The following is a 142,687-nucleotide window of genomic DNA, read 5'->3' as shown; positions in this document are numbered from 1 at the left end:
GATGAAGCTGCCAATCACCACTTGCCCATGGCTGCGGCCTTCTGAATCACATGAGTAGTTTCTGTGGGGGAACGTTCAAGCTTAACGCAAAATGTGATGCAGATTTGTTGTTCTACTTGCTCAGTCATTTTGAATGGGCTGCAGACTACACAGGCTCACTCAACGGCATCCACCACCCCCACTGACTAGTACAGTGAAGTCATCATTGCTCACACGTGCGCACTCCAGTCCACTCTCCTTGGCTGCCAGCTTACACTGATGTCGTGCAAACCATTCTCATTATGCATATTCCCAGAAGTGGAAGGGCTGGGTCATAAGTCAGTTCCATTTCTAATTTTTGAGGAAACTCCACATTGTTTTCCACAGTAGTTGCACCAATCTGCATTCCCACCAACAGTACAAGAGGGTCTCCTTTTCTCCACATTCTCAACACTTGTTTTTTCTTGATTTATTGATGATAGCCATTCTGATAGGTGTGAAGTGATACCTCATTGTTGTTTTAATGCATTTATCTGATGAACAGTGACGTTCAGCATATTTTCATATGTCTATTGACCACCTGTATTTTTTCTATGGAGAAATTTCTATTCAGGTCCTTCTCCCATTTCTTAGTTGGATTGGTGGTGGTGGTGGTGGTTGCTTTTTGGTGTTGAGTTGTATAAGTCATTTATAAATTTTGGATATTAACCCCTTATTAGATGTGACATTGGTGAATATGTTCTCCCATTCAGTGGGTTGTCTTTTCATTTTGTTGATAGTTTCCTTTGTTGTGCAAAAACTTTTTAGTTTGATGTAGTCCTGTTTGTTTAATTTTTCTTGTTTTTCTTGCCCAGGAAGACATGTCAGAAAAAATATTACTATGAAAAATGTCTGAGATTTTACTGCCTATGTTTTCTTCTAGGAGTTTTATGGTTTCAAGTCTTACATTTAAGTCTTTAATCCATTTTGTGTTTTTTGTGTGTGTATCATGTAAGAAAGTGATCTAGTTTTATTTTTTGCACATCTCTGTCCAATTTTCCCAACACCATTTATTGAATAGGTTGTCTTTACCCCATTGTATATTCTTGCCCCCTTTGTCAAATATTAATTTGGTGGGCTCTCTATTCTGTTCCATTGATTAATATGTCTATTTTTATGCCAGTAACATCCTGTTTGAATTATTATGGCCTTGTAGTATAGTTTTATTTCAGGTAGTGTGATTCCTCCAACTTTGTTCTTCTTTCTCAAGATTGATGTGGTTATATGGGGTCTTTTGTGGTTCCATATAAATTTTTGGATTATTTGTTCTAGTTCTGTGAAATATGCCATGGTATCTTGATAGAAATTGTGTTGAATCTACAGATTGTTTTGATTAGTATGGACATTTTAATGATGTTAATTCTTCCAATCCATGAATACATAATATGCTTCCACTTATTTGTGTCTTTTAGTTTCTGTCTTTGGTGTCTTATAATTTTCTGAGTACAGATCTTTTACCTCCTTGGTTAAATTTATTCTTAGGCATTTTATTTTTTTGATGCAATTGTAAATTTTTTGTTTGTTTGTTTTGTTTTTTTAGTTTCCCTTTCTGATAGTTCATTATTGGTGTATAAAAATGCAACTGATTTCTGGATATTTATTTTGTATCCTGCTACTTTACTGAATTCATTTATCAGTCTAGTAGTTTTTCGGTAGAATCTTTAGGGTTCTCTACATACAGTATCATGTCATCTGCAAATAATGACAGTTTCACTTCTTCCTTTCAGTTTGGATACCTTTTATTTCTTCTTGTCTGACTGCTGTGGCTAGAACTTCCAGTACTATGTTGAATAAGAGTGGTGAATGCAGACATCCCTGTCTTGTTCCTGATCTTAAGGGAAATGCTTTTAGTTTTTGCCCATTGAGTATGATGCTGGCAGTGGACTTGTCATAAATGGCCTTCATTATGTTGAGGTATGTTCCCTCTGTTCTCACTTTGCTGAGAATTTTTATCATAAATGGGAGCTAAATTTTGTCAGATGTTTTTTCTCTATCTATTAATATGATCATGTGATTTTTTTAATCCTTCATTTTATTTGTGTGGAATATTGAATTTATTGATTTATGGATATTGTACTAACCTTGCATCCCCAGAATAAATCCCACTTGATCATGACACATGATCTTTTTAATGTATTTCTGTATTCAGTTTGCTAATATCTTGTTGAGGATTTTAGCATCTATGTTCATCAGGGATACTGACCTATATATTTTTTTCTTTGTAGTATCTTTATCTGGCTTTATATTAGGATAACATTGGTCTCATAAAATGATCTTTGGAGTCTTCTCTTCTCTTGAAATTTTTTTGGAATAGTTTGGGAAGAGCAGGTGTTAGTTCCTCTTTAAATGTTTGGTAAAATGTACCTGGGAAACCATCCAGTCCAGGACTTTTGATCGTTGTGAATTTTTTTATTACTGCCTCAATTTTTCTTTTGATTACTGTCTCAATTTTACGAGTTGTAATCTGTCTATTCAAATTTTCTGATTCTTCCTGATTCTGTTTTGGAAGGTTGTGTGTTTCTAGGAATTTATCCATTTTGTCCAGATTGTTCAATTTGTTGGCATACGGGGTGGGGAGGGCAAAAAAACAGAATTTATTTATAAAAAATTGTGCATTTACTCTTACATGTTTAAACTTCATTCACCTTCAAAGTACTCTCCATTTGATGTAATGTACCCATCGAGACATTTTATCCACTGCTCAACACAGTTTTTGAACTCATCGATTTTGATGTCTTTTAGTGCTTCTGCCATTTTTTGTTTCACCTCTTCCACATTGGCAAAATGTTTCCCTTTGAGGACTTTTTTCATGGGGAAACAAAAAAAGTGACCCACGGCAAGGTTGGGTGAATAGGGAGGGTGGGGCACAGGGGTCATGCTGTTTTTGGTCAAAAACTGCTGAACATTCAGCACTGTGTGGGCAGGTGAGCTCGTAAATCACACATCATGAAATGGGCAAATGCATTGAAAAGTCTTCAAAGAAGTTCACTGAAGCTCTCACAACAATGCCAGCTGGTGCACTGATACAGATGTGCTCCTAGAACACTCGCCTAACAGGGGAAGCCTGTACCACAAGGGGCCTGCCCTCCAGAAGATAATTCGGTTTCGGGGGGAGTCTCACCTCATATAGTTCTTTGTAATGTTTTTCTTATGGTCCTTTGTGTTTCTGCAGTGTCAGTGTTACTTCTTCTCTTTCACTTCTGATTTTATTTATTTGGGTCTCTCTCTCTCTCTCTGTCTTTCTCTTGATGAGTCTGGTCAAAGGTTTGTTAATCTTGTTTATATTTTCAAAGAACCAGCTCTTGGCTTCATTGATCTTTTGTATGTTTTTAGACTCTATTTTATTTATTTCTGCTCCAGTCTTTATTATTTTCTTATTCACTTCAGGCTTTGTTGTTCTTTTTCTAGTACCTCTCAGTGTGAAGTCAGATTGTTTATTTGAGATTTATCTTGTTTCTTGAGATAGACTTCTAATGCTATGAATTTCCTTCTTAGGACTACTTTTTCTGTGTCCCATAAATTTTAGGTTGGGGGACTCTTATTTTCATTTGTTTCAAGGTATCTTTTGATTTCTTCTTTGATCTTCCTGTTTACCCATTCATTGTTGAGTAACATGTTCTTTAGCCCTCATGTCTTTGTGTGTTTTTCACTTTGTGTGTGTGTGATTGATTTCTAGTTTCATACCATTATGGTCAGAGAAGATGCTTGATATGATTGCAGTCTTCTTAAATTTACTGAGACTCCTTTCGTGTCCAAACATGTGGAGTCTATGCTAAAAATATTCCATGTGCACTTGAAAAGAATGTATATTCTGCTGCTTTAGGGGTGAAAAATGCTGTGAAGATATCAATTTAGCTGATGCAGTGTGTCATCTAAGGCTACTGTTTGCCTTGCTGATTTTCTGTCGGGAAGATCTATCCATCGATGTCAGTGGGGTGGTAAAACCCCTTCTAATACTGTATTACTGTTCACCTCTCTCTTTAAGTCCATCCAGATTTGCTCTCTATATTTAGGTGCTCCTATGTAGGGTGCATAAATGTTGACCAGGGTTCTATCCTCCATCGGATTGCTCCCTGTATCATTGTGTAGTGTCGTTCTTTGTCTCTTTTTATATCCTCTGTTTTAAAGTCTATTTTGTTTGATATAAGTATTGCTACCCCAGCTTTTGATTTTCATTTTGACTTACATGAAATATCTTTTTCCGTCCCTTTACTTTTAGTCTGTGTTTTCCATTCTGAGGTGTGTCTCTCGTAAACAGCATATATATGGGTTTGTGTTTTTTTTCTTATCCATTCATGAAAGATGTCCTTTGAAGAGAGGCTTCTGCTTGTTAAATTTTTTTTTTAAGGCTTGAAAACTTCTAGATCAGATAACTAACTTCCATTTATTCAGTGGTGCATAGCATAAGCTTTGAGGATTCACGCACCCAGATTTAAATGGTGACTCTGATGTTATTGTGGTTCATGGGGAAGCAGATAGTTTCCTGGGCCAGTCTCTAGCCATCTGCCAGCCACTCACCAGGGTTTCCTTTACCCCCATCTCTGCCACCAGGAGATGGGAAAGCTCTTTTTCATTTTTGCCAGTTTCATGGATATAAAGTCATATTTCATTATTACTTTAACTTGCATTTCTGTGCTTCTAGAGAATTTAAGCATATTTTCCTATATTCATTTGGTTGGACAATCAGATTTCTTTCATGAATTCTTATCCTTTGCTCATTTTTCTATTGTGTCCTTTGTATTTTTCTCGTTAATTTGTGAGAGCTCTTTAGTGTGGATGTTATCCTAATATAATGGAATTTTAACTTTTACTTGCATTATAGCTTTTTTCTAGAACTATCTTTTGTTCTTTTGTAATTTCATAACAATGATGCCTATTGCATGTCTTTTGAGAATTAAAACACCGAGTAGAATACCCAGTATATACTTCAATAAAGTATTTCCATTATGTACAAGCTTTGGTGTGGGTACAGGGTACTGGAGTTAGCTGAATGTGTGTGTGCAGAAATCCCGCTGGCCACAGCAAGTCACATGGTTGAGCTGAGTCAGAAAGGGAAAGTTCTGTGGTCATAATGTCAAGGACAAGGACATGGGGAGGAATGAGGAATTGGGGCCATCATTGCAGTGGGCCACAACGGTCAGGCACAGAGATCGAGATGTCAGGTTGTGGAACCAGGAAGACCTGGATTTCGGTGCCTCTCCCTGCCGGGATCTGCGCGCCTCCCCAGCTGCCCCCTTGGTGCCGAACCCAAAGCCAGTTTTCCACAAGGCGTTGTTCCCAGCGAGCTCAGGGCCAGGAATCTTTTCTCCATGTTGCCTTCCAGCTGCTAAAGCCCTCTGGCTCTTTTAAGAATATGTGCATTACAAGATCTTTGTTACATTTTCTGATTACGAGGGAACACAGCTCAGCACGCAGTGCTCCAGCAATGCAGATTTGGACCCCGCTCGGAGTGGGAACTTTCCACTGCGGACTGATCTCCCATTTTCTTATGTACTCATTTGAGATCTCTTTGTCAAGTATGGGGTCGTATTTGACGCAACAAATATATGGAGTACTCTGTCACTTAGCAACAACCACGTGGGGGTATTTTTCCACACAGGGTGTAATCAGTGGGTTGTATATCAAAATCATCTAGAAAGGAGAACACCAAAATGCAGATTCCTAGGCCTGGTTCCTAAAGAGTCAATTTTCAGAAGTTTGAAGACAGGTTCTGAAACTCGTGTCTTTAAGTAATTATAGAGCCACAGCATTTGTATTTTAACAGGGCCTCCTTGCCTGGTACTAATATTGGGTAATGATGGAAAAAGAAATACCCATGAAATGAATGATGCACACAGGGGGTCCAGGCCCTGTGACACGCAGCAGGACACGCAGCCAGCCGCGGTCAAGTCATATCCCCCGAGGAGGCCTGCCTCGCGCAGGGAAAGGGTCCTGCCTTGGCTTGAAGCCACAGTTTCTTTGACATCTGCCCAAGTATGGGTTCTAAGTAACTGCAGTTCGGGTGTCCTTGGGCAAGTGACCGCCTCTCTGAGCCTCAGTCCACTCATCTGTAACATGGGAATCGTCCCATCCACATGGCAGGGCTGGTGAAAGAAGCAATGAGTTCATACACGTAAAGCTCACTCCAGGCTTGGGCTCGCAGTAGGTCGTTCATAAACATAGCCGCCCTCCCCCACGGCAATGAGGAGAGCAGGGACTCGCTGGGTGGTTTGGGGGAAAGCCAGAGGCCCCAAAGAGAGCAGCAGCCACACCAGGTGTCTTGATGAATTAATTATGGAAAATTAGGGCAAGGCAGGTTTCTGCCTCCAGGAATCTCATATTAAGGTCTGGATGACACTGTGGGATTTTAATCATTCTCTAGGGGCTGGTGACAGGTCCTTCCTGCTGGGACACATGATAAGTAGGGGAACCAATCAGAATATGTAAATCCAGCCTGGGGACTGGCTAGGGGCACCTTCAGAGAGAGACAAGGCCTTTTCTGGATGTTTGCTGGCTGGGGACTCTTACTCAGGCAGAACCTGAGGGGACAGTCCTAACTCCTGACTTCCGAGTTATAGGTCACAGACGGATGCAAAAACGGCCAGAGTTCTCTGCCCTGCTGTCTCTCCACTCCTTTCCAATGTGCCTTTGCAGCTGCTCCCGTTAAGACAGTCAGTGGAGGCTGCTTGGGGTGGTAAATATGCAATACAGTGTACAGATGACGTATTGTAGAATTGTGCACATGAAACCTATATGATTTAGTTTACAGGTTTCACCCCAATAAATTCAATAAAAAGAAAAAAAAGAAGTAGAGTCTGTTCCCCTAATGCCCTTGAGTCTGGGCTGGCCCTGTCACTTGTTTTGGCCCACAGACTATGGTACAAGCACCTGTGACGGTTGCCAGCCGATGGGTCAAGAGGAATAGAATGCTTCTGCCCTGTTCTGGAATCCTGCCCAGCTACGGTGGAAACCAGCCCAAGCCAGTCTGCCAGACCAGGAGAGCCCTCCTGGAGGAGAGCCATCATGTCCGCCAAGGCCACCCTAGGGTCATCTACAGCCAGGTGGCTCGCAAATAAGTGAGAGAGCTCCGTTCAGCCCGGACAGCGGTGCCACTTCCCTGACGCCGGCTGTGCTCAGACAGCAAGCGAGCCCAGTGAGGCCATGCGTAGCCCCGGCCAACCTGCAGACAGTGAGCGAAATAACTGCTTATGGTTTTAAGGTGAGTTTTGGGGTGGTTTGTTAGGCAGCAACAACTGGCTGATACGGTGTGCATGTGATGATAAGGACACGAAAATAATAAAATTGTAGTAACAGTAAGAGCTATCATTTACTATTTCAGGGACTGTGCAAGCAATTGCATATAATTCTTCAATTCTCACAGTGACTCTGCAAGATAAGTATTACCATTTTTCATTTTACAGAGGAGGAAACCGAGGTTCAGGAAGGTTTATCTTAATTGTCTACTCTCAGTTGCTTTCAAGTGGAGAAACTAGGACTGGAGCTCAGGTCTGTCTGACTCCAGAGCTTGTGCCTCGTAAGGCTGCTTACTAATCTGTAAAGAAGCTGTTCGCAGGGAGAGGCCGTGTTCCCCAGCCTGGCATGGCAGGCCTCCATGGCCTGCTCCGTCTCCCCTTTTGATCCTTCTCCCAAAGCATCTATGTCTTTTCCCAAGGAGTTCCCTCGACCTGGGTTGACCTTCCCCTCTTCTTCACCTAGAAAACTTGTAGTCACGAGTTTTCTTCAAGACCCAGCTCAGTTTCACCCCTATCAGTTCTTAGCAGCAAGAAATAGAAAGTTCTTTGTCACATTGACACAACCCATGATGCAATTTAATTTGATATCCCACATGAATGGAGCTTCAGACGTGAGGAAGGAGAGAGAGTCTTGGCTTGATGGAGGCTGCAGTTCCATGGCGTCTCTTCCATTTCTCTGTTCCGTGAATTTTACCCCATGCGGGTTGCAAGGTGCCTGCAGAAGACTTAGGATCACATCCAGACCCAGGCACATCCAGAGAAACCAGAGATGTTTTTTTTCCCCTTGTGTCTCATTTTGAGAACCAAGGAGACCTTTCCCTGTACCCTCTGGGCAGACTTCCCCTCCTGCCTCCTCAGCCAGGGTTAGGTCATGTGCGCTTCCCTGAGCCAGTCGCTCGCAGGAAGAGAATTGCATCATAAGCACTGGTTTTGACACTTCCAGTCATCTCTGTTGGAGAGGATGTGGGCAAACCAACCCCCAAGGCCATAATCCACCTCCCCTGGGGAGCCACCTCTGACTGGCCAGGCTGGATCAGGTGCCTCCCCTGGGTTCTCACACCCTGCAGCGCCTGCACAGTATAACACAGCCTGGGCATGGCAGCTCAGCCCCCAGCATAGCTCTGATCACCATGTGTCATTGACCACTCAGCATCACCACATTAATGGCCCTGAACAGCCAATGATGGTGGGGGTGCCGCGGCTCCCAAGGGTCTGACCAGGCGTTAGTGGATCCTCACAGCGATCTCAAGATGTGCCTCATTTTATAGACGACTCTTGGAGAAGGGAATGGGCATGCCAAGGGGACTGAATCCTGAGTCTGCTTTGATCTCACACTCATGCTCTCTGCTTCGTACAAAAGCCGATGGGTTTCCAACTCTGTCGCCATCTGGGTGGCTGTCTTTGGGACAACGAATAACTATTGACCATCACCTCTATTGGGGTTTATGGAAGAAACATTTTTTTCTCCCTCATAATAAGAAAGACCTTTTGTTAAATATATGGTGTTTGGTACTATTATCCAGCAAATATTTACTCTCCCCTCCGTGGCCAGTGAGGAGAGTATATTTCCTCAGCCTGTGGGTATTGGGCTTGACCACGTGAATTTATTTGGCCAATGGAATGTGGGCATAAGTGATGATCTGCCAGCTCCAGGCAATGACCTTCAGGCATGGCTAGTCTCTTCCAGTTCTTGCTCTCCCCAGAGAACAGCATGCCCAGGTAGGAGCTGGTCCTTTGCCCTGACCCCAAATGGGAAGGCACATGGGCCATCCCAATGCTGACGCAGCTAACCTTCAGACATGTAACTGAGAAATAACTTCGTTGGAGCACCTGAGGGTGAGGGTGTTTGTCACACAGCTTTATCATAGCGAAAGCTGACTAACACAAACACTCTGTTCCTAGATGGTGCAAAGTATTTTCCATGCATCAGCTCTTTCAATTCCCCAACTACCTCTGAGGGAAGTGCTATTAAATCATTTGCTGATCTACAAGTCCTTTTGCCCATCCCAGCGCTAGAAGAGCCGAGCACACTGCCTGGCACATAGTATATGCACAACAAATATTTTTAGGTGAATAACCGTATGTTGCTGTATATAATGTGCACCCGCATTCCTGTGCACATTATACATGGGATTGTCATACCCATAGTATGTAATCATTATACCCATGTATAATGCACATCTTTATTTTTCCCTCAAAAATTTGGGCAAAAAAGGTGTGCATTTTACACAGCAAAATAAGTAATAAAGTGAAAGTAGGAATCATGTGGCACTTATCTGCTTTGTGACCAACATCTGAGTAGTAATAATGAACTACTCTGTGCCAGGCACTGTTAGGATTTAGTTGATTAAATGTTAAATTATTTGAACAAATGTTTATTGAACATCTAACTCGCTCAAGGCATTGTCCTAGGCCCTGGAAATACAGCAATGAAAAAAAGTAGACAAAACCCAGACCCTCTTGGAGCTCAAATTCTACTGGGAAGAGAAGGTAAACAAAATGTAAAAATCCATGATATAAAATATTCTTAATAAATGTTATGAAAAAATAAATGAAAGCCAGGAAAGGAGATGGAGCATGCCAAGGGGCAGGGTTGCAATTTCCACCAAAAGGAGGAGGAACAGTCTCTTGGAGGAGGTGGCATGTGGACAAAAACTTGAGAAAAGTGTGCGTGAGCGTCAGGTGAACATCGAGGGGAAGATTGTCCAGCGGGAATAATAAATATTAATCCGTTGTACGGTTGAAGAAAGGGGCTCAGAGGGATTCATTTGCTTGCCCTTGGTCAGCTGGCAGGTGGCAGAGCTGAGACTTGGACCCAGAGAGCCTGACCCCAGTGCACGCGCCCTCGCATACTTCGTGGGTGGTCTTAACAGGGCTGCCCAGACTCAGCAGTCAGCCTTGGGAACCCGCAGACTGATCCCAGGGCCCACCGCGTGGACCCTAAGCTGAACTGTCATCCCATTTCAGCTGATGACAGTGGGAAACCACTTTGGTTCCTAATGGATTCAGCAGTCTCCAAATGCTCCATTGTATTAGCTGTGGAAATGGGCTTTATCTCGTCGCTCAATGAAATGAGCAGGCAACCAACCTCCCTAAGCCAAAGGTGATCTAAAAACGTTGGGACAGCCAGCCTCGGATGAGGCCTTTGCACACAGCCTCTTTGATTTGATTAGGGAGGTCTGTGGCCCTCCCCGGGAGCCCTGGGTTCCCGCTGTGGTCAGTGGGAAGAGACAAGCTCCCCAGGCTGAGCAGTCAGCGTCACCAGCTGCTAGCCCCCTCCTGCTGGTGCCTGGGAGCAGGGTTGACCTGGAGAGAGGAGACAGGGTCCAGACACTATGTGCCAGCTGCCAGTGGGCAGAGGCAGAGAACAGGGCTCCAGACCTTTTTTGGAGATGTTCGTCCTGCTTCCTGCTTGAGTGTTCTGAAAGATTCCCTTCACATCCTCCATTCCTCCCGTTTCTCCTCTTCATTTTTCTTTCCCAGCTTGACTTGTGCTTCACCAAGCATCCGTAAGTGCAGAGGTCTTAGTCTAGCAAGGTAACATATAGGCCGGATTTTGTAGACTTGGTGCAAAAAAAAAATTTTTTTAACACAAAGTATAAAAAAAATCTCAATAAGATGTATAAAAATATATATAAAGATTTTATTTATTTATTTTTAGAGAGCGGGGGAAAGGAGGAAGAAAGAGATGGAGAGAAACATTGATGTGTGAGAGAGACATCAAGCAGTTGCCCCTCACACACCCCCAACCCAGGCACGTGCCCTGACCGGGAATTGAACCGGCGACCTTTCGCTTTGCGGAATGATGCCCAACCCATTGAGCCACACTGGTCAGGGCTCAATAATATTTTATATTAAAATGATAAATATCTTTGAGAGGTTGGGTTCAATAAAATATTTGAAGTATTATAATATCTCACCTGTTTCCTCTTCCTTAATGTGGCTACTGGAGAAAATTTCAAATTGCTTGTGGCCTGCGTTTGTGGCTGGTGTCGTGTGTCTGTTGGAGAGCACTGGCCTAGCACCTCTTTTTCGTCCCCCCCACATTTATTAGTTCAGGTATTTTTCTCACAGACACCTCCCGGGATCACTGTATCAGGCTGAAGTTTGGGCACTCAATGAATTGAAAAGGACTGTTTGTGCCAGGCACAAACATGCTGCGTCCAGCTCAGTGCTGTGCGGTTGGCTTAGACCAGGGTTCTCCGCGGCGGCACTGTGGGCATTTTGTAGTGGATAATTCTGGAGGTGGGGCTGGGTGGAGGGGATGTTAATGCCCCCACCATCGCCCCTGTTATGACAACCAAGAACGTCTCCAGATATTGCCAAATATTGCCTAGGGGCAAAGTCCACCTGGCGGGGCACTGGCAGCCCCTACCACGGAGAGTCTGAGGGTCTGCCCCATGTACCACAAATGCAGTCCGAATGGGGAACAGCTCTGCCCCGCAGCGAGGCCCTGGGCATGGGTGGGTCCCTTGACCCAGCAAGAGAATGTGCCCCAGAACCGCTCAAACTACACTTACATTGCAGGCCCTGGGGCTCACCGCCGACTTTCCGTCCTGCCAGAAGGGGTTTGCACGGAGAAGAGGAAGGCCACGGGGAAGGCTGCAGCCTCAAAGGAGGGTGTGGAGGTGCCTCGGTTGGTTATTCTTAGCCGTGAGCTCAGGGAGGAAACTCACTCTGGGCTGCCAGGCTGCACAGCGCCTTCCAGAGGGAGCGGCCAGACCACGGTCCTTCCTGGCCTGCCAAGTTTGGTCGGAAATTCTTCACACCCCAGGCAGTGGAGAATTTGGGGAATGCAGGATGGGCCTTCGGGGACCCTTGGCTAAAATGTCTCAGCTCTTGTGTCAGAGCGGCGGCCAGGCACAAAGGGGGCCGTTCACACAGACACGCCTGGCCCGCAGGGCCCTGGAGTCTGGCTGCCGTTTTCCGCCCCTGCCCAATGCTTTGAGTCACGCCGGGACCCGCAGCAGGTCACGGGGAGCTTGAGAGTGTACGCGTCCTCCAAACCGAGGCGGGAGGCAGGCGAGACATTTGCTGAAGCTCCCGTTTTTGAAGGCTCAGGAAGAGCTGGATCCAATTGAGATTTGGACTTTGGGCCCGAGCTGCTGCTGCCTCCCACGACTGAACAAAGGCTCCTCTGTAGGGTGACAGAGTGGACAAGGACATAGGCCCTGGACTTGGACGCCTGGGTCCAAATCCCAGCTCTGTCACTCACAAGCTTTGTGGCCCTGGACAGGTTATTTCACATTGCTGTCCCTTTGTTTTCTCAACTGGTGATAGTCCCTACATGAGGGGGTTGCTATAAGGGTTAATACAGTGCTTAGAACAGGGCCTGCCCTACAGGACACACTCAATAAATAGTAACCCATGAGCCTGGCAAATAGAATATATTCCTTAAATAAATAGTAACCATCACGGATCCTGGCTGCTTTTCCTTTCGTCCACCCAGTCCTTGGCGGAGCGTTTAGAATACCAGGTCTGAAGGGAGACAGGTCTGGCCTGGAATCTCCGAGCTCCTCATCTGCCACATGGCCTATGACTCAGGTCGTAGCAAATGAATCGGCAAGGGACTCACGTGTAAAAGGGGAGTAAGTGTAGCCGCCACATCATAGAGTTGTAGCGAGGGTTGAGTGACTAGAAACGGCTTAGCAAGGGGCCTCGCACTCAGTGAGCACAACTTTTTATTTTTATTATTGTTTGTTATTTATTTTTGTTAGCATTACTCATCAGTCTTTGGACATCAGCACTAGGCAGGAATTGAATGTGCTATTAATCCTTAATAATTCTAAGGAATTATCCCTCAGGAAAGTGGAGTTTGTTTCTAGAAGAAAGAGGAGAGTGGGAAGGCAGAAATAACGATGTCCACTCCAACTCCTGCATTGGCAGGTACAGTGGAGGGGCGCGTTGGTACTTAAAGCAGACACGTGAGCAATGGCAGGAAGCAGGGCTCACGCCATTCCTTCCGCCTCTGAGACTTCGCTGGCCCGTGCGGGAGACCAGGGCTGGGTGGTAGATTGAAGAGGCCACACGTTCTGCAGAAGGGCACTGGCTCTTTCTCCTCCTGTGAATCTGGGTGGGCCTTGGGGACTTGCTCAACCAATAGAATGTGGCAGAAGTACTGTCCTAGGATGCCCAATGCTGGGTCACAAGAAACCTGGTGCAGTAGTCACTGGAACAAGTAGCATCTCGAGCTGGGCTGCAGACCACTTTTTATGAGGCCATCCAGGGACATGGGTGCATATGGATTAAACAAATTTGGGGAACCGCTTAGGAAACCTGCCTCCCCACCTCACGCAAAAGAGAGTTCCCTATGCACTTTTGCATTTGAAGGCTCTGGGAAGGCCTGCATTAAGGAATCTTTTCATCTCTGTTTGACACAGAGTTATCTTGTAACACCTACTAGTGTGTTTCCTTGGAATATACTAGCACTTTTGACCCATGAATTAAAGATCTTTGGGGCAGAGGAGTTTCACAGCTTGGAGAAAAAGCCTTTGTCTCTCTTCCTACCACCCAACCCCACATATGCCCTCCCCTATCTGTGAGGGGAGGGGCCAGCCATTACAAACCATCTTCCACACCCGGGCCTGCTAAATAGAAAAGAATGGCAACTTTAAAGAGAAGCCTTGCTGTAGGCATTTTCAAATTACCTATACTCTCAGGAGAAATGAACTAGGGGTAAGGCCCAGAAATTGGGGGAATGCAATGCATAATAACGACCATTCAAAAAAAAAAAAAAACCAACAGAGGAAAATAATTTGGAGGATTATTGAGTGCCAGAACCCCAAAGCTATAAACAGGATGTTTGAAATGATTTCAAGCATAAAGGTCACAATCTGCAATTTAAATGGAGAGTTTGTTGCCTTTTTTCTTGGTTATGGTTGGGTACCACCAATTAGTTGTGTGCGTGTGTGTTTGTATTTGGTTTTTCAAAGAGCACATTGGGGATCTCCATCAGGCCAGGCTGGTCTGACAGCCTCCAAACCCACGCTGGGGTGGGCCGCTCCTTTTACAGCATCTGAACAGGCAGAACTCTATGCTACACAGTGAGGCCTTCTTCCTCTTTCTGGAAAAATAAAAGTATAATGCAGCACAAACGCTTGATCACTCCAACCCTCTGCAGTGGTTTTACCCCGAATAAATAAATCATTGAAAAGTCCTCCCTAGGGTGGGATTGCCGCCAAGCCCCCAACATTGGCCTTACTAACACAAATCCTCCTCCAAGCCTTTGCTCCACGGACGGGCGCCAGTTCCACCTTCTGTGGCTCAGGGAGAGGTCAGTGTGAGCTAGCAGCCCATCCACCGCAACATTGGGACCCTCTCTGCCGCCCCTGGGAGGGTGGCGCTGACAGAGGTGGGCAGACGGGACTAAACTGGGAGTGGCTATGAGGACAGGGTTTCTCAAACCGTAACGTGCGCATGAGCCACCTGGGCATCTTTGTTGAGAGTTTAGCGGCACGATTGCCCAGGGCCGCTGCCTAAGCACGCGGTTTGTGCGGCCATCTGCCTGCAGGGGCCTTGAACTGACTCGAGTTCGTTCAGTGAGCATGTGCTTTAGACAACAGTCTGCAGAGTCACCAGGAAATGTAAGTTCCTGACACGACTCCCCCAAAGGCCCCTGTGATACGCATGCTCCCTGCCTCCCAGGACCGTCAAGCTTTCCAAAACCCTGCTCTTTTTCGGTTTGAATTGACCAATCCAGCCTAGGAACCCCAAAGCACTCTGCCTACGGACTAATAATGGCACGTGCCCCTTGTCCTCTGTCTTGACCTCTCTCAGTGTGGCCCTCGGAATCAGCTGACACCTTCTTGGGGACTTGCGAGTAATAAAGCTCTCTACTTCCCTTGCAGGCCTTCCTTTAACTGTGTTTCAGCATTTATCCCCTGCCTCCACCTCTTCCAATTTAGAATGTGAATTTAACAAAGTCACAACAACCCTGTTGAATGCAGTAAGTCAGTGACGGAACATGAGGTTCTGCAACACTAATACCCCCCTGCCTGCCCACCCCCCAGCAGATGAGGCTGTGGCAGCTGGTCTGAGGAACAGCACCGGACTAGCAAGGCTCTGGACTGTTCTATCACTCCCCAATAGAAGGTCTTGTGCTGATGGCAGCACTCTGTGTCTCAGCTGCCCAATACGACAGCCACTGGCCATGGTGGCTATTGAGCACTTGAAATGTGGAAAGTGAGACTGAGGAACTGAATTTTAGATTTTACTTAATTTTAATTATTTTAAAATCAAACAGCCACATAGTAGCCACTGCCGGGGGCCTCACAGCCAGACCTCTCATTCTTGACTCCCCACCCCTTAGCAGAGTGCCTGGTTCATACCTGGTCCCTAACAAATATTTATTGCCCACATTATGACATAATACAATTGGAGGAGGAGTTTTAAAGCATGTTTGTTAGAACTCTATGGTTGTAAGGGACCAAAACCCACTTCAAACTTGAACCTACCAAAGACTTTATTGGCTCTTAAGACCCAATGGCATAAAGACCAGGGGCATAGCTGATCTTGGGGAGGGTTGTAGCCAGTAACTAATTCAACAACAGCCCTCTTCTATAGCCTTTTGTCTTATGTTGGCTCAGTCCCTCAACCTAGTCACGCCTACTGGATTTAAACCAATTATAGGTAGCTCTGGGCCTTCAAACCCAGAATCAGATTTCTTATCAACATCAGTCAAAAAAATTCCCAGGGAAGTTCTTTGATTGGCTAATTTTGGGTCATGTGCTAATTCCTGGACCAATCACTGTAGCAGGAGCAATGGATTCTACTGGCCCAGCTAGACCCAAGGATGCCCCTCCACATTTAGGGATGTCTTCCTCCAGACACGCAAGGTTCGAGTGAGAGGAAGCACTTCTCACAAAGATGGGGTATCTGCTTCTGGGCAAATAGAACAACAGATGTGGGGAGAAGGGTGGAGCGAGGGTTTCCAACTTCTGTAAATGCTTGTTGAGATGTATTCCTTTGAGCTAGACTGATTATTTCAAAAGGTATAATGAGAATATGAAGATTCCTTTGGCCAAACCGGTTTTCTTCTCCTTTCCCTGACTCTGCTACAAAAGTGAGGACATGTGGTTCTAGAAACCAAGATATCCCAGGGAAGGCACCATTTGATACTGAAAGCTGAGCAGGAGTTTGTTGGACTGGGAAGTGGAAGGAGGGGGTGAACATTCCAAGGAGGAGACATGGCGTAGGCAAAGGCAGGGTGCGGGCCGAACCCTGCCTGCTGGGGAGGAATGAAGTCTTCTCTGCAGGATGGGCAGGGGCAGTGGGCGAGGGAGCAGGGCGTGGACCCCGGGCCAGGCTGCAGGAGGCCTGGAGCGCTGAGTGAAGGAGCGTGGGCTCTCGGCTGTGGGCAACAGGAAGCCGTTGGAGGTCTCCAGCAGAGGCTGGTGCAGACGGAGCTGTGTGTGCTTTCAGATTGCTGTGCCTGAGTCGGGAGGATGGACAAGCCGGGGATGGGAGGCAGGGTGCCAAGGACGAGGCTGTCCCCATATGTCTTTAAGGAACTGCTGCTGCAGAGGTGGGCGGTAGAATGCCAAGCTCTGTTCTGGCTGCTGGTGTCTTTTCTCCTGTCTCAAGTTCAGGTCTTGATCACGTGGGATCATGGTCTCAGCGGGGCTGCTTACCAGCTCTGTGGCATTGGACAGGTTATCTTATTTCCCTGAGCCTCAGTGTCTCCATCTGGAAAATGGGGGCAGGAATACCTGCCATCCATGGCAGCTGTGAGATTTGGCGAGGCTAACATGGATGCGACGGCCCCAGACCAGCACATAGTGGGGGCCCGGGTCGGTGCCTGTTGTTATTAATGGGCTGCTGCTCCTGAGTGTGCTTGCAGGCAAGGAGTGTGAAGACATGAAGGGAAAAATGACATTCAAATTACAGAAGCTTCTGGGAGAGGCTCGGTAACCAGGTCAGGCTGACGTCTCCTTAACACCAAGGTAAAAATCCTGCAGCCCGTGAGCCCGTGGCTCTCTCTTCTCCCAGGAGACACGTGTGTCTAAATTGGAATGTGTCAGAGGAGGCTGGTTTCCCAGCGCGTTTCCCCGAAGGCTAGGCTGGAGTCTCCGGGGAGAACAGAGGGCATCATGCTGCAGTTCAGACAGCACCATAGAGTGACCTGTTTGGCAGCCCCGACAGCCACATGTCCCCATGGAAAAACCCTAGTGTGGAGCCAGGACGAACTAGCATGAAACTGCAAGTTTGCAAGTGCAGGCAGGATGCTTCCCCTCGGCGGGCCTCAGTTTCTCCATTCAGAGGATGGGTGCATTATTGTCCACATGGGCCTGCTGCAGGGATTAAATCAATTAATGCATGCGGCATGTGGTCCCATGGCTGTGTCTCCAGTTCGGCATCAGGAGTGCGCATTTATTGGTCCCTATGATGTGTAAGCCTCTGGCTAAGTGCTAACAATACACAGACAAGTAAGACGTGGATCCTGGTTTTAAGGGCAGGCTTGGGGTACAGAAAACTGAACACTCCACAGGTGACATGAGATGGTTTCTGCTCAGTACAGGTCCTTCCCATTAGCAGGTGTTCTGGAGTGTGTGGAATATGATTTTTCCATGGAGGAAATGATATACTCTGAGATAGTATTCCTGTTTTGTGGGCGCTGGGGCCCTACAGTTTATGTAAATCATCACGATCACTGAAAGTAACTATTTATATGTAAATCTACTGAGGTAATAGTAATGATACAAGTGCTGTGATAGCAGTATCTCATTGGGATTTAAAACAGACAAATATCTAATGGTCTGGATAGTGTCCCCGTTCTACAGATGAGTTAACAAAAGCTCAAACAGGTAGATGACTCGCCTAAGGTCACACAGATCGAAGAGCAGAGTCTAAGGCTTACACTTAAACCCAAACCCAACCTCTAATCCCTCCCCCTTGCCACTAGAATACACTGCACGGAACATGCTCAGGAAACGTATGGCTATCGACAAACATGGAGGAGCTGGTCAGGAGGGTTTGTCAGTCCACATATGTTACATGAACATCTACGACATTCCAGACCTGCTCTCTGCACGGGCTGATTCCCCCGCTGTGCAGCTTATGGAGGGGAAGATAGCCAAGCAATAATAGTTACAATGCTCTTAAGAGTCACTGCTCCCCTGCTCCCAACCAATGTACTAAATAAACTGAGGCCTTCTGTCAAATATGCTGACTGATCCCGCGATCTACTAAAGACTAGCAGCCTGGGCCATCCCTGCCCAACCTGGGACCCCAGCAAAGGACAGCCTTTGCTCTGGGGCTCCTGTGCGGCTGGCCGAGCCTTCCTCTGAGCTGAGCTGCACTCGGAGGCTCTCCCTGCCCAGGCTTCCTTCCCCTTCTCCTCTCTCAGGTGTCAGGCCCGTGTCCCAGTCTAAAGGCTCTGCCTACTCAACCCTGCTCCCTCTCTCTCTGGTGTTCACACTTGGGTGATGCATTGAGCCCCTCCGTGCCTCAGTTTCATCCCTTAAAAAATGGGAGTAATACTAAGGCTATCCCCTCTTTGCTAGGGCTGCTGTATTAAAAGAGCTCCTCGCTCAATGGCTCCGACTGTGTCCTGAGGCCAAGGGAGAGCTTAGTGCAAAACAAGGGGGGAGACCTGCCCTCAGCTCCTGGGCATCCGGAGCTGTCTTACCTTTCTGTGGCCCCTGCAGACTCTCTGAGAGCTCCCACAGCTCCTCTTGCAGAAATTAGACCCGAGGGTGGCACAGGCCTCTCTGCTCTCTGCCCACAAGTACGGCCCCAGGGGAAGGGTCCACCTCACGGGTGTTTTGGCCGGGAATGCGGTGTCACCATGGCAGGCTGACCATTATCTGGGTCATTTGATCCCAGGAAGCTGCCCAATCAGATAATTTGGGTGGTTTGCCTGTCTCCCAGGATCATGTGTCCTGAGTAATGGCCCTTATCTCCAGCTGGCCGGGTCCTGTGTAGACAATCCCCCTTTCAGTGAGCCTGAAACGAAAGCTGGTTTCAGCGCATATGTGCGAGGTCAAGGCTTGGGAGAGGAAGCTAATGTAGAGCCTACATTTACCCTCTTTATTACATGGCTTGATTCATTATGGTGCGTAGGCTTCGGTAACTAATAGAGGTTAAAATTACTGGAACTGGCTAATTTTCACATTAAAAAAACATTTGAATTGAAGTGTAATTCATGTCCATAAGAGTACAAATAATAAGTGTGCATGTAACCAGCACCCAGGTCAACAAAAGAGGCATTAGCAGCCCCACAAAGCCCCTCCAGGCCCCTCCAGCAGCAGCCTCCGACCGAAGCATACCCACTGTTCTGGCTTCTAACAGCATCTTCGGGTCTGGCTGCTGCTGCTGCTGCTTTTTTTTTCTACTAATCACCTGAGGACATTTTTTCATTGCATTTAGGGAGAGAGGAAGGGAGAGAGGAAGAGAAAGAGAAAAACATCGATGTGAGAGAGAAACATCGATTGGTTGCCTTCTGTATACACTCAGACCGGGGATCGTACGCACCCAGACTGGGGATCAAACCCACAACCTAGATACGTGCCCTGACCAGGAATCGAATCCACACCTTTCAGTTATGGGACAATGCTCCAACCAGCTGAGCCACAGCAGGGCTGGGTCTGGCTTCTTTTGTTCACAATATGCTTGTGACATTTATCCACACGGTCATGGAAGCAGTAGTTCTTTTGTTCCCATTGCTGGATAGTATTCTGTTGAATGCGACACTATTTATCTATTCTTCTGTTGATGGACAAATGAATTGCCTCGAGTTTTGGGACTATTACAAAGAGTGCATTGTACCATGTGTATTTTTGTGATCACAGATGCATATTTCTGTTAGGCATCAGATTTTTCACTACTTAAAAATATAAATTAGAAATGGATGAGCTTATAACATTATTTTCAGTCTGTTTGATGATGACATAAATGTGCTTTGGGATTCAGATATAAAGGGTGCAGCCACAGGAGAGTCGTCCTGCTGTCTTTGAGATCTGTGTCCCAACGTTAGCACATTCCCCATATGACCAGCACTGGCTCCCGGAAGAAGCGAGGGTTTCTGGGGGTTTCACGGGAAGAGCCCCGCAGCAGAGGGCCCTGCCCCGCCCTCCCCAGCGGGTGCCTCCACACACGCTGGCTCCTCCACCTTCACACCCCCCATGACCTCAAACCATTCCTATAGCCTCTCCAGCCTCAGGGGTTATATCTGTAAAGAAGGTTACATAGGGTGATCTTGGATGTTTCCCCTCTCAAATAATTTGAAATTGACTGTTGTCAATAATTAGTTATGAGAATAGCTATCATTTGTTGAGTGCTTACATTGCTTTAAATAATTATACACATTATCTTATTTCATTCTTCTAGGACTTCTAAATCCCATTGTAATGTTGAGAAAATTGAAGCTCAGAGACGTTAAATCCCTTCCTGAAGACACACAGCACATGTCAGAACGGGGGTAAGAATTCGGCCAGTTACACTCTAGACTTCACTATCAATTGCGGCCTCAGTTTGGGATTTTTTTCCTTTAATGAAATATTTCAGGAATACTAAAAAACTGCAGAGAACAACAGAATTTCTATGTATCCACCACATTGCCTTAGACGTGAAACATTAAACACAGTTAAAACTCTCCAGATGCCTCCCCAACCTGCTCCCTCCCCCAGAAAGAGTAACCTCTCTCTTGAATTAGGTGTCCGTCATTCCCACGTACACATCCATACTTTTACTGTACATGTGTGTACTCATAAAAATATACCGAATTGTTTTTCAGATTTTTGAACTTTATTCAGTGGTATTTTTCTGTGTATGTCCTTTTGCAACTAGCTTTTCCCCTCTGCCGCTCTAATTTTGAGCTTCATGCACAATGACAGAGTTCTAGTTCATGAATTTTCATTGCTGCCTAGTGCTCCCCTCTCAGAATATATCCGAACTGATCTATCTACTCTCTTGCTGATGGGCATTTAGACTCTCACTTTCTGCCATTAAAATGTGCTGCAGTGTACAATCTATGTACTGTGGCTTCTTTTACCAGAATTTTGACGGGTGGACTCTCCTCATCATACCAGGTTTTCTTTTAGTCTGTGTAACTGTGGTAATACTGGGCAGTTTTAGCTATTCAGCAATTTTTTGCTGAGCTCCTACGCCCGAGTCTGAACATTTGTGTTCCCCTAGTAGCCACATGTTGAACCCTAACCCAGGGGATGGTAATTGGAGGTAAGGCCTTTGGAAAGTGATTAGGCCATGAGGGGAGAGCCTGATGAACGGGATTCGGCCCTTACAAAGGGACCCCAGAGCCCCCTCTCCCCTTCCACCACGTGAGGGCCCAGCAAGAACAGGCCCTCTGTGAACCAGGGAGTGGGCCCTCGCTGGACACTGAACCTGCTGGGCCCTTAGCTTGGACTTCTAGCCTCCAGAGCTGCGAGAGAGACATTTCTGTTGTTTATAAGCCATTCCGTTCATGCTGTTTTTGTCATAGCAGCCCGAACAGACTAGGACAACCTTCTGCATGCCAAGAACCGCGTTGAGGGGTAGGCAGACAGAGTGGTTAAAAGGCACAGCTCTTGATGTCCAGGAGTTTGCATGGCAGTCCAAATCCTAGTCATGATCAGGAGGGACAGGGGTTGCTGAGTACGCACGGTCAGGCCCCAAGTGGGGGGCCCAGGGAGCAGAGAGATGCCTCGGAGGAAGCAAACATGCAGGTGGCAGTGGCCAGCTCCCCGGGCATGGCACTCAGCTGCGATTGCAACCGAAGGACCTCCTCCGTCACGCATGTGCATCTCAGACAATGTCACAGCGACCTTTGCGATTCCTTCTTCTCAACCTTAGTCGCTCTTCCACACATGAACAGTGATGTGTGAGTCAGTGTTTCGTGCCTGAAAAGAAATCTGTCGGCGGGCAGCCCACACATGCTGGAGTTCTGGATGCGCATAATACATTGCACGTTCAGCAGGCACTGTGGTAAACTGTCTGAGTGTGCCTGTCACCTACTCTTCCCTATGTTTTTAAAGATGAGGCCCAGCGAGGTTAACTGCTTTACCCAAGGCCACCCAGGTGGGAGGCGGCGGAGCCGGGGCTCCATCCCAGGTCTTGTCGACTCCCGAGTCCTTCATGTGAACCCTCTGAGCCCTGCCAGGGTTTGCCTGACATTTCCGGAGGCAAGTTCCCATCTTCCCATTTTAGAAAAATATCATCAGAAGGGAGTTACTTACTTCCCAGCACAACCCACTCACTACTCTAACATCAGGGACTCAAGGGAATTAGAACAAATCCTATTTTCAGACACTGTGGTTCAAACGACAGTGATGTATTGGTCAGTGACTTGTGTTATGAACGTGCTCAGAGGTGTTACTTGATCTTATGCTTGGAAACTCTTACATCACCCTGTTTTAATCTCTATGATTTATTTCAAAGATCGCTTTGTTTCTTCTCCTCTTTTCTTTGAGCCCTGCGATAGACTTTGGAATAGACTAGAAATAATAAAATTCTGAGATGAAATGGAAGGCATGGGGAGGGGATGAGGTTCCTCTCAGATGCCTAACACACAAATCACGCCTGGGATTAGCAGAGAGTGGCGCAAGCCCTTAGCCAAAGTTACGAGTTTGTCCAATGGTTGGGTCCAGAGGAAGGTGACCTCATCCTTTCCTGCCAAAGTTGACTGTGCGTGTGCGTGCGTGTGTGCGTGCATGCGTGCGTGCGTGTGTGTGTTTGTCAAAAATCCTGCAATTTCACTACTTACTTTTTATAGCCAATCACAACCTCTTCTTTTCAAAGCCCAGCAGTGGGGCTAAGCAATGTTTGTGGGGAACTCCAGCGACCCCAAGACTTAGGCAAGGAAAGAGAAAGGAGCAGGAGAGGAGGGAGAGAAACAATGGAAGAGAAAGGAGCAACTACAGAGTGCTTGGGACGCGCTGGGAACCCCTGTCTACTTCAACTGGTTCCATTCTCTTGTCAACATCGATTATAGGCAACCAAGGCCAGACACGTCATTCAACTCACCTCAGGACACAGCTGGTAACTGCGAGGTTAGCATGGCATGGTTTAACAAATGAAAATACAAGATGCCCACTTCAGTGTGAATTCCAGATAAACAATGAGAAAAAACTTAGCATAAGCATATCCCATGAAAAATTACAGACTTACACTACCAATTTAACCTAGCATCCTCTGCTTTACCAGGCAACCCTTGCTGAGGTGCAACCTCAGTTGTTTCTGTTTTTTGTTTTGGTTTGTTTTCAGTTATTTCTAAGACACCCCTTCACTATGAGATAGATGTAATATTGTAAAATATGATTTGTGATCCTCACCAGCCAGTATGATTGGAATGCAGGCCTCGTACTTTGCGTCTGTTATTTCACTCAAAGCCCTTTCTGACTCACACCATCCCATCAAGTAGGTACTATGATTGTTCCCATTTCATGGATGAGGAAACCGAGGCTCGGTGAGATTAAATAGACTAACCATGGTCCCACAGTCAGAAAATGACCAAGCTCGTGTTGGACCCCCTTTCGGTTTTGCTCAAGAATTCTCACTTAAAACACAGCTTCTTTGAAAGCTAAGATTTAACACATGTACAGAAAAGTTCAAACGACAGTGATGTATTGGTCAGTGACGTGTGTTATGAATGTGCTCAGAGGTACTCAATATGTAAAGTCACGGATCAATGACTTTTCACAAACACTTGCGCAGTTACCAGCCAGACCGAGAAAGAAAAGAAGGCCAGCAACCCCACGTGCTCCCTCCCAATGACCGCTCTTATCCGCGGCAAGGGTACCGCTGTTTTGGCTGCTGACATTGAAGCTGAGTTCTGCCTGCCTTCCAACGTTGTGCAAGTGAAAACGTGCAGCAGAGGCAAACCTGGCCCACCTCTTCACACAACCACCTCAAAACTACAACGAAAACAGAACAACCATCACTAAGAACCATCGGGAATCGAGTTGAATGGAAGTCTAACAACTACGGAATTAAAGAAATCACATTCATCCAGGCCGGTAGTAGGAAGGGTCCCATGGAACAGGCTGGTCCCCCATCCGCGTGTGGTGGATAAAAATTCAGGAGGGATATCTTGGGAGCAAGGAGTCCCAGTCCCCTATCAGGCCCCCCGGCCCAGGATTCCAGTGCCAGGAAGACAAGTCCCTACAACCTCTACCTGCAAAAACCAGCAGGTATTGAACCACAGAAGAAAGTTCTAGACCCCCAACTAGTTCCTCTGAAAGAACCCACACATGGACTCACCTACTCAGACTCATTCCCTCTGGGCTCCGGCGACAGGGTGGTGGCTTGAGGAGCACCAGTGGCATGCTGGGAGAAACTGAAGTGTCTGGCATCGAGGCGAGCAGAGGCCATTGTCCCTTTTCTAAACCCTCCCCCACAGAGCGGCAAGCTGGTGCCATATCTGAGAGTCCATCAGCTTAGCTGACGCTGTTTGACCCACCTTAGAGATCCTCAGAGACTTTGCTCCACCCAAGTTATGGGCCCACCCAACCTCCTTTCCCATGTGAATGGCTGGTGTTGGCTCTTGCTTCACAACTTCCTAAATCCTCTCAAATAAGCAACAGCTGGCCTCAGTGAGCCCCAGGCCTGGTATTAGCAGCAGCCAGCCTAGATTTGCAGCTTGGCTTCACCTGGGAAACTCCAAGCCCAGCACGAGCAGCAGCCACCTCTGATGGCTTTATAGCTCAGGCAGGGTGGTCCCGGGCAAAACACAGGTAACGGCAGGTCTTGGCCTGCACCACCCAGGAAACCCCAGGGCCAGCGTACCCAGTGGACAGCTACAGACCAAGTCAGAGCACCACTGCCCTGCCCCTGCACAGCTGATCCTCCACAGAGGGCAGGGGTTGGTGGTCAGTGGTCACAACCAATCCTTGTAGCTGACTAGTCTGGGCAAATCCTTCCCATTGGTCTGCCAACAGCAACCATGGCTCAACTACAAAAGGAGAGTGTACTCAGCCCACACAAAGGGTGTACCTGGAATATCCAGCTTGGGTGATAGGGGAGGCTGTGCCATTGGACCCTGCAGGACATCTACTACATTAGGCCACACCACCAAGACACAGAATCAAAGCAGCTCTACCTAATACACAGAAACAAACTCAGGTAGGCTGCCAAAATGAGGAGACAAAGAAACATGGCCCAAATGAAAGAACAGGTCAAAACTGTAGAAAAAGAGCTAAATGAAATGGAGATAAGCAATCTGTCAGATGCAGAGTTCAAAACACTAGTTATAAGGACGCTCAAGGAATTTAGTGAGGACCTTAGCAGCATAAAAAAGACCCAGTTAGAAACGAAGGATTCAGTAATTGAAATAAAGAACAATTTACAGGGAAACAACAATAGAGTGGATGAAGCCAAGAATCAAATCAATGATTTGGATCTTAAGGAAGCACAGCAAAAACTAACCAACCAGAACAAGAAGAAGAAAAAAGAATTTAAAAAAAAATGAGAATAGTGTAAGCAGCCTCTGGGACAACTTCAAGAAGTCCAACATTCGCATCATAGGGGTGCCAGAAGGAGAAGAGAAGGCAAGAAACTGGAAATCTATTTGAAAAGATAATGAAAGAAAACTTCCCTAATTTGGTGAAGGAAATAGACAGGCAAGTCCAGGAAGCACAGAGAGTCCCAAACAAGATGGATACAAAGAGGCCCACTCCAAGACACATCAGAATTAAAATGCCAAAAGTTAAAGTAGCAGGAGAAAAGAAGTTAGCTACCTGCAGGGGAGTTCCCATAAGACTATCAGCTGATTTCTCAAAAGAAACTTTGCAGGCTACAAGGGAGTGGCAAGTTACAGAGTAGCCATGGGGTTATGAGGTACAGTATAAGAAATGGAATAGCCAAGGAACTTGCACATATGATCCATGGACATGACCCAGGGAGTGGAAGGTGCTTAGTGGAGGGGGGCAAAGGTGGAAAAATCAGGTCAACTGTAATAGCATCATCAATAAAATATAATTAAGAAAAAGGAAACATACAGCGAGTACTCTTTGGTGTCTAGTTTCTGTCACTCAACGTTATGCCTCTCAGATTCACCCATGTAGTATGTGGCTGGAATTGGTCATTATCATTACCATATAATATTCATTGTATGAACACACACACACACACACACACACACACACACACACACACACACACAGAGCCTATTCTACTGCTGGCACAAACTTCAGTGGTTGGGGATTGTGAAAAATTGCTCTACTAAGCCACAAAGATTGCTGCTGTGAACGTTCTTGTACTTGTCTCTTGAGGTTATACATAAGCACTCGTTTATGTTGACTGCGCACCTAGGAGTGGAAATGCTGGCTGGAGGGAGGGTGTCTTTAGTCGGCAATGCCACGCAGTTTTCCAAGACATTTGTTCCAGTTTACACTCCTGCCAGCAGCATATTCATTTTCCAGTTGTGCTACCTTCTCACCAGCACTTGAGATTGTCGGTCTTCACAATTTTAATGTAGTTGTATCTCCTTACAGTTTTAATAGGTATGTCCTGGATTTAGAATTAGATTGAGCACATTTGAGTGACTTTATTCACTCTATGAATATCCTCTTTGGTGAAATGTCTGTCCCAGCTTCTTGACATTGGGTTGGGTTTTCTGCCTTTCTCTACGTACCAATTTGTAGAAATTCTTTGCAAATTCTGGATTGGAGCCCCTATTTAGTGATGCATGTTGAAAATATCTGTCTACTATGGTTTGACTTTTCACTCCCTTTTTATTGGTATCTTTTCATAAAAACAGGGTCTTCTGATTTTAATATAATGAAATATATCCGTGTGTTTCTTTATGGATAGTGCTTTTTCCTTGTTCAGGAAATCATTTTTTTTACCCCAAGGTTACAAAGATTGCCTTGTCTATAAGCTTCTGCTTTTCACATTTAGGTGTCCAACCCAACCAGGATTGGTTTGTGTGCATGGTGTGAGGTAGGGGGAAGGGAAAACTCAGTATTAGAAAGATAGCAAGTGCCTGCAAATTGACATGTAGACTCATTGCCATCCCAACCCAAACCTAATAGGTCTTTTATTGCTGTTATTGTGTGAAGGACTTGATACACTGATTCTAAAATGTATAGATGCAAATGCAAAAGGCCGGGGATAATCTTGCAGGAGAAAAAAAGGAAGGGTATGTTTTACTTCTATCAAGACATTATTTTTTTAAAAAGATATTATTTATTTATTTTTAGAGAGAGGGGAAGGGAGGGGAAAAGAAAGGGAGAAAAACATCAGTGTATGGTTGTCTCTCATGCACCCCCTACTGGGGACCTGGTCTGCAATCCAAGCATGTGCCCTGATTGGGAATCAAACCAGTGACCCTTTGGCTTGCAGGCCAATACTCAATCCACTGAGCCATGCCAGCCAGGGCTGGCATCAAGACTCATAAAACTGCAGTAATTGAGACTCTGTGTTAAAGGTGACCAAATTAACACAAAGATAATCAAATTGACCAGCGGAACTGAATGGAGAGCCCTGACCTGGCCCCTCCACACACAGGGACATTTGCTTTACGACAAAGGTGGCCTCACAGAGCAAAGAGAGAAAGACAGGTCTTTCAGTAAATTGTGGTAGGTCAACTGGCCATCTGTACGGAGAAAAACAAACTTATCTTCAGAGTTCCCACTTTTAACCACCACCAAATGCCATGACTCTCTGTTCTTTTATATTTTTATGATGATGATAGTGATGATGATAACATCACCATTATATTTTCACAGCTTTTGCCATACTCAAGGTGTTGTACAATCTATCGTTTTCCCAACAACCCTACCAAGCAGGCAGGGAAGGCACTGTTTGTCCCTCCGTAGATGCTGAGGCATGGGCTCAGGGGCACAAGGGACCAGCCCAGCACTGGAGCTTCACCTGCTTGTGTCCAACCAGGGGGCTCTTTCACCTCATTAGGAGCCCAATTCTCATCCCTAGGGGGCTGTTAGGGAGGTTCCCTTTGGGTCAACAGCTTTTACATGCAGGTATAAAGAAAGATTGAAAGGAAATATATCAAGATGTTAATAACCATTACCTCTGCATGGTGGGAATAGATTAGATTAGTTTTTCTTCATACTTTTCAGCATTTCCTGAATTACCTACATTAGGGAAGAATTAGCTGGAAAAACAATATGCTTTCATAAAATACATGCAGATGCCAATTCTTGTTGCTAGTCCCAGCAAAGAATAGTCTGCTCACGGCCACTTGAGAGCCTCTCCTTGAGTCCCAAGCTTAACAGATACTGGTTTGGAGTGTGAAAGTCCAGGGTTCAAGTCCTAGCTCTGCTCCTTCCTAGGTGTACCAAGCGAAGGTGAGCCACTTAACCTCTCTGGGCCTCAGTCCTCCCATCTGAGAAATGGAGATGGAACTAGCTGCCTCCCCGGTTATTTAGATGATTTAATAAGATAATATGTTTAAAACCACGTAACTAGGTGCCTGGCACTCGAGGGGGTCTCAGCCAATGGTGGCTCTTGTCACGTGCCACATCAGAGGGTGGGTTCCTTTCCCAGGGATTCTCTGTGGATCCTTCGCTGATTAGCTCTCTCTCTCATTCTTTATTGTTTCCACTTTACAGAAGAAGATTTGGAGGTTCAGAGTGGGTGCTTGGACCTACCCAAGGTCACAGAGCTTGGAAGGAGTCTTCTGAAACCAGCTCAGAGAGGGTAAGTGATCAGCCTGAGACCACACAGCTTAAACCTACTGCCTACGAAAACAGCAAACTAAATACCAAAACCCAAACTGCCCTTTGTTGGGGGTTGACCACTTGTGAGGTGCCCTGTTAAGCCTCTTGAACAACAGCAGCACTAACAGCAACAGAAACTCTGCCATTTATTGAGAGCTTACTCGATGCCAGGCAGCTTGGCACTTAGCGTAATAGTCTCAGTTAATTCTCCAAACGCTCCCAGGACGGGGGCCTCTCCAGCCCGTTTTTTCAGAAGAGTAAACTGAGGCTGGGAGGCCGAGGCCCTTGCCCGAGCGCCGCAGCAGGCCTGGCACCGGGTCCGCTCGGCTCCCCGGGAGGCTGCGGGAGGGCAGGTGGCACGCAAGGAGTTAAGCGGTAGGCAGTGCTGTGGTTCCGTGTGAGGAGCGCGCTGGGCTGAGGCTCTGCTGGCGGCAGCGGCGGCGGCAGCGGCGCGGGGAGCTGGGGCTGGAGACATTAAGTCCAGGGTAGCGAGAAACGCGACAGGGAAGGGGCAGCGAGCGAGAGGCGAGGCGGCCGGGGCTCCAGTACAGCCGCAGCCCGCGCCCCGGGCCCGGGCATCCCCGGGACGGGGGTGCGTGCGGGGCCTCGCCGTGGAGCGGGGGCCTCGCCGTGGCGCGGGGTCCCCGCAGTGCCGCCCGCCCGCCCGAGCGCCAGGCTCGCGGGAGCCCGGCTTTCACTTCCTCTCGCCTCCGCCCGTCTCCCCAGCTCACCGGCTGGCGTCGCCACCGCCTCCTCGTCCCCGGCCACCGCTGTCGCCGCTGCTGCAATCCAGGACGCACACTTCCACTTTCCCTCTGGAGGCGCGGAGGATGCCCCTTGCACCACAGCCGGAGAAATAGCCCCCGGGCCCGGCTGGTGGAGGAGCCTTGGTGGAGAGGAAGGAAACCCAGACCCGCGTTCCTTGATGCCACTGCAGCGGCTGGCAGCCGGGAAGGCGCCCACAGAGCCGCACGCCAAGCGAGCGGGGCGCGGGAGTCTCAGAGAGGGACCCCGGGCGCCTGCGGGGCCCCGCGGGCGGAGTTTGCAAGTGGCTGAGACCCTCTCAGGTAAGGGCTGCGCGGGCTGAACCGGGTGAGAGGGTTTCCCCAAGGGAGCGGGGCGCCGAGCCGCTGCTGCGAACCGATTCCTGCCCCCAGCCGGGCTTTCAGTTCTAGCCACTTCTCCACAGGCTGGGGGTTCAGCGTCCAGAGCCAGGTGAGTAGAGAACCTACAGGGATGACAGCACAGCTCTGGGTAAATGACAAACTTTCTCTCCCCTGGCACAGGGTGGGACATTCTGACTCATCCAGGCATCCTTCCTCTGGGCATCCCGCTGGCTCCCCAGAGGCAGGCACTCAAGCGCTTCTCAGGCTGAGCTGGGCCGGGGGGAAGGCAGGGAGCCGTTCTAATCTGGTTTACGAATCACTCCCTTCTTGGCCGGCTCAGAGTTCCGAGCGAGAAGGAGCTGGTCCTATTTTCAAGTTGGCTTAGCAAGGGATTTGGTGGGGGCGATACTGGGGTGGACTAGGCTCCCTGTCATCGGGAAGCGGTTTCCAGGGCTGCCCAGGTGATGGGCTTTGTGTCTAGTGCTTTGCGGGCTTGCCCATGTCCATCTCGTGTGTGTGTGTGTGTGTGTGTGTGTGTGTGTGTGTGTACAGGGAGAGAGAACTGAGGGGCAGGGGGACTCGCTCAGCCAGGTCGCCTCCATCCCAGCCCCCCAGCAGCCCCGAGAGTCATAGCAGGGGAACACTCGCCGGCCGCCTTGGCAGGGACACCAGCAGAGGCGGGGATCACCTTCCGTTCCTTGGAGCTCCTTGGATGAGCACAAGATTTGGGGGAAGTTTCCTGGGCTGCTCAATGAGACCATTCAGGTTGGAGCTTGGGGAGGCGCAAACTTTCTGCAGAGAAGGACCTGGAATGGTCAGTTGGATGGGGGCTCCTGGTGTTCGCCTCCCCAGCTTGGAGGGCGTGGGTGGGCCCCCCACACTCCAGGCCCCCAGAGGCCTGGCGGAGGCCGGCACGTAGCTCATGAGTTTGGCCAGATTATTTTTCCTCCTAATGAAAAGCATGATTCGAAGGGCCCACCTTGTCCCCGGGGGTCATTTGGGGACCACCCCCATGGTCGCAGCCCTCCAGAAGGCATTGTGCTTCCTCACTGGAGGTCCAGCCTAGGGCTGGGTCATCTGGGCGGACTGGCTGGTCAGGGAGGCAGGAAGTGGAGGTGCGTCTGGCCACGGCCCAAAGGTGGGACATATCCCCTGGCCCTGTGATTGCCTGTTCGGCTGGGCGGCTGCCCCTGGGCAACAGCACTGCTGTGTGGTTCTTGGGTGGCGTTGGAGGCATGAGGTGGGGGTCTGAGGACCTCTGGCTCTTCCCGGGGTGCCTGGCCTGGAGCCACGCTTAGAGTCGCTTCCCTGGGCTGCTGAGACCGGGCATTCTTCCAGGCTGTCAGAGGCAGGTTCTTGATGTCCTGGGGGAACCCCATCCCTGAGTCAGGAGGTGCTGTTTCAAGTCTGCCTTTAGGTTGCTGAGTGACTTTGGGAAAATCGCTAGACCTCTCTGGTCCCTGTTGCTGCTTCAGTAAAAGGAAGAGATTTCACATATCCTCAGAGGTCCCAGTTCAGACATCTATGACCCTGAGCAATTATCACAGATGAGATTTTTCAGAATCCCAGGAGTTGATGTCATTTTGTGCTTAAGGGACTTGGGACTGAGACACATCTGAGTTTGACCAGTCACGTCACCCTCCAAACTGTGCTCCCTCCACCGTACAACGGGGAGCTCACAGTTGCGACTTCAGAAGGCTGTTGGGGGGACTGCAATGGTGCACGAAAGCGCTTAGCGCGTCCCGTGGAGACAGGAGTGGAGCTCCGCAGACACAGCAGCAGGGCGGTCTGTTTGCAGGTCTTGTGCGTGGACATCTGGCTGCTGTTTTCCCCGGGGAGGCTGCCCCTGTCCCACGTGAGCACCAGGTGATCCCTGGCTGGGGGGCAGGGCCCTTGTTCTCTGCAATCACCTGGCACCTGCAGTCCCTGCCCCTTCACTGCCGCCTCATAAAGGCACAGCAGGACCAGCAGCTCCTAGTGGGGAGCCCAGGGCCATCTGGGGAGGAATGGAGGCATCCAGCTGTTGTGTCACCATGACAACAGGAGGTGGAGGAAGTGGAGGTAAGCCGTGTGCATGGCTTCGACTCGGCAGCTGTGTGGGGACCCGGGGAGAAGTTCAGCGTGCCTGGGTGTCACGCCGGCAGCCTGCTGACTGGCGAGGCTGCTGTTCCCGGCAGGAACAGCCACGCTCAGGACAGCGTCTTGCGTGTGTATGTGTGTGTAGGTGGGGACACAGGGTGTGGCTGAGATCGCGGGGGAAGGCAGTATGTTGGTCAGTCTTACGGCTTTCTGAGTAGTTCTAAGGCTTGGGACACCTGTGTCCCTCCCCAAGCCTGGGTTCTCTGGGCTCCATGCCAACACCGCCACAGGGAGGGCAGGCTTCACCTCTGCTGACGTGGGGTGAGTTAGTGAGCGCCAGAGGGTCGGGGCAGGAGCCGCTCCACTGTGTGCTAGCTTAGTCCCTGCACTTGACTGAGAAAACGCACAGTTCGCTCTCCTGGCGGAGTAGAATGTGGCGGTGTGTAGGCATGTGTGTAAACATGTGCGTTCTCATGCAGGTTAAGCCATATGTGCTCATGTGAGTATGACGGACAGAAAACCTTAACTGTGTGTGCACACATGTGAGAACAGTGTCAACACGAGTGTGCACCTGTGAGAGTACGTACCTTGGATTTATGAATACATGTGCATGTGCGTGCCCCACGAGAGAACGCGTGCCTGTGAGTCAGTTCGAGCGTGGAGAAGCGAATGCACTTGTGAGCACAGCACACTTGTTTGTGTGCGAGTTGGCTGTATCTCTGTGACCTGGCAGATGTGTGGCCACATGGCTGCATGCATGTGCTGTGTGGTATACCTGTGTGGGTCTGCCTGGGACACGCTTCGCCAGCTGTCAGCGCTGTCTGCGCAGGTCCGTGTGGGCATTTGTGAGTGTACCTGTGTGTGCAATAATGGTGTGAGTGTGAGCTTGTGTCTCTCTGTGCCTCTGTGTGTATAGCGCTGTGCGCTTGACTGTCTCCGTGCATGTGTGTGCGTCTGTGGGTCGTGCTGGGACCGCTGTGAGGGACTCTGTGGACGGGTGTGATTTTCCAGGCATGTGCATCTGTGAGGATTAGAGGGTGCTTTTCATTGCGTCTCTGTGCATACATGTGCTTCTGTGTGTGTGCATGTGTGTATTCAGGGTAAACTTTTTGTGCACTGGTGCGTACGTGTGTGCTGCTGAGTGTGTGTGCCTGTGTGTAGCCTTACATGCTTGGCTGTCTGTGTGTGTTTCCTAGTGCTGGTATCCAGGTGTGTTGGTTACAGTGCGCACATGAGTGCATCTTCATATGTATGTGTCTCTAAATGTGTGCTTTGGGGTGTTACAGTGTAAGTCTGGTGCCCTTGCCTGTGTGTGAGCGAGCGAGCACGCATGCCTGGGGTGTTGACTGCTCTTTCCTGCTCGTCTCTGGGTGCACATTGCGTGTTTCTGAGCGCATTTGCTGGTCTGTCGGGCCATGTCACTTTTGTGCGTGTCTCATGCCTGTGTGTTCTGAGATGCACGTCTCTGTGGGTCTGAGTGCCCGAAGGATGTAAAGGTGTGTGTGTGAGTGTGTGTGTTCGTGATGTAAACACATCTGAGAGGTTCCAAACAGGAAGCATTTCTGAACCCTTAGAACTGCTCTCCTGCCTGCTCTTCAGGTCTGAGCTGCGCCCATGCTGTGCACCTGCTGGGTGCTGGCGCAGCGACCCGGGCCGGCCCTGAGCAGCACGCTGGGGTCTTGTGTGTTCGTTGTCCTATGAGCCTTAGATCTGAAGCCCGAGTATTCCCTGCCCCTGGTTCCCTCGACCCCGACAGCAGCCCAGGTCTCTGTCACCAGAAGCCTGCGCTTTTGGACTGTGGCTGAACACACACTCACCGATGCTAGGAGCGCATGTATAATTCCAGGCAGGAGGTCTGCGCATCGGCGGCCTAGGATGCACCGAGCATCTCGACGGCAGTGTTTCTAATTAGGAACAACTTGTTTTCCTTAAATAAACAAATCAAGTGAGGAAAGAAATTGCCCGAGATTAATGGCTCCCTGGAGCAGGTCCGGATGTTGGGAAGATGGGGATAGGGTCCCCAAGGATTACGCATGTTTCTGCTAAGGGTCTCTTCCAGATTTTGACCAAGAACTCGTGAGGCAGGGCCTGAAGAGGAAGCTGGGGAGGCAGGGAGGGCAGGGCAGTGTGAAGCCCTTTTGCAGGTTTCAGCTGGTGTCTGGTTATTGAGGTACGTACACCAACGGCCCCAATTCCCCCTTTCTCCCTGGGTCCATGCCCCCAGCCATGCAACTTCGCCGTTCTTCCCACACAAGGCACAGGCAGGGTTTACGTTCCTGGCCCTTTGCTTTGGGTTGGCACATGGCCAGCTTCGGCCATTAGGGTCAGGAGGAAGTGACAGCATGCTCACTCCCAGGCTGGGGCTCGGGAAACCTTGTGTGTTTCTGCTGTGGCGGGGAGGAGAGCATCCCCAAGGTAGCCACTGGCCCCCTCAGCCTGGCCCAGGATGGCGCCGAGCCCAAACCTCAGCGAAGAGCCCAGCTCAGCCACAATCAGGTCACGCCTCTCCCTGCACGTCGCTGGGGTGTGGTGGGTGTTTGTTACGCAGCCGCAGCCGTACTGTGGTTATAGCTGACCAATGCAGTTACAAGCAGTCTGTGTTTTCTTGTCCTGTGTGAGCCCTGGCGCTCACTCAGAACTGCACAATGATCACCTGGACTTCTTACCCTGGCTATCCCATTCCTCCCTTGCTTTCTGCTTATTGCAACATTAGCAGTAATAATAATAATAATGATAGATGTTTGTGGAGTATTTGCCAGATACCACCACCACGCCAGAGCTCCCATCACTTACAACAACCCTGTGAGGTAGTTTCTGTTACAATCTTCTGCTATCATCTGGGAGGCTCAGAGAGGTGAGCTGGCTTGCACAGGTCACACAGCCCAGAAGACGCTGACCTGGGATTTGCACCCAGATCACCTGACATCAGAGACCATGTTTTTAACCATGATGCCACATTGCCTCCCCCCGCCCCTGCCAGCAGGCATGTCTGACACACTGCCATCCTAGCATACATGCGACATTTCCCCCTTTACTCACCTGAAGGTTAGGTGGGCAGGAATGACTCTTTTGTAGAAGTGGGAAGTGTCTATTTGGATATGGCCTGTGGTGGGACATTTCGCTCATTCATTCATGTGTTCATTCACTGAGCAGCAGTATTTGCTGACACGTAGTATTTGCTCAGGATCTTTGAAGGGTCATAACTCTGTGCTGGGCACTGAAAGTACAGAGATCAGAGACCCCAATTCTGCCTTCGAGGAGCTTGCAGGCCAGAGAGGAGGCAGGAGAACCCGGGTTCTGGAGGCAGATGAGCCTGGGATCCAGCCCAGCCGTCACTGCCTCCCCCCGCTGACACACACACACCGGGAACATCTCAGTCACCCCACCCCAAACAAGTTGTCGTGAGGATCAAAGCAGATCATGTTGACAGAGCCCTTCACACAGTGCCTGGCAGGTCGAAAGCAGCAGCCCTTCTTCCTCCTATTCTTTCTCTTCCTTTTCCTTCTTCTGGAGGAAACAGTGGAATGTCACAGCCAGAGCAACATTGACGGGGATGAAACCAGAGGCCACGGGACCTCAGACAGGGATTCTGACCACCCTGCTCTGTCGGAAGCCAAGAGGGTCTCTAGAGCGCACGTTTTAGTGCTAAAACCAGGAGGGTCCCATGCAACCCAGTGGAAGGGGTTACCCTAGTTCCCAGGAAGTGCCAGACCCAGCTTGGAGCGACTGAGGATGGGGCTTGACCAACTGTAGCCCACAGGCCAAATCCAGCTCCCTTCCTGGTTTTGTACGTAAAGCTTCGTGGGGACCCAGCTACACCCATTTGTTTATAGATGGTCTGCAATTGCAGAGTTGAGCAGTGGTGACAGAGACCGTGTGACTGGCAAAGCCTAAAACGTTTCCCACCTGGCCCTTTGCAGGAAAAATGGGCTGACCTCTGAGCTAAAAAGCCCAGCCAGGGTCCTGGGCCTTGGCCAAAAGAGATGTGGCCAGAACTCAATCCTGGACCAGGCTCACATCTGTCCACAGATGGGCACCGGGAGGGTCAGGAAAGGGGCAGCAGGTCTGGACACTTCGTGAGCTGGGAGATTTCTCAGATGGGGAGATGGAGGCACATACAAGGGCAGAGACGTCCCAAGGCCGCTCGGCCGGTGGGAGGCAGGTGGCTACGGCCTTGATACCCCGAGATCTGGGAGGACCACTGTGTGCCCCTCCCAGCCCCACCTCCCACAAATGCATCCAGGAAACCCAGCACACTCCTCACATCTTGATGTTCAAGTTTCTAGCTCAGCTTCCAGATAGTGTATTTGCTAGTGCCTTTAAATTCTCCGTGTTGGCCTGCGCATGCCCAGTGAAGGGAAGAGCCCCTGGGTGGGGAGGGAAGGGTCCTAGGCCTCCCACCCATTGACTGGCGCAGCGGTCCTGAGCAAGCCTTTTCCCCTCTTGGGCCCTCAGGTTTCCGGCTGTAGAGTGGGGGAGGAATGATATATACTCTCTAAGGGTGTTTGCAGTCTGTCCTTTTATGGCCCCTTTTCTCGTTGGAGAAACCCCCAAGCCTTAATAATAACGTTGGCCTCTGCACCAAGCTGGTCCTGCAGGACCCCGATGCTCCTGAGGACGAAAATCGCCATTGTCCCCGTGGCGTCTGTTTGTAGCGTGTTCACAGTGCCAGGCACTGTCATCAGAGCTTCCCTTCCGTTCTCTCGCCAAGTCCTTAGGAGTTAAGAGACCTCTGTCTCTACTGTGCACATCAGGACCCTGAGGCTCACAGAGGTTCAGCCATGTGTCCAGGGTCACACCATCTGTAAGTAGCAGGGCTAGGGTTTGAGCCCAGGTCTGTCTGACCCCAAAGCCTCTGTGCTCAGCGCCTTCCCCCTCCTGCCTCCCCTCTCTGCTGTGTCGCCACCGTCTCTCCCAGGTGGAGGCAATGAGCTATTTTAGGAACCCCTCAGAGAGGAACCCATTCCTCTCTGTCATGGAAGTGACATGAGCCAAGCCAGGGTCCATGGTCACAGGCCTAGTGAGGGCTCATGTGGGTCTGTCAGTGAGGTTGAGGTCGGGGTGGGCACAAGGGACTGCGGATGGCTGAGGGGTCCCCTCTAGGAGAGTAAATAGCTGATGACTCAAGGGTCACGGGGCACCAGGCTCTGGCCTTGCAGATTCATAGACAATCCCTGAACCTCCAGGAAGCTGGACCACAAATTTGCCGTGACGAACCATGTGGAAGTTTCTGGAGATGGCAGGTCGCTCATGTTTCTTCCTCTCTTGGGTTGTCCCCAAAGTGAGGCCCCCTTTGCTGAGATGACCCCGATTTCTCCCTCACTGATGTCCATGTACACGTCCGTGACCTGGGCCGTTTGCTGTTTGAATGCCTACCTTGCGGGACAAGGAGAAAATCCAGAGAGCCTGAAACAATCAGACTTGCTTTCGTTTTCGCAGAGCCCTTAGGTGTACACTATACCGCAGGCCATTTGTCCTAGAAACTCAACTACACATAAGGCAGGAACAGAGAGCCAGACCATTGAGTTGTCCCAGGATCCGTATCAGAAAAGAGCCAACGTTTCTTCACTCAGAGCCTGTTTACTCTTACTCTGCACACCATTCTGGTCAGCTCGGTGACCTGATGTGCCAGCCGTATAGCCTATAGAAGGAATAAATTAGAAGCGTGTAGGATGGTAGAAAAGGCACAGTGAAAGCTGCCAGAAGCAACAGGTGACAGCTTGAGAACAGGAGCACAGGTGAAGAGATTATAAAAATAAGCATGAACATGAAAGAATCACAGTGGGGGGGATTTAATGCAGGGGTCCAACGGCCCCCTCAGCTCGGGAGCTTGTCTTCATCTCCATGGTATAGAACAATGTAACCGCCGTGGGGGATGCTTCCCAAGACCCCTGGTGCGTACCTGCAACCACGAACCCTATATATTATTTTTTCCTATAATACATATCTATGATAAAGTTTAATTTATAAATTAGGTGAGTTCATGGATAGAAGATTCGTTCTTAACCATAGATCTTAGCAACCTTGGTGTTCGATTTCTTTTTCTTACAATAGTAAGTCAAGAGCTTTCACCTTTTCAACTGAAAGGAAACACTTGAGGACTTCTCTGGGGCATAGCGGAGCTGCCAGCATCGCTACTCTTGTGCTTCGGGGGCATAATTCTGTAAAACAAGGGTGACTGGAACACAAGCACTGCCGATCTGATACGCGGACAGCCCCTAAGTGACTCACAGGCAAGGAGCGCGTAGAGCCTGGAGGCGCTGGACAAAGGGGTGATTCACGTCCCGGGCTGGAAGGAGCAGGATGGCCTGAGATTTCATCATGCGACTCAGAATGCTGTGCAATTTAAATCTTAGGAATTGTTTACTTCTGCAGGGACCCATCTAATGTTTTCGGACCGCCGTGGACCGCGGGTAACTCAAAGCATGGCACGCAAAACCGCGGACCATAAGACGGGACCACTGTGATACAATATGCCGTGTTGTGGCGCAGCAAAAATGTTGCTGGCTCCTGGGATAGCCCCGAGACACAGTTACTCCCCATTCAGCAGGCCGGGGAAAGGGCAAAGAATAATTCATTGTACAAAATATTTTGATCCCACGGTTAACTAAGTGTTTCTGCGTGTGCCGCCTTGGGTGCCTGGAAAATTCACTTACACGGGGCTCTTTCATTTTTCACAGTGTTAGTAAGTGACATCTTTCTACACCTAGAAGAGGATTGGGCAGGCGCGCAAGAAATAACCATTCTTTGCGATCAGACGAGGGGTTCCGATGCTGGCCCCTGAACTGCAGCCCGTGGCTCGATCTCGGGCCTCAGTGTTCGTGTCTGTAAAATGAGGCCAGGCTGCAGGGGGCTGGCGCCGCTGCTGAGAGCCAAAGCCCTGTCTGAGCTCGGCCTGGGGCTTTGGGCACGTGATGAGTGCTTCCATAATTCACGCGCGGCCATCACTGCCGTAACCAGCCGGGAGAGGACTCTGAGAAGCATCATATAAGTACAACTCTAAGTAACTGCCAGAAGGGAATGTATCTGACCCTGAGGGTTGGGGGCCACAAATTAGGGCATTTAAAAGAGAAGGCTTCCCCAAGAAAGGGAAAAAGGAGCAGGGATCTAAAGGATGACTGGGGCTAACCAGGTGAAGAGGGATGGGAGGTAGCGGAAAGAGCACATGCAAAGGTCCTGGGGTGGGAAGGAGCGCGGCATGAACCAAGGACACAGACACCAGAGCTTTGGGGTGGGGACGACCCGGTGCACGATGAAAGTGGGCAACCCTCAGGGCCTTGTGGGCCCTGCAAGGGTTCTGCGCTGTATCCTTCCAGCAGTGGGAAGCCTTATAAAGACTTTAACTACAAGGAGTGAAATGATTCAGTTAAAGACCTGGCCAGAGCAACAAGAAGAAACCTAGCACCCACACGAGGTGGGAACCCATTGAAATCCCAAAAGAGAGGGCGCTGAGTGGGCATCAACGATTTCAGGGTTTCGGCCTCATTACGCAAAACACCTTCCAAGGGAGAGGTGAGCTTCGGGGAAAGGAGCCAACAAATGAGTTGTTTAATCTGCTTCAAGTTGCTGAAACGCCCCTCTCGTACTTCCCTTGTTACCTGATGGTCCGTGTGCTATTTTAAGTGTTATTAGAGATTTTTTTTTAATGCCAGCTGGGTTTGATAAGATAGAATTTAACAATGGCACTGAGAAATGCCCCAGAAAGCTTCCATTTTTCTCCTTTAGGATGACCTCCCCTCCTGGCCTCCGCAACACACCCCACCGCAACGCACCAGCGGCTCCGAACGTGGGCTGTGTCTAAACTCCCAGCTCCCAGCTCATGGAGAATGAAGGGCAGCCCTATAAGACACCAGGATTTCTGACCAAACCACTTTAGGTTTAGGGCAAATCTTACTCAAATCCAAGTGCTACCAGTTCACCGCTGTGTGGCCTTGGTAATTTACTTCAATCTCCTTAGCCTCCAATTACTTGTGTAAAATGGAAAACATGGTAGTATTTACAGTCATCAGGATTCTTTTGGTTGTCAGAGAAAATCCAAGTTAGACATCAGTGCACTCTTATTCTGAGACATAAAAGGGAACAGATTGGCTCATGTAACTAGCAACAGCTTCAGGCTTGGCTGGGTCCAGGAGGTTGACAATGTTACAGCTTGCTCTTTCTCTCTTCCTCCTGCCTGCCCGCTCACCCGCCCTCCCTCCTTCCCTCTTGAGTCTTTTTTTTGACCCTCCTTTTCTCTGTGGGCTTTCTTCTCAGACTGGCTCTAAGTCTGTTCTGGGCTCAGATGCCCATCAGCAGCTCCATGCCCACATTGTGCCAGCTGCAAGCTCAGTTCCAGCAGGTCCCGACATTGAACCCCGGCGCCTCCCGGAACCAATCGCCATAGCCAGGGAAATGGGCTATGTTGTTGGGCCAGACTGAGGTAACCCGACCAACCCTGGAGCCTCACGGGGAGTGAATTGCCTTTTGAGGCTTCCTGAGTCACAAAGACCAACAGTAGGAGAGGGTTGGGTTCACGAAGGAAAATCAGGACCCAGAGACCCGAAGGAGGGAAAGTGAATGCTGGTCAGACTAAAGTGATGAATCAGCAGGCTGTCTAGCCCTCCCGCAGAGGGTGGTTATAAAGATGAGATGAGCAGAGGCGTGCAAGGTGTTTAGCACTGACCCCAGCTCGCAATGTGCTCAGCAAGCGCTCCCTGTTATTACCACTACGGTGAAGGTTATTACCGGCATGGTGATCCTGCAGGCCAGGCCGGAGCCCTGCAAATATTCAGGGCCATGGGAGACACTTACAACCAGGAGACTCAGCCAGCACGTCGCACTGATGCCTGCGAGCCTTGGACCTGCCCCTTCCCCTCCGGCTTTGGCGGCCAAAGCCACTGTGCCCCTCCCACCAAGGGTCACTTCACCAGCTAAAAGCACTGCGATGGCTCAAAGGACGCAGACAGGGGTGGCAAATCCAGATGCTTCCAGGGGCAAGCAGGTCCCCTAGGAGGGAGGCAGAGCGGAGGGACAGGAGTGAACCAGAGACCAAGCACCTTGTTTGGGGGAGCAGAGAGGGGAACCCTGCTCCAGTCCCCAGCCCACTGTCACCCCTCTTTGAGGGGTCAGGGAACCCGCTCAGCTCCCTTCCTGTGCTCACGCTCTAAGCCTGCCACATGCAAACAACACAACGATGTGGTTATTCACTGAAATTTAAGAGGCAGCTTGCGGACCCTCATACACTGCTGGCAGGAGTGGGAATTAGTGCAGCTGCTCTGGAAAATTACCTTGCAATATTTACTAAAGCAGCATGATACTATTCCACGTTGAGATATAGACTCAACAGAGAAGATATATATAAAAATAAAATCATAATGGTGAAAATATACATATAATCTTAATGGTGAATATATATATGTATATCATAATGGTGAAAACTTTGCAGTGGGGCAGCTGAGTGCTGAATACCCATTGCAGTGGAACAGACAAGCGACGCGAGGTTCCATCAGGCCATGATAGTACAAGGCAGTGAAAACGAGCAAACTACAGCTACATGCCACAAAAGGATCGATCGTGCAAAAGCAATGCCGAGCAAAAAATGCCAGACACAAAAAAGCATATGCTATATATAATGTTAATTACAAAAAGCTGAAAATAGAAGCTACACTGGAGTGTTTAGGACGCTTAGGTGCATGCTTAGGGGGAAACGTTACAACGAGAAACCAGGAGGAATTGACCGTAATAGTCAGGGTGGTAGTTACCTTGGACCGGAAGGAGCAGAGAAGGAGCTTCGGGGAGCTGGTCTTGTTCTGTTTCTTGCCCTGGAAGGTGGTTACTTGGGTGTGTGTTTATCAATTCATCAAATTATACATTTTCTTTTGTGTTTTCTTTTGTATGTGGGTCACGGGTCCCATGAACTGACCCCCTGTGTCGCCCCACATACTTACCTCCACAGGGAACCCCATCTGGACCATATCGCTCAGCCTTATACTCAGATGCCAGCCCAGGCCACCCTGTCTTATGCCAAGTTATCCTCACTTAGCAGAGAGGCTCCCCTCTGTCCTGTAAGCCCTCGGGGATGCCCGTTCACAGGTGCACACACACCCCAGGCTGCTTCTGTCTTGGCACCGAGGCCACCTAGTCAGAGGACACAATGAGCTGCTTTTTTCAGAATGTGATCGAGATGGAGGGTTGATTGCCCCAGAATAAAATAAGAAAGAAAAAGGAAAAGAAAACCCGAGAAACATTTTCAAGTTTCCAGTTTTGCAGGCTTTTTTTTTTTTTTTTTTTTTTTAGCTACCAGAAGCCAGGGAGATAAGCTGTCCTGGATGGAGGTCAGATAACAGGGCCGGGGCAGAGCTAAGAACGAGGACGTGGGCTCCACAGGGGGCAGCTGAATACCCGGCCCGGGGTGGGCCGGCCTCTCGGTCCAGGACAATTAGGTCATTGGACTCGCTGCCGCAGTTGTTCCCCAGCGGCCCTGACCTTCCTTTCTGGGCAGACAGAAGGGTGGGCCTGGACCCCGCTCTGGCAACCAGGCCCGAACTGGAGAGCAAAACACCGTCATTTGAACAGGTCCTTGGAGCCTGAGTTAGGATGGCCTGGGGTTGGGGTCTCCCAGGGGCTTCCAGAAATGTAGTGAATGGTTTTGGATTATTAACTCCTTAATGAGGAACGTTTTCTTCCATCTATTTGAAAAAACATCTGTAAATCTCCCACTCACCTTTCATTCAACAAATGAGTCGGGCTTACCTTGGCTTGGACTCTGCTAAGTATCAGGGATGCAGTTAAAGTGACTAATCGGTTTTGGTTTGCCTGGGATTTTCCCAGTGGTAGCACTGAGAGTCGAAGCAGCCTGGGAGCCCAAGCAGCCTGGGAGCCCCTCGGTCCCAGGCAAACTTGGACAGTTGGTCCATGGTGAGTAAGACTCTTCTGATGCGCACCCTGTGTTACAAACAACCCATCAGTGCTTTGAGGGAGGATGGGCAGGGTGCCGTGAAAGCCCAGAGGAGGCCTGTCATGGGGAGGAGGGTATCCAAGAAGGCTTCCTGGAGGAGGTGGCATCTAAGAAACCAAGCCCTTCTACAGAAGGGCCAGGCAGGAGTGAAGGGTGCGGGGGAGAGGAAGACAGTAGTCCTGACAGGTGGGAGAAGTGGGAGCCCAGTGTGTCTGAGGAGGTGAATCAGGTGCACTGTGACTGGAAAGGGGCCGAGGAGGGGTCAGGTCATGGTAGACCTTTTGGGTCAGGGTGGGCACCCACTGGGCTTATGGTAGCCCTAGGGATTCAAAGGGAGGCACCCAATTTCGATACAAAGATCGCCCCGGCTGCTGTAGAGAGAGTTGAGGAGGGATTGGCAGGGGAGGGAGAGTGAGGAAAGGACACGATGAGACCATCGGGTCAGACCCCTCACTGACCCTTCCAGGGGCTCTGACCAAGAGTCTCAGAGTCACCTTGACTCGGGTCTTCCTCTGTGGACCCTGCACAAGCTCTTCAGTCAATCCAACCTCGTGTCACCATCTCCAGCCCCATCCCTGACATTCTCCTGCCCTATCCTGTCGCCCTCTTCTCTGCTTTCTGTCCACAGCATTTATCACCTTCCAATCTACCATGCAATTGACTCGCTTTGTTTACCCCCTGCTTCCTCCCCCTAGAACAGGGCTGCTCAACCCTGGCGCTCTTGACATTTCGGGCCGGATCATTCCTTGTGTCGGGTAGGCGGCTGCACTAGGCGCTGTAGGATGGTGGGCAGCATCTAATTCCAGGAGCACTTCCCCCTCAATTGTGACAAGCAGAACTGTTACCAGGCATTGCCCCATGCCTCCTGGGGGGTGAGGGGAGGCAAAATGGTCACCTGTTCAGTCCATTGATTTGGATCAGTCATACCATGTTACCTGGAAAGTAGCAAATTGCTACCCCCTTCCAAAGATATGGGTTCTGTTAGCTAAGAAGAGGGAAGGGGATGCATAAGGGTAGACAACCAACAGTAAATGCCAGACGCTACCATACAAAGTTCCTTCCTTCCTTCCTTCCTTCCTTCCTTCCTTCCTTCCTTCCTTCCTTCCTTCCTTCCCCCCCTCCCTCCCTCCCTCTCTCCTTCCTTTCTTTCCAAGAAAACTTTATTCACATTATGTATAAACACGGGCAGCCTCAGCTGGGATTTGGCCCTCTGCATGTAGTAGTTTTCAGACCCTTGGGGGAGGAAAAACCAACAAACCTCTCTCTTCCCTAAAATAAAATGCTTCCTTTAAGGCAAGAACTGCAGTATTTGCCATCTTCTTTGTATATTGTTATCCACAGAACAGACAATAAATCCATTCTTTTAGATCTTTTTAATCCTTATTTATTCCTCTTGGTAAAATACACAACATAAAGCTGTCCACTTAACAACTTTTAAGCAGACAGTTCAGTAGCATTGAATGCACTCATAGCTTCGTGCTGCCGTTACCACCATCCATCCCCAGAACTCCTTCTGTTAGAGCTTCTTGACCAAAGGTGGGTGGGCTAAGATCATTTGGACCCACGCTCTCGGTTTCCATCCAGTCCGGGGAAATTGATGCCCAGAGGGAAAGGGACTTGCCAACATCCATAGCCAGTTAGAATCAAAGTCAAGATTAGAATCTTGGCCTCGCTCTGCCCAGTGCCCCCAGCCAAGTGGCCCTCCCAGGCCTCTCCCAGAATTCCTTGCAGACAAAGGTACCGCATAAATATTTAGTGACCGCTGGGGACTGGGGACTCCATTGAGGTGCTCCCTGGGACTAACCCAGTTCTCTCTCTAATCTCTGGGAGTGCTGGAGATGAAATCCCACTCCACAGGCTAATGGCCAATTAATGGCTCTCTTTGGCCAGATAACATTTCTCATTCTTTTTTTCTAGAAATTGCATTGGCCTCCCCTGAGATCCAACCAGTTCTTTCTTGTCGTTCCCTCCCTTCTCCCCGTGCCCTCCCCCACCCACGCTGGGGCCAGGCGGGAGAGCAGCTCCGCGATAAGAGGGCTATCGATCCCCTTTCACAGACGTCACTGCCCCGCTGGACCCATCTCAAGGCAACTGAGATGCTTCAGTTACCCTCACAATGAGGGCATTTAGCCGGACTCTCCTCCCCCGGGATGCTCAGTGGCAGAAACCGGAGGAAGAGCAGAGAGGAGAGAGAGGGGCAATAAAACCCAGCAAAACCACCCATTGCGAAGGCGGCGGGCTGGGAGAACAAGGCCCAGCCAGCTCTGATTTCAGAGATGTTTTAGCAAGTGCCTCTGCGTGGCTTGTTTTCCCCAGTGGCGGGCTGATCAGGGACCGTGCCCAAGGAAGGACAGAGTTAGAGGCCCCATTCAGGCAAACCGAGGCAAGGGTCCAATGGGAGTGGGCCGGGGCGGGGGCCAGGAGAACAAGGGCTCTGTGTGTTCAGGGACACAGGGATGTGAGCCACGAGCTCCCACGGGCCCCAGCCAGGCATGCGATCAGAAACCCACAACGTGGCGGGGGAAATATGGATCTGGGCCGCACCGATGCCGTGTAACCGAGCTGCGAGCAGAGCCCTTTCAGAGTGAGCTGCAGTGGGGAGGATGGCGAATTCCCCGCTCGGTGGCCAAGTCTGCTTTTGGGTGAAAATGACTTTCAGGAATGAGCCAGGCCTATCTCAAGACCCCAAGGGGAGGGCTCAGGGCTTCTACCCTAGAGATAGAGATGAGCTCAGGGAGGGGGCTGCAACCTCAAATGCCCTCGGGAGCCAAGAAGGTGACCGAAGAAGGCAGGCTTGTCACAGACCGTGGCAAGTGGGGAGCGCATGTCCTGTGTGAGGGCTCAGTTCGCCAATGTTAATTGATGAGCTAGGTCAGAGTCCAGCTGCTTCGCTTGCTGGCTGAGTAACCTCAGACAAGCAGGTGTATCTCCGTGCCTCATTTTCCCCATATTAAATATGGAGCTAGTGCTATTACTTACTGCGTGGGGTTATTATGAGGATTAAATGAGTTAACACACAAGAGCACCTAGAATAATTTGGGTTCACTTTTATCTTTGAAAAGAAGCGGGAACTCCGGGTGTGTAATCAAAAGCTCCGAATCATTAACTGTTGGCAATGAACTCAAATAGAAAAATGAGTAAACGAAAGCTTTCCCTTGGCTCACTATGGACCACAGCCCATGGGCAGGGCTGGCAGCCTCTGGCCAAGGGTTTTGGACAGACGCAGGCCTAACAAGTGACTTAACTTGTCTGTGTCATGTTTGCTTCGTGTGGCACCAGTTGCGAGCCTGGTAGGAAGCGATGACTCACTGAAATTGGGCTTCGAGGGAGAGTGTACAATGGTGGGGCGCGATGTGGGGAAATCGCAAGGGACTGTGCAGCACTCAAGCTTAGTGATGGACGAGGACTGTTACTGCCCCTCGTCCTGAAGAGACAAAGGGCAGGAGCAGTGACAGGAGGCAGGAAAAAGGACCTGCGTGGAAAGGGCCACTTGCGGGAACTGTGGTCTTTAGTTGGGGGCCCTGCCGACCCTGGCAGCCCCACAGAGAGGTGCTGGAGGAGGAATGCCCTGACCGCTCCCTACGCGCCTTCCCATCTCCAGCCAGTGCCCTCCCGTTGGCCGAATTCAAGTAGAAGCCAGAGAACCAGAAAGCCTGTTGCTGCGGTCCATGCAGACCCCCCCAGGCAGGCGAGCTCCATGCAGACCACTCTGCAACAGAGAGCACAATGGAGACGGGGAGGAGCAGGTGCTGAGGGGCAAGTGGAAAGCAGGTGACGCTACCACCTGCCGTGATTCTGGAAGGCTTGTCTTAGTCTTGCTAAAGTGTGATGCTCAACAACACACAGTTGCGGCAGTAGGTTGGAGGCATTCTCATTGTTACTGAAGGGAAGGCAGCGGCAGCGCAAGGAGGGCCCCCTGCGTGTCCTCAGAGTGCCTCCCTGGCCCCTGAGAGGTGTGGAAGGGTGTATTAGTTTCCCACGGCTGCTGTAACAAATCACCGCCAACTTGATGGCTTCGAACAGCACACATTTATTCTCCTACAGTTCTGAATGCCAGAAGTCCGAAACGGGCCTTACTGGGCAAAAAGCAAGGTGTCCACTGAGCTGAGTTCCTTTGGGAGGCCCTCAGACGATTTCGTTGCCTGTTGCAGCTTCTAGAGGCTGCCCACGTCCCTGGGCTCGTGACCCCCTTCCATGTTCAAAGCCGGCGGTTACATCCCTCTAGTCTCTGCTCCTATTGTCTTGCCTGCTTCTCTCTCTGACTTTCCTGCCTTCCTGTTAACAAGAATGCTTGTGATGGCATCGTGCCCACTGGGTAATCCAGGATAACCTCCCATCCCAGACCCTAAACTTAATCCATCTGCAAAGTCTCTTTTGTAGGGAAGATAACAGTTTTGCAGGTTCTGAGGCTTAGGATGGAGACTTCTCTGGGGCGCAATTGTGCTCACCACAAAAGAATTCTCGGAAGCTTCTCCGAGGAAAAATAACCTCCCACTGCCATGCCCAGGAACCTAGAATCCCCTCCATTAATGCCTCTTTCTCTGAATTAACGACGTTCCCAAACTCCCTCACGTCTTCGTCTCCCTTCCAGGACGTTCCCAGAGCTGCATGTGTATCTTCAAATGGATCCTCCATCAAGTCACTACTTTACTCAGCTTCATCCTAAGTGGTACCGCATGTAAAATCAAAGCTTGATGTTCACTTATAATCTTTCTAACTGTTCCCATTAAAATAATTACATAACTATTGGCATTTAAAGAAAAGTTGGTACGTGAACCACCTAAAAGTGCCTCATGGAATACTGTGAGCGCATACACCACGCGGCGGCGAGCTCTGTCTTGGCCACGTTAAAAGGCAAATACGTTGTCTGGATGTCACATATACCTTGAATCCCAGCCTGCTGCCTGCAAAGTGGTTGCATGAATCAGGGCTCCCCAGAGAATCAGAGCCAACAGAAGATACACAGAGAGAGAGAGAGAGGGAGAGAAAGAGAGAGAGAGAAACAGAGATTTATAATTGACTCACACCATTATACAGCCAGCAAGCTGAAGACCAAGCAGAGCGGATGGTCAAAGTTCCAGTTCAAATCCAAGTCCAAAGGCAGGAGACGACATACGTCCCAGCTTGAATACAGTGAGGCAGACAGCGAGTTCTTCCTCTCCCCACCTTTTTGTTCTATTCAGGCCTCCGAAGGATTGGATGAGACCCGCCCACACTGGGGAGCGCACGGGGCTTTCCTCAGCCCACCGACTTAAATGTTAAGTTCACCTGGAAGCTCTTGCAGAGTATTGTTTGACCAAATGCCTGGGCACCCGTGGTGCAGTTGAGTGGACACATAAAATGGGATATTGCGGGAAGAGCTCAGAGAGAGGAGTGAAGAGGCCTGGGTTTGGGTTCTGGACCTGCTCGGGGACACTGGCCAAGTTTCCCTCACGCCTGGGGCCTCAGTGTCCTCAACAAGGACAATTCCTCAGGTTCTCTATAGCTCAGACATGCTAGGCTTCTGCTGTTAGCTCACTGGCACATTAGGGGTGAGAGACTGGACCATGGGGCAGGCGAGTTTTGACACGGAGGGCTGGAGTACGAGGCGCTGGTGGTGGAAGCAGAGGGGTCTGCCTGCCCCCGGACCAGCATTACCCGTTCTTGTGGGGCCTCGCCATCCGCATGCATCGATCGTGGCCCTTGAGGGAGACCAAGTTTTATTGAGCCTTGTAGCCACCACGCCAGGTCTAGAATAAAGACTCAGTCTATTACCTGGTTGTTGAATGACCAATTGACTAACAGAAGAAAAGGCAGTATGATGCACCCGATAGTCCCAAGAGATCAGTGCTAACTGAAGGGCCCCCCTCAGAGGACTGGGCACCCCATAAAACTTAATGGTGAGCAAGCATGAGGGCCCTGAGTCAGATGTGGGTTCAAATCCCAGAACCACCACTTAGGAGCTGCCTGCCCTTGGGCAAGTTATTTCACCTGTCTGAGCCTCAGGGATTTCATCTGTACAGTGGGGATAATAATAGAACCAAATTCACAAGTCCATGCTGAGATTTAAATGAGATAATCTATGCAAAGTTCACAGCCCAGTGGCTGGCATGTAGTTAGTGCTCCATAAATACTAACAGCGACAACTGTTATTATTGTTATCATCTTGCCTCCTTTGTTGTCTGGAGAAGATGGAAAGGATCCAATAAAACTTCACGCCTCTCTGGGGCCATACAGAGGAGGTAGGTAACTGTAGGAGATGCTTCCCCTATCTGAGGAAGCATATGGGGCACTTTGAAATATACCTTGGCTCCCCCAGACCAACCCTCCCCCACCGTTCTGCACCAACAAGCCATCTGCTGTGGTTCAAATATTGTTCAAATGTAATATTTTGAAACTGTTTTTCAGACAGTTCTGAAATGCTTGCCAAAACTCTCAAAATCCCATGTGAACAAAAAAATATCATTGTTAATTGGCTTTGCGTTGTGTGAATAGATTGTCAGATTGAGAGAAAATGGAGGCATTAGATTCAATTCATCGGGAAGAGGAGGAGCCTGCACAGGGCTCAAGCTTGGCCCCGCCCCCGACAGCCAGGTGACCTCCGAGGCAGCCCTTTAGAGTCTCTGGGCTGGTTCTTCCTCTGTGCGGTGAGTCACTCACAGATTCACCAGTCAGGATGGCTCAGCAACTAGTAAGCCCCACCAAGAGTAGCTGTTAAAATTGGCTGAAGCAAAACTTGGGAAGTGGCTGGCACGTGCTAGGAGCTTTGTAGATGTGTTTCCCCATAAGCTGGAAGGGGGATCAGTGAGTGAATTTCAGCGGGATTTGAACAGACCCTAACAAAATTTGGGAAGCAGCTGGCACATAGTAGGAGCTTTGTAGATGTTCATTTCCGCATAGGCTGCAAGGGGAACCTGTGGGTGAATTTCAGTTGGATTTGAGCAGAGCCTTTCTAAGAATGGGGTGAAACTCAGGTCGTTCTGTCTATTTCAGGAGCAGGCACATTTTGGGATCAGGTTGGACAGATTGCTGAGACCCACTGAGGCGGGCGGGTGTGGGTGCTGGGTATCAAGGAATCTTACTGAAGCCCACAAATTCTGGTGTACCCAAAATAACGACTTTGTTAAACATCTTTAAATGAATTCAAATTAGCAAGAAACTTAATTTTTGCCATTACTGGGGCTCCCTCAAGCCAGGAGAGACAGTGTCCCCAGAAACGTACTCTGTCTGCCTGGTCAGCATCAAACCCCATTCACTTATCCTGCATGTTTCTTTCAAGTCCTAAGACTCTGCTACTTCTGGGCCGAGCTGGGAGCCTGGGAACCTTCGCCCAGGTTGCTATTTCTGGCATCAGGGGCCCAGCCACTCCCCTCTGGCAGGGCCAGGACTTGCTTACAACCTCTGGCCAGTTCCTTGTCACAGAGAAACCACTCCCTCGCCTCCCGCTTCCTTCCCAACACCGCCCCGCAGGCTCATCCATAGCCGTTCAGCAGAGTTTGAAAACAGATCACTGTCAGATAGAAAGAGGCCCCGGATTTTTCACTTTTGCCCGCTGGGCTTCTTTGTTTAATAGACTTTATCGGGGAGGGGGCGGCATTTTAGGCTTAGAGAAAAATGGAGCACAATGCACAGAGAACTTCCATAACCCCTTCCAGTCTTACTCCCTGCTCCCTACCCCAGCTTCTCCTGTGATTAATGTTTTATATTAGTGTGGCTATTTGTTATGACTAATGAGCCAATATTGGTCATTATACTTATCTAAAGTCCATAGTTTACCTTAGAGTTCACTCCATGTTGTACGTTTTGTGGGTTTTGACAAATGTATAACGACAGATGTCCACCGTTGCTCTACTTCACGAGAATAGTTTTGATGCCCTAAAAACCCCCTGGGCTCCCTCCCTGCCTCCCCTCCAACCCTTGGCGACCGCTGGTCTTTATACTGACTCTAGACTTTCGTCTTTCCTGTGGTTCTTTAATTAATTAATTTACCATCCAAACTTTTAAAAAGTGGAATATTTTCTATAAAAACCCAGCTGCCGAACATCTCTTGAAAAATCACCGTATCCCAGGTAACGCTGGACGGGGGCTGAGAACCAGGTGCTGCGCTCAGAGGGGCGTGGCCTCTCCCAGTCTGGCTTCCGGCCAAGGTACCTTGGACGCCCCTCCCTTCCTTGGCCCCGGTAGGCGTTGGAGTTTTCGCCCCTGCTCTGGCGTCCTACAAAAACCAGACGGCCTTTGACTGGTGGGTTGCTTTTCGTTCCTGCCCTGCAAATATATCCCTGAGGCCATGTGTCACAACAAGCCTAGCCACCTGCTTGAAATGGGGATGAGAGAAGCACATAAGGAAATCACACACGAATTAATTCCTCTGCAAATTATCCTGCAACCCATGGGAGGCTCATCGGAGGCCACTCAAACCCCCAGCTGCAGGCCTGTCTGAGGCTGGAACAAGGGCAGCCAGTACCCTACAGCTGCCACATTTCTTCGGCATTTTCTGCACAACCCGAACCAGCCAGTTGCCTGAGGCCCTGGGCCCCGGCACGGGCTACACACCAAGTCCTTCAGTGGCTGCCACAGCTTGGGGTCAATAATTGATGCTAATGCTGCAATTCACCCTACTGACCTCCCCCTGGCACGTGTCAGGCAACTGGACACCCAGAGATTGAATTGCCCCTGGAGTGGCAGGTGTACAGGGACACTGTGGGAGGTTCAAGGCCAGAGCGTCATCTGTCGAGACACAGCCAGAAACGAAGACGGCCTCTAATTAGGCTACAAGGTTTTACTCTGGAGAAAAACCTGACTCGAGGCGGTGAAACGCTACCGGGCGTGATGTGAGTACACCCCCGGCCTTCCGCCTAACAGGTCCCTGGTGCTCAGGGCTCTGGGGCAGGCGAAGGAGAGGTCAAAAGAGCACCAGATGCAAGTCCAATGTCTTCCCCTTCTGTGCTGTGTGATTTGGGCAAGTTGCTTTGTCTCTCTGGGTCTCCATTTCCATCTCTGGAATGGAGACTCAGAGAGACCAAAAAAAGAAGAAAAATTAGAGGAGGCAAAAGAAGAAGTTGACCACCGTGTTTTCCTCACAGGTGAATAAGTGGGGTTGTCATAACCCAGAGGGCCCCTCTGTATCTCCTGTCCCAGTCTGCCGTCCTTCCCCACAGCACCAGCACCCTCCCGACTGCCCAAGCCATCATACTCAAGCCCCCCTCTTTCTTGCCATATTTATTCAATCCATAAATATCTACTGAGCACCTATGGGGTGCTGGGCACTGTTCTGGGCACTGGAGACACAACAGAGAACAAGACAGACCCCACCTCTGCCCCTGTCAGACCAACAGCCCATCAGTCACCTTCTCTGTGGCTTTCATGCCTGCACTCGCGCCTCCAAGCACCCTGAGCCAGGCCACCTCTGACTGTCGCCTAGATTCCAGGAACACCCTCCCCTCTGCAGCTGGAGCTCATCCTGACACACACAGCTGATCCCTAGGGACCATCTGTGGCTTCCCGTTGCCCCTGGAATAAAACAGAAACTCAACATGCACCAGCCTCTTTTCTGCCCCTGAAACTGATGGAGCCCTTTCCTTTCTCTGAATGTCTGTCCTGGCCATTCCCTCCACCTGGCTTCCTTTTCTTAATACGACATCATTTTCTCAGGTATCACTCTTGATGCCCCATCCTCCAGCCAGCCCTCCTTCGCCCTCTGTTTCCCCGTCACAGCCCTGCTGATCACAGCCAATGCACAGGCGATGCTTTCTGCGTGTCGGACTCTGTGCTAAGCCCCTGACTCGTATTAACACATTTAGCCCTCACTACTTCTGTGCCCATTTTACAGATGGGAGAACCAAGGCACAAAGAGGAAAGTGGCTATGCTGGGATTCCATACTATACTACAGTTGCCTCTGGCCACTCTGGCTCAAGTCCCATGGAGCAGGGACTCTCTCTTCCTTGTCTCTGCAACTGTAACACCCCGGGCCTGGCACATAGTAGGTGCTCAACAAACTCACTGAATGATAAATAACTGTCTTGCTGAAAAAGGACTAATTATGACAAAAGCCTGCTCACACTGCCCGGGACCACCTGAGTGTAAAGGATTCTTATTATTCCTCTTGGACTCTAAGTTGGTTCAGCCCAGGGAGGAATCCGTCCCCTGGCTCCAGAGAGCCCCTGGCGGCCACCGAAGCGCCTCTTGCCAGGGAACATGGGCGTGGCAGGAAGGTCCTTGCCATCGTTTGTTCTCAGTGTGGACTGTCTCCCAATACAAGCTGCCCTGGCAGGCAGTGGAATCCAGAGTCGATATTATGGGGGGATTTCTGGCTGCAGGGACTTCTGGGGCCTCCCCCTGCACCAAGAGGCAGGGCATTTGCTTGGCTGGGGCTCTGCCACGGGACCTACTGGAAATATGAGACATGGGCACGGCAACGTGAGGGCTAAGGCCCCCTACGGCCTCATGGTTAATTGAGGCTGGAGCGGGGAGCGAGCCGCTGGGCATTGGGAGGCCGCCAACGGTTAGCTTCTTTCAAGACTCCAAGTGAAGGTGGACGGCCCCGGCTCTCCGGCTCTGCAGGAGGGTTACCGGTGGGAAGGCAGAGAAGGGCAGGGTGTTTCTAAGGAGGGCGTTTAGACCCTGAGGTCTGGGGTGGACAGAGCGTGCTTTAAATCCTTTCCTGGTTACTCTGTAGCTAGAGAGGAGGATGTGGCATGAGGTGACATGACGTGACAGAGGAGTTGAGATGATATGATATATAAAACAATATGTTACAGTACAGTCTGTAATAAGCAGCCGAGAGGTGAAAGGCTCAAGAGCACAAACTTAAGAGGCAGAGAGATGCTTAGCTTCAGATCCTGGCTCTGCCACTGATGAGCTGTGCAACCCTTGCTTCATTGTCTTACTTCTCTGAGCCGCAGTTCCCTCGTCTGTCAAGTGGTGATCGTAACCGAGCCCGCCTCTCTGCGGTGGGACTAGGAAGCCTGAGACAGGGAGGCTGTGGGACGTGCGGTACAGACAGTGTTTGCAGTTGTGCACTGCACCACGGACACTGTGTGTGACTCTGGGTGAGTCTTCACCTCCATGAACCTCACTTTCTTCACCTGCAAAATGAAATATTGATTCTAATCGACCTTGTAGAGCTGTTATAAGACAATGCCATAAATAATGCACTTAGCGACTGTTATAGGTTGAATTGCATCCCCCTAAAATTCATAGGTTGAAGTCCTAACCTCCCCCCAAACCAGCGCTGCAGAATGTGACCTGATTTGGAAATAGGGTCACTGCAGATGCAATTCATGAAATGAGAGGCCATGCTCGAGTCGGGCGGGCCTGCTCCACCTTCGCCTCCTCTGGCTTCCAGAGCTGTGCCGGCCGCCTTTGGTGCTCCGTGGCTTGTGGAAGCCTCGCCTTGATCTCCGCCTTCTTCTTCACATGGCGTCCTCCCCATGTGCATGTCTGTGTCCAGATTTCCCTTTTATAAGGACACCGATCATAGGACGTCCCCACCTTCCGGGCCAGGAGAGCATTGTCTGAGCTGGTGGTTTGGGGTGTGGGACAAGAGCAAGGAAGAAGGAGAAGGGGCTCACTCTTCACTTGGGCCCCATTCTCTTCATATTGGACCCTCCCATCTGCTGAGTTGATGAGGCAGAAGTTTGGGGGTTCAGTTCAGAGCATGGCAGGGACATCTCCCCAGCTTAACTCATCAGCCCGCCACCTTCATGATTTTTCTCAGGTTTGCTTATTTTTCTTTGAATGGACTTTTTTTTGCACTGAAAATTGTTTATTTAAGAAGCTAATTTACCTGCAAATAAGAAATCAATGTGACTTTTCCTAAGCAGAGGTTAATCACTCCAAGCGCTACAAACAGAACGAGGTCGATCCATCGTAGCCCATCACTGCTGCGGGCCGGGGGCTGTGAGCTGGAAGCCTCTCTGTCACAAAGGCAGGTTGGCAAGGAGGTGTTCAAGATCTACTAGCAGCAGAGTAGACTTCTTTATTGATGTTTTCAGAGGACTGAAAGACATTTTTAAAAAGGAATAACACTCTCACTGTGTATTTGAATGTTATTTAATGCCGGCATCTTCCATCATGCCAACGCCGTTCCTACGTGTGGGGACATACTGGCGTATTGAAAAGTCCCTGGGTCTGCGGGTCAGATCTTTGAGTCCTGTATCAGCTCTGTAATATTGGACCTGTGACTTCGCCTCTCTGAGCCTCGACTTCCTCGCTTGTACAATGGGATCCTCAGAGTGCCTGCCTTGAAGGCCTGAGAGGTGCCTGTGAAAATACCATGGCCCTGGTCTTGGAATTACCATGAGAGGAGTGAACATTTCCACATGGCAATTCTGCTAGGGCTCCTGCTCCTGAGCAAAGTCATCTGTTAGCTTCAGCAAAGTTCTCTGCCATTTCCGGGGCGAGGGGGGCATGTTTATAGCTCTTGAACCCCTGCCAAGGTTAAGTGGAGAAAATGGCCCTGGTGAAATTCACATACTTTGTCATTTGCTTGCAGGCGCAGACATTAAATCCCAGCCACTGGAGGGTAAACAGGAGCTCCCCAGGGCACCTGCTACCAGGCAGGTGGTGGTGTGTTATGGGTGGTGGTCTCCTGGTCGGACACACATGGGCTCCGAACCCAGTTCTGCTGTCTAGCCACTGGGTCCTTGGATATGCCACTTCTCTCTGTCTCAATTTACTCATCTGTAAATGGGAATATTCACCCCCTACCTCATAGAGTAGTACTCAAGAATGGAAGACATAATACACAAAACACTAGCCAGATATTTTAATAGAAAAGAATCATTGCTATAGTTCTTCTTTCTTGAAGAAGACATGGGCTACATTTAAATTCTATGCAGAGCTGAGTCCGCCTCTTGAACTTATGATCATCCTAGATCTTTGTCTCAGAAAGCCCCCCACACCCCAATGCAATTCCACTCCAGATTTCTGCCTCCCCACAGCCCAGACCATGGGTGCTCACAAACCTGGGTGGGAATCCTGCAGACAGCTCTGATGCATGTAAAACTTTTTTTTTTATGTTGAAAGTGGCAAACACAGAATTCAAATGGACTTTCTAAAAAGAGAATAACTTTTTCTGGCTCACAGACCTCACATTCACAGGTGTGACTTGATCCAGGTTCAAACAAAGACCATCAGATCTTAGTTTCTGTGCATCGCTACCTTTCCCTAGTCTTTGGCCACCTTGATAGTAGCACGACATCCCAGGAACTCAGGCTCACTTCTTCTAGATGCCTTAATCCTTAAGAAACCAGACCCCCCCCCAAGCCAGTCTGTTGTTTCTAATGAGATTATCGTCTGTTCTTGGACCACTCACCATGTGGGAGAGGGAGACGGGCTATGTCGACTGGATGAGGCCCGTCAGGACCCTTTTCTGAAGCTGAATGTTGTGTCAGCCCTACTCAAACCACATTGGCTGGCGGAGATGTCGATTCTGCCGGGTACTTGGTGCTGAAGACAGGCATGAGGGGTAAAGGGGTGCCTGGGCTGCAATCAACCGACGTGTTGACACCTTTCTCAAGGAAATGACAGGCTTTCCATTAGAAACCCAGGGATGCTACAAGATTGAAGGAGCATCTCCCCCGCCCCCTTCCCTTCTTCCCAGTGCCCTGTTGCCTGAAAATAACAAGGTTGGAGACAGAGTGATGAATGGGGCAAGATTGACTCGGCACTAATTTTGCCTGGAAGCCGGAGCTATTTTGGGCTCTGCTGAGCCCTGGTTTAGCTTAGCTGGTTAGAGAGCTGGGCTCACCGGTCAAGGGTATAAAAAAAAAAAGGAGCAGAAACACGGGCTTGGAGGCAGGAGTCTTGGGTCCTGATGATGCTCTGCCACTGTCCACCCAGAGCCCCCAAGGGAGGGGCTTACCCACCCCCAAGTGTCCTTACCTCCTCCACTAGGCACCCCTGCACATCTCTGAGGTCACAGACGGACTTCTCACCCCAGGACTCGGTTGGACACCCCTTCATAGTTTCATATAGTTCCTCTATAGTTTTAAGTTCCCCAGCTTAATTCTCCCAATTTCTCAGTGAATGACTTCAGGGAAATTGATCAACCACACCGTGCCTCAGTTTTCTCATGTGTCAAATGGGGGCAATGTAAGCAGTACCTGTCTCACGGGGTTGTTGCACTGGATAATTTATCCAATTACACTGGGTAATTTGTGTAAGCATTTAACACAGTGCTGATGATTCTGAAGCCCAGGTGGAATGTCCAGCTAGTGAAATTGGGCTTCTACTTCCTTATTGAAAAATACATGGACCTGTATTTTTCAGCCTTGCCTTTATATTTTTGTGTTATTGGTTGAACTTAACGCAATGGACCTGGGATTTCCTATCATTGCCTTTTCCACCTCATTATCTAGAACAGTGCCTGTCACATAGCAGACGCTCAGTAAAATATGTTGACTAATGTCTCAGTTCAGATGTTCTAGGGAATTCCCCTCACTCTGTTAACAGCCCGGAATCACACAATTAGGTTGTCCATGGCTCTCGCCAGAAATGTCAAGTCTGCAAGGCCCATGTGAACTGGGAATGGGAGGCTTCCTAGACTGAACGGTGTTCAAACTACTTCCCTTCTTTGAAATTCCATTTTTCACCTTCTCCAGCCTCCCCCAGCCCCAGCCCAGAGCCTTGAAGTTCAGGGAAACCCCGCTAACACGAAAATATCTGCATCTAAATCCATGGCCACCCTCGTGTCACTGGTTTTGGAGAGTTCATTAGACAAGCAGCCCGTGGGGAAGCAGGACACTGGGCTGGTGCGTTTTGCAGGGTTCAGGGGTGAAGGAATGAGGAAGCACAGAGAGGGCATCTCCCGGGTGGGAGGAAAGGTAGCCAGGGCACATCGTTAGTTCTGCCCAGAGCTTGACCTGCAGTGACTCTATATAAACTTGGTTGGCATTAGTGCTAACAATAAATAAATAAAATGCCCCAAACAAGGGCCCCTCTGTCTGAGCAGCCCATTAGGACCTGAGGGAGGTTATTTCACTTGGCAGCTTCCCCCAAGGGTAGCCAAGAAGCCAAAGATGGACACAGTGCTCCCTGGGCCTTCTTGTACTGGGAAGGAGAAAATAAACTTCACAGGACCTGTGGCTGGTGACATTTTTCTCTCCCTAAAGGCATTCTCAAAGCTGTATGCTGGCAGTGTTCTTTGGCCAAAGAAAATGTCCCGGGTGTGTGTGTGTGTGTGTGTGTGTGTGTGTGTGTGTGTTTCTGAACAAGAATCATCTTTCAGCCTTGCCTTTATATTTTTGTGTTATTGGTTGAACTTAGCGCAATTTATTTCTTACCCTGGTTAAAAAACTTGCTCAAGGTGAGCTCTGCCACTCTGTGCCCAGCACTGTGCTTGGTGTTCACAAAATGCACAGGGAGGCAGAAAAGGATGGTGATGATGATGATGGCGGTGATGGTGGAGATGATGATGGCGGTGATGACAAGAACAATGATTTAAATGTCAATGTTGATGGTGATGACGACAATGGTAACGTCACCGGTGACAATGACAATAACGATGATGTGAATGTTAACGTTGATGACGCTGACCATGAGGATGACAGTGACGAGGAGAGGAGCAAAAATCTACTGAGCACACACTATGTGCCCAGCGCTCTCCAAAGTGTTTTTATTTAATTTACTAATTTATTTAATCCTTATAACCACCCCATGTGAAAGGGTCTATTATAGTTAAGTCCATCATTTGTTAGTTGTGTGATATTAGATCAAGTTATTTCATCTCTCAGAGCCTCAGTTTACCTATCCATAAAAATAGGATAAAAATAGTACTTCTCTGTAACATAGTCAATGGTTGGATAAATGTTGAAGGGATAAATGTGATTCTCATAGTTCCTCATTTGATTCTCCCTTCAACCCTGTGAAGGAGGAAGTATTATTATGGCCCCAGTTCTACAGAAAAGTGGGCAGGTTCTTCCAACTAGGAATGACTGAGCTGGGGTTCAAAGCCAGCCTGGACTGCAAGTCCCCTTGGCCTGCAGAAACTGTGTGAGCTGTCCCTGCAGGACTCTATCTGATCCGGGCGCCCTCAGGCTATGGCAGGGCCCTGAGGTCTCCACATGCACAGCTCGGTCCCAGAGAAGGCTGCTGCTCAGTCACCCCCAGCAGGACTCTTGGCCAGCGTGGCCTGGGGCTGCCCACAGAGTGGGGGCAGGGCTAAGGTAGGAAGAGACTGGAGCCCTTGGGCACAAGGAATGAGTCACCTCATACCTAATGTAGTCTGGACACCAAGACATAAGTTGTTCAGGGCCCCCACCTCCCATGTAAGGAGGCCAGGGAATGGCAGGAATGATGCTTTGTGGTTTAGAGTCAGAAGAAACTAAGGTTTCTTTCTAAGATAATATCTTAGAAACTAAAATATTCTTTCCAACTCTGCAAATCCACAGACAGATGTCCAGATCTCCTGAGCCACACCATCCACCATGGCAGCCACTGGCCACGTGTGGCTATTGAGCACTTCAAGTGCGGCTAAGCCAAATTGAGGTGTGCTCTACGTTTCAAATACATGCCAGATTTAAGTCTTGGTATAGAAAAATTCTAAAATATCTCACTAATAACAATGTTTTATATTTCACGTTTAAACAATATTTAAAGTATATTGGATTAAACTAAATATATTATTAAAACCAGTTTCACCTGTTTTTACTTTTTTAATGTGGCTATAAGAACATTTTAAGTTATATGTATGGCTCACATTGTATTTCTCAGCTCTAGAACTTACAGTCAACTGAGGGTATTTAACAGCTTGCTTAAGAGTTTCAGCCCTAGTGTCAGATAGACCTGAATTCAAACCTGCCCTTAGCTACTACTAACCAGCTGTGTGACCTTGGGCTAGTCACTTCCCCTCAACTGGAAAATAAAGGTAATAAGAGGACCCCTAGGGCTGTTTTACGGGAAATGAAAGATGATGCAGACAATGGAAAAAAACAGTGCTGGGCATGAGGCTTGCGTCCCATAACTGAGAGCTGTCACTGTTACTGATTTTTGCTGGGATCGGCCAACCTTAATGTTCCGAACCTCTGCAGCCCCAAGAACTGTCTTATTCGTTCTCTGTCCAGGAAGATGTTTGTTTCTCAAAAAAAAAAAAAACAAAAAACTGCATGATTTTAAATAAGAATTCTTCCCCCTGACTAAATTAAAAAAAAAAAAAAAAAAGCTATCAGAGACACTGGTGGTTATTAACGAGGAACTGCTTGTCTTGAGAAAAGATGGACTCTGGCACTGAGTCAATGCGATTCTAGCCACAAAGCGCAGAGTCGCACTGTTGCTGAGGGTTTATGTCCAACTTCTAGGGTTTTGCAAACCCTGAGAGGTCCCGTGGGTCCCTGTGGTGCCTTTGGGGGCTTTGCAGAGCCTGGGACTATGGGAAGGGGAGGAGGACCACGATCTCTCTCAAACTCCCCTTCTTATGGACAAGAGAACGGATGACCAGCCTGATGAAAGTCCCACCGGAAGGAGGTGGCAGGTCATCTGGCCCCAGGGTCTGTGCTCAGGACCACTTGCTCTACCGTATCATCACACCCAATCATCCCAACAGTCCTACAGTGACCCTGACTTAAAAATGAGGAAACAGGGTCCGAATGGTTGTCACTTACACAGTCACACAGCTGCAAGTAGTAGAGGTTGGATTCGATACCAGGTACACTGGACTGAGGAGTGTCCCCTCCCCATGGCGGGGGGGGGGGGGGCGGAATCTGTGTCCATCTGGAACCTCAGAATCGAACCTTATGTGGAAGTAAACGTGATTCGTTAAGAAGAGAATATGCTGGATTCCAGCGGGCCCTAATCCAGTGACTGGTGTCCTATAAGAAGAGAAAACAGATACACAAAGACCAAGAGAGAGCACCATGTGAAGACAGGCAGCGATGGGAGCAATGCATTTATAAGCCAACAAATTGGTTACAAGCAGTTGCTGCTGCTGCTGGGAGAAGCGAGGCACGGGACAGATCCTCCCTCAGAACCTGCATGGGAACCGACCCTGCCCACACCTTGATTTTGGGATTCTGGCCTCCAGACTATGAGAGGACATATTTCTGTTGTTTCGAAATTTGGCAGCTCTGGAAAACCAATACGCCAGGCATGACATGCTTGCTGTCTCTTCACTGTAAAAGCCCCAGCTGGTCCCAGGGAGCTGTGGAGATGCGCCCTCCCCCCTGTCCTCAGACCCTCCTATGAGCCCGTAGCAGCTGCTGAGCCTCCAAGTGGCCCCATGGGCTCTGGGCTGTGAGAAAGGCCGGCTGTGGTTCAGCTGTGCCATCCTGTCTGTTCCTTGCATTGTGAGTTCTTGCAAATTACCGTTTTCAGTTGAAAAGAGGCTCCAGAGGGCTCTTCAGCTGCTCAGCAGGAGACGTGGATGCTCTTGAATTAACATGGAGAAGTGGAACCTTCTATGGCTGATGGCCCGGGGCCCTGCTCTGTCTCGTCCCTCAGTCAGGCCTGGCAGGGACAGCGGGTGCCCCTTGGTGGTTCTCACAAGGGCAGTCTCAGCCAAGGCCAGGTCAAAGTCACCCGTGTTCCACATGTCTGGTGAGAAGGGCTCAAGGGATGCTGCACTGGGCTTTGCAGTTTCTAGGGGCCAGCAGCCTTCTGACACCTACAGCAGAGGGGCCTGAGTGGGTCTCTTACCCAACCTGATGGCCTGTCATTGGTCAGCGCGCACAGTGCGCCTTTATTGGGTCCAATCAGAGAGCAGGAAGCCTTTGAGGAAGAGCCAGCTCCTGACTCACAATGCGTGTGTAGTGAGGATCCTCTGGGATTCCAGCAGCCTTGCCTCCCTCACTGGGTAGTTCCATGTAAATACACCTCTACCTCTGGTTCCCACCTTAGCGGGGGCCATTCTGCCCAGAGCCTATTGTATGCATCCGTCCAACTGGCATTTATTGAGTGTGGGCTATTTCCTTGGCTCCAGTAAGCACTTCATAGCATTATCTCATTCAACCTCTGCAAGAATCCTGTGCTGTACTATGGCCAGTGTCCCCACTTTACAGGTGACAATAAAGGCCCAGGCACTTGCCCAGGTTCACAGAGCTGGAAAGTGGCCAAGCAGTATCCAGATGCTGCTCCGTCTGGCAGCAAAATCCACACTCCTTGCCATATTTAACCTTGGCAGGTTCTCTGCTTTTGGACCACATCCCCTCCCCACGTGTGTAGACACAGACACAGGTATCTGGATCTACTGTCAGGGAAACATCAGAGCTGGACAGTAGTTAAAGTGGTAAAAAACAGATTTTATTCAGGACTATTGCAATAGGGGAATGGAGACCTCAGGAGAGAACGGGCACAACTCTGAATTCAGCAGGGACATTTATAGCCATGGAGCAGGGGGCGGGGGTTACGTGAATAGAAAATTACTAAGAGAAACATCAAGGGGAGGGGAGGGTTTTGGCTAAACCGACCTAATGGGAACCTCGCTGAGGGCAGGCCAGCTGATGAGACATCGCCTGGAGGGGGGTGGAGGGGGGTGGAGGTGAGAAACGCGGTGAGGCATCGAGGGTGACCAGATACGGAGAATGGGGATTCAGACTAAACCAACTTAGTGGGAGTCACCCTAAAACAGGACAAGGCAGAGACTCCTACACAAAGAAGGGTTCGGAGGCGCCTGAGTCGACTTTGGTTGGGGAGGGAATCTTTGTCGCTATTCATTCCCCATCTTGTCCTTAAAAAAGGCAGCTGTCTTAAATCGAGTGTGACCACTGAGAAACTGAGCTGTGACGTCTGATACGTCTAGTCTCAAATCCCACCTCCACGGCCCACTGGTAGAATGCCTCAGCCCCCTCGCCTGTAACTCGGGGGTAATCGTGGGCCTTAGTCTGGGCCCCGGGTGAGGGGACGTGGGGACAGCCTGACACACGATGCACATCCACACGCTGTGGCCAGGTTCTGATCGCTAGACAGTGTCCCCCAAACCAAGGCGGCCGGTGGCCATCGGCGTAACTCTGACGCTGCTCTTCTGCGTGTCTGGGAGAAGGGGTCAAGGGGGTGCTGACTTGGGCTTTGCAATTTCTAAGGGGCCAGCAGCCTTCTGGTTTGCTCATTGCACAAAATACCTTTGACCTCCACTCTGTGAACGTGCCGGACAGAGAGGTGAGGGCAAGAGACTCGGCTGTCTCCTTAGGTGGGTCTTGGACGGCAGAGGGATGCAGAGCTCAGCTTGCGTGAGTGCGTCTTTGTGTATGTGCCAGTGGCTCTCAAGCGGGGGCGGTTTTGCCCCCTGGAGACATTTGGCAATGCCTAGAGACATTGCTGATTGTTACAACTGGTAGGCGGGTGCTGGTAGGCAGAAGCCAGGGATCCTTCTAAACAATCTGCAATACACTGGACCAGCCCCCTCCACAATGAACCATCCAGCTCAAAATGTCAGTAGTGCCGAGGCTGAGAAAGGAGCTCAGTGATGACTTTTGTCGCCTCTGCACAGAGACCACAAGGCTCCGAAGGACTGGGAGGAGCCCCGCCCTGCACCACCTTGCTTAGCCTGCCCTCTTCCATCAGCTGCTTCCTGCCAGAGAATCAGGCCTCCCCAGGTTTAATAGCATCCAGGCAGCTGAGGCAAATGTAAAAACAAACCGCAGTGCAAACGTGTTTTTGTGTAAACACAGCAGGGGTGGCAGCTGCCTGTGGAGCAAGTACCCTGTGGCTGGCACTTCTCAGAGCAAAAAGAACCCCATGTTCCTGCTCCTAGAACAGAGCAGGCAAGGAGATGGGGGTCATGTGAGAACCCAGGTGCTCATGGGAGCTGCCTAGAATGGGCTGCCCCCTTCCCTCCAGGTGAGCACCCTGGGGGCCCAGGGGACCAGAAGGGAACAGGTGCTGATTCCCCTGGAAGCATCCCTGCCTTCGGAGCTCAGCCGGCACAGCCAGAAAAAACACAATGGGTTTAAAAAACCTTTTTTAGTCTAATTTACCCATATTAAAATTCACGCATTGTAGCTGGTAGTTCTGCTAGCCTTCACAGATGTATTCAGCCATGTGGCCACCACCCGAATGGAGACACGCAACAGTTCCATCAGCTTCAAGAATCTCCCTTTGTAGTGACTCACGGCCCCGACCCCATCCTAGACCCTGGCAGCCACTGCTCTGTTTTCCTTGGCTTGGTCTAGAATGTCATATAAATGGCTTAAACCTTAGAAAGTCATTGTCTCACAGTTCTGGGGGCTGGAAATCCAAAACTAAGGTGTTGGGAGGGGCTGGTTCCTCCTGAGGGCTGTGAGGGAAGGACCCATTTTGGTCTCTCTCCTTGGCTTGCCGATGGCCACCTTCTCTTGTCTCTTCACGCCGTCTTCCCACTGTGCCTCTCTGTATACGAAGTTCCCTTCCCACGAGGTCACCAGTCATACTGGATGAGGGCCCACCCGTGTGACCTCGGACAATCTCTGTAGAACATCTCCAAACAAGACCCCATTCTGAGGTCCCAGGGCTTAGGACTTCAACATATAAATTTGGGGGAGACACAATTCAACCCATAACAGCACACAGACGTCCTCTCTGGGTATTAGTTCATTATTAGTATTATACGGTTTCACGCATTTACTCCTTACCACAACCTCTGAGGGGGTTGCTGTCCACTTAACACATGGAAACTGGGGCTCAGAAAGGCTCCTCGGTGAACCCAGTGTCTCGTGGGTTCCGACGGTGGGGTTGGGATTTAAATCGAGGCCTTCTCCCAGCCTCCCGCCGTCCGTCACCTCCCTGTGGGGATTTCCAAAGTCAGGTCTGCGGCCCCAGGGGCAGCAGCTCACGGGTGGCAGGCCCACCCGGCCCGCTGAATCTGGACTCTGGGCCAGGGCCCAGCCACTGCCAGCGGGTCCCCACGCGGGGTCCAGCCTGAGAACTCCTGCTGTGCGCCCCCGGGGGGGGGGGTCACAGGGAGGCACTGACTTGCCTGATGGAACCCTGATCGAAAGGCGACCTCAGATCTCAGTCGGGACCTAAAGCTTCAATCTCAAGTGGCTCATGGCCAACGGCTTCCTCTGTCCTTGAGTGTTTCCCTCTCTCTGATGTGGGAGACCTCAGGGGCCATCTTGCTGTGGGAGGGGCACAGAAAAGGCCCCCGCCATTTGGGGGCAGGCATTTGCACTTGGACTCCTTCAGCAACAGCGGGCCCCAGACGCGCAAACGGGACTTGCTGGAAGATGCCATGGCCCAAGCTGTAGTGAGCTACGGAGATGAGGTGAAAACTGGAAGTGAAACCCCTGCACCAGGAGCTCACGTCTCCTTTGGGGAGATAAACTTCTGTGCAGGGAGGGAAGGTGTTACCAAAGAGCCCATCGGAGCCACACACCCCTGGGTTGAAATCTGACCTTGAGCGAGCCCTTGACCTACCCGAGCCTGTTTCTCATCTGTATAGTATGGAGAATAGTATGTACCTTATGAAGTTCATTGCCAACATGAGAAACGGTGCATTTTTAGGTCTGGAAGCGCAGCAAGTGGCACTGTTACTGTTCACACTTAAAACCAACCCTGACCCTGAAATTTCAAAACAAGGGTGTCATTTCCTGATGCCTGAGAGCACCTGTCCTTTGGAGGTGTGGCCACAGCCCCTGGCATACAATAGGTACTCAATAAATGCTTGTTGAATGAAGAGATAAAAGCGCTGCTGTGGGTGGGAGCCGAGGTCTTCTGAGGTGAGGAAAGAGACATTTTGTCCAGAGATGGCGCACTTGTGAAGTTTGGGCAGGATAAACCCTCCCAGTGGATAGACACCAGGGTTCGGGCCCGGCTGGGCGGGCGACTGGCACTCTGCGAATGCTGGTTGAATGAGTGAATGAAATGAAATGAAGGAAGGAACTGTCATTTGAATGGTGGGGGGCAGTTAATGGGAACCGGGAGAAATTTTGAAGGCGCGCGCACACGTGCGTGCGTGCATGCATGTGTGTGTTTTACAAGAGAGAAACTGGAGACACCGAGAGGGTAAGCTACCTCCTCGGGTCGGCAGCCACAAGACTCACCTGCACAGCGGGGCGGGCCGAGGAAGGGAAGCGAGGGGCCGGGCTAGCGTCTCCAGAGGTTGCCCTGCAGGGCGCTGGGCCTTTCCCAGTCGCGAGCCCCCTTCGGCCCTCACAGCCACCCCAGGACCCGCTACATAATTTGCACAGCCCAGTGCAAAATGAGTGCACCCTTCGTGTAAAAATTATTAAGAATGCCAGCAGAGGGACGGCAGAGTATTCAATCAGGGGAGGCCGTGACAAAGGCTCCGCAGCCACTTTACTTACAGACGAGGAAACCCCCGCTCAGAGAGCCTGCAAATCTCCCCCAGGACACCCAGTCTGTCGTCAGGGACATCCGGATTCACACCCGTGAACCCCACCTGTCATTTAGCCCATGCCTCTATGGCACTAGCCTTGCCGGCGCGGCTGGCCCTGTCCACACCAGCTGGGCACCCAGGGCCCTGGCAGGAAGGGTCCCGGGTGGACTGAGAGCAGCCTCCCTGTCCCCAGGTGCCTGGCTGCGGCAGCCTCCGGCACCGAGTCAGCTCCTGTCTCCTCTGCCTCCCGCCCACCCTGCAGGATTTATTCCTGGGAATGTGTGGGTGGATGTGTGTTTGTGTGTGTGTGGGGGGGGTTGTTCATCTAAATTTAAAGACACCGTGACAGCAGCAACCTGTTAATGTTGGGGCTGGTAAGACCTCCTTTTAGAAGAATCGCAAATAAGCTAAGAGGTAAGGGGCCGCCTCCAGTTCCAGCTTCTGCCTGGTCCCCGCCCACCAGCTCTCTAGCGTGGGCCAATAATAGTAAGGCACGCCCGTGGGTGCCAGACGCCCGGTGGGGGGCCTGGAGAAATGGCAGCTTTGCCCCCATTTCACAAGTCAGGGAAAATGGGGGCCCAGAGAAGGGACATGCCCTCCTGAGGTCTTGAGGTATGAAGTGGCAGAGCTGAACAAGGGCTCGATGGCGCCAACACATTCCAGAACCCACGTGCGTTCGGCCAGGCCATGGCTGCCGGCATTGACTCACACAGGAAGTCAATAACCACGGTGGCTGTGTTGAGGCCCAGGAGCATGCCGGCCCCTGCTCGGGATCTCAGACACGTTGCTTGGGCGCACCCCTCAACAGCCTGTGCGATGGGCACCCTCATTGTCATCTCGCTTTACGGGTGAAGAACCTGGCGTTTAGAGAGGGTGAGCGGCTTCCTCACGTTCCCTGTTAGCGAGGTGAAGCCAAGGTTCCAACTCCAGTCTGTCTGACATCAGAACTCATGCTCTCTGCATCTCTCTTTAAACGCAGAAATTGTGGAGAAAGAAAATACAGATAAGCAAAATGAAAAAAAAAATCACTCCTAAACCCACGCCGCAAGAGGAAACCCCTTGTGCGCCCTGGCGTGTTTCTAGCCCGCTGGTTTTCACCGCTGCAGGGAGGTGCTCGCTGCCGGCCGCTGACCCTTGGTGTTCTGTAATTGCCGAGCAATTTAGAGGTGACTTGAAATATATAATTCATGGGCGCATCTTTGATCCCGGCCCCTGGAAGGCAGTGAGGCATGGCTGTATCCCAGGGAGAATTTCAACCTTGAACCAAGAGGAGATGGCACATAGGAACTTAGAACAGGAGTTCAGAATCAGAGAACTCGCCAACATTGAAGCTGACCCTCGTGTCCCCGCAGAGAATGCTAGGAGTTGGGGACCCCAGCTGGGGACCTTACAGGAGCATCTTGTGATAGCACACTAGGATTAAATCTAGAACTGAGCTATAGAATCAGAGACGAAAACTTTGTAAGTCTGGAGTCTGATGGCTCCAAGGGCAGTGCCTCAACCTACTCTTGTATGTATTCCCAAGGGCAAGGTCTAGAACAAGGTCTAGATGTGCCTTTCATTGTCACGACTGGGAAGACAATACTGGCATCTACTGGGTAGAAGCCCAGGATGCTGCTTAAACATCTGGCAATGCCCAGGATGCCACTGCCCGGCCCCCATCCATCCCGCTGCCAATAAAGAATTGTCCAGTTCAAAGGTCAGGGGTGCTGAGGTTGAGAAACCCTGGTCTAGACTATCGAAGACGCATGCTGGTCTCTTCTTTTGACAATCGCAGGCAATACGAAACCACGTTTGATCAGAATGGAAAGCTGCTGCTCTCATTTTACCTGCAACACTAAACGTGTGTGTGTGTGTGTGTGTGTGTGTGTGTGTGTGTGTGTGTTCCTGTGCCACCTTCTCGATGGTGTCCAGGTGGTGAGTGAAGGGGCAGTGTTTGCTGTTGTGAGAGGCGACTGCTCTGTCAGATGCCAGCAGAGCTCCTTGGGCCACTAAAGGACATGGTGAAGATATTATAGGGGTTTGGGGACCCCTGTGTCTTCTAGAAGGGGTTAATTATCATAAGTCACCGCTGAGGGGCCTCAAGAGGGCCCCTGGTTTGCTGAACAGTCTTCCTGGGAGATGCTGCCCAGGTGTGGAGGACCTTGAGGCGCCCCACTCACCCTGAAGAGGTCAGCCAGGGATGACGTCACACAGCTACGATCAAGGTTCCAGAGGCAGACGGGCCTGGGTTTGAGTCCTGCTGTGCCACTCACCACCTCCACCTTCCGGCCAGTTGACTGACCTTCCCCCTCTACTGCCTCCTCTGTAACGTGAGAATAAAACCAGCCTGCCAGGCAGAGCCACTGGGGAGAGCCACTGACATGCTGTAAGCGGAAGGGCCTGGCACGCAGTAGGTGTGCAGTAGATAGTAATGCATCCATTTCCCTTCCTTCCCAGGAGAGCGCCAAGGTTCAAGGCTGGAGCCCAGGAGGCCTGGGTCAGAGAGTCACTGCATGGCCAGAGGGAGTCCTCCGCCTTCCCCCCGGGCCTCAGTCTCCTCCTCTGTCCACAATCCCCAGGGTTGCCGGCCTGTCCAAGGACACTGGGTGCCCCAGGAGGGAAGAGAACTTGAACTTGAGCAGAGACCATGTGCACACACACAATAACTAAATGAAATGAAGACACATATTGGCAGGGACAGAAAGGCTGGGCTTGGAGGACTTGGGAACGGGGACAGCGGCTCTTGTAGGGAAAACTCCTGGTGGAAAATTCCTCTCTGGGGAAGAGTTGCTAATGGGAGCTGTCACTGTTCCTAAATTAGAGTCTAATCTGCCAGTGTGGAGCCCGCATGTGGCAACTCGGCTGTGGCGGGGGCCGGGAGTGACTGGCGCTGACAGGGAGAGGTGCGCATAGTGGGGAGAACCTGCAGGCGGCAGGCCCGGTCCTGGACTGAGCTCAGCCCCGGTCTGGCTGCGTGAGCCTGGGCCGCTCTGTTAGCCTCTCTGAGCCCCAGGCTCCTCACCTGTAAAATGTCAGACTTACCCTAGCTGGTTTCTAAGGGCCACGGGGACTCTTCGATTCCATGGTATAATAACAGAATAACCGTAACAAAGGCTAAAACCTATTCAACACTTACTTGAGTCCTGGTCCATGTGAGGCATTTCATATGGATGGTGGTTATTTCACTGGAGGTTCCCCATGCCTCAGTTTCCCCTCCTGTAGAAGGAGGCTGTTTCACTAGGCTGTGGCAGTGGAGCTCCAAGCTTCCTTCCAGCTCTTTGTCACATGCAAGAAACCTGCTGAGAGACCAGAGGGTGGTCTTTGAGGGTGGACAGGACAACCTCCTCAATGGCCCTAAGCGCTTCCCCTGTGACCTCCAGCATCAGCCTCCACTGCTGATAAAGATCAAGGTGGCAAACCCTTCTCTAAAGGGCCAGAGAGTAAATGTTTTAGGCTCTGCGGGCCACGTGCAGGCTGCTGCGGGGCTGCTACACCTTATCCTTTTTCTCCTTCATTGCCCTGAAAAAATACAAAAGCCACTCTCAGCTCTAGGGCTACAAAAGCAGGCTGCTGGCCGGCGCGGCCAAGTTCATGGTTCGCCCGCCTCTGATGGTCATGAACGATCTCACCCCATCTCAGCGCTCAGCATCCTTTGCAGCGTCAGGTCAAGCCCCGAGCCTGTCCTTCCTGCCAGATTTTTCCCCTGGGTCCTGCCCAGAAATTAATTCTAGAGCCACCAGTGACCCTTGCCAAGGGCCTGGACCATGGCCTCTTCTCAGCTTCTTCAATCAACAAACATTTCTCAACCCCAGCTCAGCCTCCCAGAGCCACCGAGCCATGGCCACAGCCCACTGGGACAGGGAAGGTCCTGAGTGGCCTCCTTCTCCTCCACCCCCTCGCTGTACATGGTAGGACAGAGCCCTGAGCAGAACCCACGGCCCCCTGTGGGATGGGGTCCCCCACTTCCCTGCCCCTGTTCTTCCAGGCTGACCCTGCTCCCCATCCCAGTTTCTGGGATGTGCCCCGCCACTTCCCCACTGTCCAGTGTGCACCACATCCCCCCTCTGTTTAGGATATTCTTGCCCCAGATCTTCCCGTGGCTGCCTCCCTCTCGCTTTTCAGACCTTGGCTGAAATGCCTTCTCGGTGGGTCCTTCAATGACCCAAAGTAGCTCTCCCCTACCGTACTCTTCTCCCTCACTAGGGCTTTCAGGTGATTTTAACGGACCTACAGTGAGAAGCATTTCACGCGGTCCTCCGGGACACACAGGTCTGAGGCAAAAGGCTCACGGAATAACACTGCCTCACGTGTGTGAGTCAGCAGCCGTGCACTTGTTCCCTCCCTCGCTCCCTCCCTCCCCGTTCTCCGCCACCCCCTGTAGGCCTGCCCCTGTGGGCCTGCCCCTGTGGGCCTGCCCCTGTGGGCCTGCCCCTGTGGGTAAACATTCTGCCCAGACCCAGCCTAGCCGCCCATTATCTCCCCCAGACAATTAGAGAGGAGGGAGAAAACCATGCAAACGCGCAGTCAGGGACCGAGACACAGCAGCAGCCCGTTCAGCAGGGGGGTGACCAGGTGGCCTGATGGCAGGAGCGGAGGGCCTTCCTTCAGAAGGGCCTCTCGGGGGAAAGCGATCTGGGCTCAGGGATGGCTGCCAGCTGCCTCGGAGGGGAGGCCGGGAGGGGAGGCCAGCGGGTTGGCTGACCTGCGCCCTGGGGGCCTCCTGCACTGCTCGACACACCCCTGTCCCTTCCTGCAAATCAGTCCCTCCCCACCCCATCCGCAGCCCAGCGTTCAGATGGTTCACTGACGCTTAGTCCAGCGGGTGCCTGCCTTTTTGTCTTTTTCAAGTATACAATTGCCCCTTAATTTTTTTTTTAAATAGACTTTACTTTTTAGAGCAGTTTTAGGTCCACAGAAAAATTGAGAAGGTACAGATTTCCTGTAGACCCCCGCGCCCAACCGCACACGGCCTCCCTCGTTACCAACATCCCCCACGAGAGTGGTCCATTTGGTGCAGCTGACGAACCCACACTGACATCGTTATCAACTCAAGCCCGTGGTTTACATCAGGGCTCCCTCTCGGTGGGTCTGGGGGAGTGAATGATGGCGCACGTCCACCGTCCTAGTTCCACACAGGCTAGTTTCACTGCCCGAAAATCCCCCTGCGCCCCCCACTCACCCCTCAACCCCTGACAACCACTTATCCTTCCACTGTCTCCATCGTGTTGCTTTTTCTAGAATGTCATATTGTTGGAATCATACAGAATGTAGCCTTTTCAGATTGGCTTCTTTTCCTTAATAATATGCCTTTACGGTTCCGCCATGTCTTTTCATGGCTTGATAGCTCATTTCTTTTTAATAATGAATAATATTTCATTGTCTGGCTGTCCCACAGTTTAGTTTTCCATTCACCCACTGAAGGGCATCTTAGTTGCTCCCAAGCTTTGGCAGGAAAAGCGCCCATGATTTCTCAGTCAACGCGTCCGGTCCCCTTGGAAGGCTGGTCCTTGGCTCCCCAAGTCGGGAGCCCAGGGTTTTCTCGGAGTCCCTGTCTCAGTCACTCTTCTGCTCGTGTGCTTTCTTTTTCTCCTCTTTGCAGACTCACTTTTGCTCTTCCTTTGGGCTTGCAATGATGGCTCCTAAGGCTACAGGTCCTTAGTCCAAATGACCAGCGGCTATCGCAGTATCTCAAATCTCAATTCCATATTCTGGAAGGCAAGAACTGGTGGACTAGTTTCAGATCTGAGTTCACCTATGGGCATCCAGCAATGCCAGTGGGCAGGGTTATGGGGCACAAATAGGGCCGCCGGGACCTGCCCCTGTACGTGGGCGAGTGGGGGTCATGCACGACACAGACCTCCCCCACATGCCTCTTCCACATGTACCTTGCATGGTTTCTGATCATCATAACTTATCGAATCTTCATCTTTTATTGAGATGAAGTCTGGGCAAGTGGCATTGTCACGAGAAGGAAGGAGATGGTTTCTTGGCCAAAGCTGGGGCAGAGAATGACCATCTGTGGAGAAACTGTTGTGTCAAGCTTAGCAGAGTGAAGGTTCTGGGGCCAGACTGCCTGGGTTCAGCTCTGCTCGACCATTCCAAGCTGTGCAGCCTCCCTAAGCCTGTTTTCTCATTGGTCAAATGGGGCTAACGAATGAGACATTTCATATAGGATTGGTGTAAAGATTAAATGAACTATACCCAGAACAGTGCCTGATCCATAGTAGTAGGTGCTCAATAAAATACTAGCTCATGCAGTGTAACAGATTTATGTATCTTAAACACATTAGCCCATTTAACCTCCATACCCTCCGAATGAGGCAGGGTGGCTTGGTCCTGTTCTTCAGGTGCGGAAACTGAACCTCAGCGAGGCCACTTGCGGACGATCACACAGCCACCACGTGGCTGAGGCAGGTTCACACTAGGAATGTCTCACACGGGACCGGACCACTTTGCATGTTTCCTCCCGGTGGTCACTTCTACTCACTGTGGCCCAGCCTGCTTCCCTGCAATAAGTGACAATGGCCATAAAGTTTGAGCAAGAGGCACTGGAGTCATTACCCAGGGAAACAAAATTTTAATATTTATTTATAATGGGCACCATATGCTCCCTCTGATTTTTTTATTTAATTACATCATGGCAGATGGCTGGGTGTTAACGGCCATTTAGCTAATGGCCCTTTGCCTTCCCATTTATATCCCTGAGTTTTGGAAGGATGAGCAAAAATGGATATGGTGAGGTGCGAGGGCTGGGTGGCTGGGGGGAGTCCCCGACCTCAGAACGGAGAGAAGGGAACGTGGGGTCCTGGGCTCTTCCCCGGCAGTGCGTGAGGATGCACACCCTGCAGTTAGGAGCCTGGCACAAGGCTTCCCCTGTGTGCCCACGCAAAGATGTAGAATCTGGGACACAGTAATCCCGCCTTTTTGACCCAGGAGGAAAGTCTATTTGTACAGAAATGCCCATTGCATCTTTGCAGAGACTGACCGCAGGCTGAGAAAACAACACTCCAGGTGTCCACACACCATGCAGAGATGCAAAACTCTTTCCCAGAGTTAGTTGGGTTAATAAAATTCTGGGTATTCCTAAAGACTGTGAGTGGCAGCCACAGATGGGCATTGATAGCAGTACATCTCAGGTGATTTTATCACTCCTTTCACTTGCCAAGTGGCCGGTCCAGGAGCAGGAGGGATGAGAAGAGACTTTGATTAAAGGAGTTGGCGGGGGGTCCATCTACCTGAGAAGTGTCTGAGGGGTGGCACTCTATGTTCAGAAGCTTGAGAAGGGTGCTGGCATCAAGGCTGGGATTCATCTGAGAGACGTAGTGGGTAAGGGATGTAGTGGGACTGGCGGTCCACTCGGTGTGTGCCGTTGCCTTGTGACACTGAGGCTGAAACAGTTCTGCACGCACATTCACGCCCCACTTCTTGCTAGCTGTGTGCTTGAGCAAGTTACGCGATCTCCATGAGCCTTAGATTCCTCATCTGTAAAATGGGTACAAATGTGCCTACCTCTTATCGGTGCTGAGGGGTCCTGTGTCACCTCCCAGGAGTCAGGACGATGACCTACCTACAGGATTACTTGTTTGTCAGGAAGACTGGAAATGCTTCACATTTCTAATGATATGAAAAAGGCTGAACAACTCCTGGCATATTCCAAGTAATCAATATCATTGATAAGTCATTTATTTAGGAGGCGAAGAGCACACTGGCCCCTTTCCTTCCCTGAGTCGGGAAGAGAGACAAGGGAGGAGGAGACCAATAAGGCATCAAGTCAGCTCCCACGGAGAGTGACTGAGGCTGAGTCCCTCTGGGGAAACTCAGGGAGCCCCAGAATAAACACAGCCTCAGAGTGAGCGCGTGGGAGGCGTGAGAGGGCTGGGGGATGCACGTGCCAGCTTCCAGCCATCACTGACTCAGGCCGCCTTCGTATGGCGCCCGGAAGTTAACTCTCTGGGTGCGGCACACACAGCACTCGCTACGGATCTACCAGGCTGGCAAAAACGCAAAGGCCCAACAGCATTAAGTGTTCATGTGGATTTGGAGCGACAGGAACGCTCACACTCTATTGAGGGGGGGTCGTCGCTACAGCCACTCTGGAAAACAAGCCAGCACTTGCAAGGGTAACTGGAAGATGCTCACAGAGTAGGACCTAGCAATTTCACTCCCAGGTATATGCACACCCTAAGCTAATTCTCGCACATGTGCATGGAGACAGGTTTGCAGCACCTAGTGAGGAGCTCCATTCTGCCCATGCCTCCAAGAAGGAAAAGGGGGTCCTTTATACCAGAATAAAGGGGAACTGGGCAGGCAAAACCACATGTCTTCTCCACAAATTATAATAAAAACTAACACTACGGTGACATTTGCACATTTTAATTCATGTAGTCCTCTCACCGACCCTGTGAGATAGGTACTATGATTTCCTCATCCTTGGGCGGGGAAACTGAGGCATGGAGAGATTGCTAACTACTTCAGAGGATTCTAGTGGGGATTAAATGGCTCAGTGGAAACAGGATGCTCAGCACAGGGCCCGGCACAAAGCAAATGCTCAGCAAATACCGGTGATTTCTGACATTGTCATCATCAGCCCAAAACTGAAACTTCCCCTCTGGCCGGGGTTCCGATTGTCTCGGAGGTCCCCAGCTGGCTCTCCCGGCCAGAACCGTGACGACATCGAACCTTCGCAAGCCTGCTTTCTCAGTAGCTATTTCTTGGCCCGGCTTGGACGGTCAGGGGTCGGCTGGTCCCGGAGGCTCCGCCCTCAAGTAAAGTTCAGGGGGCTGCAGGGGGGAGGGCTGGACTCCTGCCCAGCCTCACGGGCTTCCAGCCAGACCTGCGTGCCCCTGAATCCGGAGGCAGAAGCACTGCAGCCCCTTTCGGGTGAGGCAGGGCGGGGCACGCTGCACCTTCTGTTTTCCTGTCCCGCAGGGCAGCTCTGCCCGCCACTCATTTTCTTGGCAGCTCAACACCAGAGGTTCACTGCGGTGCTAAAAATAGGCTGTGTTTAGACGCTCCGAGGCTCCGCCTGGAAACATGGACTGCAGTAACCAAACGCCACCACTCCCGAGAACGGGGCCCTGGGCCTCACCCTTGTAGAAACTCCCGCTAGCCCTGGGAGGGAAGCGGGAGCAGGCGTCGTCTGCCACATTCCCCAGACGGGGAAACTGAGGCTCAGATGACCGCCAGCTCTGAGCAAGCACCAACTCCACCCAGCCAGTTGGACCCTCTCACTGACTCCACCCCAAAACCCCAGGAGGCAGATTCTGTGGTCAACCCCCACTTTACGGAGAGAAAACCGCAGCTCGGAGAGGTGACGGCACCTTCCAGGGCCCCGTAGCTGCAAGTGACAGGAGAGGATGTGGGTGTGGGCATGGTTTCCCACATGAAACGAATGAATGGAGACTGAGAGGCGAGGGGCTTGTGGAAGGCCCCCTGGAGCCCCCCGCCGGGGTCGTAGATTCGCGGCCTGCGGACTGGGGAGAAACTTCTCACCTGCCTCCCAGGTTGCCAGGGGGCAGGAGCTCACAGGAATGTGTGTGTAAAACCGTTAAACACTGTCCGGCATAGGGTAGGTGTTCAACAAGTGGCAGCTAGCTTTATTCTCCCCTTCTCTCTGGGGTAGAATTTCTGTCTGGAGAGAGAGAAAAGAGAAAGAGAAAGAGAAAGAGAAAGACTTGCGTGGGGAGAGAACGGTGCACGGACGGGAGAGGCGGGGAGGACTCCGGGGCTCTCTTGGGGAGGTAAGGCTGCGGCTGAGCAGGGGACCCGCACCCCTGTACCACCAAGACCTGAGGAATGCAAGGTGTCTCCCCGACAGAGTCCTGAATGGACAGTTCTCCGAGGCTGTCCCCGGGTGTCCTGGCACATGGCATGGAGCCATGGTCATAGGGTCAAGTCCTGATGGGGAGCCTGGACCCCTGGTTCTTTGCATTCACCTGCCACCAGTGTTTGCTGGTGACCCACACACACTACAGGCTGGGGACGACGCAGGGAGAGAAGACGCGGTCCCACCCCAGTGGGTTCAGGTTCCGGGGCGCCCTCCCTCCAGATGCACCTCTCCCACCTCCCCACGACTGGCAGGATGGTGTGGGCGGCTCAGCCAGCACCCCCTTCCCCGAGGAGCCCCCGTCCTCACAGTCCCTTCCTGAGAGGGCCCCCTTCACTCCCCACGCCACCGAAGCCTCCGTCTCTTGCTGTTCTCTGCCAGCTCCTAATGAGCTCATTATCCTCTTAAAACCCATTTGGCGCCCACTTAGAGAAAAGATGTGTTGAAATAGAAAAGAATGAGAAGGGAACAACAAAAAAGGACTAAACCCAGAAATATCCTCAGAGAGACAAAAAGCCACAGAGAATACAGCCGCCGAAATCGCTGCCGCCTCCATGGCAGCAATGTGCTCTTGAGAGGGCTTGGGGGGTGGGGGGGGAGGCGCTTCTTGAACACCTACTACGTGCCAGCCATTCTTCCTGCAATTTTTTATTTTTATCCTCACCCAAGGACATGCTTATTGATTTTTTTTTTTTTTTTTTTTTTTTTAGAAAGAGAGAGGGAGGGAGAGAGGGAGAGAAATATCGATGTGAGAGAGAAACATCAATTGGTTGCCTCTTGTACACGCCCTGATCCAACTGGGGACCGAACCCATGACCTTTTGGTTTACGGGATGATGCTCCAACCAACTGAGCCACACCGGCCAGGCCTCTTTCTGCAATTTTTAATTCAATCCTCCCAGCAATACAGTTTGGGAGTATCAAGATTCTTATGTTTACTTTACAGATGAGGCACCTCAGTTGGTACAAAGAGATGTCTTGCACCAGTCACACAGCGGGAGGATGGGAGAGGCAGGATTTGAACCCAGGTTGGCCTGCCTCCAGAGTCCACGCTCTTGCCTGAATGCCACTGGAGGGTTGGTGACCCCCTGCCCATCCCCACAAGGGCTGCTGGCCTTTCCTCATCCTGGCCCAGTTGTAAAAGCCGCTGGCATGCTTTTGCACATGGAATGCCACGGGATATCACCCGTTGCTGGAGACTTCCAAGCTAATTAGAAACTGGTCTTTCTAAAGTGACGGTGTGACCAGGAAACTTCTGTGGGTCCCCACGCATGCTGTTAGAGCACAGTTCAGACTCCAGAGATTGGTGTTCAAGGCTCCCCACAGTCCGGGCCTGCTCACTGCTTGACTGTGTTCCCACCGTGCCCTGAGCTCCTTTGCTCCTCCCTGAGGCGACCTTCCGCTGCTCCTTCACCCACAAACTGCCTCCTCTTGAGAGACCTGCCAGCTCAAAGACCCTTACTTTTCAGACCCTTACCTTTCTGGCCTCCCACATTCCAGGACTTCTTACCCCAGGTCCACAAACCTCCTGACTTTGTAATCCCAAATCTGGGAGTTTATGTACTAGGGCTCTTTTCTGTGCATATGTCTTTAATTTTCATCAGATTCTCAAAGGGATACAAGACCAGACTAGATACAAAGTTAGGAATGCACTTGTGAAATCCAGTGACCCTGGGTTCATACCCCAGCTGCTGCTTACCGGCTGTGTGACCCTGTACCTCTTTGAGCCTCATTCCTCACCTCTTCAAAACTGATACAGATCTTCCTCAAAGAATTGTTATGAGGATTAAATCAGCGTACTATGTGTTTATAGCAATGTCTAGCACATAATAAGTGCTCAACAAACATGAGTTATTAATATTAATTGCTGTTCTATATCTTACACATACATCTACTACAGGATTTATCACTGTCTGTCTAGTGTAACAATTTAGTATAGTGATCATTTAAATTCTTTCTCCCGGAGTACACCCTGAATTATTCATTTCTGCATCCCAAGCAAACACACAGTAGGCAAGAAACACATGTTTTTAAATGAGTGTGGAAGGATGGGTAGATGAATGGATAGGTGGAGAGTTAGATGGATGAATCTGTTTTTATAGTTCAGATGGATGGATGGATGGATGGATGGATGGATGGATGGGTTGATTAACAGTGGATGGAGAGTTAGGTAGATTGATGGATAGGTGGACAGATTGTGACTTAATGGATGGATTGGTGGGTGGAATGATGGCTGTATTAAAGAATGATGTATAAGTGGATGGACCAATGGATGAACAGAGTTTGACCCCATAGGAACATGGATTTTGGGCTGTTTTATTCACTGATTTATTCCAAATGCCCGGAACAATAACTGGTGCATAGTAGGTGCTCTGCACTTAGTTCCTGAATGATTGGGAATGCCTATGGAGTACTAGCCGCTCTACCTTGAACCATAGTTAGATGTCCATGCTACTGTCTGGATTAGGAGGGGCTGGCTGTTAACCATACAGATGGCCCATTGGCTGACAGTTGAATCCCTGTATTGACCAAGGTTGTCATGAGGCCCCCTGCTGGCAGTCATGTGAAACAACATCAGCCAACTGGAGTTTTCTATTTTCTCATTTACCTTCTATTTTTTTCCTGGTGATGATCCTGAATGTTTACTCTTAAAGCAGTGGTTCTCAAACCTTTATGCTCATTACCATCACCTGAGGGCACCCTCTTACACCTGTAGGTTTCCCCTCAACCAGAGGTTCTGGTTGGAGAAGTCAGGAATCTTGAACCAGGTGAGCCTGAATCCAATGCTTCTCAGACCACACTCTGGGGGACCCTGTCAAAGGGCGAGCCACTACTGGTCATTGGGGAGCAGCGGCGGTGAGCTGCTGCTGCTGCAGGGACCATCTCTGAATTCCCAAGTGAAGTCCAGACCATGTGGGGAAAGGATAGACTCAAAAAGGCAGTGGCGAAGAGCAATGGGTTTGCATTTGTACCATCATGGGTTCAAATCCCAAGGCCACCACTCACCAGCTGTGTGGCCTCAGTTTCTTCATAGGTAAAATGGGGAAATAGTTACCTCCCACAGGAACCTGGGGAAGAATAAATGAGATGACACAAGCAGAGGGGTTCCCACAATGCACGGCACACCATAGTGCATGACTACATTGCTAAGTGACCCTGGTTTCCTTTCCCTCCTGGGATAAAGGAGCGGGACTGTGGGTTTGATCTCTTCCTAGTGCGTGAGCCCTGCGGGGGAAGGCACTTTGTCTCTCTCATTCACAGCTCTCTCCCCAGCATGTAGGATCGTGCCTGCTACACATAGTAGCTGCTCACTAAAGTTTTGTTAGGAAAAAAAAAATTAATGAATTTGATCTGGTTCAATATCGGTCAGGTCCCGCAGACAGTTCAGTGAGGACCTAGGGAGTACTTTTTGGACTTCAGGTAACCCACAAATCACTGTGTGTTTGGCAAATATGTAGGAAGTGTGGGCACAGGAACCTGTGGTTGTCTGAGGTAAAGCTTGTCCCCACACCAGCACCCAGTAGGATTCAAGCCCCCAAACTCCCCGTGTGGTTTAAAGGAAAACGCAGGTATTCTGGGCTTCCATCCAACTCTCCTGGGTGCTTCGGGCCATTGCTTTACTCCCTCCTCTGTGCTCTGCCCCTTGAAAATGTTCCAGCGCCTTCGAGCCCTGGCGTCTGTGAGGAAGCGTCTCACACCTGGTCTGTGCTGTTTTGCAGGTGGCAGCCCCGAGCCCTGATGCGTGACCGGATGGAAACCGGCCTGCTTCTGTCTCCAGGAGGTGGACACACCCCGCTCGGTCGCCCGCTGGGAGAGAGAAGCCAGGACCGGTCTCAGTGAAGTGAGCCAGCCTGACGGCCGAGGGGCCCAGAAAGGACAAGGAGGGCTTCACAGCTGCCGGGGCCTGCAGAGTCCTCCTCCAGTTTATATTTTCAAAGTTCCTCGGGAACTCTCTGAGGCGAAGAACAAGATGTAGGAAAATGGGACCTACTCCTGGGGATCCCGAGCCTCCAAACTCCTTTTGTGGCCCGAGGAAGCTCGCCTTTACCTCGGGACAGCTGGGGAGCTCCGCCCTCGGTTCTCTCGGCCTCAGCCAAGTGCTAGACTTGCCCTTCAGCTCTGGTCCTGGCAACCACCTTCGCAGAGGGCACCAGCCTGCAGACCCCCAGGGGTTCCGTCCCTAAGGGGAGCTTGGGAAAGGAGGCCTCCTCTGTTCCCTCCCCGTGTGTCCCCTCCAGCTAAACCCCAGCAAGCCAGTCCGGAATGATCCGGCTATGGCCAAGCTCTGGTTCAAGTTCCAGCGGTACTTCCGCCGGAAACCTGTGCGTTTCTTTACCTTTCTGGTGCTCTACCTGACGGCCGGGAGCCTCGTCTTCCTTCACTCTGGCTTCGTGGGCCAGCCCGCCGTGTCCCAGAACCAGGCCAACCCGGCCGCCGGGGCCCCGGCCGAGGGCGCCGAGCTGCCCTTCCTGGGCGACTTGCATCTGGGCAGAGGCTTCCGGGACACGGGCGAGGCCGCGAGCATCGCCCGCAGGTACGGACCCTGGTTCAAGGGCAAAGATGGCAATGAGAGAGCCAAACTGGGCGACTACGGAGGAGGAGCGTGGAGCCGAGCCCTCAAGGGGCGGGTTGTCCGGGAGAAGGAGGAGGAGCGAGGTAAGAGGCGTGGCTGCGGAGATGGGAGGGGCGATGATGATGATAAAATCCCAGCCGTCGGTTCTCAGTGCTTAGTAGGAAACAGCCAAAGAATAGTTACAGCTGAAGACACACAGGAGGTTTCATTATCACCTCCATTTCGGAGGAGAAAACTGACACTCAGAGATTTAAGTAGCTTGCCCAAGGTCACGCAGCTTGCACACAGGCAAGCATGGATTTGAACCTCACATCTGTCAGAGTGCAGTCTGACCCTCCCCTGCAGCTCTTACCAGCCCTTGTTAAATACGCAGGGAAATAAAAGCAGCTAGATCTATTCAGCACTTACTACGGGCCAGGTACTGTTCCAAACACCTTCCGTGTATTGAATGATGGCCGCAACTCTCTGTGGTAGGTGCTATTATTCCCATTGTAAAGACGAGGAAACTGAGGCACCAAGAGCCCAAAGTTACATAGCTAGCATGTGACAGAGCTTCTGCTCCATCTCCCTGCCTCTGAATCCACCCTGCTGGCTCCCTTGGGGATGGCACTTGGGGGACAGCATTGTCGTGGACACATTTTCTTGCATTTTGTTAGACTTTCACAGTTGAGAAGGGCTTGAGCAAGGAGCATGATCTTAGGCCCAGTTAACAGATGTGGAAACTGAGGCCCCAAAAAGTGAAGACACTTGCCCAAGGCCACACGGCTGGTAAGTGGCCGCGCTGGAGTTCCGATCAGAGCCGTGTGGCCTGAGTGCTCGGCCCGAGGGCTGTCTCCTGGAGTCCACTGACATCCGCTGTGTAGCCAGCACGCGGGGGAGGACCCCCGCCCGGGCCCTGCAGTTCAGGAGGTTAACATGAGTGGACATTCCCCGAGATTGGCAGGACCCACCGCCAATCAGGACAGAAGGAAAACCTCCTGAGCCTCGGGGTTCCCTGCCACACGTCACACTTCTACTGTGGTTCGACTTGTGGCAAACCCTCTCCCCCACCGTGGAGAGAAGCAGGGCTCATGGAGGGGACTCTTCCTGGGCAGCACATTCGCCTGCGGCAGCCCCGCCTTGCACTGGCTCAGGAGCCATCCACAAGCTCGTGCTTCCACGCACTGGAATTGCCTAGAATTCAGCCTCTTCAAGACCCAGCGTTCACAGGGAGGTGCTGGTGAGGCGGAAAGTGGCAGAACACATTAGGGGACTGCGATGCATACTCCAGCTCCACTGCAACTGGCCATGGGCCCAGGCAAGTGGCTTCACCTCATCAGGCCTCAGTTTTGTCATCTGTAAAATGGGGATGATGGCTCCTCCCGCCCAGGAGTCTCCTGCAAGTTCATTAAGACTGTGGTTATGCAAATGCCTAGCATGATGCCTGGCACATAGTAGGCTCTTAGAGGTGACTGAGAAATTCTCATGGGTCTGCCCTGGGAAGGGACCCCATCTTGTAGACACAAGGGAGGGGTGAGGAGCTACGTGGATGGACATGGCTTCTCTCTCCAGCATCTCCACTCACCAAGTCCCATCTCACGCTGGCCCCTCCAAACCTCGCCTGGTACTTTGCAAGCCCCAGAGACTGTCACAAGCCTGCACTTAGGGCACGCTCCCGTCATACTTAGGATAAAGCCCACGGCCCAGCTCTCTAATCTCACCTCATAAGGCTCCCACCCCCTCACCGCACCCTGCCCCACTATTCTCCTTGCCCTTCATTGAACACACCAAGCCCAGTTCCACCTCAGGGTCTTTATATAGGCAGGTCCTTTCATCTGGGATGCTCTCCACTTAGATCTTTGCATGGCTCCCTTGCTCCCTCCCTCCAGGTCCCTGGCAAACCTGGCCTCCCCACAGAGGCCTTCCCGGGCCATCCTAACTAAAGTCGCCCCACCTCAAACCTCGTCACAACCCCGTTCTCCAGTTTTATGTTTGTCCCGGCACTTACGATTCCAGGCAAATATCCTGTTCACGTGTTCATTTCCTTGTTTACAATCTGCCTCCCACACCAGACTGTCAGCTCCATGGAGGCGGGGATGCTACCTGTCCCGGTCGCCTCCGTTCAATCAGCGCTGGCCACAGCACCTGCCACAAAGATGGCGCTCAGTACCGACTTGTGAAGGAATGAGTGAGTGAGTGGGCAGATGAAGGAACAGCTACCCCTCCACCCACAGCACCTCCAAGGGCTAGCGCGACGCTTCCTCCAGGTCTCACTTAACTCACTTGCGGGGAGTTGTCCCGACCCTTCCCCCACCCCGAGACTTGATCACATGCTCCTCCTCTGTGCTCCATCGGGGCCTTTATACAGACGGTAATTGCCTGTGGTTTGTCAAGGTCCCCTGACAGCACACGAATTCCTCCTGGCATATAGGATACCTGTAATAACATGTAACACTAATAACAACCCCAGTGTGTTATGGGAATGGGACGCTGCTGCCACCACCAGCAGTAATTATTGCCATTTCTTGAGGACGCACTTTGCCAGCCACTGCCCTGTTTGCTGTTTACATGGTATTGCAATGTGATGGCATATGTCCAATGCTTAGCACATCTCCTGGCTCATGATAATAGGTCACCTAATAGTTGCTGTTACTGTTAGTTGTAGTAATAATAGCTAATATTAATGGAATGACCGTGTTTCATTGCCCTATTTAATGATCACAACAACTCAAAAAGTTAGAGACTTATTGTTATCCTATTTCATAAACGGAAAAAATTAAAACTCAGAGAGAAGCTATTTACCCCACACAGGGTACACAGGTAGCAAGTGGAGGAACCGAGGTTTGAAACAAGGTTTGTTAAACTCCAAAGCTTGTGAGCCTTCCTTTATACCAAGCTAACCACGCCCTCCCCCCCCCCAGTCCCCAAATCTTACATATTTTATAAAATGTAAAGAGAGAGAAGGAAGAGAAAATAACAAAGGAGCCCGCGGCCCAGAGCTCTCAGCAGGCAGTCTTTGGAATCAGTTGGCATTATTAAGAAAATGCAAATCCCGCCTGTCCTTGATTAACTTATTCAGAGTTCAGCAAGCAAAGACAACATATTAGATTAACGCTAATAGAAATGAGAGGCTTCTCCAACCTGCCGCTAAACACGTCTGGTGTTCCTCTGAAGCTGCCTGGTGCGCTGCTTGAGGCAGTGATGCCGATGCAGGACTAAAGCTGTAAAGGATTCGGAGCCCGTCATGGGGCAGGAGCGGGGAGGCAGAGCTGCTCGGGGCTGGGCTGGGGCAGGGGCTGGGCTGGGGCAGGGGCTGGGCAGGAAGTCTGACTCCGTGGGTGAAGCTGGCACCTACCATGTGTCAGTCCCCTGCTAGGTCCTTTACCTCCGCCAGCCTAGAATGAGACTGGTGCTTTGAGCAGTCAAATCTGGGTTCCACTCCTGATTCTGCAGCTTGCTGACTGTGCTACCTTGGGCAGGCCACTTCACCTCTCTGAGCCTCGGTTTTCCCTTGGGGAAAAGAACTGCTTAATATTAGATGGACGTCATAATGATTGTGTAGGGTAAATTGATGGCACTTAGCATTTTTTGCATCACATGATTTTTACAGCTTCGGTGAGGTAGACACTGTTACTAACTACCTCTTACAGGGAGGAAATGCAGGCACAGAGAGGGCAAGCAACCTGCCCAAGGTTACACAGCTGGAGGAGCGGGGTAAACCAGTATTTCAGCCTAATCACCTCACTTCTCGGTGCACGGAGGGTGCTCAGCACAGTCTGGAAAGAAGAATGAACTTAATATGTGCTGGCTATTATTATTAATTTTGTAATTCTGCAGAATACACAGGAGCACAGGGGTGATGTGACTTGCCTAAGGTGACACCACACCAAAGTGGGCATCTTAAAGGACCACCTTCCAGATGGCTGAGAATCCCCGGCAGGAAAATAACTATTTCTTGAGTCTCTCTACTCTGTCCCAGGCCAGGTGCTAGGCACAAAGCATTATTCTTACACAGAGTCAGGCTTAACAACACCCTTTGTATGGATGTCCTAATGCTGCCATAATAAAGTGCCATGAACTCAGTGGCTTCAAGCAACAGAAACCTATTATCTCACCGTTCTGGGGGATGGAAGTCCAAAATCAAGGTGTTGGCAGGAGCACGTGCTCCTAAAGGCTCTGGTCCAGGCCTTTCCCCCAGCTTCTGGTGTCGCCAGACACCCTTAACAGTCCTTGGCTTGCAGCTCGTAACTTCTTCAGGGTCTGCCTCTGCTTTCACATGACGTTCTTCTTGTGTCTTCAGAGAGTCATCTTCTTTCAGGTAGGACAGCAGTCGTACGGGACCGGGGCCCACCGGACTCCAGCATGACCTCATAACTTAACAAATGACACCTGCAGGGACCCTATTTCCAAATGAGGTCGTATTCTGAGGTGCTGGACTTAGGACTTCAACATACTCTTTTTTTGGAGGGGACGCAATTCAACCCAAAACACCTCTATTTTTATTCCCCTTTTAGTGTCTCTGGGAGCTTGAGTGATAGTGCAAGGCGACTGCTGTGCCAGGATTTGAACCCAGATCCAGTCGCCTCCCAAACTGTCCTTCTGGTAGACTCTACTGCCTCCTGTTTGTACATCTCCTCACACACAGGAAATAAAAGCAATACAAATTAGTCATGTTTAGCTACCCTTTTAACAAGTTACCTTTATTGAAGAGAGTAACATTTCTTGGAAAGGAAGATTAATCGAAGCAAAAGAATAAAGGAAAGGAAAGAATACACCACCATCAGGTGAGGGGGGCGCATTTTCCCGGACGCCCGCGCTCTCCCGAGCTCACCCCCGGCTGGTTTCTGTGCTTGAGATAAATAGTCCGGCTTGGGCAACCTCACCGTCTCGGCAGTCGTCGCATAGCTGTGGAGACGAGTGGTAGACCAGGGGGATTCGGCCATTAATCCACCCTCTCGTGGCCGGTGACTTTGTGCGGCTTCCTGGCCTGACCTCCCCTCCTTCTCTGAGGGCTCTGCCACCAGGGCAGGATCTGAGGGCAGGGCTGCGGGAAAGTGGCTGAAGTGGGCTGGCGGTCACCCCACTGGTGAGCTCAGGGGAGGTAGAACTCCAGGGACAGGGACGCCCGTTTGTCACAGTCGGCACTGAAGGGGCAGTTGGGAGACATAAGGCGCGACCCGGGACAGGGAGGAAACCACCTTAATACCCTTCCCCTGACCAGGGGAGCCCAGCGCGTGCATCCAGCCACGGTATGTAACGTGGACATGTGTCTCCAGAGCATTAATGAAGGGCCATGTATCTTTTTATCCCTCCTGTTCCTAGAGGAGGAAATGGAGGGTCATCTGTCCATGCAACAAGTGTTTGAGCACCTGTTACAAGGGACATCTCATCCTATGCCAGGCCTGGTGGAGAGTTAGGGAGGGGGTGGGCCAGCATGGCAAAGCCCAGGCTTTGGCGCACAGGGACCTACAGTTGAATCCCAGCTCTTGTCCCAAGGGACCGCCCCTCCCCCATTCTCCCTCCAGGGAGGTCTCTCTGGGGAGGATGGAGGTGCCCTCCTACCAAGCGGAGACCCAGTGTTGTGCGTGAAACAAAGGAGCAGACAGGCCAGGCTCGGAGTTGGTCTACACCCTCACAGCTGGGTAGCCCCAAGCAACTCAGTTTGAGAATCAGCACATCAATCAAGGGACAAAACACATCTTGAACCAGCTTAAGCTAAAGAAGAAAAGATATTGGGACTTGTCACCAAACTATGGAAGGGCTGGATTTTTAAATGAATGATTTCTAGCTCTCTTTTCTGCTTGTGTCTGCCTTCGCTTGCTGCTGCTTCTCCACAGAGTGACTTTGGTGCCAGGGATCGTGGCTGTTGGTAGCTCTGGGCTTACAGAATGCCAACGTCATATCCCAAGGAAAACAGATCCTCCCACCCCCCTCTGCTTTAATCTACAGGAATCCAAAGAGCGGGGCATGTGTTCTTCCCCAGAGCAATCAGTCACTGGCTGGTGGGAGAGGCAATAATGGCTGGCCCTGCTGAGGTCAGCGTCTTCCTGTGGCCAAGGCGGGTAAAGCCTGTTAATAAGAGAAAGAGAGGAAGAGGGTGCTTTGAAGGCACAAGCAGCACATTACGGTCCACCCCTTCACTCCACAGTGAACACGCCTGTGACATACGCTCTCACTCCTGTTAATTTGATCATTAAAAAAATCTCATCTAACACAGTCTACTTTCCTGCCTGTAGCCAAACACACCTACCTTCACTGTGAGGCAAGCCCAGTTCAAATCACAGCACATTCAGCTCCAAGCCCTGCGTGTCTGGGCCACAAGCACCCTGCCCTGCCAGGTGCCAGTGTGGCTGTTCACTGCCCCAAAGACTGTGGGCCAGAAGGAGGTGAAACTTCCCCAAAAGTCAATGGCTGGAAGCTAGACCTGAGCTTACCTTTTAGCTGAGACACGAGTGTAGGAACTTGGGCAGATCACATAGCTTCCAATTCCATTTAGAGAAGAGTAACATGAAGTATCATGAGTGGTTACCCATCATAACATAGGCCATAGGCCAAAACTAAGATCGCCGCAAGGGAGACAGAGGTAATGGGTTAATCAGAATGGTTTTAGTGTTGCATTTTAAAAAATTAGGCTTGGCCCATAGTAACATAGACAGCATGTTGTAAGTGCTCAAAACACAAGAATTCTCTCTCTTTCTTTTTTTCTCTCTCTCTCTCACAAACTATTGATCTATGACAAGGACCTCCTTGCTGCCAAAATAACCTTTTCCCCTTTCCTCTCTCCCTCCCTTCCCCTCATTCTTACCCCGCCCTCCCTACCTCCTTCCTGTTCTCCTCTGTCTCCCTCCCTCCTACTCCCTCTCTTTTTCTCCTCCTGCCATCCCATGATGCACCCCTGGACACTCTGTCCTCCAGAGAACTGCTGAGCCGAAGCTGGTGAGCACCCCTCACCAACACCTCCCATAGGCATCCTCCCAGCTCAGGTGTGAACGTCACCCATGCCCCAGGGCACAGGGCATGATTCCATCTGTGACAGGAGGGACATACACTGTTGAACAAGCACAGCAACAAGACACGGGCTTCTCTAGAGCTGTCACCATCTGATGTGCCCACTCCAGGGAAGCGATCATTCTTATAAAAATGGACTGTTCTTAGTCGACCAAATCACCTCTGTCTTTCACAGGAAATTCAAGGTGATGGAGGTCGAGGTGCATCTCCAGGGGAGCTGACAAATTCTGCACTTAGCAGGGCGGCACTGAGGAGCACAATGTCTGCCCCTCTGCCAGACCCTGCTCTGCACTACTAGCGAGGGGGGCAAGCAGCCCACAGCGTAAACAGACAGCAGCCGAGCCAGGGAAAGTGACGAGCGGCACGTGGTATTGGCCTCGACCGTTCCCTGTGAGGGCCATGGCAGTCTGAGGGCTGACTGGGTCCACGGTCCAACCTCCAGCTACTTCCAAGTAGAACAGAGGAGAGAGCCCCGGTTTGGGGTCCCACGGACCTGGATTTAAGCCTTTGTTTTGCCACCAGCTAGCTACAGGTTTCGGGCTCCCCCTATTCACGTGGGTCATTGCAAAGATCCCCAGAGTCAGGGAGAAGCAAGCAGTCGTTCAAAACATAGGCCGGAGTGCGTGGGCCCAATCCTGGCTCCGCACGTGCAAGCTGTGTTTCCTCGGACGAGTGACTTCACATCCCTGGGCCTCCGCTTCCTCTTCTGAACAGGATGGGATATTAGCACTCATCTCGTAGGATCATTGTGAAGATTCAATGTGTAAGGCGCTTAGCGAACTCTGTTCAAATTAATCATAATACCTGTAAGAACACCTGGGAAAGGACTTTATAAATGGTAAAGTGCCATTTTCATGTGTGAAAATAACTATTTACCATGAAGCACAGGAATACGTGTACTACTTTAAGAAAATGGAGTGCATGGTTTCAAATCGGTTGGCTGTTTTACGTAATTTTAAATTTTCCTTTGGATGGAAGCATTCGCTGGGCCCACAACAGAGGCACACGGTGAAGTACGCGTCCAGCGCTGTGAATGGCCAGCTTCTCATTCCACTCACCTTAGCTTCGTGCAGGACTGTGGTAGAAACATGTACACAAATCATTCCATTTGAACCTCACTGGGTTGGTATTTCCATCCCTACTACGAAGAAAACTAGGCCTCCGAGAGGTGAACTGGCCTGCACTCACGAGGCCAGTGCCAGAACGTTACAAAAGTGAGCGGAAGACTGAGGCCTTGAGCCCAGCATCCCTTCCGAGGAAAAATACCCGAAGGCGTCTTGTAGAAATGATAACGTGCTGTCAAATGCCGGGCTCTGCAGAGCTGCCCCGATGTGGGTCTCATCTGCTGGGCGCTGACGCAGTGGCCTTGGCTTGGATTCCTGCCTGCCCACTTGTCACCTGTAGAGCCCAGGGCTTTGACCTTAACCCTTGCCACAGAAGGGTCCCCTCCTCTGCTCTGCCAGTCCCCACTGCCCTTAGGGACCAGGCTCTACCAATGCACACGACTTTTAGTCTCTCTTGTTTGCTTTTCTGCTCATAGGAAGAAACTGGTACCAAAAAGCAGTAAGGCCACATGGCCAGGGACACCCTGCTTCCTCCTGTAACCCTTTCACCCTTGACCCCGGCCAAACCTGACTTTTCTCCTCTCCCCAAAGCCAAGTACATCGGCTGCTACCTGGATGACACCCAGAGCCGGGCCCTGCGAGGCGTGTCCTTTTTCGACTACAAAAAGATGACTGTCTTCCGTTGCCAGGACAACTGTGCAGAACGGTAGGGCCCCAACGTCCCAGGCTCTGCTCACCTCAGACCCCGTCCATCTCAGGTTCCTGCCTGTGGCATCCCTTCCCTTCCCCTGGAGGGTGTGATGGAGAATGAGCAGGTGGCCACGAGAAACAGGTGTTGCCAGGGTGCATGTGCGTCAGTGTGTGCGTGTGTGTACACGTGCGTGCAAATGAGCAGGATTGTGTGGGAATTGGTCTGTGTGAGACTGTGCCTAGGAGTGAATTTACAGTGTGCAGTGTACGGGGTCAGCTTGGTTACATTTATGAGCGTAATGCCAGCACGTAGCTGTCTTTAAATTCTAATGGCTGTGTGTGCAGGAATGTGAATGTGTGGGCAGGGGCCCGGAATTGTGCCTGTGCGTGGGGAAGGCAGGAGTGGGGTTCCTGTGCACGCAGGGGTGAACCTGTGAGCAGGAGGCTTGCGAGGTGCCCTGGGAAAGGTCAGGGGGAGCCTGGGAATCGGGTACTTAATGGCCTCCCTGCAGAGAAACGCCTTGTTTTCTCCCAGGGAAACACTCACCTGCACAGACCATGCTTTTTAATAGAAGAAGAGAGTGCTTTTGGGGGTTGGAATGTGCACTGGGGAAGGGAGCTGCCTTCCTAAGAGTGGGTGAGCCCCCAAAGGGCTGGTGGGCAGGTTTGGGACCCTCGCCCTTCAGGGGAACCTCTGCATCTGAGACACCTCTGCCGATTTTTATCCACCACACGGGAGGGTGGGACCAGCTGGTTCCACATCTCTGCCCCTCCCACCAGTCCCAATGTAGCTTCTTCTTTATACCCTTAGTTAGAGGACTTCTCTCAGCTAGATGTCAGGGGGTTCTCAAGGATGGTGGTCCTGTAGTTTAGTTGTAGTTTTGATGTGGTTGTGGGAGGAGGTGAGTACCACATTTTAATTGATTTTTTTTAAAAGAGTAAGGGAGGGAGAGAGAGAAACATTGATCGGTGCCTCCTATACATGCCCCCCTGGGGGCTGAACCCACAACCTAGGTATGTGCCCTGACTGGGAGTCGAACCCACAGCCCCTTGATGTACGGGATGATGCTCCAACCAACTGAGCCAGCAGCCAGGGCCACCTACAGAATTTTAAAAACTCTCACTGCTCAGGTCTCACCTGGCCCAATCAAATTAGATCCTTGGGAAATGGGAGCCAGGTGTGGCATTTAAAAATACGTTCCCTGGATGATTCTAACAGGCATCTCCTCTCAAGAACCACTGATGGGAGGGTTTCTAGGCCAAGCAAAGTCATCTAGATGTTTCCGAGGGCAGTGAAGCACTGGGAGGCTTTAAGCACTGAAGAGGTGTGATCTGTTTTAATTTTCGAGAGGTCCTTCCGGCAGAGGTGACAGCAGTGATGTGAGGGGCAACAGCTCAGGGGTGTGCAGAGGCCGAGCCTGGGGGGTCTGTCTCTCCTGCCGCCCCCTGAAGTTCAGGGTGAGGGCCTGAGCCGGCAGCTCTCACCGGTTCCACCTCGCGCGACGCGTGCTATGCCCGCGGCTCCCTGAGGAGACCTCGTCGTTCTGGGGAAAGCCTTGGACGCCCCCACGGGCGACAGGGCTGAGCAGGGCCCGCCCCGCAGGCTTCCCGCCAGCCCGCCCCCTGCTGCCAGAGCCAGCGACACGCTTTCCAGCTGTTCACAGAATGCGCGTCCAATAAGAGTCCTTTTTAGGAAAAGATTCCATGATGATGGGGAAAAAAAATGAAAACCTTGCGGTGTCTGGATTTTTTGGCTTCGGGGGAAGGAATCTTTTGCTTGGCTGGATAAGCGACTTGGTTTCGCCATCTTCCAAAGGGATGAGCGGGTCCCTGCCTCCTCCCCTTGCTCCAGCTCCTCCCAAGGGGACATAGAGCATCATTCCTAGGGGACGTTTCCTGGAATCAAGGGGCTGGACTTTGCGGATATATTTGGCTCATTGCTGTAGGCAGGGAGCAGCAAGAGAGTGAGGTGGGGTGGGGTGGGGTGGGGTGGGGCCACAGGATGTGGGCCGGGTGTGTGTGCGTGGCCTTGTGCTGTAAGTGTATGCAGGTAGGTGTCAATGTGGCCATGGTGTGTCTGTGTGGATAGGTGTATGGGGTGTGAGGCGTCAGGTGGGGATGAAGGAAGGTAGGTGGTCCCTAGGGGTCATGGTCCCAGAGCCCTGCCGTCCCCCAGGTCTCCACACTGGGTGAACATCCCTGTCCCCGAGGTCTCCATGGTGGCAGCTGCCCTGGCCTGACAGCAGCCTCCCCCAGGGGTTACCTGTACGCTGGGCTGGAGTTCGGTGCCGAGTGCTACTGCGGGCACAAGATCCAGGCGACCAATGTGAGCGAGGCCGAGTGTGACATGGAGTGCAAGGGCGAGCGGGGCAGCTTGTGCGGCGGCGCCAACCGCCTCTCCGTCTACCGGCTGCAGCTGGCCCAGGAGTCCGCCCGCAGGTGTACGTGAGTTGACCCCTGCCCCCTCTGCGCTCCTCCCCTGGCCAGCGGGGCCTGGCCCTCGCCTACCTACCTGCACGTCTGCCCCGCCCTTTCCACAGGTCCCCGTCACTCCCGTGCCCTTGGATGCCCTCCACGGCTGCCACAGTCTTGCCCCAGACTCGCCTCCCACCCCACCATGCAGGGCCCTTTGATCCAGCTACCTGGGGTGTTTCCACCTGCCCTGTCCTCTCCCACCCTGAGCTGCCTCCTGGACCACCTGCACCCCATCCGCACCTGTCTTCCTCCTTAACAAACTGAGCAAGAGCCTGAGCTTGGCCCGTCCCTCGGGATTTTCTGAAAGCAGATGGTCTCTAACAATGATGACAATGATGGTAACAATGATGACAGCAAACAATGCATCTTTTCTAAGTGCCTTATGTAGAAGAGTATGCCTAATTCTCACACTGATGCTGGAAATCAGCCCTGTTAGTCACCTACTCCCATTTTACAGATGAGGAAACTGAGGTTCAATGTCGCATAAACAGCAGAGAATTTAAACCAGTTCCAGAGCCTATGTCTTTCATGCTAAGCCCACTGCAGGTTCTCTCTCATTTACCTTCCCTACAACCTTTTCAGGCAGGGATGTTACCACTGCGAATTTTGCAGTGAGGAAACTGAGGCTTAATGAATTTAAATAAACTTGCCCAAGGCCACAGCCTAATTAAAGGCGATCTTTAGACCTCTAGAAAGAGCGATAGAGGATCCTCCTGGTTACCCCTCTGATGCTGTCAGGAGACACACAGGAATTTGCTAACCTGGGACCAGCGCTTCCCAAACTTGAATGTTGCCAATGAACCCTATGGGGATCTTGTGAAAATGCACTGCAGTAGGTCCAGGTGGGATTCTGCATCCTTGGGGAGCTCCCAGATGACACTAGGCTGCTGGTCGGGGGACCACACTTTATAAATAGTAAGGCCTTAGGCCCCTGTGGAGTTGACAAGGCCAGCCCGGGAGGCAGGCTTGACTTGGCAGAGCTTCACACCTGCCTGTACGCAGAGAGAGGTCTCTTCCACGTGAATGCCCTTGCTTATAAAACTTCATCATTGGTGAGCTCGATAATGTGTCATGTTTTTCAACTGCCATGTTTTTGATGCCCATTCAGGCTTTGCTCTGCAATAGGGTCAAGCAGGCTACCAGTTTGCCAAGGGCCCATTTCTGCAAAGGGATGCCCCGCCCACCTCCCCATGGGTCTGAAAGCCCGGCTGGCAGAGGCAGCGTGTGAAATCCAAGCTGCAGAATGTTCACACAGCAAGTTCCTGGGTTGGCCATTCATGTAACAGGGCTTTAATTTGATGGCAGATTGATCATCCTTGTCACTGAACTCTTTATGCCAATGCGTGTGTTATTTTGATGGTGACTTTGACCATCTGAAGAGATGGCTTTGGCTTTGTGGGTATTTAGAGGGAAAGCTGCTGCCACTAAAACATCCTCGTGGATGAGGATGAGCCAGATGACAAGAGCTGGGCTGCGTATGTCACTCGCCAGATACTAACCAGACATTGGTTAATGTTCAGGTTGGCCGAACTACTAAGATCACCTGTAATAATGACATGCTCATTGAGCATCAAAGATTTTTCAATAATCTGAAATATGTCTTAACTCACAAAGACTAGGGTGGTTGCCAGTGAGCAGCCCCTAAGGTGTCTGGTGGGGACATAGGCCCAAGACCACTGGGCTCTGTTCAAGCAGGGAGGGTATGTACGGGGCGTTCTGGGGACACACTCGCAGGAGCCAAGGGAACAACATCTGGGCTGTGCCCTACTCTAAGGAGGTGTCTAGGTGAAAGGGACTGCCATGCATTCTAGTCATGAGCAAACGTCCAGGGCCGGCAAAGATCAGGGGTTGAACACCGTGTAGGAAGCGCCTTCCCTGCTGACGTCCCATTTCACAGTTTTGGAAACTGAGGCCCAGAGAGAAGAAGTGGCAAAATTGAGCCTCCTTGGGGAAGGCCCACAGAGTAGGGCTGTTTGATTGGGGCCTCGAAAGACATCAGATTTTGCCTGGTGGAGAGGAGGAGGATAGCCGGACTCCAGGCAAGTTGCCAAGAGGTGGGAGAGATCTAGGCACAGAAAATAGTGTGCCGAGCCGAGAGGTAATTTCAGGGAGCGGCAGGCAGGCGTGATTTTTCAGAGGCCACGGTGCCTCTGAGGGACTGGGAATGGGCTAGAACCCGGGTCTCTGGCCTCTGGTTTGAGAACTCACAACAGTGCTGTAGACACCTGGACCTCTTGCACTGGATTCTCTTTTGGGAGAATTTCTTTTTTTTTTTAAAGTCTATGTATTTATTTACTTTTTTCCATCACCATTTATCCTCCCTGTACCCTCCCCCACCGCCACGCAACCCTCCTGTTCCCCGCCATCACCACACTGTTGTCTGTGTGGGAGAATGTCTTAGCTCCAGCTTAACTCCTTCTTCCCCTGACACCTGATTTCTCCTCTTATTTCCTGACTCTAAACAATACAGAATCCCCAGTGTTTTGGCTCTGACCTGGGGCACCCCTGGCTTCCCGTTCCTGGGCTCTGATTTATACACAAATAAATGAGAAAGGGAGGCTTCCAAGTCACTGGCACATGACACTAGCTTGGAGTCCATCAGTCAAAGAAACGAGCAAGCACTGCAGGAAGCAGGTAGGATGGGAACCAGATTCCATTCGGAGATTCATTCGTTGGAATTAACACTGTGTCATAAGCACGTATCCCTGAGCAGAAGTACAGAACTCTTAATGATTGTGAGGATTCGAAGGACTCCTTGGTACCTTCCAAGCCCCTCTCGGATGGGTGGGGGGTGGCCCCCCTCCATAGGGAGGTGCTGGAATTCTCCTCCAGTCGCGAGAGAATGAAAAGGCTGGCGGTGCCTATGTCCACAGGCACCCTGCTGTTCTGCCTTGACATGGACTCTCAGGCCCATGGACTCTTTGCCCTCGTTACAAAAGAGCCGAGAAATGGACTTCCTTCTTGGTTGGGTTACATTTTTCACAGCAGTTTGCTAAATGTGTCAGCAAGTGTAGCTCTCCTCGCAAGGGCAGAGACCTGCCGGTGATGTGAGAACATTACGGCTTTATAGGATGCTGCAAGAAATACCATTTACCTGAAAGATTCTTGCAAGATTTCTGTTGCAAGGCTCGTTAGAACGACGCAGAATATACACCTGTCACGCCCATGGGGTGGCTGTCCGTGGTGCTGACCGTCCTCTGGGCCTGCCTAAGGCCCCGGGCTGCGACCCGCCCTCCCAGGGCTCATCCCTTTTCCCTCTTGCGTGTGTGTGTGTGTGTGTGTGTGTGTGTGTGTGTGTGTTCCTTTTCTATCTTGGTGAAAGTTTTATGAAGCTAACACAATCAACACAATCACTGGAAGAAATAGATCCTTGGCTTACAGTTCACAATTCACTTAGTGGATTTTGTGTACTGTTGTTAGTTCTGACAGGGCTTTTTTTTTTTTTTTTGTCTTCCAAAGTGAGAAGGGGGTTTTGTTCTGCACTTGTGATTTATGCTCACTGATCCTCCCTGCTAACCACTGCTGCTGAGGGGAGCCTCGGATGACCATGGAAAGTCACATCTTGATGGATAGACCAAGTCTAACTCCTCCTTTGCGAGGCCTGGAGACCTCTCCTTGCCCTTGATGGATGTCTGGGACTCCTGAATTTTATAATTCACATGGGCCTTCATGAATTATGCTGTGTAGAACCAAGGAGATGATAACTAGAAGGTCTAGAAGTTTTTTCTCCTTTTCCCTCATGATGGGGGAGAATGGGTCAACTGTTCCCCTCTAACCAAAATCCAGGAAGGCTATGGGGGCAATTTGAAATCAGGCAGACATTGTTTCTACATCAGCTCCCTCGCTTACTTGCTGTGTTGACTTTGGCCAAGCCATGTGTTCTCTCTGAGCCTCACATGCCTCGTCTGTAAAATGGGGACAGTTCTAGCCTTTGAAGATTGCTGCGGCCACCCAATAAGGTAAAAGCGAGAAAGCATCCAGTGCAGTGCCCATGATGGAGTAGCTGTGATCCCCGCCCCCTTCTTCCTAGAATGAAAACTCCTCAATTCACTCCCAGCAGCACCCAACTCAAGCTATTTGAATTCCCTCAAGCCCACAGGAGCCTTTGGCGGTGCCTAAAAATGGCTGGTTTGAATTCTCTCAGACAGACTCTTTGTGTAATTCAGTCTCTCTCTGATTACAGTAGCTGTTAACAGCTCCCAGCTCACTGCCTTCCTTCCTCACCGACATCTTTAATGCGGTTGAGCTTGGCCTAATTACCTGGGGGGTGGTGGCCTCTTTCACACCAAGGAGGACTCTGCTGGTGCCTGATGACATTTTCTTCATTGTGTGTGTGTGTGTGTGTGTGTGTGTGTGTGTGTGGTGCCCCAGAACAAAGAGATGATAGGACTTCAGAGATACTTGCAGCTGACTCTGTTCTTCATCTGCCCCTACCAAAGAGAGTTGACAAACAGTTGCTCTGTTCCCCTCTTGCTAATAAAAAACCCAAGCAGCTGAGGTCATGCACCATCTCAGCTAGCCTGGCAAGGAAGTACTGACATTGTCAGAATGTGGAGCACGGGCTTTTGTGATCTCTGGACCCTTCCTGGGGGGCCCGAGGGGGTTTCTGGGAAAGTCAGGTGGCTGGCATGGCATCTCTGCAGCTCAAGCATGTCAGAATTGGGCAGGCCCCCTGCAGAACAGCAGAGGGCTGGAAAACTGGGATGTGATGTCACACAAGATTGGGATCAAATCCCAACTCTTTTCCTCACTAGCTGTGTGACCTGGAAAAGTGAATGAGTCTTGGACCATCTCAGGGTCTCTGCCTGCAGAACAGTATAGACTGTGGAGAGGATCAACTGAGATACAGTGTGTGGAACGCACTCAGCACAAATGACACGTAGTGATCAGCTGATGTTATAACCATTGCTGTCATTCGTTAGTAAGTGCTGGTCAATAAGAAAACACCACTCAGGGTCACCATTATTGCCCGTGGGCCGCATACTGCACAGCCAGACAGGCTGTGGGCTGTGAAGAACAGTGGCCCCAACTTCTGTGCAGGATTTCCCTTGTGGATTAAAAAATGCTCAGAGACCCAAGAGAGTGTAGGTTGGGTTGCCCTAGAGATGAGAGAAATGGCCTTCAACATGTTCCCCTGATCCCTGGGAGCCCAACCTTTCTTCTGAACACCATGAAAGCCCTCTGTGACCAGGTGGTTTCCTTCCAACAGCAGGGAAGGGCGGGACTGTAGGAAGACCCCACACCCAACAGGATAGCTGCTCCCAGAACCGGCTTCCCAAGCTTGTTTCCTTCCCCACCCCCAGCCCCAGCACAAAAGAGAGACTCAACAGCCACAGCTCCTGATCCCCACTCTGGCCCTTTAAGGCTTCTGAAAACCTCATGTACTTGGTATTCAGGGCACTCAGCTCAGCCCTCCTCTCTAAACTGGGAGCATCAGGGACTCATTAGCAGATGGTTAAATGTCAAAGGGGGACCAACCACAGCAGAGGGGGGCTTCGGAGCCTTCCTTCCTCCCCACCCTTGCAGTCCAGCCTCCCCCTCTCCAGGCAGGCTGGAGAAAATCCCTCCAGATAGGGACTGTCTTCCTCCTCCCCTTTCTTTGCCTTAAGTCCAAAGGCAGCGGGCAAGGAGCCAGCCACAGACCTCTGCCTGCCCCTTCCACTGGGCTCCCAGCGCCCAGGGCCCATTCAAGTCCATCTCTGAGTGGCCCATCCAGTAGTCATGGCTCCATTTTAGAGATGAGAACACTGACGCTCCAGAAGGAGAGAAAACGTGCCCAAGGTCAAAGTGTGAGGAAGGGTGGAGCTGCCGGTGTAGACACTTGGAGGGATAGACGCTGCATTCCAGGGACGAGAAGCCAGGGAGGGTCCGGAGCTCGCACCTGCTGGCCACTGGTCTTCCGAGAGCAAGGCTGGTGTCTCATTACTTGGTGGCCACAGTTGGCATCAGCTGAGATTTTTGGCCTAGTCAAGGTTCGCCTACACCGTTCCAGGCTTCCCACCCCCCTGCCCTCACTTTGTACGGCACCTTCTATGAGCAGCGTTACATCCTCCTTTGGGGAGGCCGATGACCTTACAGGGCCTCCCTCTGAGCTCCCTAGGCCATGAGACAGGACACCATCCCATGTTCCCCACGGGGCACAAGTGGCATTCGGAGCGTGGCAGTTCCTCACCTGCGGGAGAGTGGAGGGCTGTCCCGTGCAGAAGAGAACCACTGTAGAGTCTAACACCCACTCCCTGCCCCCCCGGGATATGTGGGAAACTGAGTCAGCAGCATCCTGACGACGCTGGCCGCCACCACTGCCTCTCACCAGCCTGGAGCCGGCTGTGGGGGAAGTGGAGGAGATAGCGCTGGATGTGCGACGCCCGCGGCACGTGCTGGAAATCAACCATTTAACCCAGTTCCAGATGTCTTTGCTAGGTTGGCCTCCACAATGAACAACTTCAGGTTGCTGGGGGCCAGGTGGTAGAAATAATTACTAGGGTGCCTTTGACAGCTGGAATTTAAAATTATCCTTCCTAAACCCTTCCCGTGCTCCTCTGCCATCCTTCTGCCTGGGGCAGTAATTTCTTAGTAATTCCTTATCCTTTACTCTGCACAGGCATATATGTATATATGCATGCTAAAGAAGTGTTTTACACTCAGCATGCACCCAGATGCAGTTATAGATACAGGCATATGGTTTTGTAACTCGCTTCACTTTTTCTGAGGTTAATATCTTGTTCAGTGAGTTGTTTGCTGGTGACAGAGCCTCCAGTGTGTCCCATAACCTCCCCTCCCTAAGCCCTGCTTCTCTCGTCTGTAAACTGAGAGTTGACCACAGACCTTGCAGTTTTCAAGGTCAATGATGTTCGTAAAGTTCTCCGCAGAGTGGATCACACCTAGTAGGTGCTCAATAAATGCACCTACTTGGTGCTCCTCATTTTGACTCACATTGCACCAACAGTGTCCTTTGTTTTATGGAAAAGCTGTGCTACTGGAAAGGTATGTACAACTCAGATTTGAGCACAACTGAGCCAATTTTAAATGGGCCTCATGAGCCTTTCAATACCTTTTGACAGGGGCCACATTTTTTCCTCCGTTTGTCTTTAGTACATTAAAAAATACATATTCACCGTAGAAAAATAAAAGTTTTACAGTATCATGGGAATAAAAATTGCCTATAATCCTACTCTTAGCCATCAAGAGTTTTCCTGAGAAACGGAACCAGAAGGACATGAGACAGACAGACAGACAGACCGAGGGATAGATGATAGAGATATGTATATTGATTTCAGGAACGGGCTCATGTGACATGCAGGGCCGGTCAGCAGGCTGGCCGCGCAGGCAGGCATGGAGGCCGTGGTCCTGGCACAGACACCCTTCTTCTCTGGGAAACCTCCACTTTGGTCCGTGCCTTCAACTGATTGGACGAGGCCCACCCACTTCTTTGAAGGAAGTCTCCTTCAAGTCAGCTAGTTGGGATATTTCCAGGTTGGGTTATTTTAAAGGCAGTCCCCCCCACATATCAGTCCTTTGTTGTCCGCAGGTGCTCAGCACTGGGTGGGCAGAGACTCCCGAGGCCCAGGGTGTGCCCCCTAAAGCTCAGGATGAGGGGAGCAGAGGGCGGCCCTGGGGCTGTGAGGAGGGGCTGTGAGCCTGGGCCCTTGGCTTCCCTCCACCCTCAGATGCCCCGCCTTCTCCTGATGAGATCACATCAGTGCTCCAGGCATCTCTCATCTCCCTGAATTCGGGGGGCGGGGGGCACTGCTGTCGTTGAGAATGGGGAAGTTCATTCGTCTCCAGTTTGGTTCACTGTGTGGTCCTGGGCAAGACTCTCGCCTCCTCTGGGCTTTAGTGTGAAGCGCTCCCCTCAGAAGGCGGTTCTCCCAGCCGCGGTCTGACAGCGCTCTCTCCCTCGGCCCTCCAGATGGAAGCGCGGTCTTCCGTGGCTGCTTCCGCAGGCCCGACAACCTCTCCCTGGCCTTGCCCGTGACAGCCGCCATGCTGAACATGTCCGTGGACAAGTGTGTGGATCTCTGCACAGAGAAGGTGAGGCGGGACCCTGGCCCGGCAGCATGGAGTGGCTGGAGGGACAGGATGCCTGGCTGGAGGGGGCGGTCGTGACTGTGAGCCGTGACAGGGGAGAGGGGCGTGCCCCTCTCCCACAGGTCCGAGGGGTAGGAGTTCCACAGGGTCCGTTTCGTGCCCTCGGAGGAAGTATCTTTGTCCCAATAGTGAGGAATGCTCAGGAATGAAGGTGATGTTCAAACTGGGCCTAAAAGCCTAAGTAGAAAATCACCAGGTATAGGCGAAGACCATTCCACCTTGGGTCGGAGTGAGGTCCCCGTCACTGGAGGTGTGCAAGCTGAGCAGGGCAGGCATGGTGCCCAGAACTTGGAGCACTGGTGAGGCGTTGGACTGGGTGATCTGCGGGTTCTTTCTCAGCCCAAGATCCCTGATGGCTAACTGTGTGGTCTTCCTCTCTAGCCAGACAGTGAACTCCACAAGAGTAGGGGCTGGGCCTTAAACGTCTCATGCCCCACCCTGTAATTCCCAGCTCAGGGCAAGGCACGTCACTGGGTCACTGGTTGTGATATCCGAGGAGCTCCTTTCGTTGCTCAAGATGAGCTAAGTACAAAAGGATGCAAAGGAGAGCCCCCCCGCCCCCGTCCCCACCACACGATGGCCCATTCCATTTGCCCGCTCAGCTGGTATTTAATGAGAACCCACTCCGTCGCAGGCCCCCTGCACAGTGCTGGGGATGCAGAGGCAACAAGAGACGATCTCTGTCCTCAGGATGCTGCCATTTGCTGGGGGTCTGCCCGTGGCCCCTCCTGGGTGCCGAGCCCATGCCCTGAGTCCTGAGCGCCCCCACCTGCTCTGAGCTGTCGCTATCCCGGAGGCTCCCCGCCATGAAGCCCCTCCCGGGAAGAGGGAACGGCTGTGGCATCATACCGGCTGCTGCGTCCTGAGCGGCCTTCTTGGTCCGCCCCCTGCCCTGCGGGTCGCTGTTCACCTCTCACGGCAAGGCCAGCGGCTGGGGGTGTTCATCCCCATTTCGCAGATGGCAGCACCAAGGCTCAGACAGGTGAAGTCACTTGTCTAGGCTCACAGCCCAGCAAGTGGCAGAGCTGGGATCGACTCCTGGGACCGACTCCGAATCTAGGCTCTTCATTTCTGAGCTACCCCACAGACCCCACGGAGAGGCTCCAAGAGCCATTCAAGGGCAACCAAGTGACACCAAGCCACCAAGCATTGCCTGGGTGCTTGCTCTGCTCCCAAGAGGCGCCCTGGGGGTGGGGCTGAAGCGCATGAGATTAAAGATTTACCCATCATGCGGTCCAGCTCTCTCTGGGGCAGGAATTCCTCCACCACCCGCCACGGCACCCTCTCCAGATGGGCATTCCTCTCTCCCCCAGGGCCCTGGAGGGCCCTACGGGTCAGCTGGAGGTGGGGGACAAACACACGTGAAGCAGTGAGGTCCCAGGGCAAACCAGCGTAACAGAGGGTCAAAAGGTCCAGCTGTACTCAGGGGGGTCTGTGGGAGGACAGAAGGCCCCTCTGCAAAACTCCCTCTTCCAGCTTTCTCTCATCTTCTTGGGGGCCAAAGAGAGAAATGGAGCAGATTAAGGGGGCAGGGAACAGGGCTGCTTGTGCCAAGTGGGGGAGGGACTGCGATTTCCAGAGTCACAGGGGGCTTCAGGACGTTGCAGCAGTTAGGAAACACCCTCCCTCAGGGCCCAAGCTGACCCTCCTCTCCCCGTCTTCTCTCTCTCTCCAGCTAGGGGCCACAGTTCATATTTAATATCTGCTGAAGAAAGACACCAAACCTACTCTGGCTAAACCCAGGGGACCCAGCCATATAGGGATGCCCTTGGCTTGTTACCAGACTATTCCCAGACCAGCTTCTGGGGGAGAATTCAGGGCTGTGGGCCTTGACCAGAGGCAGGCTGGACAAAGAACAGTCCCCTGCCCTCCAGATGGCAGATCCACCCCACTGGCCCTTGGCTGCTCCATAGAACGAACAGAGCAATCAGGGGCCTCTCTCCCCATAGAGACTGTGGTACACAAAGGTCCCGGCATCCTCTTTAGCTGAAAAGAATGGCTTCAGAGAGCTTCCCCCGGGCGTGGGTTTTATCTTACTGTCAGGCCAGGGGCATTAACCGTGGGAGGCTGCACACGGTGAGAAAGGCATTTGTTTTTCGGTTTCTTTCAAGTCCTCCAGCGGAAAGCTCATCTTGGTGCCAAAGCGTCTTTAACACCTCTCTACCTTCAACTAATCTCCCTTTTGCAGCAAAAAAGGAGCTGACAGGTGTTGGGAGTGAGGGCTGCTCAGTTTTGGCAGACAGAGAGCCTCACTCAGGATGTAATTACACTGTTTTGTGTCTGTAGTATTTGCATGTATAGTATGGAAACTACAGAGGTGCTACTTTGTCCCCAAGTCCTACTTGTGGGAGTGATACAAAGTTTCCTTGGAAACTGAAGTCCCAAAAGGTGAGTTGACTTAAAGGAAACAAACAAGTTTCCTTTACAGTACAGAGAAACAAAAAAGAAAATGATCCCTATGTAAGGTGATGTGGATGTTAATTAGCCTAATTGTGGTGATTAATTCACCAGGTATACACTTATCAAGACATCAAGTGGTAACACTTTAAATATGTACAAGTTTTGTTTGTCGGTTACACCTTGATGACTGGAAGCGTACAGTAATGCAGGAGGTACAGAGACGAGGCCACATGGTAAAAGCTGGGCTCCCTGATGACGTTTGGGGACGTCAGGCTCGGGAGAGTGGTGGGGAAGGGATCCCCCCACGGCTCTGCTCTGCATTCACTGTCTGGCCGGCCAGGCATTAAGCCTCGCTCTTCCTCTTCCTCTCCCCCACCTCCGCCCCCAGGAGTACCCGCTGGCGGCGCTCGCGGGCACCGCCTGCCACTGTGGCTTCCCCACCACGCGGTTCCCCCTCCACGAGAGGGAAGACGAGCAGCTCTGTGCCCAGAAGTGCAGCGCGGAGGAGTTTGAGAGCTGTGGGACCCCCAGCTACTTCATCGTGTACCAGACGCAGGTCCAAGGTGAGCCGGGCTGCCCCCTGCCGACCCCCGGATGTTCTCCCGAAGGCCTCTCTCCCCCAGGGGCCCTGGTCAGTCCATTTCCCACTCACAACCACAGCCCAGGCTGCGCGGGCAGAGGGCAGAGGGCAGAGGGCAGAGCTGCTGAACTTGGCCAGGCTTAGAGACCCTGGGTGGGCGACAGAGTGGGGACCCCAGGCAAGAGGGTGTGGGTTCTAAGGACCGTCAACTCTGTCCCTCATACGGAGGACCCCCTTGGTGGCTCTTTTCTTGAAATGGAGGCAGTGACATTGAGTGGGAAGACATCTGACCAGGGAGGGGGAGACCTGCGTCTCCAACACAGACCCACCGCACAATCCTGGGCAAGTCACTTCCCCTCTCTGGGCCTCAGTTTCTCCCTCTGTAAATTACACCTGTAAATCACTGACCTCCAAGGGCCTTTCCAATTCTAGGATTCTGTAAATTTCTGCGTCAGTTCTTTTTCTTTTTTTCTCTCAGTCACCCTGCCCACTTCTATCCTTCCTTTGCTAACGGAGCCCACGCTGGCCGCTCATCTCCTCTCCCGTCTGTTGGGGCCACCAGGCGGCGATCACGATGGTGCTGGCACTGGCGGCGGTGGCGGGGGCACGTAGGGTTCCTGAAGGACTTTCTTTGAGCCACACACAGTGTGGAGGCCTCCGTCTGCATTTTCCCCCCGAGTCTCCTCGGCCTCCCTATTGGGTGGGAGCAATCACTGTGCCCACTTTACAAGGAGGGAAACTGAGGCCCAGAACAGTTCAGGGACTTGCCTGAGGTCAGGTCGTTTATACAATGTCCAGATGAAACCCTTTTCTCCTGATGGAGGCATCACAAAAAGTGGGTGGCCCTGGAGGAGGCTCCTGCTGGGGCTCTCAGCCCAAAGGACACCCTGAAGGAGCCAGTATCTGAGGCGGGTCCCAGTGACGGGCCATTGTGGCTGCTTCGTAGGTGGCTAAAATCCCACCAGGAGTCCAGGGAGTGGGACCTTGTTTAGCAAGCAGGGCCCTGGCCTTTGTTTACACTCCAGTGAGGAAGCTGAGGTGTTAGTTCATTTCAGGAAGCGGGGGGTTAGTCTGTGCGGAACCAGGTCATCCGGGCCTGGGGGCAGGGTCCTGCACCGTTGAATTATCCCAGGACACTGGGGCCCTTTCAGTAGCTGAGAAAGAGGCTCTAATCGGTGGGTTTGCTCATTCCCGGGGGCCCTGCCCGCAGGTCATTACTGCCCTTTGGTTTTTCCAGGTCACACTTCACACTGGGGAGGTAGGAGGAAGGGAGAGAGAAAGAGAAAAGCTTCGATTTGTTGTTCCACTTACCGATGCACTCCCTGGTTGATTCTTGTACGTGCCCTGACCAGGAATCTAACCCGCAACCTTGGCGTATTAGGACGGCGCGCTAACCACCGGAGCTATCTGGCCAGGGCCTCGCACTGGGGAGGTTTGGGAGTCATGTGAGTTCCTCAGGCTGCAAGAGCCTGGTCCACCGTGGCTGCCATTTATCAAGCACCTCCTATGTGCTAAGCCCTGATGTTCTTGGAGGGAACGAAATAATTATTGAGCACCTACTGTGTGCCAGGTACTGTCTCCAGGAGTGTCCAACCCATGGCCCCTGGGCCACATGCAGCCCAGGATGGCTATGAAAGTGGCCCAACACAGAGTCGTAAATTTCCTTCAAACACTTTTTTTGCTCATCAGTTTTTGTTAGTGTTTTTGTATTTAATGTGTGGCCCAAGATGCCAATTCTTCTTCCAGTGTGGCCCAGAGAGGCCAAAAGGTTGGACACCCCGATAGACTGAATTAACTCATCTGATCCTCACAACAGTCCAATGACAGAGGTGGTGCTGTTATTATTGTCACGTTACAAACGAGGCAACTCGGCGCAGAGAAGCTAAGTAGTTCAACCAGCGTCCCACAGCTAAGGTAGGGCAGAGTTGGGATTCAAACCCAGGCCATCCTGGCCCCAAGATTTCACTCGTAACCCCAGTGTCTCAACACACACTGCAAATACCTCACAGGCACTGCGCATTGAACCCTGTGAAGTTTACTAGCCCCATTGTACAGACGAGGAAGCTGAGGCTCAGAGAGGTAAAGTGCCTTGTTCAACGCCACACAGCCAGGCCATGACAATCCTGGATGGAAGCCTGGGTCTGCCTGATTCCTACACTACACATCATACTGCCTCCAGCATTGCTTTGATTTGTGGAGCTTACGAGCCAAATACACTTCCTTTTTTTAGTGCTGAAAACAACAGCTTTTACCCTGGAGTAGGCTTTGGCCTCCCAGGCAGTATTTGAATGGAGGATCTTGTTTTCCAGGGAAACTGAAGGCCTAGGTTCTTTCTCTTTCCCAACATTTTTACTACGACAAAATATGAAACCTCCAGAAAAATCAGAAAGAATTACGCAGTGAACACTCATACTTATCCCGTAGATTTTACATTTGTCAATGTTTTGTTATATTCATTTTTTCATACATCTCTATTTCTCCATCCTTATTTTTAAGGCATTTCTAAGTAAGTTATAAACATCATTACACTTCAGTGTGTACATCGTTAATTATAATTCACTGTTTATGATTTTTTGAAGTAACATTTACACATAGTGAAATGCACAAATTTGAGTTGTACTATTCAATGACATCTGGGTAATCCCCAGCCTTATCAAAATATAAAATATAACCGCATTCCAGAATGTTTCACATCTAGGCTCCTCTGTGCAGTGCGTTCCCATGAAAACCATTCCCAGACACCCACTTGCCTTCGGCAAAGGCAAAGAACACTTGGTTTATTTTTTTCCAAAGCCTGTCCTGCCCTGAACAGACAGATGGCACGGTAGGAGGGACCAGGGCGCCGGCTGGCAGCCGCAGCCCGTTGGTACTCACCGTGCGAGCCCTGTGCTAATACTCAACACGCTTTCCCGCATTCAACCCTCCTAAGAACCCCACGACATTGATCATTCCGTAGTCCTATTTCACAGGCGAGAAAACTGAGGCTCAGGCCCATCGATTTTCCGAGGTCACCCAGCAAGTAGGTGGCAGTATTGGAATTTAAATTTGGGAGCTCTGACTTATCCCGTGAAAGACTGCCCTAAGAAATCAACGTAATCAAAGTAAGATTTCAGTAGTGACCGATAACGCAGAACAGGAAATACTGGGGTACAGCCTTGGAAGGGACTGTAAGGAGGGCAGAGGGATGGGTGCTGTCCCTGTGCTGAGTGGTCCAGTGAGGGGGTGCTGCACTGAACACTGGGTGGCCACCGGTGGCTATGGCAGGACATGGGGCGGGGGTGGGGACAGCTCTGCCAGCAGTGTGACAAGGAATGAGAGGAGGGGAGAGAGTGTTGCTGGGGCAGGGGGGCTTAAACGATGGAGCTCTTGTTCATGTTTGCATGCTCACGGGATGGGACCAGCTGAGAGGGAGAGAGGAGATAGTGGGGAATCCATGGAGCAAGGAGATCGGGGCGGCGGCGAAGGTGGGACGCAAGGGCAGTCCTGTGAGTTCAAGGGGCGGGGGAGCTGGGGCAGGGAGAGGTTTGCCTGAGTCCCCCTCATGGTCTGTAAGGGTTGAGGTCACTGGCTGAAGGAAGAAGCAAAAGACTGAGAGCAAAAATCCAGGATTCTCTCCTGCGCCTTTTCCGCTGCAGAGCCCCCTGTGCTGGGCTTCCCCTCGGCTTCCCTGACCTCTGTAGGGACCGAAGGAAATCACCACGGTGCCTTCTAGCTCCGGGAGGGGTTGCCTGGGAGCTGCCGAGGTGCACACCTTCCCTGAGCTCTGACCGTAGAGGCTCACCTGTCCCAACCCGTTTCACAGATGTGGAATTTGAGGGCTAGAGAAAAACAATTACTCCCCCTTTTGAGCACTTTAGTGTATGAATATATTACATGCATTATTTTACTTAATCTTTACAAGAGTCCTACCATGTAGATATTGCTACCCACCCATCCATCCAATCACTACTACATCCATCTCTCCCCCAACCTGTCATCTGCCTATCCATCTACCCACCCACCTCTCCATCCATCCATCCATCCATCCATCCAACCACCCATTCGCTGACAATCCATCCATCTATCCATCCAAGAATCATTTATTATCTCTACTATATGCCAGATACCATGGAAAGCACTGGGGAATCATCAAAGCACAACAGGGCAGGGTTTCTGACTAAACAAATGATTTTTTGAATTACAGTTGTGATAAGCGACCTGAGGGAGGTGGACATAGCACTTCAGTGATAGGCTGGGGGGCAGGGAAGGAAGGGGGTGCCGACCCAGCGGGGGGCAGGAGGGTAAGCAGCAGCCTCCCTGGCAAAGGCAGGCGGGAGGCAGCGCGGGCGCGGGCGGAGGGAAGAGCATGCCTGCAGGTGCTGGGTCAGGAAGGAGCAGGGCACCCGTGAGGGAGTGAGGGCACAGCGGGTGGCTGGTGGGTGGGGGCGGGAGCGGAAGCCGGTGAATGGGATGAGCCTGGGAGGGTGCCAGGGCCAGACCACAGGGGCTCGGAGGCCAAGAGGGGAGCCTGGGACTGGGTCTCCTTGTAGATGGACGCCATTTGAGGGGTTTAATCTGGAAGAAAGGGTGGGGGGATAGGAGAACTGAGGCAGTAGAGAAGACTCATTCTCCGAGCTGACTTTTATTGAATCCCCACTATGTGCTAATCCCTTTTCATACGGTGTCTCATTCAGCCCCCACATCAACCCCATGAAGGAGGAGCCATATCCCCCGTTTCACAGATGGGGAGGCCAGGGCCCATAAGAGGTTCCATCATGTGCACTGGGTCGATTGTCTGGAAAGCAGCAGGGCTGGGGCTCACTCGCAGGCTTTGTCTGCCCCGCCCCTGCCCCGCCCCCTGCCCCTGCCCCGCCCCCTGCAGACAACCGCTGCATGGACAGAAGGTTCCTCCCAGCCAAGTCCAAGCAGCTCATCGCTCTGGCCAGCTTCCCGGGGGCCGGCAACACGTGGGCTCGCCACCTCATCGAGCTGGCCACCGGCTTCTACACCGGCAGCTACTACTTCGACGGCTCCCTCTACAACAAAGGTGAGGAGGCTGCCTTGGCTCAAAAGGACGCACGGGGAGGGCATGGGAGTGCCCTGCCTGGGCACCGACTATGTGCTGCTCAGCTGACCCAAGCGTGTTTGTTGAGACCTACCATGTGCTTGGTACCTTCCCATCGCTTAAATCCCAGAAACATTTCCAGAGCATCATGTCCTGGGTATTGCACCTGCATCTGTTGACAATAATGGACATTTATCAAGTACCTACTATGTGCCTGGTACCTCCCCTCCACTTAGATCACAACAAGCCTTCTGTGAACACTAACTGTGTGCAGGTCCCTCGCCACTGACCTTTATCGTCCAGCAACTCCGTGCTGTACACTGAGGTCCAATAACTATGTTCACTTTGGAGACATTTCTTGAGCACCCGCCGCTATTTGTCAGTGTCTTACCTACACTTACGTCAATGACATTTGTTGTGTGGCTGCTTTGTTTTCACTCCGTCCACAGACATTGACTGAGTAGTGCTAGGTTCTAATGCGCTTCCCAAGCTTAGTTTCCCAACAGGCATGTATGGAGCACCGACTGCGTGCCAGACATTTCGGGGAGGTTCAGATGGCCACGGACTTTCTCCTGGCCACCCACTAGGTGCCAGGAGCTGTGCCAGGCACTCCACTTCTGTTTAACCCTGCACCGTAACCCTGGGAGGGAGGATGTTGATACCATTTCCAGATATGAAAACGGGGGCTCGGAGCGGAGAAGTCATTTGCCCAAGGTCACACAGATCTTTTTCAATGGGCTGATGAGGGATCGCAGCCCAGCATTTCCTGGTTTCAAAGCCCATACGCATTACCTCACTGCACCGGCAAGAAATTCCTGCAGTTTCTTCCTGCAGAACTGCAAGTCTTGGATGAAGTGCCCAGGGCTGTGAAGCCCCTTCCGGGCACAGCGAGGGTATCAGGGAAGCCGGAGCTCGGCCTGGGAGGTGGTTTGAGCCTCCGCGTGGAGCAGCCCTTGGCCATGGGTCTTTATCTGCCAACCAGATGATGGCCACTACCTGGCTGTGTGACTTTGAGCAAGTTCCTATACCTCTCTGATCCTGTGTCATCCTGCACAAATTAGAGATAACAAAACGTACCTGGTAAGGTTGTTGTGAAGGTTAATCAGTTGATATCTGCAACATGCTCAGCACATAATACGTGTCTAATAAAGGCAGGCTGTGAATACTTCGGTCTGGGTCCCAGGCCCTGACCAAGTGCAGCTCGGTGTTGACAGAGAGCTGTCCCTGAACCCCAGCTCAGGGAGAGCCAGGGGCAGGTCTGTCCAAGGGTGAGAGGCAAGAGGGAGGTAGAGAGTGGGAGAGAAAAGGCAAGAAGGGTAAAAAGGGATAGGTCAAAGGATGGAGCTGGCAAGGGCCTGGTAAGGGGGCCTGCCTTAGAGCCCTGACTTTCTGTGTATTTGTTTGACACAATCGTTTGTTGGGCGTCTATTATGTACAAGGCCCCAAGCTGTGTTTTGCACACTTGTACCAGAATTTGAACCCACACTTGGCTGTCAACAGTACGTCTGCTTTAAACCACTAAGCTGCACTGCCTTTATGGGAGCTGCTGGGAGGAGCCCAAGCACATTCTGGAACCTCTGGGGCGGTGGCTGGAGGAAGCGGGCATAGAAAGCATCCTGTGGCTGGCCCACGTTCTCACCTTCCTGGCTGTAGCAGCGACCCTGCTCGGGGAACCCTAGAATGTCACAGACGGAAGGGTCCCTGAGGATCATTTAGTTCAGGGATCCAATGTAGCTTCACCTCATGTGTCAGTTCCAGTGAACCCCTGCTTTAGGATGATGTGTTAAGAAGGACTCTGAGGTTCTGTTCTCCCTCAGAAACAAAGTGACTTAATCTAGTAGTGATGCCAGTCAAGGGCGTAGAGGGGGAATGGTCTACATGCCACGTATCTACCAGCTCCCTCTACGTCAGCCTCCTAACTTTAGAGAGACGGAAACTGAATCTCAAGAAGGAATCTGGAGATTGAATTGTCGGTCTGAACCCTGTTGCGGATCAGCTGTGAGAACTTGGGCAACGCTCTCCTTTCTGCACTTCCGTTTCCTCCTCTGTAATCTGGGGATGTTGATAATGAACCCACAGAGATTTTGAAAAAATAGAAGATAATGTGTGTGAGATAGTGTGGGTGAGGTTGTGGTATAATATGCACATTATTTTTTAAGTGACAAGTAACCGTTACAGTCAACTATTTAGTCAAAGTCAAAGGGGGTTGCTTTCTAACTACACATTAGAATCACCAGGGTGCTTTTAAAGTCCTAATGCCCAAGCTGCCCCAAGGCCATTTCCATCAAGCTCTTGGGAGTGGCCAGGGCTTTGGTAATTTTTAAAAACTCTGAAGTGAGCCCTGGCTGGGTGGCTCAGTTGGTTGGAGCATCGCCCTCCCCGCTGCCCCTCACACACCAAAAAATTGTGGGTTGGATCCCCAGTCAGGGCACATACCGAGGTTGTAGGTTCGACCCTGGTCGGAGTGTGTACAGGAGGCAGCCGATCGATATTTCTCTCTGTGTGTCTCCTGTGTCTCTGTCTCTCTCTCCCTTACTGTCTCTAAAATCTCAAGAAAATCAATAAACTTGTCCTTGGGTGAGAATTTAAAAAAAAAAAAAAAAAAAAAAAGCTCCCAAATGATTTCCGAGCGAAGTCAGAGTGAGATCCCTGGCCCGAGAGTAGGGGGAACCCAGAGTTCTCACTCCCAAACCCGCAATGTTCCCAAAATTGGTTTTTGTTCCACAGTTTTTATCCTCAAGTCTTGGGGAATATCAAGAGTTGATAATTAATGGAGTAGGTGCCTCTAATATAATAGCTAGAGAGGGGGGAAAAAGAGAGACAGGAAGGGATGGAGAAAGCGAGGGAGGGAGGGAAGGCTAGAGGAAGAAACAGAAAACAAGAGAGGCAGAAGGCAAGCAGGCATCAGCCCTCGCTGGCAGATCCCTGGGCCCACGCTGGGAACGTCAGTCCCCCCGAGAAAGGCAGGTTTGTGGGCTGGTCACCGGCGCCTGGCGCTTTGAGCGCAGCTGTCTTTTAACCAGAGGCTTAAAAATACCTCCTGTGGCCCAGCCCTTGCAGGTGGCAATGAGCTCTCTCCCTGGTAGTTCAGGGCTGGCAGGGACGTTCAAGCAGAAAGGACCCCTGCCCCCAAGTAGCCTCAGTCAGTCTGCCTAACCCCCAAGCCCCTCCCCCATCACCTCTGCAGTTGACAGATGCCCAGCTTCATGAAATCCTCACAGCGCCGGCGCACTGGGTCGGGGGGGCCCTGGGGCATGGGTGGAGGGGAAGGGCTGCGGCACCAAAGGAGGGGGTAACGGCCATGCCTGGGTTTGCTCCCACTGGGTGGCAGTTCAGCTGCCCCTTTCATGTATCAGGCTCCAGGCAGAATGAGATGAGCAATTTGTAGTTTGAAAACACACCAGGCACGGCATGTGCTGTCTACTGTCCCTGGGACATCAATCCCACCCCCACCCTTATCCTCTCTCCTCTGCCTGGAAACCTGCCCCCCCCAGCCGCAGGGCACAGCCCCCTGCAAGGTCCCTGGCAGACTTAAGTGTCCTTCTCCTTTATCTTCCTTGTACCCAGGGCATTCCTTAATCACAGCCCTTATTATTATTCATGTATTCATGTCACTGTTAATAATACTAATAATTGTGGGCATTTATTGAATGTCTTCCATGGACCCAGTGCTATGATGGGTGATTTATATATTTTGGGGGGTGTGTGCAGAACGTGGGGAGGACTTACCCAAAAAGAGGGGAGGGAATTCCAGGCAGAAGCGACGGTGCGGCCAGGGCCTAGACACGAAGGAGAGCGCCATGGCCAATGGAACTAGTTGGATGGCATTGGACCGTGAAGGGGGTGGGGACTGGGGGGCATGAAGTAGGAGGGGCAGCAAGGACCGGATACTGCAAAGCGCCTGGACTGTCCTTCTGAGAGCTGTGCACAGTATCGGGGGGGCACTGTGCAGGCAGGAAGTGGGGAGTGGGGTATAGAGGGTTTGGGGCCAAGAAGTGGTGTGCAAACGTGTGAAATACGCCCCCTGGCCACAGCGGTTGGAAGGGGGCCATTGAGCCTGCAGGATCACCCGAGGAGCAACAATAGTGGGGAGAAGGACATTTCGGGGTCATTGAGTAGAAGGCAGCCTCAGTGACGGGCCAGGAGGAGGCTGGTTTCTGTATGAGTTCATCTCGCCGGGACTCTTGGTGATTTGTTTAAGCCCTTTAGAGTTTCCTCCCTCATCCCTTCGACTAACTGGGGGCACATCCCCACCCCCACCGGGGACCTGATTTCCTCCCCTGTAACAAGCACGGGTCGTGTGGGTGATCCCCCAGCGCCCCCCTACGTCTACGGGGCTGCCTGACATTCTCTCCCCTGCCTCCACTTTCTCTGCAACCTTTTTGTCCTTCGTCCCTCACCTTGGCAACAGACGCACCCACCACTGGGCCGTTGAGTCAAGGACAGAGGGAAGCAGTGAATGACCCAGCCAAGGAACGAACCCCTCCCTCCCAGAATCCGAGATCTGTCCCACCTGAGCAGGGTTTTCTCTGAGATTCTGTCCCTGCCTGTCTCTCTCTTTTTGTTGATTTTTTTCTCTCTGCTTCTGTCTTCCTCTGGGTCTCTCTGCCTCGTTGCATCTCTATTTCCCTCTTTGTGTCTTTGTCTGTTCTCTTTGTCTCCTTATGTTGTGTCTAGGTCTCTTTTTCTCCCCGTCTCACTCCTCTTACTCTCCAGACACCTGTCTGTTTCTGCCCTGCCCTCCTCCCTCCCCCGCTCCCTGGGCCTTCTCTTCCCTGTCCGTCCCCTGCCCCTATCAGGACTCCACAGCCCCAAGTGCAGGCTCAAGCTCTGTGGGCTCTCCGGACCCAGAGCCCAGGCCTCCCACGCAGGGGAGACAGGAAGGAGGGGCTGAGACAACAGCCCAGAGCTGGGCAGGGCCCTTCTCAGCCTCTGGGGGCCCACAGGTCAGGTTTGTGTGGCCCAGGTTAAGAATTGGACAGGCGGTGTGGGAGAAATAAATACTATTTAAAGAAAAAAAATAACAGATGCATGGATCATTTTGCAAATCATCTTATCCCTAGTTCTCATCACAGTGTCTTGCACATAGTAGGTGCTCAATAAATACATGAGCAAATGAAGGAGTTAAGTGAATACGTGGGGACTCCTGAGGAGACCCAGCAGGGGGCAGGGTGGACTTCTTGCCACCAGCGCTCACCTGCCCTGTTCCCCACCCCTGCTGCGGGAAGGGTTTAAAGGTGAGCGGGACCATTGGCGCAGCGGGAGGACCATCTGCATCAAGACCCACGAGAGCGGCCAGAAGGAGATCGAGGCCTTCGATGCCGCCATCCTGCTCATCCGTAACCCCTACAAGGCCCTCATGGCGGAGTTCAACCGCAAGTACGGTGGCCACATCGGCTTTGCTGCGCATGCCCACTGGAAGGGCAAAGGTAATGCTGGGGAGGGGGTGAAGGCGGCGAGGGGGAGGGGAGGGGAACGGAGTGATCCTCAGGCGCAGGGGACAGTACACCGGCCCGTGCTCTCGCCTGCAAGGAATCCAGGAGCGCGTCACTGATGGCACCTGCGCTTCCTACATCCCACCTCGCCCACTAGCGTCACGTGATTCTCCGTGAGTGAGGCTGATAGCACAGTGGTTAAGGATCTGGGTTGTGGAGCGAAACCTACGTGGGTTCAAGTCCCAGCTCCATCACTCCCTGGATAAAGCTTCTTAACCTCCCTGAATTTAGATCATCCTGCCTGTAAACTGCAGCTCTAGAAGTTTAACCTTTTAAGCCACTCCTTAGATATGAGCCATGAGGCATTATGCAAATGGCGGTCCTGGAGTTAAAATGTATCAATTGGAGTAGGTTCAGGAGCCCTTTCCTGAGAGTTAGGAGACCTGAATCCAGACCAGGGTCCGCAGCCGAGCGGCCCCGAGGTTACCGATGAGGTCCCAAGCGATCCTTTTAATGAGCAATCCCAACAACTCTGGGCGGGGAGGCTCAGAGAGGTTACGTGACAGGCCCCCAGGTCACAGCTGGAAGGTGACAGCATTGGCCCCTAACCAATGAACTTCATTAGGATGATCTGGGTTTGGGACTCAATGCTGTGATTTATTAGTAGGTGGCACTGTGTGGATGAATGTCCCAATGCAGGGTGGGCGGTGGCTCAGGGTAGCAGTGAGAACTTGAAAGTCTGACCCAAGTTCTGGCATCCTGAGTACCTTTAACCCTACTGGGTCCCGAAAGTCCATATCAACTGTCACCCATAGCTCCACCGCGGTAAAGAGAATCACAGCGATGAACATTTTAAACCCCCACAATTAGCCCATTTTATAAATGGGACAAACGAAGATCAGGGAGGTGAAGGAACTCAGTTCAGGAGGTGAGGCAGCTTTTTCCAGGAAGTCGGGGGCGGGGGGGGGGGGAGCTGGGGTTTGATCCCAGGGAGTCTTCCTCCAGAGCCCACACTCTTAACCACTGTACTAATCCATGGTTACAGGCAAGGTGGAATGTCTGTGAATAAGAATCGCCCAGTTTAGAACCCCTGTTAATGTGAGCTCCTCCCCACTTCATCTAGGCACCAGGCTGCTCCAGCCTATAGCCGGGGCGGGAAGGGGAGTACTTCCTGCTCCTCCCAACCCTCCCTGGCTCCCAGCTGCTCCAAAGCTCTGGTCCCTGCCTGCAGAGGCCTGGAGCAGGGTGAGACGGTGTTAGCTCTGCAGCCCACCAGTCACAGATGTCCTTGATTAAAAACCCTTGGGCCTGCCCGACCAACTGTGCCCTGGGCTCCTGTTCACCCATCTGTCCCTCCCTCTGCCTTGCTTCCCCTCTTGGGGGGGGTCAGGGAGGGAGGGGTGAGGACTTGGACAGGTGGTGACATTTGTTCTCTTGTCCCAGGAGGAATGAGGCCTCTGAATTATTTATCTGTAGAACCGTTGAACGTCAACACTGGTCAGGGCCAGGCCGAGGAGTCTGCAGGTGCAAATGGCAGGGACCTGTCCTGGGAACAGGCTGTCCGCTTGCCGAGCTGGATAGGGCCCGAGAGATCACTGGCCCCAGCTGCGCATCAGAATCCCCAGGGGACTGTGGGAAAATCCCAGTGCTTAGGCCACGCCCTGGACCATTACTGGAGTGGAGCCTGGGCATCAGCCCTTTTAAAGCTCCCCGCTGCTTCCAGTGTACGGGCGGGACTGAGAACCGCTGATTCATCCTCTCTTTGTTAATGGGGAACCCGAGGCCCAGAAAGAGGCAGGGACCTGCCACGGTCACTCGGGCACATAGTGGCCGGTCTGGAACCCAACTCTCACCCCCAGGCATCTGGTGCCCCAAGTGACAATGGAGGGACTCGCTTGGGAAGCTCGGGCGGGCAGACACTTAGCCTTCCTCACCTCACTGAAACCTTCTGGTTACCCGGGAAGTAAGAAAGAGGCCATAAACATTGTAAGATCCTATTCACGGGTGAGCACTCCAGCCACGGAAAGGAGTAAGTCACGTAGCTGAGGCCGCAGGTGTGGACTGAGCTGGGCTCTAACCCAGGCATTAGCCACCAGGCTGTTTCTTACCCGGCAGTGTCGCTGGCCTACTGGTGTGTTCAGAGGTTCTCCTCTCCGGCACAGCCCCTGGTCTCAGGCTCTGACCATTTTAATTCTCGGGAGCATCTTTTCCCGTTTTCAAGGCCGCTGGGAGCCTTAAAGACAAAGGGAAGGGACGGTCAGGACCGGCCGAGCCAGGAGGCTTCAGGGGTTGGGAGAGTGGGGGTGCCGCGCATCCATCTCACGTTGAGGGCCTGGGGTCCTCACCTTAGTCAGGTATTGGGTAGGGGACTATCTCCCAGTGCCCCCTCCCCAGCCTGAGCCAGGTGTCCAAGAGCTCTGGCTGAGAGCCCTCGCCAAAGAGCGCAAGCCCCGCCGTCCCCACCCATCCCTCCCCGCTCATCTGCGTCAACCTCTGGCACCTGAGGCCGAGACCCTTGCTTTTGGGCCTGGGCACCAGCCGCGTCCGGAAGCGCAGACTCTCAGGCCCTGCCCCAGACCTGCTGAATGATCGGAAACCCTGGGAAGGGCCCAGCGTCTGTGCCCCAGCAGTCGCTCAGCTGTTCCCGACACGCCCTCCAGTTGTGGGGACACTGCTTCAAATCCTTGCCGCTCCAGGGGTGGCCAGTGGACCCATGGCATCGACTTCACCTGGGAGCTTTTCAGAAAAGCAGTGTTCCCCCAACCCTACCCGGGCTTACTGGATCAGAGTCTGCGTTTTAACAGGAAGCTTCAGTGTGCACTTGGAAATTCGAGAATCTCTGCTTTCGGACACCCTCAGCCTAGACCGTGAAGGTCGCCTCCCTCCGAGCAGAGGTCACCCAGCTGTTGAGCATGTCCACGCCACCCTGCCTGTGCCCCCCTCAGCGAGAGCTCGGTTGAGGCTCCTGTGATGCGCCCCCCCCAACCCCCACCCCGCGCCATTTGTTCCATAACGTTGATTTTACAATGTCCCTGGAGTGGGTCCAAAGCAAAGTTTTATGTGATATGATTACACAAGGTGAATTGTCCTGGATCTGTTTAATGAAACAGAGACTGTGTTTAATGATTCCGTGGGGAATTAAGCCCAGTTAAGCTATTAATCAAGCCCCAGTTCCTCCCGTTGGCAAGAAGACGAGCAAGGTGGCCAGCCCAGGCCCTGCCAGGCCCACGTGCGCACCAGCTCCAGTGGAACCAGTCCCCGCTACCAGGGTTCCGTGGCTCGGTGTGCCTTTATTATTTCAATCTGAAGGCAGCAGCCACTTACCGGAAATCTTGAGCTAATCAAGGGCTTTTGTTTCTAAGTTTTATTCTCCTTTCCAATGAAGTGATTGAGGAGCTTCAAGTGAGGGATCTGGGCCGTGGGGCGGGGGTGGGAGACGTCTGCTGCCACAACAGTCCGGGTAGCCAGGGATGCTCTGACGAAAGTGCGGCACCTCGGAGGTGCTGGGGGCAGGGCCAGCATAAGGAGCATTGTAACAGGAACCAACCTTTCTCCAGCATCTCCTGTATCCCAGGCCCCATGGGGTACTTATTTCATTTCATCTGCACAGCATCTAGGATGCAGGTCTAGCGCTGTCACCACTGGGGAGATGGGTAAATGGAGGCTCAAGGAGATCGGCTGATGTCCCTAAGGTCACACAACTAATGTGGAGAAGAGCTGGGTTTTGAACGCAGGCGGTTGACTCCCCAGTCACCTGTGAACGGATCACGTGTCTTAGACGGTGTCTGAAGAGCCGAGTCCCTGAGCTGATCGGGTCAGGAGCTCTCAAAGGGTTTGCGAGGAGGACAGGAGCCAGGCTCAGTTTAGCATAGACATGGGTTTGAATCCTGCCTGGGGTATGTAACAGTGGGGAATTGTAACCCACTCTACTATTCTTTTGACGTTGTTTCTGTAAATGCTGGCTCTGACTAGTATGTAGCTTGTAGATAGCAGCATGTTTATATAAGAATCCTAGGAACTAGCTTCAAAGGATACAGACCCTGACCTTCCACCATCCCAGCTCTGGGAGATTTGCTAACTTTCAGCTGTAAAACCAGGATGACGCACACCAGACCATCACTTGACCAGTTTCAAGGTCCTTAGTGGAATGGACTGGGCTGGTCTGCACAGAGAGAACGTCTCAGCCCTCTCCCCTTGATCTCTTTGTTGTGTTTTCCATAACTGCAAACTGGCTTTTTGTGTCCTGTTATGAAAAAAACCAGATTCCTATTAGGTCCATGCAAACGAATATAGTGCCGTGAGTATAATACTCACTCACTAAGAGTTTTTACACTCCAGAGGGATCAAGCAGGGTTCTTTCGCCTGTCTGAAATGAAACTTCGGTTACATCTGTTCTTTGCTTGTTTTCTTATCTTCTGGGGACTCGGTGTGATCGTGGCTGTTTTGTGCACACTCGGAATCTTCTGTCTCCGCCATTTGGACCTCCACAGCGTTGTTTGTGGCACCAGCTGGTGAGAGATAAAATCTCAGGCTGGCGTCCCTGCCCCTCCTTTTGGAGGATTCCATTTGAGATCGCTCATTTGTTTGAGCTTTGTCTTTGCTCTGGATTTTGTTTTTGTTTCTGTTCTGAAAGGAGTGTCTGGGCCTGGATCCCATCAGAGGCCTTGGGCCTCGGGCAGGTGGCTTCCTGCCCCACAGCCTGCTTTCCCCCCCGAGTGTGATGTGTGACACAGGGCTCGTCATTCCTACTCCTCAGGCCTCTTGTGGGTGCTGTGTGAGATCAGGCGTGTGAGTCGCCCAACAAGCCTTGACATGCAGTAGGTGCTTAGGCAACATACGCCCCCATCCTGGTGAGGTTTGCAATCAACAAGGACGCTGGGCCATCTCTGTCCCACCTGCTGTCCCACCCCGCCCAGCCTGCAGGATGGCCCCTTCCTGTTCTTCGAGGACCACTCTGCCACCTTCTTCCAGCAACTGCGTGAGATAGTCAGAAGTGGCCAAGCTGAGAAGTCCAGATCTGTGTCTCCGGGTGACCGAGCGCCACCTCCGCCCATTGGGGCTTCTGCCACTGAAGCAGGCATTGTCCTGAATTACCAGGAATGCTGGGAGGTGACTTAGGAGTGGGTAAATTCTTAAAAAAAAAAAAAAAAAAGTGAAACAGACTATACTTAGGCTGTATTTTTTCTAATCACCCAGATACATCTGGTCTTAACCCATTATAACAGTATGGGCCCAATTAGCCAGATACATTGTAAAGAATCCATTTTAAGGATCAAAAATATCCTTATCACCAGCATAAATATTTCCCAAGCAGTCGCAGTGTCCCAGCGGGGGGCTCTGGGGAAGCAGGAGCCCCACCGCTGATTCCGATGTCTTCTGCACAGAACCAGGAGTCCTTTATCACAACGTGGTGATTGGGGGTTTCAGTTTTGCTCAACAACTATTTATTGAGCCCCTGCTGGGTGGGAAGCAGTGGGAGGCAGTGCTGGTGAGGCCGCTGGTGCCGGGGAAAGACCGGAACCTGGAATCGGGCAGGCCTGGTCTGCTTGGAGCTCCCCGGCTGTGAGACTTTGGGCCAGTCACTTCCCTGAGCCTCGGTTTCCTCAGTGGTGATAGGTGAATGATATAGTCCTTTCCTTTCAGGGTAGACATTAGGGTTAAATGAGATCATGGGTATCCATCACCCAGCAAGGGAGGAGGATTTAGTTATTAAGGACCATCTGGACCCTCCAGACGGCCTTGGGAGAATCACTAACACTCGTTCAGTAAACACATCCTTCTGGGGGTGCCCATGGCGTTGCCCCCAGGAAGAACAGCAAGTCTGGCCTCAGGATTTCAGAGAACCATGCGGCTGGGCTTAGAACTGCAGCTGGAATCCCTCCCCCTGTCCCCGGCACCCTCCCTGGCTCCCCTTGGTAGCCCCGGGGGCTAGCTGGCTGTCTCTCAGAGGTCCTCTCCAGGGCTTCCCAAGGAATTGCCCGCATGCTGTTGGAGCCTGACTTTCAAGTCAGCCAGTGCCAAACATACCCTCCCAACGTTGGTGACAATCCTCCTGTCATTTCACCATAGCAAGGTAATAGACAAATAGCAAAAAAAGAAAAAAATACCAGCACATGATTCTTTAATAAAAATAGAGAAGGGAAGGTAGAGCAGGCAGGCGTAGAGATAATATAATAAGCTGGCAGGACACAGGGTGTCGAGGAGGCAAATGATACATGGTACGTGTAGGGCACGGAAGGGGCTGCGTAGCCCAGAGGAGGCACCTCCCTGAGCCTGGGGAGTCAGAAAAGACATCCTACCTGAGACCAGAATGACCACAGTAATAGTTTACTGGGTCCAGGGAACCATGCTGAAAACTTTACATGCTTTTTCCACTTGCTTTGGACAACATCCCTGTTAGCTTGTGAGCTGATACTCTTCCCACACAGGGTAACTCTTACGACACCCAACAACTGTCACTACACAGGATAATTTGGTAGTGAAAAGCCCAGACTTTGAGACCAGAATGCTTGGGTTCAAGTCCTGGCTCTACCAGTTATTAGCTGTGTGACCTTGAGCAAGTTATGTACCCTCTCTGGGCCTCAGTTCCCTCTCCTGTTCAATGGGGGGGAAAAAACTGCCTCCTAGAGTTGTGAGGAATAAATGAATTAATAGCTATAATAATACATTTGTTATATATTAACATAAATAGATGCTAAAATATAAAGACACAGTAACCAACATTTATATAGGAATCTATGCCTGGCACATAATAAGCGCCAAACATATGTTGCTGCCCCCAAAGGGAAGGAAGGGCTGAGACAGCTCCAGGCAGAAGCAGCAGCACCGAGGGGGAGCCGTAGGGGGGAGCGTGCAGATAAAAGGAGTCAATGGCATGATTACTGCCGTGAATAATAGCACAATGGCCAGCGCCATCTGGCCTGCGTCCTGCATGCCGCCTCCCCTCCCCCGCCCCCGGCCTCAGCCCGCCCTCCTCTCTCCGCAGAGTGGCCAGAGTTCGTGAGGAACTACGCCCCGTGGTGGGCCACTCACACGCTGGACTGGCTCAAGTTCGGCAAGAAGGTGCTGGTAGTGCACTTCGAGGACCTAAAGCAGGACCTGTTCGTCCAGCTGGGCCGGATGGTGGGCCTGCTGGGCGTGGCCGTCAGGGAGGACCGGCTGCTCTGCGTGGAGAGCCAGAAGGACGGCAACTTCAAGCGCTCGGGGCTCCGGAAGCTGGAGTACGACCCCTACACGGCGGACATGCAGAAGGCCATCTCCGCCTACATCAAGATGGTAGATGCGGCCCTGAAAGGGAGGAACCTCACGGGCGTTCCTGACGACTACTACCCCAGATGATGGGTCGCCTGGGGAGGGGAGGCCTGGCCAAGCTGGGGACTTGAGGCCCCTGGGGACCCCTGCCCCTCGGGCCTCTCTTTGGTATGGGGACCTCCCCTTGGCTGCTGTCGGCCTTCCATGAGTTTCCTGCATGACCAAGGAGCCTCTGGGGAAGAGGCTGTCCGGGCACAGCCCACCTGCTCACAGTCCCCTTTACAGACGCCAGAAGCCACTGATCGGGGGTGTTCCAGCCACGCAGACCCCCTTCTGTCTCCCACATCCCTGCCCCCACCACTCTGGGCTCCTCTCATGGGGGTCCCGGAGACATGGGTGCCTCACCCAGGTGCGGAGGCCCTTGACGCAAGAGCCGAAGGGGCAGGGGGAGGAAAGTGGCCCCCGTCACTCTGCCCTCCCGGGCTGAGCCTCCAGACCCTCCCCTTCTCTCCACCCAAGGACGCCCAGGTCCATCCGGCCCTCGTGCCCAAAGGTCAAAGATTGCTGGGAGGTTTCTCTGTAGCCTTAGGTTTCTGACGTTCGGGTGGGGCGGGGAGGCCCTGGTGCTCCCAGCAGGTTAAGTGTCACCACTGTGGCGGGGGGCGGGGCGGTCACTCACAAGGAGCCCACCCCCAGGTCACACTGCTCCTAAGAAACGATCAGGCGCCTGTTCACCTCCAAGGTCAGGATTCTGCCCTTTTCCTTCCCCCGCCCCCGGGATCCGGGTAACGCATCGCTCCATTGTGGCGCCGACACATTGATCTGACACTGCCTTCCGACCCCTGCCGATGGGTCCTTCGCTAGCCAGGTGGGAGCGCAGAGCCAGGGAGCTCCAAAACAGGTGGATCCAAACCCAAAAGGGACCCCCGCTGCCTTCTCAGGCCATCTGCCTCCCCGCGATCATGGCTCAGAAAGTGGCAGCTTCTCCTGGGAGCCCTTTAAGGAACAGTGAAACCGATGGGGTGGCCCTCCATTCCCACACAAATGCCACTCTCCTGAAGCTGAGACAGCAAACCAAAGGATCCCTGAGGACCTGGGTCCCCGACCCTCCATCTTAGAAAGCGCGGGTCCAGGATCCCTCCGCTCCCCCCACCTCGGAGACCAGTGGCTGCACCCCCGGCCCCCCTGTGCACCTGCTCCATCTCACCATGTAGATGCAAAAGCCATAGGCCACAGCTCTTTACTCTTCTGCCCGGAGCAACCCCCTCCCCCCAAAACAGCCCCTCTGAAGCCTTGGCTTGTAGGACAAGGCTCATTCCCAAATAGCCAAGAGACTATGGAGAAGGCGAGTGTGAAGAGATCTATTTTTTTAAGAGGAATATGACTCATACATTCCGCCCCTTGGAGCCCAGCCGTGAAAGAGGAAGGGGACCTGCAGTTGTCTCCCTGACCCCCTCATCTGTAGGGTGTGGGCTCCCCCAGGGCCCAGCCAGGGGGCTCTGAATGTATTTTGTACCGTGTTTCTTTCCCCCAAGCTAATTTCTAGTCCTTTCAAAGCGGGAGAGGGCCTGGCCCCCCGCCCCCTCAGAGGCCAGCTCTCTCTGGGAGCCTCTTGTCCCGAGACCCAGGGCCAGTTCTTTGTTGGTGGCCAACTCAGGCCCCAAGCCCCTGTCTGAAGATTCCTCAGGTCAACACCACCATTAAAAGTGAGTTTTGTTGGTAATTCTATCCCATGGCGGAGTGTTGTATAGGCGCGTTCACAAGCGGGATGTTTTCTGGGTGTGTCTGTGTATGTGAGAGACAGAATGCTCTGGGGTGCGTAATTGCTTTTGCGCCTGTGTGACTCTGTGGCTGCCCATGAAGGACTGCGTGCCTCTGTGTGTAAAATGGCCTCGGAGTTCAACTGCCCTCCCGTGTCCCCCACGCTGGTATGGCACCATCCCGGTTCTGATGAGTCCGTGTAGGTCCCTGTGTGTGGCATCATGCACGTGCAGAGGGGGAAAAGGCTGGTGCGTATGAGCCCCGTGCGTGAGACGGTGCCTGTGTGTTGTGGAGGGAGGGCTTCTGCACGCGCCTTTTGTCCTTGGTGCATGTGTGGGGGGAGGGGCACTGGTAGGGAAGGATTACTAGAGTGGGGTATCAGTGTCCCTGCTTGGAAGCCACAGAGAGTACAAAGGGACAGAGAAGGCCCCTCTGGTTCCTGCTGGGTAGAGAGAGTCTCAAACCTCCAAACACCCCTGAAGGAGGACCCTGTGTCCTCTCTCAACCACGACAGAAGGACTTTCTGAGGAAAGGTACCAATGCTCCAGGCACTGTTCCCAGCCTAAGAGGAGGACAAGGGGGACACGTACTGCCTCATGGACAGTAAGAGGGAGGGGGCTCAGAACAACCGGGACAGGCAGGGGAAGGGGAGGGCGGGGCTGGGAGGGAGGAGAGAGGAGGGGCTTCTCCACACCCAGAGGGAGAGCTAGGCGGTGAGGCCTTGCCTGCAGCCCAGGGCGCTGAAGTAGGAAAAGGAGAGGACATTCCCAGGAGGAGGAGGAGGTGAGGTTGCTCCAGGACGGAGGGCAGGCTCTTTCTCCTGGGGGGCTGTGTTGGCTCCGGAAATCCTTCTGTGATGACTCCCTGGGCCCCAGGCAAAACTCTGAGCCCCATCTCAAGCCTTGCCTCTCGTCCCAGGCTGAGCCCTAAACCAATATGCCAAGTCTGACCAGGTCACAGCCTGAGCCCCAATCCTAGAGTCTGGATCCCGAGTCCCAACGAAGCACTCACCCTGACCCCAGGCTGAGCCCCGATCCTGGACGTGCATGGATCCATGATCCCGGTCTCACGCTGATCCCTGATCTCCAGCCCACATCAAACCTGGGCCCTGGGCAGGGTCCCAGATCGGGCCTTCTCCATACTGGCCGCACAGACCGCAGGTTGCTGACTGCACCCCGGCCGGAGTCACAGGCCCAGCCCTGCCCTACACCTGCTGACAGGGCCTCCTGACCGAGCCCAAGGCTCGGCCACGGATTGAGCTCTGGTTCTGCTCATAGACCGAGCCCAAGTCCTGCCTCTGGATGAGTCCTGACTTCGGTCACTGTGAGCCCTGACCTTGGCCTCACTCTGAGCCCTTGCTGACCGCCGGTCTCAGGCTGAGCCCTGAGCCCATATGCCCATTTTCTTTCACTTATCAAAATAGCATCTCTCCAACCAAAGCCTCCTTGACCTCTAACCCCAAGCTGCCCGGGACTCTTGCCCCGATGACACAGATCCCATGCCACCTCCTCCCCCACAGCATGGATCTCGCAGCCCTTAAGGGGCCGACGTGGACAGTTAGCGACCCCTTCTTCGGTCAGTCTCTGCCCTTCTTATCATACTTCGGTGACGCTCTTGAATCAAATCTTTCTATTTCAGATTCAGAAGAAACCAAGGCAGAATTCGTTCATTCATTCAAAGTAGCGTGCGTTCATTTATTCAACAATCTTTACTTAGCACCTACTATGTGCCAGGCACTGCTCTAAGGTCTAAAGATTTCAAAAGGAACAAAACAGACACACTCCCCATCCCTGCAGAGTTTATATTCACCGAGTACCGAGCAGGTACTTGGTAGTGGTCAGGACGCTTTGGGGGAGGCGATGACAGAGCACAGAAGGAAAAGGACTCGGGGCGGACCCCAGCAGACAATCGGCCCCATCAGTCAGCGGGACACTGCTTAGCAGAGACTACCGCTCACTGGCCCAAGTCACACAGAGATGAACAGCAGAACTGGGGCTGCCCGGCTGGTGCCACCTCCCGAACGCCCAGCGCACACACTCAGAGTGACGGCGCCCGGGCGCCTGAGGAGAAAGGAAGGCGTTGCCTCCCAGTGCGGGGACGTGCCTGGTGTGGAAGCTGGGACACCTGGGCACTCTCCTGCCGGGGCTCCAGGGCGCAAGGAGGACAGGCAGGGCCCAGCATCTACTGACAGCTGGGATTTCCTCCTGATCTTCCCAGTAACCCTAGCGGCTGCTGCCAACGTGTATTCCCAGTGGCCGATGTGGGCGGGGGAAGGATGGAGAGGCTGGGGGGCAGGTCCTTCCGGGTCCCATCTCCTCCCAGAGGCCCAGCCTCTCTCCCTTGCCCCCTGCTCTCTTGCCCTGGCCTGCTCGCTCCCCACCCCCCACACGTGTTCTCACTGTTTCCTTACACAGCCTCCATCTCTCAATTTCCCTGTTCGTGGTTGCATTTCTTTCCTCCTCATAAACCTCTTTTTTGTCCTCCTCTCCCTCTCTCTCTCTCTCTCTCTCTCTCTCTCTCTCTCTCTCTCATTTCATCCTTATCCCTTCCTTGATTTCTGCTTTGCTTGGTGCAAGCATCTCTCTATATCTGTCTCTTGATCTGCGGGCTCTCTGTCTCTCTGCCTGCCTCTTGCCCCCTCCCTTCTCTCCGCCCTCACCACCCCTATTGTCCTCTCCCCAGTCCTCCTCCTCGTCTTCCTGGAGAGTGGGAGCGGCTCCGCGGGATGCAGACACAGTGAAACAAATGCTACCCAGGCCGGTAACCAAGGAAGTCGTTTCCTTAGCAACAGAATCTGTAGGCACGTGTTTCGCTGCCCCATCGCTTAGCTATTACAGTAAGTACTGGGGGGTCGGGGCAGGCAAGCCTGGGGACAGGGAAGTCAGGAATGACACTGTGTAGTGATCCTCTTGGGAGGGGACAGTGGTCAGAGACGAGCTCCGTACCTGGCATTGTGGAGACAAAAATCAGAGAGTCTGGCGGGTCAAAGGGAGGCATGTAGCACGGATAGAGCTGAGGGGAGAACCCACAGAACTTGATGAAAGACTGGATGTGGGCAGGGGGAGGTGACAAGGCCAAGAGGCCACCGAGATGCTGCCTGTGCAGCTCCTGGGAGGAGGTCCTTTGACAGATGGAGAGTAGGGAGGGAGGGAGAAAAGGTGGTAAGCTGACCTAGCTCCCTGTCCCCAGGAGTTCCTCATCTAGTTGGGATGGCACTGGGGCGGGGGGAGGTAGAACGTAGGCATAGACAGAAGTAGCTCACTCAACTCTCCCCATAAATGGGTGAGGAGGGCCCTGGCCACTGTGGCTCAGTTGGTTGGAGAGTCATCCCATAACTAAAGGGTTGCGAGTTCAATTTCTGGGCAGGATGCATACCTAGGTTGCGGGTTCGATCCCTGGTCTGGGTACGGTGTTTCTCCCTCACACTGATGTTCCTCTCTCTCCCTTCCTCTCTCTCTAAAAGCAGTGAAAAAAATGTCTCTGGGTGAGGATAAGAAAATAAAATAAAATAAAAAAACTGGTAAGGAGGGACGTGGGAGATCAAGCAGAGGCCTAAGAGTGCTGAGAGGCTCAGAGAAGGTAATTTCATGGCTCAGGGGACACAAAATTTGGCAACAACTGTGAGGTTCAAATGTGGGAACAATCCAGAGCCCGTCCCAAAGATGGAAGACAGAAGAGGGTAGAAAATTTGGAGAGACAGAGAGGCAGAGAGACACAGAGAGGAAGAGAAAAAGATTTACATCATCGACTTGCTAATCTTTCCTACTGGGAAAACAAAAATAAATTCCATTTTAGAGAAATGAGAAAGGGGGAGGGAGAAGACAAAAGCGCCCCCTGGTACTATAGCTTTGGCAGCTATAAATAACTGTCCCCAAAGAAAACACCTGTTAAGATACATTCGCTTCCAGGGAGGCGAACTGTGTCCCCATTTCAGGCTGATGTTTAAACGACTCGGAGAGGGTGACGGGGTACGAAGGGCAGAAAGGTGGTCCACACGACACAGGAGAACCTCGCTCGGCTTTTCCCAAAATGTGATAAAACGCGCAGGCGAGGAGAGCTGTAAATCTGAGTGATAATAACATCCGTCCTCGCAAATGCAACACGTTTATTTATCATGTTTGCACGTTTACAATTTCCCTTCAAATTTACAGTCTGCAATCTGCCAGCGTGCAGGGGGAAACCATGGAAATGAGGACAAACTGGCAGGACGTCGAGAAGGAGAAAATGATAAAATATTTATCACCTTTGTCCACCCCCAATACCCCAGCTGCCTTAAATCCAATTTCAAACAAAGGTGGTGATTTATCCGAGCAGGGCCCTGGGTCTCTATTTCAGGCCGTGGAGAGCTAATTGAAATGAACAGTCATTATGGAAGGGAATGTGTGACAACAAAATGATTTTTGTGTATTCAGAGTCATTTACTAAACAATTATGGGGAATGAACAGTCAGCCAGAAGTGAGAGAGACGGTCAATCTTGGTGGGGACAAGAAGGCTGTGCCCTACAAAGCAAGGGACAAGAGGGAGGGAGAGATAACGGGGTGGGAGGGGGGCAGAATCTCTCCTGAGAGTTGAGTTAGGCACCCAACCTGTAATCATAGGTACCTGGGCTTCCAAAGCAGAGAAAGGACGCCCAGCACTATCCCAGACCTTCTGAAGCAGATTTAAAAAGAAGAAGAAGAGGAAGAAGAAGGAGAAGGAGAAGCAGCAGCAGCAGCAGCAGATGCCGCCCAAGGGTCGCTGGTAGGGACCCTGTGGACCTGCTGGGAGGCCAAGTTGTGTTTCCAATGGCCTTGTTAGTAACCACTGGCCTGCAAAGGGTTGTCAATATCCTCCATGCGTCTATGGCTCTCCATGCGCTATGATCGATGCATCCCTCGCCAGGACCCGGCACACAGCTGGTGCTAGGGGAATGCTTGTTGATCTCCTGAATAAGTGAATCGGGAATATTAAAGGGTGTTCAGAAGGAAGCGAGGAGTCATCCGCTGAAGCAGGCCTGAGTGGCACCCTTCGCTGCCCTGGGTTTTCTCTTCAGCAGGACGGCACTGGTGTTTCTCCTCCCAGCCCCGGCTTGAATCCCCGAAGCCCAGGCGGGGTGTGGCGCAGCCCACTCTGCTGGCTCTCGAGAGTCAGCCATGCGCATAGTCTCTCAAATTCACGTTCAGTTACGTCACATCAATAGCTTGAAATTGGCCACGATGAGAATATTTACACCATGGACATTGGCAAATGCTACAAATCAGGCAGGATTTTGTTTTGTTTCGTTTTGTTTGCTGTTGTTTTTGAGGCCCGGTTTTCAAGTATTTACCAGCACACAACAGCCCAAAGCCCACAGACACACACTGTGCTGTACCTTGTCTTTTCTGTGTCTGGATTCGTAGTGTCCCCCTACCGGAAAAGCTTTATTCTGGCAGATGTCACTCCCCTCAAGACTCTTCCTCTTCCCGGCAGCCCCTCCGACCCACAGGACCAAATTCAATGACTTCTCTGACCTCCTCCATTGCGGCTCTGGACATAGCCATTGCTGTAGTCACTTCAGTAACCTGCTGTGTGGGGGGTGTGTGTGTGTGTGTGTGAGAGAGAGAGAGAGAGACAGAGAGAGAGAGAGAGAGAGAGAGAGACCAGGGCATGAACTCTGTTAGAGCAGAAAGCGTGTCTTCACCTTTGGATTTCCATGTGCCAACTGGCACAGACTAGGGGATGAGCAAACGTTCAGCCAATTGAAGGATGAATACATCAATTACATCTAAAGCCACCCACCAACCCCCCAGCTCTTACAAACTTTAGGGTGGATGGATAGAAGGACCCACCTGCCCAGACAATGGCCAAGAAGAAAGGGGAACGTAAAACTACACACAGTGATGACAGCAGCTAATATTTCTTGCGTACCAATGACATGCTGGGCACTATGCTAAGAGCTTCCCATGTATAACATCACTGAATTGTCGCCCCAGCAGATAGGGACACTCAGTGTCCCTTTTTAAAGTCAGGGAAACCAAGGCTCAGAGAGGTTAAGTAGCTCACCCAATGTCACACAGCTGGGAAATGATAAAACTGGGCTTTGAACTCCCAGCGTCAGAGTCTGCATGTCTCCCCACCACACCATCTCCCAGTGGGGGAAATGAGCACAGAGCCAAGAAGGAAGGGGCGGGTGCCGAGGCAGCAGGAGGAGGCTCCCGCAGCACAGGGCGAGGGAAGGAGCCCACTCACACACCCCGTGGGCCTTCCTAGGGCTGAGGTGAAAAGGGAAACAAGGCTGTCGCTCATGAAGCAGGCTGGGAGCGATGCTCCAGAATGACTTGGGTACTGAGCCACAAGGGGCGGGGGTATAGGTTCCCATGGCAACTGCCCAGCAATAATCTCACACTCTGCACAGCTCGGTGAGTCTCTAGAAATTCTTTCCTTTTTGCTTCCACTACCACTCCTCCCAGCTGATGGGGGCAAGGTGACAGCTTCTTCTCTAGGAGACACTGTGCCAGAGAAGAAAAGGTGACTTCAGACCCTTTTATGATGACAACAGTGGCGGGCAGAAAAAAAGAGAAAGAGGGGCTTAAAACCTCCAAGGTCCAGTCATCAGGCCAGGAAGAAACTGCAGAAGGGGATCCTCAGATCAGCTTACAAATCTCATGAAACCACACATTGTCTCCCCAGGAAAACGTGAGCATACACGTATACGCCCCCCGCCCCGAGTTTTGCATATAGTTACAAGCTGCATTTAGACCCCTCAGGACCAAAAGTAGGAAATGAAAAATAAATCACCTGATCCAGTGTTTTCCAAATTAAGGCAGCGGAATCCTATCTTCCCTCAAATCCGAATATGAAACCCTAATCTCTAAAACAGCGGTTCTCAGTCCAGGTGGGGGAGGTGGGTTTTGTCCCAGGGATATTTAACAATGTCTGGAGACATTTTTGGTTTTCACAACTGGGGGAGGGAGAGGTGCTATTGCATTTAGTGGGGAGAGACCAAGGATGTTGCTCAACATCCTACAAAGTACATATCAACCTGCCACAACAAAGAATGACCTGACCCAAAATATCCAGAGTGCCAATGCTGGCAAACCCAGGGGTAATATAATAACAAGGGAGCTATTCATTCATTTGTTCACTCATTCATTCAGTGAAGGGGGCAGGGAATGGGTAGTGGAGCTCCTCCAGCATCTGACTGCCCTGACTTACTCAGCTTACTCAGGGGCCAGTGGCCAAACATCTGGGAGCTCTGCTTTCCTCATCTCTAAAATGGAGATTATCATGGAATAAAACCATGGGGGTGGTTGTACTAGGCACAGTGACTGTATGCACAAGGGGGGAAAAGAGCAAAGGTACTATCTATATTATCATTATTATTATTATTAATGGTGTTTTGGAAGACTTCGCAAATGAGAAATCCAGTTTGTAATAACTCAGAAAAGTGCCTGCATTGGCTAGAGAGATCAAGGACTGCAGGGGACTCAATGCTTGCGTCCTGCCAAATTCCTATGTTGGAGCCCAAATCCCCAATGTGCTGATTAGGGGTGGGCCTTGGGAGGTGGTGAGGATTAGGTTAGATCATGAGGGCAGGGCCTTATTTAAAAAAAAAAACAGAAGAGACACTAGCTCTTTCTTGGCACTACTGTTCATGGATAAGAAGAATTAACATCATTAAAATGACCACTCTGCCCAAAACATTCTATAGATTCAATGCAATTCCTATCAAAATACCAATGGTGTACTTCACAGAACTAGAACAAATATTTCAAAAATTTATATGGAACCACAAAAGAACCCAAATAGCCACAGCAATCTTGAGAAAGAAGAACAAAGTTGGAGGTATCACACTACCTTATATCAAACTATACTACAAGACTATAGTAGTCAAAACAGCATGGTACTGACATGAAAACAGACATGTAGATCAATGGAACAGAATAGAGAGCCCAGAAGTAAACCCATGCCTATATGGTCAATTAATATTTGACAAAGGAGGCAAGAACATGCAAAGAGATAGAGAGAGTCTATTCAATGAATGATGTTGGGAAAATTGAACAGATATGTGCAAAAACAAACAAAAAAAAAGAACGAAACTAGACCACTTTCTTACACCATATACAGGAACAAAGTCAAAATGAGTTAAAGACTTAAATCTAAGACTCACAACCATAAAACTCCTAGAAGAAAACATAGGCAGTAAAATCTCTGACATTTCTCATAGCAATATTTTTGTGGATATATCTCCTCGGGCAAGGGAAACAAAAGAAAAAAATAAACAAATGGGACTACATCAAACTAAAGTTTTTACACAGCAAAGGAAACCATCAGCACAATGAAAAGACAACCTACTGAAAGGAAGAAGATATTTGCCAATGATACGTCTAATAAAGGGTTAATCTCCAAAATGTATAAAGAACTCATACAACTCAACATCAAAAAAACCCACAAACAACCCAATTTAAAAAATGGGCTGAGGACTTGAAAAGATACTTCTCCAAAGAGGACATTCGGATGGCCACCTGACATATGAAAAAATGCTCAACATCACTCATCATCAAAATTAAATTAAATGCAAATTCAAACCACAATGAGCGATCACCTTACGCCCATGAGAATGGCTCTGTCAATAAATCAACAAACAAGTGTTGGTGAGGATGTGGAGAAAAGGCACCCTTGGACTCTGTTGGTGGGAGTGAAGACTGGTGCAGCTACTGCGAAAAGCAGTATGACGATTCCTCAAAAAATTAAAAGTGGAACTGCCTTATGACCCAGCAAATCCATTTCTGTGCGTATATCTAAAGAAACCCAAAATATTAATTCAAAAGAATATCGGCACCTCTGTGTTCACTGCAGCATTATTTATAATCGCCAAGATGCGGAAGCAACCCCAGCGCCCCTCAATAAGCACAGCATAGGAAATACAGTCCATAATGTTGCACTAACTCTGTAGGGCGCCAGGTGGGTGCTGGAAATACCCAAGGGCCCCTTATAAAGCACGTGACTGTCTAACGCTATCTGGCACACCTGAAACAAATACAAAATAATATTGCCTGTCAACTGTAACTGAAAACACAATTTAACAAATAAAATAAACACACCTTTACCACGGTTAAACTAATAGTAAACAGTGGCGTATAAAGGCTAATTATCATTATCATAGGCCGCTTTCCGCCTCGTGAAGGGCATGGATCCAGTCACTGTTACCCCGTTCTCAAGCCAGACCAGGGGTGCCTCGGGAGCCAGGACTGCATGCTCCCCCAGCAACTGACCCAGTTCCCAAGCCACAGGGTGGCGGGCTGGGAGGCCTCGAAGCATGGATGAGGGGTCCAAGGGAAAGGTTCAAGTTCAGGCTCACGGGCCAGATGTGTGGCCTCAGGAATGTTGCTTTGGGGCTCTGAGCACCCGTTTCCTAGTCTGGGAAAGGAGACAACTGATGGGGCGCCTGACCCATTGACGGGGTCCAGCGGCGTTGTTGTCATCACTGTGAGGGTTCCCTCCACCATGGGCTTAGCGTTTTCCTTGGGATCAGCTTTACTAAAGTATATTTCACATACAACAAAACGTGCCAGCTTCGGGCATACAGCCGGATGAACTTTAACAGGCGTGATATCGCCCCGCGACCGCCCTCGCTATCATGCTGGAGAACGTCGCCGTTTCCCCACAAAGCTCCTCCGGGCCCTTGGCAGCCCGTGTCCTCCCTCTGCCCCCACGGCCCTGCAGGCTGGAAACTCATTGTCTCAGGCCGCACGTCCCACCCAGGGAATCGGGATCCGCATCCTAACAAGAGCCCGGGGACCCCGACACGCAGTACAGTGTGGGAAGCACAGCCCTTCCTCCCCTGGGAAGCTGTCCCTGGACCCCTAGGTTGGGCAAGGTGCCTGGGATCCCCCAGGAGATGGCAGCCGCCATGGGGGCAGACACTGTGATTCCTCATCCCAACTCCTGTTACTAGTGGCTACTATTTTGGCGACTATTAAACAGCCGATCATTTACCAGCACATGATTCTCACGCTCACCCTACAGGATAGAAACCACAACTATCTCTTCTCGCAGCCGAGAAAACTGAGGCTTAGAGGATTAAATGGATTGTTCAAGACCAGTGTGGAAGAGGCAGGGCCAGGACTTGAACTTCAGGAGGGTCTGGAGTTGGAGAGCTGGAGAACCGAACTGCTTGTCAGAGGGCACATAGCATGTGTGGAAGGCAGGCAGGGGTGGTGGGGTGAGGAAATGCTACCACATCCTGCACAAAATGAAACAGAGATACAAATACGCCAGCCCACAGTTTATGAGAAGGAAGTCAGAGCCTTGTGCCGAGGGCTCTGGAGGGGTCCAAGGAAGCAGAAAATCTGAAATCTCTAACAGCCACTTTTTCCCCAGCTCCTCTGTGGTTCACTGTCTCTGAGTCAAGCCTCCCCTTAATCCAATTAAAACGGACTTGTTTATGGTTATCAGCTCTTTATTTGGTTTGTTAAAAACATGTAAATTACCCAGAGGCCTCTTCGTCCCCTGAACCAAAGCCATCAATAAAACTATTAAGTTAAATCCAATTAAACGCAGCTGCTGGAACTTGAGTGTAGCCTTGCAGAACAGCGGCCGGCGAGGGGGAGGGCGGGATTTTGCTGGGGAGAGATCTGAGCTGCTCACTCAGCGGCTCCTCCAAAGCATGCAGAGTATGAGTAGGAAAGGGGCAAAGAGAGGCACCATTTACTCTGCGCCAAGGCTGCAATATATCATTTCATTACCTCAGTGACTCCACAAGGCGGGCATCATTTGGACCCGTTTTGTAAGTGAAGGAGCTGAGGCTTGGAGAGGTGAAGCAACTTGTCCAAAAGTGGCAGAGTTAGGTTTTGAGCCCTGATCTGTCAAATCCCTCTGCCTGGAATCTCGGAATGCCAGAACTTAAAGGGCCCTTCCTTGGGGGTCATCCGGGCGAGAGGAAGGCTCCGAAAACACACATACACCTGCGTCTCCACATCCTTGAACAAAACTGCACCAGCCTCCAAGGGCTGGGGAAGCCGGGGGATGATGTGCGTGCTAAGCCCTGGACCTGTGGTAAGAACGTGTAATGTGCTGACGTTTGATAACTGCACCCTTGTCAAAACCTGTCTCCTTCCCCTTCCTATTTTTCAGAAGGGAAGGTTGAAACCCAGAAGGGAAGGTTGAAACCCAGAAGGGAAATGTGACCTCACAAAGCTACAGAGATCCCGTGACAGAGCTGGGACTCAAACTCAAGTCCCCTGCCTCCTAGTCTGGCATCCCGCGCCAGACCCTGCTCTGCCTCTCCATTTTGCAGATGAAGAAACTGAGGCACAAAGTGTAGAAGGCACTCGGTGGCCAGGCACCACCCTCCCCCCCACCTTGGAAGCCACTGTGTCCTCGACCCAGGTCTTGGCTCTGATGCTCCTTAGCTGTATTGCTTGGGCACGTGTCTGGACCCCACTAAGCACCTGGTCCCACCTCTTTGAAAGCTGGGCTCATCACCGCTGTCTCAGCGAGCATTCAGGGTGGAATGAGGTCAAGCTGGTGAAAGCCCGCGTGAGCCAGAAGGACTGCCTGAGCCCAGCACTCCTCAAGGAATGGCTGGGAGGGGCCTGAGCACCTGTTCTTGATGTCTCTAAAGACCCAGGATGGGTTCCTAACTCCTGGCAACCCTGAGACCTCAGGGACACAGCTCAGGAAGGGAGAGCAGATTCTGGGTGATGTTAATCCTATTATAGATACATTAGCACCCTGCCAGGATCACAGGATGTGCTGCCCAGTCCGCAGAGCATCTCCATCCCCACCACCAGTCCCCAGGTTCTGGGAAATCTGCGGAGTTCCCCTATGTAGGTTAGCGGAAAAATCCCATGCGACTCGGCACAGGAGCCTGGCCACAGCAACGCCAGGCCCCGCCCCGCCCCGCCCCGCAGCAGGTCGGTGATCTCCACGGTGCAGTGGTAACGCAGCGAAGTCAGGCTAAGGCGGTTCAACTCCCATCATTATCACCTCCCCAGGCCGGTGCCTCAGGCAGGTGACTTCACCCCGCCCCACCCCCAGCCTGTGTTCCCCTTTGAAATGTACAATAGCTGTCAGTAATCGTGGAAGCGTTGTTAGGACTGATCTTAAGCGTGAGTGTTGTGACTCATTCCAATTTTTAAGACCCAAAGCCTGTTGGGAGCTGCAGGAAAAGTCAAGAAGTGCTAGTACTGGCTGTCTCTCCTGGAACCGAGGAGGCAACTCATAGTGGTAGTGTTCCCAATACCAGATCTCTGTCCCGGTAGCCCTAAGGGCCTGTGTGCCCAGAGAGCGGGATCTGCTAGGGAAGAGGAAGAACAAAGGGACCCTCTGCTCTGACGTGTGAGGTGGGATTGCGCAGCAAGGCCATGGGCTGAGGTCAGGCAAGGGCTTAAGGGCGGATTTTCCAACTTCTTTTATCCTATTCTATTAACTTACAAAAGCTGTGCCCAGAAGCCCGACTGAGCTCACAGATCCTGCCAGGGTGAGGAGGAGACCCTTTCCCTCTCCAACGCCAGTGCTTCCCACCAGACGACTCGCGAATATAACATGGTAGGGGTGGGGTGGGGTGGGGTGGGGTGGGGTCGGGGGAGAAAAGCTGCCTCTCGCAGAAGGAGAAGGGGAGAAGGGTACTGGAGAGTGGACTGGCCAGATGTTTACGTGGTCTTACCTCTTTGAGCTCTGCTCCGGGTACACGAGTGACCTTCAGACCAGTTGGGGTCCCCCATCCCAGTTCTAGCTGGGAAGACGGCAGCTGGGGTGCAGGGAGGCAGGTTACATTTGGAGGAGCCAAGGGTAAGCTGCTCAGCACGTCCAAAGCAAGGGCCTCTACCCGCGGTTTCCCACTCACTCACGCAGGAACAGGGAGGAGGGAGACATCTTTCCACACAGGCGAGGGCAGAGGGCTCTCAGGTGCTCCCTGCCCCGCCCACCAGACCCCGGGCCAAGCCCCACCCTCCGCATGCCCAAAACCACCCCAGCTCGAAAAGCAGGGAGGGCATTGTCTTGGAGGGAGTTGAGTATGTTTACCCAAGGGAGACTTAGCTCAGGAACCGAGTTAAAACTCACGTTTGGGCTAAAATGGGGAAACTGGTTAGATTAGTGTGCTGGGGCTGCGGTGACAAAATGCCACAGACTAGGGGGGGGGGACGTAAACAACAGAAATGTGCTGCCTCGGTTCTGGAGGCTGGGAGTTCAAGTTCAAGGTGTAGGCAGGGTCTGAGGGAAGATCTGTTTCAGGCCTCTCTTCTTGGCGGGTTAGACGGGTGTCTTCCCCCTGTGTCTCTTCCTGTCATCTTTCCTCTGTCCGTGTCTGTATACAAATTTCCTGTTTTTATAAGGACACCAGTCATATCGGAGGACCCAACCCAATGACCTGATCTTGACCTGATTATCTCTGTAAAGCAGGTCCCGATCTGAGGAACTGGGGGTCAGGACATCAAAATACGAATTTGGGGAGACACCATTCAGCCCCATAATGTGGATAAAACTTTTTTTTTTTTTTTTTTTTTTGGCCAATGCAGGGTGGATTTGGGAGGGGTTAAGAGGCATGTCATCAAAAAGACCATATCGGCTCCAGACAAAGAAATTACATTTTCTTCACACACTCAAATTGCAGCAAGCATTCAATATGCAACCCCCACGCATCATTTAGGCAGATTGGTGCAGCCTTCCAAATCAATGGCCTGCATTGGGCACAACCCCCAGAGATAACAAAGCAAGTGCAGTCTTGTTGCTCCAGCAAAAGAAAAAGAAAAAACAAAATAAAACATGAAGGCAGTGAGAGCTAGCAACCTTTTCCGCACGTCATTGTTTCCAGGTGCCGTGATACACTCTGTACGTGGATTACTTTATTGACTCCACATGCAACCCTAGGAGGCATTCCTCTTACACGCCCAGTCTTACAGTTGGGGAAACTGAGCTCAGAGAGGAAACTTTATTTGTCCAGTGAAACTGGCCTGATTCCAGATCCGGTGTGTGTGGTCACTGCCCACCCCACCAGCCCCTTTCCTGAGCTGGCTGATGTCTTCTGGAAAACTCCAAAGAACTCCTCCCTCTGCCCCAAGGACCCAGGGGGTGCCGGGACCTAGAGGCTGGGCTGGTGGGCAGAAAGCTCGGGAGAGTCAGAGCCGCTGGCATCTGCGGGTCAGGTTTCAGACACTCAGCTCTGCGGGAGCTTCTGCAGGGAGAGCCCCCATCAGGGAATTACAACAACAACAACAATAATAATACTTCTAAAAAGAAAACAACCTAGCCGTGCATCCACAGGGCATGGCTAAATAAATTGTGGTACTTCTACTATGCCTCTGAGGCAATCGCTTGGATGACCAATGCAATATAGAGGAACATTTGGTGACCTGATTAAAAAGAGGATAAAAATGTCATAGAACAGAATATACAGGGTCCGGCAGAAGTAAGGCCTGCCTGAGTGTGGTGGGTAGGGTGATAATATGGGTGTGATAACTTACAGTTTTAATTTGAACATTTCTCCTAAGCTGTCATAAGGAGCACTTGAGTGTGATATTGTTATGTTACAGAATTACACGCTTATGATTTTGTAAAACAAAAGGGGCGTTATTTGTGCCAGACCCAGTACATACAAATCCTTTTGCTAGATAGATATTGAAGGATATAGATATCCAGACTACACTGTAGATGATAAACTAAAATGATAATAATGCTTATCCAGCAAGATTGCCGGAGTTCGAAGTGACTTTTATTTTTGCTGATTCATATATTCTAATTTTCTGCCGAAGATGGCGCATTATTTAACATAAAGAAAAGGAGGAAATCATTACGCTTGGGGAGTAAATCATTCTGATTTTCTAAGAAATAAGTCCTTATTTATGTCTAAGACCTTTTATAGCCCCCCATCATAATTTTGCTGAGATCTGAGGTGTTTTTTTGTTTTTTGGGTTTTTTTCTGGTAACAAGAAGGTGAATCTACGTCCTGATCAGCTTGCTGGTTATTTCGTAGAGTGTCACCTGTCTTCTCTGGGAGACACACCTGGGTGCCTGCCCCCAATCCACTCCCCTTCCCGCTAGCATAGAAACCTGATTGTGTTCGAGTGGTCCATTCCTCTCCCAGGTGACTCCTGGGTGGATCCAGATTGGTCGAAGCCATCTCCTTTCTCTGTCACTGATTGGTTTAGCAGGAGCCATGTGACCCAGTTCTAGCCAAAGAGATGAGAGGGGAGCTCTGCTGGGGGCTCTTGGAGAGGTTCCCTCTCAACACTGTGAAATATCCTCTGCTGTTCGATGCCCTGGAGCCTGGGACATCTGACGCTCTGGAATCTGTCTTATGACCAGGAGAGATGTCATCCTGGGGATAAAGCCTAACCTCAGAATATGACAGAGCAGAGAAAAGGAAACACTCTGGGTGCTCAATGTCATCATTCAGCTGCTAAATTCCCACACTCCAGGTGTTTTTATTACAGGAAGGAAAGTATTTTTCTCCGGGCGCCAGCCATTTGGAGTTGAGGTTTCCGTTACTTGAAGCCAAATGCATCCTAACTGATGTAATCTTATTTCTTTTGACGTTTCCTTGGTTCATTTCAAGCAGTGAGTCCAAAGATCAATGTCAACTAGGGTGGATAATAAGGACTTTTATTCATTGCATTTATATTCCCAGCCTTTGAAGATACACTGATTTTGTTTTTCTGTTTCTCAGGGTTTTGTGGATTGATGTGTCTGAACCAACATGTGAGAAAAAGACTAAACTGTTGATGGGAACGGATGATCACATTGTAGATAGAACAGAGGACAAAGCAACTGGGCACAGGGACATCTGGGTTTTTGCCCTGGCTCACCCCTGATGGCACTAGTTTCCCATCAGGGATCCTTAACTCTACTGAGCATAAGGACCTTGTCACCTGACATGTTAAGAATGAGCAGGTAGCTGGCTGGTATGGCTCAGTGGATCGGGCATCATCCCATAAACCAAAAGGTTGCAGGTTTGATCCCTGGTCCAGGGCTCATGCCTTCGCTGCAGGTTCAGTCCCCAATTGAGGTGTGTATGGGAAGCAACTGATCAGTGTCTCTCTCTCTCCCCCACTCTTTCCCCCCTTCTCTTCTCCTCTCTCTAAAAATCAATAAGCATGTCCCCGGGGGAGCAAGACATTTCGGTTGACCTGTCTGCATCCTTGAAGATGCTGTGGTCAGCAGACCAGCGCAAGGCTTGCAATCCAAGAACCAGAAAGGGGTGACATTTCAGATTCCAACAAGCTGAAGTTGTCCCTATGATGAACCCGGAAGGGGACCCGGGACCCCCCACTCCATTCCAATTCTATGTTCCTTGAACCTGCCTCAGCTTCTGCAGTCCCACCTTTGGCGTGCCATCCTTTTGCGTGAAGCAGGAGGGAGAGAGCTGTTGGATCAGATCACTGTCCTACTGTATTTTGAGGAATCGGGGGTGAGGGCGTGGTTGCAGACAACTACACCCTGGTTCCCAGGATCAATCTCAACCAAGCAAGTCCAGCCAAGATGTGCGTCTTCTCTCTCCCGGTCCCAAGAGATCCAAGTCTTTATAACAGAAAGCCTTCCTGTGTTCTGTACTGATTTCTCTAACCTAATTTATTTAACTGGGGAAGCAGAATATCGAGTAAAAGAGTGCAAGCCACAAAGCTATACCGACATGGGTTGAAATGCCAGCTCTTCTACATTCCAATGCATTGTAAGATTTATAAAGGAAGAATGGTGATAGCTGTTGTATTCCCAGAGCCCAGCACAGTGACTGGCACCTAGTAAGTGCTCAATAAAAATCAATGGCTGGATATCTGTGTGGTTCTGGGAAAGTCTTTCGACCCCTTCGAACTTCCACTTCTTCATCTCTAAAATAAAGATGGTTTACGCTTCAGGTCTCCAATGAGGATGAAGTGGAATAACAGACGTGCAGTTGCCTCCGGCTGTGCGTCGCCATGCCTGACACTCGGCCACCAGTCCCTCCTTCCCAGCCAAGCACTGGGGCCTGGGCTGTGGCCTGGGCATCATAAGTTGCCTGCTGTCAACCAGGGGCTCGCAGGCCATTACCAGCCACCAGCCAAGACTGGGCCCCCCTTTTCCACCTTCCTGTGCGTGTCCCGGCGCCATGGCACAGCATCTGGGAGACACCACTGGGTGCCAGGAACTCATTCCATCATCCAGATGTTGGCTCTACGGGTGCCAAACATCTGCATGATGGAAACCCGGGAAAAGATAGTCCTACGTTCCACCCCTCCCAAGGCGACGCCCCTGGACTCCAGGTGCATCTGGGTATCAGGTATCTGGCTGGGTTTCTGCTGTAGCATCGCCCAGCGCCCAACACGGACCTGGGGCCCAGCGGATGGCTCCTTCCCTGATTTCAAAGGGGAAGCGTAAACACAGGAAGTTTGTGGTCGTCACAGCTGTACCAGCCAAATCCTTAAGAGAGTCCTGGGCCGGAAAAGGACTCCACAACAATAGGAAGCGGAGAGGGAGGCATCTGGCTTCTTTATTTGCAGGCTGCAATTAATCAGACGATGGAGGAGAAGCAGTGAGGGAGAAGAAACCTCGTGGACCTGTGAGGGAGGGAAACCGCCTTTGTGTGTGACTGCTTCCGTCGGTCCAAGGGGAAGAACTGCGGCTTCTCCACTTCCAAGCAACCTGGGCCCTCAGTTTCCATATCTGTGAAATGGGGATAATCCTACACTTCCCAAGTTTCATCAGTATGGGAAAAACTGGACAATACTTTACAAATGGCCTATCAGATTGTCATGAAACTCAGAGCGATGATGATAAAAATAACTTTGGCCTATGGTTATTTCTTCATTCATTTGCCAAAAAAAGTCTGGGCACTTTTTCTGTGCTAAGCTCTGGGTACTGGGGATACAGAGGCGAATAAGGCAGACAGAGTCCCTGCCCTTGACAGAGCTCGCCCCCGAGTCGGGGCCAGACCCAGCAGATACACACATAGATAAATAAAACTCTTCCAGATGGCACGAAACACTGTCTGGAAGATAAAACAAGGGCTCTAACTGGCAATGAATGGGGATGGGGGCTCCTCGGAGTGGGGGACAGGTCAAGAAAGGCCTCTCCGAGAAGGTGACATTGGAGCCGTGACCCGGAGGAAGAGGAGGAGGAAGCAGTCAGGCGAACAGCGGTGGGGGAGCAGGAGGAAGAGCGCGTGCAAGGGCCTGAGTGGGGAGCAGCCTGGGATGTATTTGTGTTGTTGCTGTTGCTGTTGATCTGTTGTGTGTGTGTTTTTTTCAATCCCCACCTGAGGATACGTTCACCGATGAGAGAGGGAGAGAGAACACTGATGTGAGAGAGAAACATCCGTCGGGTGCCTCCTGCACTCACCCTGGCCAGGGATCGAACCTGCAACCTTTGGACGATGCCCAGCCAACTGAGCCTCAGCGGTCAGGGGGAACTGTTTGCTGTCAGGAGGCAGATGGGCTCGCCTGGCTGGAGAGCAGCGTGAGGTGAGGATGGCGGCCGTAGCCCTGACCCTCTAGGGTGCTGTCGGTCATGGCACGGAGTGCTCACTCTGGCTGCTTCCTGGAGAGTGGGTTACAGGGGGCAAGCCTGGAAGTGGGGAGACCAGTGAGAGGCTGAGCCTCGTCTGGATGAAAGAGCGGTGCATGGGAGCCCGGCATCTGCTGAATGCTTACACGTGGCCTCTCATTTAGTCCTCACAGCAGCCCTGTGAGCAGCAAAGCCTTATACCCACTTTACAGATGAGAAAACTGAGGCTTTGGAGAGGTTGCGTAGCTTACCAAGGTCATAGGGCCTAGTTCTAGCCCTAACCATAGCTGATGTAAATGGCGGAGCAGGGATTTAAGCCCAGGCGGTCTGACTTCTCAGCCCATGTGATCTTGTGTCAAAACCATCAAAGGCCCCTTGAGTCAGGGGACAGGGCTGGGGTGACCGCTGGGAGGACTCAGGCTTTGCTGAGACTCTTTGGATGGACCCCGCAAGGACCGCATCCCTCTGTGATGTTCTTTTGAATCAGAGAGAAGCCCCCAGACCTGATTCTGTCCAGAGGGCCAATGGAAGCGAGAAGCCCTCCCTGCAGACATCATTTTACTCTTAAAATTCCTTTTACAGAAGTATCGCTTGCTCCACAAGTGCATTCATGCTATACATACAGACAAATGGGGTTTTACATATGAAGACAGCCACGGCGCTGGCCGTTGTGGCTCAGCTGGTTGAGCATCAGCCCGTACACCCAAAGGTCACAGGTTCAATCCCCAGTCCGGGCACATGCCTAGGTTATGGGTTTGATCCCAGTGGGGGCACATAAGAGAGGCAACCAATCGATGTTCCTCAGGGAAGAGCTTCTGTTTGCAAGTTGCTTTAGAGTCGAACACACTGGAGCCTGTCCCTTATCAGCCACATGATTGTTATTATTATACTACTATTAGTATCGTGTTGCTGTTGAAGCTTTGAGCACGAGGTAAGTGGTCCCACAGACCCCCCCCCCCGCTTCCTCCTCCCTTCACCAACGCTGCCCTGCGCCCCGGCCCGTTGACCGGGTCTCTAGGGCAGTAGCTGGCTGACATGCCCAGGGGCATCCCCATCTCCGGGGGGAGAGACTTCTGGAAGATCCCCAGGACAGAACTCAGGAACCTCCAAGGTGAAACCCCAAGTCCAAGGGCGTGGGGTCCCGTCTGTGTAAATCGCGCACAGCCGTCAGCCCCGACTGCCGCGTTCACACGCCCCGCTCCTCGTAGGTGAACACATGCATTATTTATCTGCTTTATTATGTGCTCCGAGGGCTCCCCTGAGACGTATAATTGTGCTTTGGGAGGTAAATTTGAATAATATTTACAATTAAGTTCTGTCCATAAAGCAACGCACGGAGGCCTCTGCAGAGCCGAAACGGCCCCTGGGTTGGTTTCCCACTAACCGCTCCCCTGAGGAAGCCTGGGGAGCTTTTACATCCCCTTGCAGCCGCCCACCTCTCCCGTGGTCTACCTCGGCTCCCAGGGTCCCGGCATCATCGCGCCCGTTGGGAGGCTGCAGCAGCCCCCAAGCACCCAACCTTCTCCCACCTGCCCTCCCCAGAATGGCCCGGGCAGGGAGCAGCGTTTCCATATGTAGCCCTGACCCCATGACGGCCACATGGGGCTCCCCCTTCTTCTCAGGGTCCCCCGTTCCTGCCTGGCCTCCTCCCCATCCCCTACGGTGCATGCTCAGTCCGCACGCTCTGCTCCCGGCCCCTCCCCTTTTGGGCCCCCAAATTCACCCTGCTCCCTCCCACCCCAACACTGCTCCCATGCTCCCCCCACGCCACCCCCGGCTGGGCCACCCTCTCCTGCACCGCCCACCAAATCAGTGCCTGCCTCTCCTTCACGTCTCGTGTCTCTTCTCCCGAGAAAGTGTCCTTGGCCTTCGGACAGGGTCAGGTC

General features: G+C 51.5%; 1 protein-coding gene across 2 annotated transcripts; it reads left to right on the top strand.

Annotated features, from left to right (window-relative positions):
- Window positions 1–29,559: 29,559 nt before the first annotated feature.
- On the top strand, window positions 29,560–122,293 carry WSCD2 (WSC domain containing 2). Of its 2 annotated transcripts, none has more exons than XM_054593966.1 (9): window positions 29,560–29,928; window positions 79,734–80,670; window positions 89,230–89,344; window positions 91,585–91,769; window positions 99,713–99,834; window positions 102,680–102,854; window positions 107,733–107,897; window positions 113,144–113,344; window positions 120,336–122,293. In XM_054593966.1, the coding sequence occupies exons 2-9, from the start codon at window positions 80,289–80,291 to the stop codon at window positions 120,686–120,688; spliced, it is 1,698 nt and encodes a 565-aa protein (XP_054449941.1). In that variant the 5' UTR covers window positions 29,560–29,928; window positions 79,734–80,288; the 3' UTR covers window positions 120,689–122,293. The 2 variants fall into 2 exon arrangements, with proteins under 2 accessions (XP_054449941.1, XP_054449943.1); XM_054593968.1 differs by lacking the exon at window positions 29,560–29,928 and adding an exon at window positions 31,720–32,028.
- The last annotated feature ends 20,394 nt before the right edge of the window (window positions 122,294–142,687 follow it).

This window comes from Pteronotus mesoamericanus, unplaced genomic scaffold (assembly GCF_021234165.1).
Source record: "Pteronotus mesoamericanus isolate MK-2021 breed Mesoamerican mustached bat unplaced genomic scaffold, CSHL_Meso_final scaffold_507, whole genome shotgun sequence".
NCBI classification, from domain to species: domain Eukaryota; kingdom Metazoa; phylum Chordata; class Mammalia; order Chiroptera; family Mormoopidae; genus Pteronotus; species Pteronotus mesoamericanus.
The sequence above is the reverse complement of the archived record's forward strand: the minus strand, read 5'-3'. Positions and strand labels throughout refer to the sequence as shown.

What these genes read in the sequence shown, in the direction of transcription:
- WSCD2 (XM_054593966.1), top strand. Translation starts at nt 80,289, where the DNA reads ATGGCCAAGCTCTGGTTCAAGTTCCAGCGGTACTTCCGCCGGAAACCT. An exon ending in CAGGACAACTGTGCAGAACG is followed by an intron (nt 89,345 to 91,584) that starts GTAGGGCCCCAA and finishes AGCCTCCCCCAG; the next exon opens with GGGTTACCTGTACGCTGGGC. An exon ending in CGGCTCCCTCTACAACAAAG is followed by an intron (nt 107,898 to 113,143) that starts GTGAGGAGGCTG and finishes TGCTGCGGGAAG; the next exon opens with GGTTTAAAGGTGAGCGGGAC.